The sequence below is a fragment of the Marmota monax genome, unplaced genomic scaffold, assembly GCF_021218885.2.
Source record: "Marmota monax isolate L192 unplaced genomic scaffold, Marmota_monax_Labrador192_F-V1.1 WCK01_AAM20220418_F8-fsc00196, whole genome shotgun sequence".
Taxonomy (NCBI): domain Eukaryota; kingdom Metazoa; phylum Chordata; class Mammalia; order Rodentia; family Sciuridae; genus Marmota; species Marmota monax.
The window spans coordinates 2,026,075-2,147,970 of record NW_026694390.1 but is presented as its reverse complement, the minus strand read 5'-3'; the positions used below and the strand labels follow the sequence as shown (position 1 = coordinate 2,147,970).

The window sequence follows — 121,896 nt, the reverse complement described above, 5'->3', positions numbered from 1 at the left end:
GCCCAGTGGTTTCAAACTCATGGACTCAAATGATCCTCGCTCGGCTTCCTGAGTAGCTGGCATTATAGGTAGGCATCATCAAACCTACCCTGAGACTCGAATGCAAGAGTATTTTTAACAGACTACATTGGGCAAGTCACTCAAAACTCTTGCCAATTGTAAGAATTCAGCATGATCTAAAAAGAAGCAAAACAAGCCAAGAAGTTAAGGCACACAACTTGGGAAGCTGAGGCAGGAAGATCTGAAGATTGTGGCCAGCCCCAGCAATATAGTGAAGCCCTAAAAAACTTTGTGAGATTGTGTCTCAGAATAAAAAAATCAAAAGGGCTGGGCACATAGCTCAGTGGTAGAGCACCCCTGAGTTCAATCCCCAGTACCACAATCAATCAATCAATAAATCAATACTATTTTATTAAACAAAATGTAGCTATTTACCCTATGCTTCACTTCCATTACCATTTTAACCTCCCTCTACCCCTGGCTCCTATCTTATGTAAGCTGCAATGACTTTAACACATGAGCTTTTGGGGAACATTAAACTACGAAAGCAAAGCTAGGCACCGTAGAGAAAAGGGTTCAGACACGGATGAATTACAGTTCTGAAGCTTTGCAATCGCAAATGCAGACGGATTACAAGTACACTTCAGCTAGTTTACTGGGATTTATAAATTCTAAAATTAAAGAGCTGGGTCTCCTTAAAAAAAAAATACAATCAACTCTTTATACACAGGGGTTGCTGCCTCAAAAGATCAAAACTCAAAGAAGCATGTGACTATTAGATGAACATCATGCATACACCAACAAAGCCAATGAAGAAAGGACATATGTCGGAAAGGACATATGTCAAGTAATAATGTGTGAAAAGGGGCTGGGGTCATGGCCAGAGGTAGAGTGCTCACCTAGCATGCGTGAGGCACTGGGTTCCATCCTTAGCACCATATAAAAATAAAATAAAGATATTGTGTTCACCTATGACTAAAAAATAAATATTAAAAAAAAAATAATGTGTGAAAAAAGCTGGGTGTCGTGTCACAGACCTGTAATCCCAGCAGCTCAGGAGGATGAGGCAGGAGGATCATAGGAGGATTGTGAGTTCAAAGCCAGACTCAACAAAGCCAGACTTAGGGAAGTCCTAAGCAACTTAATGAGACTTTGTCTGTAAATAAAATATAAAAAAGGGCTGGGAATAAGGCAGGGTAGTTAAGCACCCCTGGATTCAACCCCCAGAACAAAAAAAAAAAAAAAAAAAAAAAAGGAGTTGGAGGGAGCTTTGCCAGTGTCCTTTCATTTTCATTCTATACCTCCATTTTTATTTGTTGTTTTGCAGTGCTGCGGATCAAACCCAGGGCCTTGTGCATACTAAGCAAGCACTCTACCACTGAACTACACCCCCAGCCCAACCTCCAATTTGTGGGATCCCACTGTGGTAAAACTCTGACTAGCAAATGAAACTATGAATTCATCTATATTTGTCTTATGCTAAATACTAAGAATATCAAAGACTAATAGGTTTCTTCAGGAAGAATTTTTTTTTTAAATATTTTTATTTTATTTTTGTAGTTTTCGGCGGACACAACATCTTTGTTTGTATGTGGTACTGAGGATCGAACCCGGGCCGCACACATGCCAGGCGAGCGCGCTACCGCTTGAGCCACATCCCCAGCCCACAAAGAATTTTTAACAAGAGCTTCTTTTTTGTCTAGTTGTTGATGGAACTTTATTCCATTTATTTGTTTACATGTGGTGCTGAGAAATGAACCCAGTGCCTCACACATGCTAGGCAAGCGCTCTACCACTGAGCCACAACTCCAGCCCAGGAAGAAATTTTTAGAATTAGAACTGTTAAGTATTTTGAATAGTAAACTGTTACAAATTTTTTATAAAGATACACTGAGTATAATAGTTCTCTTGCTTGTCTACAAATATAAATAAAGTTAGAGAAACAGTAGAAGAGAAAGCACTGGAAGAAAAGATAATATTGGAAAAATGTAGATTGAATTGACTTTATTTTTATAAGGATTTAAGAAAACATGAGCAAATATTGATGTTGCATTAAAAAACAAATAAAGTCTGTACATCATTCAAATTTTAAAAATCAGTCAGCTTGACACTAAAAAAATGTACTAACAGAAGTGTTTCATTTTAGAGCAAGATACTATCAGTGGCACATTACAACTAGACATACAAACATAAAGGAAATGCTAAAATAATGTAAATCTCTGAATCTCAAAGTGATCCAGTAGGTTGGAGGGAGCACCAATTGTCACCAATGTGGGACTGTGACACATTTTATCAGACAAAATAAACTACCACTGGTGATGAAGATAAGTAAATAAATAAACTATCAAGGGGGGAAAAAAGGAGCCCATGATGCCTGGAATTTTAGAGTAAATGGTTTATTTGGTTCTGTTGTTACATGGGTTTTGTCTGTTTTCTTCTTCAATAGAATAAGTAGATGTGTGAGGGTCCCCAGAATATTTCCCAATTATATCTTACTTCTTAGTACAGATAATTTTATATTGAAGGAGTAATGATTGCAACTCCCTGTCATTTAAGCCACTGAAGGTAATATTAAAATGTTTTAACTATAGTAGGCTTTGATTTTTTTTCAAAACTGTAAATCAAGAATAAAGAACTTTTCTGTCTCATAATTTAAGAAATGTACCTATATACTTCCTGAAAAAAATTGTTTTCAAGAAGCTACAATATGAAATTCTAATATACCAGGAATCTTGAAAAGAATAGTAGATGACCCAATTATAGTCATTTAAATTAAAATATTTAGGAATTCAATCTTGAGGGCTCAAAAATATAATTTTTGATTCCTTATGCACTAAATTTCACCAAGAAATGCAAAATTCTATCTAAAAGTTGGTACTGGTATATTTTAACATTCCTAAAGAAAAAAAAAAAATTCAACACCTACTCAATTATCCTGAAGGAAAATCAGATTAAAAGTAGTAGGGCATTTGTACATATCATATGTACGGATGTCTAAACAAACAATTTCAGTGGGTAAATGAATCATATTGAATATTTATAGACTACAATCACTTTCTTTTGAAGATGAAAAAGATTTAGTACCTAGGCATAGAGCCAGAGGTTTCCTAAAAGGAGTAAATACTAAACCTAAAAGGAGTAAATACTAAAACTCTTTGCACTGAAAAGAAATGCAAAAAATTCTTGTACTTCAAATCTTTAATTTACAAAAACTACAAGTAGTCCAACTGTTGCCAATTTATAATGATAAAAATTAAAACAAAAAACTCTGAACCAATTGTGTAAAATCTCTATTTTAACATTTTTAAATCCAGTTCATTTGTTCCAGTGAGTCAAGTAAGATTTAAACTCAAGGGGGCAGGGGCTGACAAAGGATTTTACCTTTTCTCAGGAGATAATCACAATTTCATTGAAAGAGGGTGAGTGGCCCCTTAGTGACTTGTATGCTTTAATACCTTCAACAAAAAGTCCCAATATTTCCATTTTTTCAAACCTCTGGAATATTATCCAGATATTTAAAATATTGACATCTAAGTTTTACATTAAAGACACCATACTCTGAAAACAGACCTGCTTAAATGTAGTTTGAATAATTGTGGGGTACTTACTGACAGAAGATTTCTTTAGCAAATACTGGTTTATTATATTTAAAAAATCAGCAAGACAGAATTTTAAAAATCTTAATTTACAATACATTGTAAACTTCAGACAATTGCCACATATACCACAGACCAGCACAGGTAAAAAGCGTTTTCTAAATGTTTATAAGACTTTGTATCTTCCTTTATTTGTTGGTTGGTATGAATTTTGCTGCAATAGAAAATAAAAGATATATGGTCAGAAAACGAAAAAGATAATTTCCTTTATCAACTCATAAAACTCTATTAGATATTTAAAATAAAATGTTAATATTATTGCACTGAGGTAGAAGAAACTGTTCAATAAACTGATCATTTTTCTTTATTCATGCAAGTACTCCTTGACAACTATTTATATATATATATGATTATTATTTGCAGTACTGGGAATTGAACTGAAGGCCTAAACATGCTAGGCAAGCACTTCACCACCAAGATATATCCCTCTCCCTGCATTTTAAAATTTTACTTTAAGGAAGGGTCTCACTATGTTTTCCAGGCTGAAATCAAACTTGCAATCTTCCTGCCTCAGTCTCCCCAGTAGCTGGGATTACAGGGGTACATGTACACTACTGTGTCTGGCTGACAAGTATGTTTTAAATCAACTTATGGTGATGGCACCTGCAAATATATGGTTCTGTTTTTATCACTTGTTGGTGAAAATAGTCGAACGCCCTTGATCCCCTAAAAGAACATTCTGTAAGTAGAATTTTAGAAAAGCTCTCAAACCACTGTTTTTTTTTTTTTTATTGTTGTTGTTTTGTTTTTTGGGGTACCATAGGGCTCTTAACTTAAGATACATCCCTGGCCCTTTTTATTTATTTTGAGACAGGGTCTCACTAGGTTGCTAAATTGCTGAGGCTTGCTTGGAATTCACTGTGTTGGCCTCCTGAACTGCTGGGATTATAGGTGTGCACTACCACACCAGGCTCCTCAAGAGAAAGGCTAAGATTTCCTTTAAAAGTTCCCTTATCTGCTGAGTAAAGTGGCCCATGTCTATACTCTCAGCAACTGAGAGTAGGAGGATCCAAGTTCAAAATCAACTTCAGCAACTTAGCGAGTCTCTTATCCCTAAATAAAAAGGGTTGGAAATGTGGCTTAGTGGTTGAGCACCCCTGGGTTCAATCCTTGGTACAAAAAAAAAAAAAAAAAAACTTATCCCAAAATATATGTTGTAGAAAAAATTTAAAAGCTTTAACTGGCACTGAAGATACAAGGATGTATCTGTCTCTTTTGGAAAGGTAATTAGTAAAGGGCTGTCTTCCAAAATCAAATTGTTGCCCAAGTTGAAAAACACTGATAAAACCACATGTTGGCAAAGATGTAGAATAACTGGAATTTTCATTCATTGCAGGAAGAAAAGTAAACTGGTATAACTCCTGTGGAGTTATACTACTAAAAAACTAAAATCTGCATATCTTATAAACAGCAATTCTGCCCCACAGTATATATGCAAGAAAAAAGCATATTAATGTATACCAAAGAGACATGGAAGTAGGAGTATTTATAGAAGTGTTATTCATAAAAGCCCCAAACTGAAATAATCCCAAAGTCTACTACTATAATAACATGAATCGATATCCTCAAAATAATGTATTTTGTATAATAATACAAAAGGAGTACTTAGCATATGAATCCACTTAATCTTAAATTCAAACACATACAAAATAAATCTACAATTTAATTTAAAAGTTATAATATAACATTTGAGGGGGATGAATAATAGAAGGGTCATGGGCAAGGCTTCTAGATGCTGATAATGTTCTTTATTTCTTAATTTGGTAAGTAATTATATAAAAGTGCCTACTTTGTAAAAATTCATTGAACTATTATGATTTATGTACTTGATTGTATTTGTATTATAGTTTAATAACATATATACACTTTTGGTACTGGGTACTGAGCCCAGGGCCTCAAGAATTTATTATAAAAAATTTATTAAAATAAAACAAGTCCCTGAGAAGAGTTTTTACTCACCAGTCGGATTAGCTCTTCCTTTATGAGCCTGGTGATTTCTGCCTTTGCTTTCTGCACAGCCAGTTCATTAGCACCTAATGATTGAATAGAAAATATATCATTTATATTACTAGAACTACACTGGATATTTATACAAGTCATGGAGGTTCAGAGGGAAATATAGTAGGTGACTTTTAGGAACACTGTAATGCCTGCCAAGGTAACTGTTCAATGCTGGTAGAATATCACCCATGTTACATAATGACTGCTTATTATTCTGATTACTTTTAGACTCTCAGATGTGACCAAGGGAGTTCTCAATACATGCAGTATTAATAGTTCTGGTATACTGATTAAAAACAGCAAAGAAAAGCTGATTAGGAATATATCCAGAAGAGAATACAGCTAAGAGGAAATACAACTCCCTTGGTTCATTCATTTAATAAATATTTACAGGACCTTTTTGTGTCCTGTGAGTCTGCAAATGTGTGAGGAAAATATTCATCTGTATATTATTTTTTGGTACTAAGGATTAAACCCAGGGGCGTTTAATTACTAAGCCATATCCCCAGCCCTTTTTTAGATTTTATTTAGAGACAGGGTCTTGCAGAGTTGCTAAGTGACTCACTAAGTTGCTGAGACTGACTTTGAACTTGTTATCCTCCGGCCTCAACCTCTTAAACCGCTGGGATTACAGGTATGCCCAGATGAACAAAGTCTCAAAGAATAAAAGAGGACTATCCAGGTTGTGGGAATGATAAAAGTATTTTGCAAAAGGAACCACATGTGTTACGGTACAGAATTAAGAAAAGCAGGCTTCATTATTGAAGAGTAAGAGAAGTGTAGAATCGTCGGAAAAAAGAGCATTAGAGAATACTGTAAGGTAGCTTACTGCATGAGAGGGCTGGAGACACTCATCCAGTTACTAATTCCAGAAATGTTTAGCACCCACCATGTATGATATATTATAAGAGATTCATTATACAAAGAACCCATTCATGCCCTTTACAGTCTTGCAGACTACTAGAAAAACAAACTTGTAAAGCCATTACAACAGAATGATTAGGAAGCAATTTATCAGAACAACCCCCCCACACACACTCATTTTTTGTGGTGCTGGGGTTGGAACCAAGTGGTATTCTGCCACTGAGCTACATCACCAGCTCCCCCGCTCCCCTCTTTTTATAAAGTTGTAGTTGGACACATACCTTTATTTATTTATTTATTTTGAGTGAAATTTGAGAGGGGGGGGATTTTTTTTAATATTTATTTTTTAGTTTTCGGTGGACACAACATCTTTATTTTATTTTTATGTGGTGCTGAGGATCAAACCCAGCGCCCCGCACATGCTAGGCAAGTGCGCTACCACTTGAGCCACATCCCCAGCCCACCTTTATTTTATTTGTTTGTTTTTATGTGGTGCTGAGGATCAAACCCAGCGCCTAGGTGAGTGCTCTACTGCTGAGCCACAACCCCAGCCCCAACCAGCCCTTTTTAAATTATATTTTGAGATAGGGTTTCACTAAGTTGCCCAGGCTGGCCTTGAACTTGTGATCCTCCTGCCTCAGCCTCCTAAGTAGCTGGGATTACAGGTGTGTGCCACTGCTCTTGGCTCCTGGAAAAACTTTAAATTTCACTTCTAAGAAGTTTTCCCAGACTTCTCCAAGTAAAGTGCTTTCTCTCAGTGTTCTCACAATACTATATTCACACCACCATGAAAGTACATTTCTGAGGGAGAATGGACAAGATGTTTTTTCTGAGTGGATGTGAATAGTGAACAAGTTTAGATACTAGAAATTGACTAGCAAGTAAGAAGCTATAAGGAAGGAAGATACTGAATCCAGGAGGAAGAGCAGGTGTTTTTAGCAAAGCGAGTAGATGAAATTTAATTTTGAAACTGCTGTAATTGAAGTTATGGGACACACGGCTGGAAATATAAATGAGGTCTAGAAAGCCATCAAAGGTAAGTGGGGTGGGATCTGAAGCCAGGGAACCATACTCAGGGAGTAGCTAAGTATAGGTACAAGGCACAGTGAACATTCATAACAGGAAAAGAGCTGGACCAAAATAGAAGAGAGTCTGAAATGTCAAAGAATAAACAGACAAGTTGCATTGCAATGCAGAGAGCTACTTCTTTCTCTCTGAAGGAAAGAGTTCATAAGACATGAGATAAATCCCCCCCCCCCCCTTTACTAGAAGGGACTAACTTTCTTGAAGGATATGGACAATGGGCCCCAGGAAGAGAACTTCCCTTACTGTTTCCCTACCTGCCTTCCTGCCTGGCCCTAAATTAACCCTACCAACAAACCTCCTCCCATGGCCTGGTCCTGCTCACCAAAAGCAACTAATTCCTCCCATGACCTGGCTCTGCTAAGGACCTATAAAACCCACTGCCATTTTCCCCCTGAAGATGTGTCCCTCTGGTGCTGAAAAAAGCATTCATTGCTGGTCCATGAGGTCTCCCTCCATTTTTTCTTTTTGTATTTGCTTTCATTTCTGAGAAAGATGTGGCAACAGTTTAACAAAGAGCAAAGGGCCAAGGGGATGGCTGTAAAGTTATAGCAATATATTTAAGTCCTTCCACCACCACTAAGCACAACATTTTTTTTAAATTAATTTTTTTTAGTTTTACATGGACACAATACCTTTATTTTTCTTTAGTTTTATATGGTGCTGAGGATAGAACCCAGTGTCTCACACGTGCTCTACAACTGAGCCACAACCCTAGCCCCTACACACATTTTTAAAGATATAAGAAAGGTGGAGTGTTAGAAAGGAAAAGTGGATAAAGGTGAGAGCAGGGTAAAAGCAAGAGCTAAGTCAGACCGAAAATTACAACCAAGGGGCTGGAGTTGTGGCTCAGTGGTAGAGCGCTTGCCTAACATGTGTGAGGTACTGTGTTCAATTCTCAGCACTACATATAAATAACTGAACGAAATAAAGGTCCCTCAACACCTTAAAAAAAAAAATTACACCCAAAACAAAATTTGGAAGAAAAATAAGTTGCTTGGCATGAGTTGCTGGGAAGCTCATTGTTGGTATTCTTGTGTTATTTTAACAAGAAAAAAATCAGGGATTGGGGTGTGGCTCAGTGGTAGAGCGCTTGCCTAGTATGTATGGGGTACTGGGTTCGATCTTCAGCACCACATAAAAATAAATAAATAAAAATATTGTGTCCATCTACAACTAAAAATATTTTAAGAAGAAAGAGAGAGAGAGACAGAGAAGGAAAAAAAGAAGAAGGAAGGAAGGAAATCACATGCTCACCTAGATCCAATTGGAAGCATAACTTTCCTACTTTAGCTAGAGCTTGACAATGAGGACATTTAAATTTTTGACTTATGTAACTTCTCTCGGTAATAGGTTGCACATGTTTATAGGCAGCAACGAGAAAGAGGCATTTCCTTTCATTGGTCCTAAAACAACTCTGGTTGCTTTTAAGGGATTCTCCACTAGTAAAAAGAGAGGGTCATACAACAGGCTATATAAATTATACAGGCTGACTTAGGCATGTAAGTCCTTCCTGTTCTCTTTCCCTCTGCCTGGTGGGAGGCCTGGAGCTGTTGAGCCACACAGAGCCTTCAAGGAGCCAGGCAGTGGGGTCCCTCCAATTACAGAACTAAAAACAGATGACACTAGGCTCCTTCCACACTAGCAACACCTGCTTTCATCCTGTTAGCTGAGTTTGCCTGGAGTTTCAAAAACTACATGATCCTTTAAAAAATCTAATTATCTCTAAAAATTCTAAAAGCTTTAGAACAATTTAATTACCGATCCCCAGCTTTTATTCAGCATCATTATGTCTCTAGAATACTCTTTAAGATTTGTTTTCGATGAGGTTACTTTTTTACTGGGAAAAAAAACTGCCTAGATAATCATAAAAATTAGATGTTATTTACTGAGTGTGGCTGACAGTGAAGAGAAGTGACCAGGATCAAACTAGGTGGAAAGAAAAGCAAGCAGAACCTGTGGGCTGAATACAGTAGTAGGTATTTAACTTTATGGCCACTGATAGCAAAGGAGATGTGTTTTCATAAAGTTATATGTAAGTTGAACTATGATAATATAAATAAAACTATATTACACAAGGATAACTATTTTTAATAAATCACACACACAAAAAGATCCTTTTTCAAAGCAAATAATCACTTTTCTGACTTACCTCTTTATTAAAGCAGACATTTAAAAATATGGGTTTTGCTTAATGATTACCATGATATTCAAGCAGAGAATAAAGGTCTGGTTCCATGTGTACCAGAAGTTGCACTATCAGATTCCTCTGCATATCCTTGTCTCTCCATCCTATATGGCCTAATGAACACAGTAGCCCAAACCTGTCCAGTTCCAAGCACGGAGAGATGTAAGTTTTATTTTCTCTGCTTGAACATCTAGATGCCAGTAACCCCCATTTTACTACTCACTGAGGAAGAATGTCACATGATTTGGAAAAATAATGAGCCCCTGGCAGACAGAAATTCTTTAAGAATACATGAAACGATGCCATTTTAAAATTTGACTTGGGCTGGGGTTGTGGCTCAGCGGTAGAGTGCTCGCCTCGCATGTGCGAGACCCTGGGTTAGATCCTCAGCACCACATAAAAATAAATAAGTGAAATAAAGGTGTTGTGTCCAACTACAACTAAAAAATAAATATTAAAAAAAAAAATCTGACTTCGTGGTGGAGCACATCTGTAATACCAGCTACTTCAGAGGCTGAGGCATGAGGATCTCAGAATTGAGGCCAGCCTAGGCAATTTAGTGAGACCCTGACTTAAAATAAAACCTTAAAATAGGGCTGGGAGGGCTGGAGTTGTAGCTCAGCATGCAAACAAAAAAAAGTATGATCAATTCACAGGAGGGAAAAAAGAAAAAGAAATTAATAATAAAAACTTTAAACTTTTATCAGCTCAAAGAGCTAAAAGAAACCTTCGACAAAGAACACAGCTGGGGCTGGGGCTCATCCGTAGAGTGCTTGCCTAGCATGTGTGAGGCACTAGGTTCGATTCTCAGCACCACAAAAAAATAAATAAAAATAAAGGTCCATCGACAACTAAAGAACAAAAATAAAACACCATTAAAAAAAATAAAATAAAGAAAACTAGGAAAATACTATCTATCAAAACAGCAAATATCATAATGAAGAGCTAGGAAATAATAGGGCTGGCATGGCGATTAGACAAAAGAAAGAAATTCAAGGGATACAAATAGGAAAAGAAGAGCTCAAACTATCCCTATTTGCCAACAACACAATTCTATATAAGCCCCCCAAAACTCCACCAGCAAGCTATTAGAACTCATAAACGAATTCAGCAAAGTAGCAGGTTATAAAATTAACACCCATAACTCAACTGTACTCCTACATAAAAATGTTAAATCAGCTGAAAGAAAAATCAGGAAAACTATCCCATTCAAAATTGCCTAGAAAAAAATAAAATACTTGGGAATCAATCTAACAAAAGAGTTTGTAAAAGCCTTCTACAATGAGAACTACTGAAGAAGACCTTAGAAGATGGAAAGATATCCCATGTTCTTGGAAAGGCAGAATTAAGATTGTCAAAATGGCCACGTAAAAATATAAAAGAATTCCTATTAAAATTCCAGTGATGTTCTTCACAGAAATAGAAAAGGCAGTCATGAAATTCATTTGGAAAAATAAGAGGCCCAGAATAGCAAAAGCACTCCTTAGTGAGAAAAGTGAAGCAGGAGGCATCACAATACCAAACCTTAAATTATACTACAGAGCTACAGTAACAAAAACAGCATGGTATTGGCACCAAAACAGATATGAAGACCAATGGAACAGAATAGAAGACACAGAGACAAACCCATAGTATCTCACAACAGACAAAGGCACTACAAACATACATTGGAAAAAAGATAGCCTCTTTAACAAATGGTTCTGGGAAAAATGGAAATCTATATGTTGTAGAATGAAAGTTAACCCCTATCTCTCACCCTGCACAAAACTCAACTCAAAGTGGATCAAGGAACTAGGCATTAGACTAGAGACCCTGTGCCCAGCAGAAGAAAATGTTGGCTTAGGAATCAATTTCCTCAACAAGACTCTTAAAGCACAAGAAGTAAAATCAAGAGTCAATATATGGGATGTTATCAAATTTACAAAGCTTCTTCACAGCAAAGGAAACAATAAAGAACACAAAGAGAGAACTTCAGAATAGGAAAAAACCTTGCCATCTGTAACTCAGAGCATTAATCTCCAGGATATGCAAAGAACTCAAAAAAACCTAACATCAAAAAAACAAACAAACAAAACAACAACAACAACAAAAAAAGTAACCCAATAAATGGGCAAAGGAGCTGAACAGGCACTTCACAGAAGAAGAAATACAAATATATGAAAAAAATGTTCAACTTTTCTAGCAATTAGAGAAATGCAAATTAAAACTATAACAAGTAACAATAAATGTTGGTGAGGATGTGGGGAAAAACGTTCACTCATACATTGCGGGTGGGACTGCAAATTGGTACAACTACTCTGGAAAGCAGTATGGAGATTCCTCAGAAAACCTGGAATGGAACCACCACATGAGTAGTTACCCACTCCTCAGTATACACCCAAAGGACTTAAAATCAGCGCACTATAGTGACACAGCCACTTCAATGTTTACAGCCACTCAATTCACAATAGTCCTAGGTACCCTACAACAGATGAATGGATAAAGAAAATGTGGTATGGTATATATACACAATGGAATGTTACTCAGCCATAAAGAATGAAATTATGGCATTTGCCGGCAAATAGATAGAACTGAAAAATATCAGGATAATTTTAAAAGAAAGAAAGAATAGGGTTGGGAGTATAGCTCAGTGATAATAATGTACACTTAACATGCACAAGGCTCTGGATTCAATTCCCAGGACCCAAGAGAGAGAAAGAGAGAAGAAATGGAACCCCCCACACAAAAAAAATTCTGGGGTTGAAAAGTACAACAAATGGACTAAAAACTGCTCATCAGCAGATTTAAGCCAATAGAAGAATCACAAAATTTGAGGATAGGTCAAGATTGAGTCTAGAAGACAGAATTAAAAGGAATGAAAAAAAAATGACCAGAACCTAAGAGACCATGGGACACCACCAAATGTACCAACACAGGCATAACTAATTTCAGAGAAGTGGAAAAGAAGCAGAAAGAACATATAAAGAAATGACAAAATTTTGATGAAATCTATACATCTAAACATTTTTTTTTTTAAACCTAGAAGTGCTTCACCACTCTGCTACATTGCCAACTCTATATTTTGAGACAGAGTTTCCTTAAATTGGCTGGCCTTGAACTTGTAATCCTCTGCCTCAGCCTCCCGAATCAACGGGATTACAGGTATGAGCCATCATAACCAGCTTTTATCCCCCCACCCTCAATACTGAGGATTAAATCCAGGGCCTCATACATGCTAGGTAAGTTTTCTACCACTGAGCTACTTCCCCAGCCCTCTCAAAAATCTTTAAAACAAACAAACAAAAAACATAGAGCCAGGTGTGGTGGTACATGGCTTTGATCCCAGCTACTCAGGAGACTAAAGCTGGACTGCAAGTTCCACGCCAGCTTGGACAACTTAGTGGGATCCTGCCTCAAAATTTAAAATTTAAAAAGGGTGGGGAAGAAACTAGGGGTTAAGTTACCCTGGGTTCAATACTTCCCTCCCCACCCCAAATCCAAGCAGAACATGCTCAAAAAAATCAAAGTGTCAAAACATAGTGAGAAGCCCAGAACAGCAGCACGTGCCTGTGAACCCAGCTACTTGGGAAGCTAAGGCAGAAGAATGGCAAATTCAAGACCAGCCTGAGCAATTTAGCAAGATCCTGTCACAAAATAAAAGGGCTGGGAAGGTAGCTCAGTGATAGAGAACCTCTGGGTTCAATTTCCAGTACCACAAAAACAAATCAAAACAAAACACACACAAGAGGGGCTGGAGATGTGGCTCAAGTGGTAGCGCGCTCGCCTGGCATGCGTGCGGCCCGGGTTTGATCCTCAGCACCACATACAAACAAAGATGTTGTGTCCACCAAAAACTAAAAATAAATAAATAAATATTTAAAAATTTTAAACACACACACACACACACACACACACAAGAAAGAATCCTGGAAAAGCAACTCATCACTACAAGGGATCCTCAATAAGATAGACAACTGTCAAAAATCACGAAAGTCAGAAGACTGAGAATGATGTACAAAGTGCTAAAAGAAAAAACTCTATATCCAGAATACTATACTTCCAAAATGAAGGTGTAGCTAAACATAATGTTACAAACCTGCATTCCCAGCTATCCAGGAGAATAAAGCAAGAGGACTGGGGAGTTCAAGGCCAGCCTGGGCAACAGAGCATACCCCCTCTCAAAAACAAACCAACCAATTATCAAAACTGAAAGCAGAAAAAACTATTTTTACAGGTGAAATTGAGACATTCTCAGTTAAACTAAACAGGAGAGTTTATTACTGGTAGACCTGTCCTAGAAGAAACCTCTAGACTGAAGTGAAAAGACATTAGACAGTAATTTGAATCTACATGAAGAAATAAAGAATACTGGTAAAGGTAATTTCTACACAGGTAAATATAAGTTAGTATTCTTTTTAGTTTGTAAATCTTATTTTGAAGGGACTATAATGGATATATAAAGATGTACTTCGTGACAATAGCAACAAAAAAGCAACGGGACAGAACTATAGGAGCAAAGTTTTTGTTGCTATGAAAACTAAAATCAGAGATACTGGGTGTGCTTATCATACACAAGGCCCCAAGTTCAATTCCCAGCATCCAAAACAAAAAGCAACAAAAACTAAATTGGTATTAATCCAATTACACTGTGATATATATTAAGATGTTAACTGTAAACCAGGGTTATCACTACAAAAATAACTAAATAACAACAAATATTCACGTATATTGAGAGAGAGAAACAACATGGACACAAATATTCAGAATGCTATGGAAGAATAATTGCTTGAGCCCAGGAGTTTGAGCCATAGCATCATACAAAGCACACAAGAAAATGGTTATCTAGCACAAAAGAAGGTAGTAACTAAGATCTTTTGTAATTTAGGCACTTATAGCAATAAATTTCTGAGTATTGCTTTCATTGCATCTTGTTAAGTTTTATGAATGCACTAAATAACCAATGAATTGTTTCTTTCATTTAATTCATTCATTCATTCATTCATTGTGACACGGGGACTGTACCAAGGGGCTCACACATGCTAGGCAAGTGCTCCACCAGAGATATACCCCTAGCTCTTTTTATTTTTTATTTTGATACAAGGTCTTGCTAAGTTGCCCAGACTGCCTTAGCCTACAGAGTAGCTGGGATTGTACCCATGTGCCACCATATCTGGCTAGATTGCACATTTTAAAACAGTCAAAATGATAAGTTCTATGTAATTTGAATTTTACCTTAATTTTAAAAGTTGCAATAGTGATTAAAACCTAAAGTAGACATTATTTCAGCTTTAAGCCTTAAATAGCATAAGGCTATTGATAAATTTTAAAACCAGTTCTAAATGGGGGACATTTAGAACAAATTGGCAATCTGGGCTCTGTACTGAAAACAATGCTGTGATGCAATGGACATGAAGCCAGCACAAGTGGTCCACTTATCTAACAATCCAGTTCTTTCTGCTTCTCTTGCACATGAAAAAGAAAAGAAAAAAAAAAAAATCCCCCACAAAAAAAATTTTAAAGTCTGTTACAAAGATGTTCAGATTAAATAAAATAGATCAGGATGCAACTGAATAGCTCCCCCCCACTGGGGGGGGGATCAAGATGGAAACTGCCAATGGAATGAATTCATTCAGGAATGCTATGAAATATGGTTGTAAACCAACCTTAATTGCTCTTAGAGAAAGTATTATTTATATCCTTTAGGGTATGGTATTGTCTATGTGTCATTTTATTAAAGGTATGAATGAACTCAATTGTGTATAACTTCAGAGGCAATACTGGCTTAAACATTAAGTGGACTAACAGAGTTGATTTATTTTCTAACCTAAACTTTGGCTGGAATATTATACCTCTATGAAGAATAAATGGGTCAGTCCTTAAAATGCATACTTCTTTTTTGCATGATTTTCAAATGTGAGCCACACACAGATCATTCTTTGTATATTTATAAACTTTAAAAAAAAAAAAAAAAAAAAAAAAACCTCAAATAATATATGAAACTATTTTTTTCTTTCAGGTATTCCTTCTTTTCAGTCCTTCCTAGAACTGACCTCACATTCTCTGTGTGTATTACATCTATGTCAACCTTGATCCAACTCAAGCCTGAAACAGAACCAATAGTACATACTTTCGATGGCCAAGTAAATTTTCCGCTCTCCTTCCTTGGGTTCTTTGCCAGGAGGGAAGTATGTTCCTCTTATTGTAATTGCAGCTTCAGAATATTCACTAATTCTCTGTAGAGCTTCCTTTGAGGTAACTTTCCACCTAGCCGTCTAAAAGAAGGGTGGAAGGAAAAAAATCACTTCATAACAAGGATTTTATAAATCAGGATGCTGACACATATTACATTGGCTAATATATTATCATCAATATTAGGATTATAATACATGTACATATTATAAGTTCCTTTGGATCCTAACGTATCTAGAACAGATTTGTAAAAAATGAATTTCAATTGCTATCTTCCCCTTCTAGGTAAAAAATAAAGTAGCTATTAAAATGTTCACATGTTTAATTTATTTTGCAATATTGAGGATTGAACCCAGGGACCCTTGACAATGAACTACATTCCCAGCCCTTTTTATTTAATTTTTTTAACTTTAAGACTGAGTTGCTAAGGCTGACTTTGAATAACTGTCCTCTTCACTCAGCCTCCCAAACCACTGGAGTTATAGCTATGAGTCACCAGGCCCAGTTGTTCATGCATTTTAAGGAAGGATTTCTGTTCTTAAAGAAGCAAAGAGTTTCTACTTCACGATATAAAAAAATGTTTAGGGCTGGGGTTGTGGTTCAGTGGTGGAACCTAGCATGCTGAGGCACTGAGTTTGATTCTGAACACCGCATATAAATAAATAAAAGGCCCATCAATAACTTAAAAGAAAATTAAAAAAAATATTTAGACCTATTACTTGCCTGTGGGAAGTCATTGATCTCCAATTCTTCCTCATATCTCTTAAAAGACTCATTCTGTCCACCATCCTGTCTCTCCTCTTCTTGTTTTTCTAAAGGCACATAATTGAGCTTGGCATTGATCTTTTCAGCAAGTTGCTCTGCAATGGTTTTTGCAGACACAGTGGGAGCCAGAATGGTGCCACCTCTGAGGATTGCATTGGTGGCTTGTTGCATCACATCCTGTAGTTAAAGAAGATCTACAGTCAAATCTCAAATGAGGACAGACAAAACCAGAGAACTCACCACAAATTATTCTCCGAAAAGTCATTAATTCTGTTTAAATAGAAAAATATCATCTTTTGAGGGCTGGGATTATAGCTAAGTGGTCGAATGCTTGCCTACCATGTGTAAGGCCCTGGGTTTGATCCCAGCACTATCCCCCCAACCAAAAAAAAAAAAAAAAAAACCACTTTCTAATTACTGTCCCATTCATATGCTTAATTTAGCACTATATATAACTAATAGTTTAATGTATTTCCCTTATCATTGATGAGAAAACGAAGAAACAGTCAATTCTCTATTACCATCTCAGACATTCTGTGGATCATTAACTCTTGAGAGCAGATACAATGCAGTATTTCTAAAAACATCACTGAGTTTCTCCGTTCCCACTGACCCAAAAAACATTCAATAAATTACAATAAATGACTTACACAATATCTTCAAAATACTGTTGAAATTAATAAGCCATTCTTTGGGAATGCTATGAAAAATTACTCTAATTAAAACTTAAATGCTTCCAAGAAAAAGATGCCACATTAAATATTTTAAGAACACATTTCTCCACAATTTAAATACATGTTAGTTTGAGTCATAACCCAATGCTTACTTATTCAGGGAATATTTGTCAGCCCAAAAAAGATTCAGTCAATAACAGATTAAGAAAGACAAACTGGGCTGGGGATGTGGCTCAAGTGGTAGCGCGCTCGCCTGGCATGTGTGCGGCCCGGGTTTGATCCTCAGCACCACATACAAAACAAAGATGTTGTGTCCACCGAAAACTAAAAAATAAATATTAAAAATTCTCTCTCTCCCTCTTAAAAAAAGAAAAAAAAAAGAAAGAAAGACAGAACTGCCTTGGATTTGGGGAAGACCAATCAAAATCTAGTACAGGCTGAATATCCCTTATATGAAATGCTTGGGACAAGAAGTATTTTAGATTTCAGAGTTTTATCTGGATTTCAGCATATCCACAGACTTTAAGGTAGACATAGTTAATAGGAAAATTTGATATCCCAAATGCTACAAAATCCAAACCTTCTTGGACATTAGGTTGGTGATCAAAAAGTTTCAGATCTTAGAGCATTTTGTTCTTAAAGTGCTAGTGATTTAACTCAGGGCTTTGAGCAATGCTAAGTAAGTGTTTACCATTGAACATTCTCAATCCTGAATTTTGGATTTTTTAGAACATGCTCATCTGCTCTACAAAAACGATCTATGGCTAACAGGTACTCCAGAAGAGGCATGAAGTCGCTCAGTTAATCAGACTAGCAACATCATCCAAATGCAATTATCAAAGAACCCTGTATTCTCACAAACTCAATTTCACTTATGCTCAGCATAATTCCTGAAAAGCATCTAAATCAAAAGTACTGAGACTTGGAACAAATTACTTAATACCTGAGACTCGATGCCCAAATTCTTCTGAGCATTGATTCTAAGAGCCAATCTCTTAGCAATTTCTAATTTCTCAGCATTTCCTGCAGTCGGAGCAGGAACACTAGATGTTCCAGGAGCAGCCATATCCTTTACTCTCTTCTTTGAATTAAACATGCTTTCAATTTGTTCATCAATCTAGACCAAGGAAATACAGGAAGGATTAGTAAAAACTAGATTAGAAATGCCAATTTAATTTCTACAAAATGAGCGAGAAACTGTTCCACCAAAAAGATAAAATCAGACATTTGTGTGTATATATATATATATCTATGTGGGGGGTGAGGGTGTTGCTGGGGGATTGAACCCATGGCCTTGTGCAGCTATTTATTAAAGGGATACATTTCACTTCAATAATCTGTTGTCTATCGTGAAAGAGAGACATACAGTAAGTAAGCAAGCAAGCAAGAAGAGATACAAGGGCTGGGGATATAGCTCAGTTGGTAAAGTGCTTGCCTCGCATGCACAAGGTCCAGGGTTCAATCCCTAGCACCACCCTCTCCCCTACCCCCAAAAAAAGAAAGAGAGAGAGAGAGAGAGAGAGAGAGAGAGAGAGAGAGAGAGAATGCTGCATGAACCATTTAATCAGACTTCTAAGCAGTCCAGAAAACATTTAGTCTAGTTAATGAGGAAACATGTGCTGCCAATACAAAATAGTCCTTATGATGCAGCTGAGTTATTCCAGGGTTTAGACCTTAAGGACAAATTATAATGCAAAGAGGCTAGAAGAAGTGCTATAACTCATATCCAGAAGACAAGTAAAAATATAGTCAATAATTCTCAGAGCAAGGTTTCCAGTCCTAACACCTAAAATGCAATTGGGTTTGCTTTAAAAACTGGATAACACAATCAGAAAAAAGGGCTTACTGCTTTATTCTTCTGAATCAATGAAGAAAAGAAATAAAGACTGTTTTCCCCATAAAGGTTAAGAGCAGTGCTGAAGGCCTCAGCGCTCCAGAACTCACATGAGCCCTCATGTAGTGCACTTTCTTTTCTCTTTGAGACAGGGTCGTTGTCCAGCCTGGGCTACAACTCATGGGCTCAAGTGATCCACATGCCTAGGAGTCCTGAATTGCTGGGACTACAGGCACCAGCCATAATGCTTGGCTATTGCACTTCTTTTAAAAGCCTGCCTTTTGCCCAACAATGACTGATGGCACTGATTAGAAACACAAATTCCCTCATAAATCCACGTTAGATTAATAAGGCTTTATCTTCTCAATCTCAAATGCAGAGAAAAGTTTCTCTGAGGTTAAAGATATATAAGGTTAATTTAGAAAGCCCTTTTACTGAAATAGTCAACAGCTTTTCATTATCTATGCAAAAATTTTAATAATCAGCCAGTTTTAAACCTAACATTTGGCTTAGAAGCTGTTTTAAATTAAACAGCATGTATGATATAAAAATCTAAACAAATATGTTAAATCAGGAATGGAGAATGTGGATGGTCCTTTATCAATAGGAATGATTTTATTTTGGGCTTTACTCACTTTTTTTCTCTTAAGTTCTATATTACTATAATGACCAAAGAAACAATCAAATATTTAATCACAAAATGTTTAAAACTGTTAAAAGTAATATAAAAAAGTAATAAGAGATGGTCTGAAAATACAGCTACAAATTATTTAAGAAGTAAAGCCTCCCCTTGAGTGTGAGATGAACTCAGTGACTTCTAATAGAAGAAAATGGAAGTGACAGTGTGTAGCTTCAAACACTAGTCATAAAAGGCACTAAAGCTTCCTCTTCTCTTTCTTGGATCATTCTCTATGGAGGAAGCCAGCTGCCTGAGGACACACAGACAGAGAAGAGAACAAAGGCACCCTGTAAATATCAAAGTGAGTGAGCCATCATAGAAGCCTCAGTCAAACCATCAGGGGACTGGGCCAACCACCTGGCTGCAACCCATGAAAGTCCAAGCCAGAAGTAGTTGGCTAGACACCCATTCCTGCCTGTCAGGAACTATGAGATAATAACTGCTTATTATTTTAACCCGCTAAGTTTTGTATTGGTTTCTTACACAATAATAGGTAATTAAAAATGGATTTTTTTGAATTTTGAGATAGTAGGTAAACTAAAAAGAAATGACCTTGGGATAATGGGAGAGCTGAGCTCTGGTCCTGGTTAGGCTTACTTCCCTGGGTAGATCTGGATAAAATACCTTCTTTTTTTGGTGCTGAGGTTTGAGCTCAGGGGCACCTGGCCACTGAGCCACAACCCCAGCCCTATTTTATATTTTATTTAGAGACAGGATTTCACTGAGTTGCTTAGTGCCTCCCTTTTGCTAGAGCTTGCTTAGAACCTTCGATTCTCCTGCCTCAGCCTTCCAAGCCACTGGGATTACCCAAATACTTTTACAGAGCCTCCATTTCCTCAATGCAAAGATGAAATTGAATTCCTAATTCCCATAAGCAAGATAAGGTTTAATCTAATTTAAAAACAAACAAACTGTGGTATGATCAATGTACTGGAAATGTTCTAGCTTAACCAAAGTTAAATGGTCTTCCTTAAGAATTTTTCAGGTTGGGTGTGGTGGCGCATGCCTGTAATCCCAGCAGCGAGGGAGGCAGAGGCAGAGGCAGAGGCAGGAGGATCGAGAGTTCAGAGCCAGCCTCAGCAATTTAGCGAGGCTAAGCAACTCAGTGAGACCCTTAATAAAATACAAAATAGGGCTAGGGATGAGGCTCAGTGGTCAAGTGCCCCAAGTTCAATCCCTGGTACTCAAAAAGGAAAAAGGAAAAAAAAAAAAAGAATTTTTCATATCCTTGGAAGTGCATTATTTGTATATACTAGACAGATTTTCCAAAATTATAATGGTAATAATTCTTTTCTAATGCTGTAAAACCACACTCTGAAAACCTTAACCTGCTAAGAATATAGGCTTTAATAAGAATAATACTAGCTGTGTAAACCTGAAAAGGTTATTATTTTTTTCTAAGCCTCAGTCTACTCGATTATAAAATGGCAAATATTTTGAGTATGTACCTTATATGCCAACTGTGAGGAAGTAATGAAACATCCCTGGTAAAGCACTTGGCACAGCATGTGCTACTTAGTAGCACTCAATAAATTCTGAGTATTACTATTAATAAAGCTATTTGATAATTACTCAATTTAAAAAGAATAAAAAACATTGATAGCTGGGTGCAGTAGCATGGACCTGTAGTCCCAGCTATTGAGGAGGCAAGGAAGAAGGATCACATGAGCCCAAGGAAAGAGACCCGATATCAACATAGCAGCAGTAACAACAACAAAAAACAATAGTAATACAATATTTTTAAATGTACGGGAGCCAGGCATTCTTTCATACCAATACAATGAGTACAAACTGATACTCCCTTGCTGGAGGACCATCTGACAATGTTTAAGACTAAGTTAACAGCTTAGCAATTAGTATTAACTAATCCTCAAGAGGTAATCTAGTGGGTGTGCAAAAGTTAAATGTACAAGAACGAACAATGAAATATAGTTTATAATAGCTCTATTCCAAATAGTGAATACATGAAAATAATCCATACATTCAAAAACAGGTGTTTAATTCATTCAATTCTGAAATATCCATATAATGTTATGAATTCATCAAGAATAATATAAGTAAACTTCTAAAATGAAAATATTTCTACAAACTGTTGTTGAGAAGGGAAAAATAAGTAAATAAAAATACACAAAGAGAAAATAATATTGGGAGGGTACATGCCAAGGTTTCTAGGGACTGGTTCCCTCAACAAGCCTATGGTCAGCCCTTTAGCATAGAAGGGATAATTACTTCAATTGATGTTAGTGAAACTTAGAATATACTTACATCAACTGCAGCATCCTCATCATCTGAATCTTGCAGACCAAGAGCTGCTTTTTGTAATTTCTTCCTCTCGTTAGCCAAAGCTTGTTCGGTTTCATCAAATTTGAATCCCTTACCAGAGAACCCACTACTCTTTTTAATTATTTTTCCTTCCTTTCAAAGAAAAATTTTAAAAATTAGAGATTTTAAATATTTTCCAAAAATGGTACCTGCAAATTTAACAGAAATGCTTCACCTAGTCTGTAAGAAAAATGAAGAACTCTACAGAACTTTATAAAACATTAAATTCAAGCAAAGAAAGAGAACTGTTTTTACTTTTTCCTCTTTAAAGAAATAAATCAAAACAGTCCATCAAGATGTCCAAGTATCAAGTATTCACATTATGATTTGCATAAGAGAAACACAAGTTAAAAAGCTCACAGCTTTCTGTTGATCTTTGAAATCACTCCAAAGTTTCTCTAGATCAGGAGGCACTGCAGTCCCTGACAATTCAAGAGCTTTAATTATGTCACCAGCATAGCGAGCTTGATCTTCTGTGATAAAAGTATAGGCATATCCCTAAAAAATGATGAAGTAAAATTATTAGATATTAATAAGACAAATCCTACTTAGATCAAAAGTAAATTAAATATGATCCACCTAATAAATCCTCTTGAGACTGACACCAACACTAAAGAACTTTAATGGCCACAAAAGAGTCCTATTAAATTCTTAAATAGTTCAAAGGAAAATATGTAATTTCAACATTTAAAAATAAAATAAGCAGCCTGGCATGTGGTTCAGTGGTAGAATACTTGCGTAAAATGTGCAAGGTCCCAGGCTCAACACTCCCCACCTCAAAAAAGATACATAAAACAAGAAAATATCTAATTTCTTTGTAATTAAAAAAAAAAAAATGAAACTTGACACAAATACACAATTGCATTACCGTATTAATTTCATTAATTTTTCTCTTTTATGCTTAATATCATCTTCTTTTTACTACCTGCTATATCACTTTAACACATATTAACTTCCTAGGATATAGCATTCTGTATATTTCTTTAAGACTAATAAAACAGGATAGGCACAGCAGCATACTCTGGTAAGCCCAGCAACTAGAAAGGCTGAGGCAGAAAGACAGCATGTTTGAAGCTAGCCTCAGCAACTTAGCAAGACGCTGTCTCCAAATACTATTAAAATAAAATTTAAAAGGCTGGATGGAGATGTAGCTCCATGGCAGAGCACGTGCCTGACATGCAGAAGGCATTGGATTTGATCCCTAGCCCAGTTAAAAAAAAAAGGGGCGGGGGGTTGTGAACATATATATCTATGTGTGATGTGTATGTGGGTAGGTCTATTTTATGATCTCATGTTAAAAAAAAAAAAAGGGGCGAAAAATCTAAAAGGAGACACAACTGTTAAACAATATCTAGATAGCACATCCTTTCAATAAGACTTAGGGGGGTGTGTGTGTGAATGATTAACATCATCCATTCCACATAACTCTGATAATCAAGGGTTTTTCAAATTGTCCCTATAACTCCTATTAGCTACTCCTTAAAACACTAAAGAAGCACCTATATTGTAACATAAAGGAAATCAAGTATTTAAAAATTCTTTTTACTTTATTGCCTGCTCTTCCAGTCCGTCCTGCTCTGTGCACATAATCCTCATAATGATTGGGGCAGCTGTAATTTACTACAAGAATCAAATGTTTCACATCTAGACCTCGGGCAGCAACAGAGGTGGCCACAAGAAGTTTGCAGGTCCCATTCTTAAAGTCATTTATAATACTGTCTCTGTCATATTGATCAATACCTGCAAGTAAAGAGAAAAACTATAAAACATGTTCAAATTAAATTTCCCATTCCCTTTGACAGAGAAAGAATCTAAATGTGGAGGAAAAACAAATCCACACCTACAACATCTACACTATAAAAATAAAAGACTACAGCAATTCAATGGTGAGTTGGGTGTGGTTGTGCCTGCCTATAATCCCTACAATTTGGGAGGCTGTAGGGGTGCAGTGGGGTGGGAACTTCAGAACATAAGAGAATTCAGAATATTTACAATGTGTTATTCACAAAGTTTTGTGTAAAAACAAAAATTACTAGGCATATAAACAGAAAAACCTGAAACAAAATCAACAGAAAATAATCATTAGAGACTGACATCAAAATAACACAGATGTTATATTTAATAAAGATTTTTTCAAGCACCTATAATAACTATGATCAAGGATTTTTTAATGCTTATAATAAATGTATTGAAAATCTAAAACAAAACAAACAAACAAAAAAAAAACCACAAGAAAATGTAGAAAAGAAACCACTGGAAAGTTTAGGACTAACAAAATACATGCATGAGGCCCTTGGTTCAATACCCAATACCACACATGTACACAAAATACAACTGAATTAAAAAAAAAAAAATTCACTGGATAAGAGCTGGGGTTACAGCTTTGCAGTAAAGAACCTGCCTATCATGCATCATGCATGAGGTCCTGGGCTTGATTCCTAGCACCATAAAATAACAACAACAACAAATCCTCATCAGAGGGACTTAACTGAAGGTTAAAAATGATGAAGAAAAAGATAAAGAAAAAAATGATACAAAAATTATACAATCTGAATTACAAAGAGAGGGAAGCTAAAAAAGACTGAATAAATCACATATGAGATAACTTTAAAAGGTAAAACATACACAAAGCTGGAGTCACAAAAAAGGAGAGAGGGTAGGAAAAAAATTAAAGAAATAACAAGCCATAAATTTCCCAAATTAGATATGACATAAATGCAGATTCTAGAAGTTAGATGAACAAAATATACATGAAGTAAACCATTCACAGATACATTTACCATATGACCCATCTACATTCACATAAAAACCTTTACTTGAATATTTAACAGCAGCTCATTTATTTTTTTTAATTTTTTAGTTTTTTTTTTTTTGTTTTTTTTAGGTGGACACAATATATTTTATTTTTATGTGGTGCTGAGAATCGAACCTAGTGCTTCACACATGCTAGGCAAGTGTGCTACCATTTGAGCCACATCCCCAGCCCTCATTTAATTTTAAAATCTAGAAATAATCAAATGTTCTTAAATGGATGAATAAGAAGTGACACAGCCATATAAATGAATACAAAATAAACAAATACGACAGTAAATAAAACAAGCTAGGCAACAACTTAGGTGAATCTCAGTTATTATGTTGAATAATAATAATAAAAAAAAAGCCAACTGTAAAAAGGTTATGTGCTGATATCACTTACAAAAATTCTTGTAAGAAAGCAGCAGTGCCCCCAGCACAGCAAACAAAACCCACAGAAAAGAGAGCAAAAAAGGCCAAAAGTTTGCCAGATGTTACAAACCAGGGTAGGGGGTGCCTTTCTAATTATCTTTACCTTTACAGGGACAAGATGAGAGAGTTTTGTGGGGTAATGGAAAGTTCTATATACTGATTATGGTGTATTCTATGCAGTGGTTAAGTAGACGAAATCCTGGGAACAGCCTAGGTGTCCCAAAGAAATGACTAGAACATTATTCAGCAATAAAGAACTGATACATTCAACAACATGGACAAATCTCAAAAAACATATGTAACCTCTTAAAAAGTAACAGTACATCCTATATGGTTCCATTTGTCTGAAATTCTAAAACAAATAAAACTAATCTATGTGGAAAAAAAATGTTTGAAGTGGTTGGCTCTTGGGGTAGGAACAGGGATTGACAGGAAAATATATGAGGTTTTATATCTTTTTCTTTTTTTTCTGTACTGGGGATTGAACTCAGGGGCACTCAACTACTGAGTCATATCCCCAGCCCGATTTTAAATTTTATTTAGAGACAGGGTCTCACTGAGTTACTTAGCACCTCGCTTTTGCTGAGGCTGGTTTTGAACTCCTAATCTTCCTGTCTCAGCCTCCAGAGCCACGGGGATTACAGGCATGTGCCACAAGGCCCAGATACACACACACACACACACACACACATTTTTAGTTGTTGATGCACCTTCATTTATTTTATTTTTATGTGTTGCTGAGAATTCAACCAAGTGCCTCACACATGCTAGGCAAGTGCTCTACACCTGAGCCACCCAAGCCCACTGAGATTATATCTAAATAGGGCTTGAGTTTAACAAATTATGTGCATATGTGAGAATTCATTAAATGGTATACTTAAGATGCATACATTTCACTATAGTTCAAATACAGTTTTGTTTTTTTTTTTAGTTGTAGATGGGACACAATAACTTTGTTTATTTTTTTGTGTGGCGCTAAGGATCGAACCCAGTGCCTCACATGTGCTAGGCAAGTACTCTACTACTGAGTCACAACTGCAGCCCATATAGTTTTAAATTTAAAAACAATTTTGAACTAGTGTTAATGACATTGAAGTAGAATTGCTGAACTGATGCTACAAATTAATAAAATCTGATGAATTTTATTAATAAAAATGAACGGAGGGGCTGGGGATGTGGCTCAAGCGGTAGCGTGCTCGCCTGGCATGCGTGCGGCCCAGGTTCAACCCTCAGCACCACATACAAAGATGTTGTGTCCGCCAAAAACTAAAAAAAATAAATATTAAAATTCTCTCTCTCTCTCTTTAAAAAAAAATGAATGGATAGCTAAAGATACAGAAAGAAATTTCTTTAAAAAATGTTAACTGTAAGGCTAGAGGCATGGGCTCAGTGGTAGAGAGCTTGACTAGAATACACAAGGCTGTGTGTGTTTACACACACACACGTATGTTACTTGTAGAATCTACTATAAATAAGGGTGTTCACTATATAATTCTTTTTCAGATTTTCTATGTTTGAAAATTTTGGTAATTAAAAATTAGGAGAGCTAGGTATGGTGGCTTGTGCAACTTGGGAGGCTAAGGCAGGAGGATTGCAAGTTTGAGACCAGCCTGGGCAACTTAGCAAACCCTGTCTCAAAATAAAAAAGGGGTGGGGATGTAGCTCCATGGTAGACTGCCCTAGGTTCAATCCCTAATACTATGAAAAGAAAAAAAGGGGGATGGGGGCAGGGTGTATATATGTGACATACACATACAGAAATAGTCTCTCTCTTTAAACTTGTTTTCTCTGGAAGTTGATGACTGCATTTGCACAGCCTTTCTGCTGGAAGACCAACTTGAGCTGACCTCAAAACAAGGGAAAAAAGGACAAAAAACAAAAAAACAAAAAAAAATCTTCAAGTTGTAAACATTCGAGCTAAAACTATAAAACTTTTAGAAGAAAAACAAGGGATAAAATTTTCATACCCTTGGATTTGGCAATGATTTCTTTGATATGACAACAAATGCACAGATACAAAAGGAAAAAGTAAACTGGGATTCAAAATGTAAATCTGGAATCACTTTGCCTTGAGATTTCGCATTGTGTGAAACAATAAAATTTCCTCACAATTTAAGGCAATTGAGTTAATATTTTCTGTTATTTGCAAAAAACAAACAAAAAAATCAATACTTTGGAATGGATTTTCTTACATAAGTTTTTCTGATATAAGAGGGAGAGCATGGGAGGATTAGATTAATTCTAGATAGGGAAGAGGAGTGGGAGGGAAAGGAAAGGGAAAGGGGATTAACAAGGATGGTGGAATGTGATGGTCATCATTATACAAAGTACATGTATGAAGACTTGAATTGGGTATCAACATACCTTATATACAAATAGAGATATGAAAAATTGTAATGCAAAAAAAAAAAAAAAGAATAGCGTTACCTCAGATTAGGTAGAGGGAAGTGAAAGGAGGGGAAGGTAGGGGATGTGGAGATAAGAAAGATAATAGAATAAAACAGACATTACTTTATGTATGTATGTGACTGTATGATCAATGTGATTCTACAATATGTATACTCAGAAAAATGAGAAATTATATCCCATCTATGTATGATATATCAAAGTATATAAGTGCTATTTTACTGTCATGTATAATTAAAACAAATAAAAAATTAAGAAAAATCAATACTAATAGTGCATGTCAAAGACCTCAAAGAAGCATTTTGTCCTCCAGAAAGTCTTTGTTCTTTTACACCATAATTATGAGGAAGCAGAAACCACTGGAATGCTTTCCAAATTTAGTTCACCATATTACTCCAAGGATGTTTTCAAGAAAAATTTTAATTATTCAATATTAATGCAAAAATGGAAGAAATGGATGACTGACAAAATAGAATTTTCAGTCATGGTTTAATCAAAATATTTTCAGATCTCTTCTTTCATTCTTTAATCCACCTTAAGTGAATGTTGGCATGTGATAAGTAAAAAAACATAGTATTAAGAACAACATGTTCTTCATGTATTTTGTTCATAAACCGCAATTGTCTTGTCCTGGCAAATCTCTTAATGAAAAAAAATCAAGCAATCATGAAATGTTTTGACTGTTGTACTGAGAAATTTTTCTTAGGTTGAGTGCTAACAGTGGGTAGAACACACAATTCACACTCCTATTATCTCCCACCACTTACCCTATCCCCTCCAGACCTGAGCAGCTACAGGCAGCTCTGTAGAAGACAGTCTTATATCTCTGAGTTTCCCCCTCACTATATACAGAGTAAACATAAAGAGCTATCAAGTCATTAAATGCTAGTTTTGTCAACAAGACTGGCCATTTATGCAGATCGATCTTCAAAGAATAAATATACCATAGTGTGCATCCTCATAAATGAACATATTCAATATATCCTCTTGTTTAGTCACATTCCAAAGACATAAATATTTTTAGCAATTCTAATAACTCTAGCAAGAATGGACCATATGTTTTGCTGTTTGCATTTATTTCTTCTACAAAGGTAAAAACAATAATTAACACACATTTCAGGGGCTGGGGTTGTGGCTCAGTGGTACTGTGCTTGTCTAGCATGTGCAAGAACCTGGGTTCAAACCTCAGCACGACATAAAAATAAATAAATAAAATAAAGGTATTGTGTCCAACTACAACTAAAAATTAAAAAAACAAAACAACAACAACAACAAAAAACCATGCATGTCAGACACATCAATACCCACACTTCTCAAACATACACGGACAAACCAGTTTTAAACAAAACATTTAAAATTAAGAACTACAGGACTGGGGTTATAGATCAGTGGTAGAGCGCTTGTCTGGCACATATAAGGCACTGGGTTCGATCCTTAGCACCATATAAAATAAATACTTTAGCCGGGCGCAGTGACACATGCCTGTAATCCCAGAAGCTGGGGAGGCTTAGACAGGAAGATCATGAATTCAAAGCCAGACTCAGAAATGGTGAGGTGCTAAGCAACTCAGTGAGACTCTGTCTCTAAATAAAACACAAAATAGGGCCAGGGATGTGGCTCAATGGCCAAGTGCCCCTGAGTTCAATCCCTGGTAACAAAAAAATAATTAAATACATTAAATAAAGGCATTGTGTACATCTACAACTAATTTTTTTTTTTAAATTAAGATATACAGAATAACAAACAGCAGAAAGAAATTATCACAGGTAAGAAACCTGAGCCCATGTTTCAAATGTATAGAATTACTAAAGTTCTGGACTAGAAGCTTTGCAGCAAATAGCAACAAAAACATTTTTAAGATAATGAGGCCAATATGGCAAAAATAAAAGTTATATGTATCAGTATTAGTTATACTAGTGATTTGAGATTAATTTAAAAAGTAAATGCAATGCTTTCTAGAGAAAGTGAATAGATTAATAATTGCCAATGTTAAGGGGAAGAGTGTGATGAAGGATTTTTAGAACACTGAAAACTATCTTGCATGATGGACAAAAATCAATATAAATTTGTCAAAATCCATAGAAAGTACACCACCAACAGTGAACCCTAGTATAAACTATGGACTTTGTATGTCAGTGATGATGTGTCAATGTAGGTTTGTTGATTTTTAACAATGGTACCATTCTGATGCAAGGATTTTAACAGTGAAGAAGTTTGGGGGAGGGGCTAAAGGTATGTGAGAAACCTAAGTTCTCAACCCAAAGTTCTGCTCAACTTCGTTATGAACCTAGAAATGCTCTTTAAAAATACTAAAAGCAAAAAAAGTCAAATTATAAAGACAGACTTTGGCATACAACAGACATAAACCAATGGAGATAAACAAGGCCCAGAAGAGAATCCTCACATATACAGTCAATTAATTAATTAATGGTAAAGGAGGCCAGATGCAAAAGCTTGAACCCTATCTTACATCATATATAAAAATTAAATAAAAATGTATCAAGTTGGGTGATAGTGACACACACTACACTTGTAGTCCCTCCCAGTCATTCGGGAGGCTGCAGTGGGTTCAAGACCAGGCTGGGTTGATTTAAAAAAAAAAAAAAAAAGGACAAAAAAACCCCACCAAGTTCTAAACACGTGAGCTAATAAACTATAAAACTTTTAGAAGGATAAAATTTTCATAATCTTGGATTTGGCAATGATTGGCAATGATTTCCTTGATATGACAACAAATGCACAGACACAAAAAGAAAATAAACTGAGATTCTAAATGTAAAACTTTGGTACTCAAGAGACCCTATCTAAAGAGAAGAAATTCACAGAATGGAAGAAAACATCTGCAAATCATATAGCTGATAACACATTATCATACAGAACATAGAAACCCTATAGCAAAAACCAAAACAAGCCAGTTAAAAACTGGATAAAGGGCTCAAACATACATTTCTCCAAATAAGAAATACAAATAGCCAATAATGACATTAAAAAGATGCTTAACATCTTATTAGAGAAATACAAATCAGAGTCATGAGATTTGATATAACACCCACTAGTATGGCTATTATCAAAACAAACAAAAACAAAAACAAAAAGGAAAACAGCAAGTATTAACCAAGACAGAGAGAGATTGGAACCCCAGTGCATTGCTGGTGGGAATATCAAATGGTACAGCCACTGTGGAAATCAATTTGATAGTTCCTCAGAAACTTAAACAGAATTACCATACCAATTCCATTCCAAGGCATTCATCCAAAGTAACTGAAGACATTACACAAGATACCTGTACACCACATTCAGTCAATCATACATAATAGCCAAAAGGATACCCAGGTCTCCATCAACAGGTAAATAAAGAAAATGTGGTATATAAAAATAATGGCATATTATTTAGCCTTAAAATGGAAATCTGAGCCAGGCATGGTGGCACATGCCTGTAATCCCATGACTCAGGAGGCTGAGGCCAGAAGATTACACATTCAAAGCCAGCCTCAGCAATTTAGCAAGGCCCTAAACAACTTAGCAAGACACTACCTCTAAATAAAATGTAAAAAATAAGGAGGCTGGAGTTGTGGCTCAGTGATAGAGCGCACACCTTGCACGTGTGAGGCACTGGGTTCGATCCTCAGCACCACATAAAAATAAAATAAAGGTATTGTGTAAAACAAAATACATTAAAAAAAATAAGGCTAAGGATATGGCTAAGTGGTTAAGTGCCCCTGGATCATATCTATCAATCAATCAATCAATAAAATGGTTAAAAAAGGAAAATTTGTTTAATGTATATTTACCATATTTTTTTTTTAAAAAAGGAAAATATAACTCATTTTAAAACATTAAAAGTTGACTAACCAGCCAGGCACAGTGGTACATGCTATAATCCCAGCAGCTCAGGAGGCTGAGGCAGAAGGATCAAAAGTTCAAAGCAAACCTGAGGCACTAAGCAATTCAGAGAGACCCTGGCTCTAAATAAAATATAAAAAAGGGCTGGGGGTGCTGGGGCTGTAGCTCTGTGGCAGAGCACTTGCCTAGCATGTGTGAGGCACTGGGTTCAATCCTTAGCACCACATAAATGAATAAAATAAAGGCATGCTGTCCATCTACAACTATTTAAAAAGGTGGGGGGTGGTTGGAGATGTGGATCAGTGGTTAAATATCTCTGGGTTCAATCCCCAGTACCAAAAAAAAAAAAAAGGAGGAGGAGGAGGAGGTAAGAAGGTAACTAACCTAACCCTGTTAGTGATGTATCTCAGAGGCAGAGTCCTTGGCTAGTGTACATAAGGTTATGGGTTCAATCCCCAGCATAGCAAATAAAACAAATGCTTTTACAAAGTTAAAGGAATACAAGCCCATTTAATTTCATCCCACATGAAGCCAGGTATGGTAGACTGTATATTCCAAAGATGACAACAAAAAGTATCTCCTGTCCCACATTATCTTCTGCATGTGGTAAGATACTCTCTTGTTAAGAGGTGGAGTCTATACCTCCATCCCGCTAAATCTGGACCAGTCTTGGGACTATTTTGACCTATAGTACATAAAAGAAATAAAAACTCTGTTAATTCCCAGGACTGTCCCTATTGGCATGCCAGATTCTGCTTCTTGTCTTAGGCTTTAAAAAACCTAATAGCCCACAAGAATCCCTGGCCAATAGCTTGACTGATGTCCTAGTCAAGAGCCAGTGCCAACTTGCCAGCCACATAAGTGAGGCAAATTGAAAGTAGATCATAAGCCCCACTGAGCCACCCTACTCAAACTCCGAATAAGCTACAAAGCATGAAACACAGAGTAGATGTATATGTCAAATTCTGCCCAAATTGCAGAATTATAAGAAAATTAAAGAGCGTTGCCTCTAAATTCCAAAGTAGTGCAGTACAAAGCCAGACAGCCAGAATACCTGCTTGATGAGGGTAATTCAAACTGTACCTGTTTCACATGTGTTCTAAGCCCCATATATACATAAAAATGCTGAAGTTATATCTAAAGTTACACAAAAATCCAATGTATGCCTGTCTCATTAACTTTTATATTATTTATCTCAGTAAAAACTGAGATAAATAATATAAAACACATCTAAATTACAGAGAACAAAGCAAATATTATCATTCGGATTATACCACGGAGCTTAAACATTACCTCCATGAAGAGACATGCAAGGGTAAGATGCTCTCATTAAATCCTTTAATAGACCATCAGCATGTTCCTGCTTATCCACAAATATAATGACAGATCCTGATTCTTGATAATGGCCTAGAAGCTCAAGTAACTTCAAGAATTTCTTTTCTTCTTCAATCACAATCTGAAAACACCAAATTACACCAAGTTATTGGACTAAAAATGCAAACACAACCTTTGGACAGAAATACTCATCTAGTGTGTGGTGAATACAAAATAATTCAAGATAATTCTATATTTTAAGGAAGGGCTAGGAAAATGCTGACTTTAATTGAAAAGCAAGTAACTTAAAAAAATTATAAATCTTTAGGGAATAAAAATTTTGCAAATATGAGCAAGCAATCATCTGTTTGCTCATCTCTTAACTTCATAAGTAATCAAAGATTCTAAGACAGGTGTGTTACATTTCTATCTACCCCACCTCTGATGAAAGAAACCAAAAAGAGTATTTTAAATAGTCACTTCCACATAACAACACAGTCAAATACACCTGGTAAAATACTGAAGCCTACAATGAATGCAGACCACTTAATTTTAGAAATTATCTATCCACCTCACAAACACTGATCCCAAAAAGATCACACAACCTGCCTACATATCAAGGAAACTAGGGATTTCCTAACAACAATACCCACCACTTGTTGCTCCACATCTGAGCAAACCACACTCCTGCCTCCAACCTGTACTTCAATGGGTTTACTCAAGATTCTACGAGCCAAAGCTTCCATAGCTCTGGGGAAAGTAGCTGAAAACATAACCGTCTGTCGATCAGGACGGACATTATCCACAATGCGCATGACCTGAGAAAACACAAATAAATATGGTAAATATAAAAGACTCCAAAGCTTATGCAATGTTAAAGTTAAGTAGAAGAAACTTTTGAGAACAAATGTTTTTCAGTTACTTTTATTTATTTATTTATTTTTGGTGCTGGTGATCGAACCCAGGGCCTTGTGCATGCAAGGCAAGCACTCTACCCACTAAGCCATAGCCCCAGCCCTCAGTTACTTTTTTTTTAAATATATATATATTTTTAGATGTTGATGTACTTTTATTTTTTATTCATTTATTCATATGTGGTGCTAAGAATTAAACCCAGGGCTTCACACATGCTAGGCAAGTGCTCTACCACTAAGCCACAACTCCAGCCCCATTCAGTTACTTTTAAAAAAGTATTTTAACAACTTTTAAACTTATAACCTTAGAATATGACAATTCACTTTATTCCCCAATTTGCTGCTCTCCATTGAACTATCTCAAGAAATAAAAATTCTACACACTTAGGCCAAAAGTCTAGATGGATCTTTGACAAATCCTTCTCTGTCACTCATCTCACCAAAATCCATTAATAAATTCAGTAGTCTCATCTTCAAACTATATCTAGGATGCAAGTAATACCTATAACTATCACTGTTTTCCTTCATTTATTTAACTTATTTTTACTGAGCACTTAATGCCAGACATTGTTCTAAGTGCTAGGAATATAAAATAATAAAAACACACAAAAAGCCATGCACGGTGGCATACCCCTGTAATTTCAGAGACTGGGGAGGCAAAGGATCTTAAGTTTGAGGCCAGCCTCAGCAACTTAGTAAAACCCTGTCTCAAAATTAAAAGGAAAAAAAAACAAAAAAACAAAAAACCTGAAAGAACTGGGGATGTAGCTTAGTGGTAAAGTACCCCTGAGTTCAACCTTCACTTCCAAACATACATACACAGAGTAGGAGAAACCTGAGAAGATGGCAGAGTGGAAGTACCAGGTATAAATATTTCTGTCTCTCTTTTTTTAATATTTATTTTTTAGTTGTAGTTGGACACAATACCTTTACTTTATTTATTATTTATTTTTATGCGGTGCCGAGGATCGAACCCAGGGCCTTGCATGTGCTAGGTACGCACTCTAACACTTAGCCACAACCCGTCTCTCTTTTGACAACTACTCCAATGGTAGAATCTGTCTGATGTGACTGTACTGTTGTTGTTGTTTTTAATATTATATAATTGTACATGGACACAACTTTTTTTTTTTTTTTTAATGTGGCACTGGAGAATCAAACCCAGTGCCTCACATGTGCTAGGCAAGCACTCTACCACTGTACTGATTTTTTTGAGGTCTCAGCCCTGTACTGATTTTTTTGAGGTCTGAAAGCTTACAACTTCCAGGGGAAATCTTTGGATGTAAATTATAAATAACTTCAGTTTTAAACACAGTAGAAGTCAATATTTTGTGCCCCCTGCCCTATTGCAGGAGAGGTCCTAGAGCTGTTCCTAGAGCTGACTGCATGTAGCTTTGGAAGTTTAGAGTTGCCAAGAAGGACCTTGTGTTCCAAATATCAAGGATCTGTGCTCTGACTGCTACTTCACATCACTAATGTATAAATAAAGAGAAAGTGTCTATTGTTGTTGCACCCATCCCCCCAATTTACTGTGAGATCCTCTCCCTATAGTTCAAGTGACTTCCAGGCAATTTAAAGCTCAGTACCCACTTTTCCTTCCTTTTGTTGTCCTCCTTTCCTTTTCCCCTTTGGTACCCAAATATTTAATATTAGGACATTAGGAAAAAAAAAACAAAACAGCTATTCAGGAAGCTGGAATTGGAACTGGAGTTCCACTTAAGCCTAAGAATCTGAGACTAGCCTGGTCAACATAATGAGACTTTATGGCAAAAAAAAGAAAAAAAAATTAATAAAAAGACTAGGACATTCAAAAACAACCAAATACACAGGGAAAATAAGAAAATTCTCACACATACTCAGGAAAAGCTACAGGTTCAGAAAATAAATAAGAAGACATTAAGTTTATGCCTCAATCTAACCCTTGGCACAAATACAGCCTTTAACAATAAAAATAACAACAACAACAAAAGTAAACTCTAAGAAGGGGGGAAAAAATCTTAATTCCCAGAGTTACCACATTATTAGTTTCAAATGACCAGTTCTCAACAAAATCTTGCAAGACATACAAACAGGAAATTATGGACCACTCAAAGGAAAAAAAATTAATCAACAGAAACTGTCCATGGAAATGACCTGGTGGCAGATCTACTAGACAAATGCTTTAAAACAACTGTGTTGGAGATAAACAAACAACAACAACAAAAACAACTATAGGAGCTACTCATAGTAATGTATTCCTATAATCCCAGTGACTCAAAGGTAGAGGCAGGAATATCTCAAGTTGAAGGCCAGCCAGAGCAACTTATCATCAAGATCAAGACTATTTCTCAAAATAAAACTTTAAAAGGACTGGGGATGTAGCTCAGTCACAGAACACCCTTCAGTTCAGTCCCCAATATCACATACACATACTCACACATAGGAGAAAAAAAAGCTTCAGGAAGATATAGAGAAAAATCAAGAAAACAACTCATTAACAAAATGCAAATATCAAAAATGAGACAGAACCTAAAAAAAAGAAGCTATAAAGTACAAGAAATGAAAAATTTACTAGTCTTTGAATGCAGAAGAATGTATCAATAAACTTGAAGATAGGGTAATGGAAAGTATTAGATCTGAGGAGCAGAAAGTAAAAAGGTTAAAGAAAAAGGAAACATAAGGAACCCATGAGATACTATCAAGCAGAACAATATATCTATTATGGGTGTCCCAAAAGGAGAAACAAGAGAGAAAGGCAGAAAAAATTTTGAAAAATAATGCCTGAAATCTTCCTAAATTTGCCAAGCACAGTAGTGATTACCTATAATGGTAACAACTCAGGAGGCTGAGGCAGGAGGATAACAAGTTGGAGAACAGTCTGGGCAACTCAGCAAGACCATATGTCAAAGAGAAGTGAGATTGGAAATGTAGCAAGGTAGTAGAATGCCCCAGGGTTAAATCCCTAGTACTACAAAAAATAAATTAAAAAACAAAAACTTCCCAAATTTAATGAAAAACATGACTTTAAACATTCAAGAAGCTAACTGAAGTCTAAGTAAAAGGAACTCAGAAAGACTCATACGAAGATTTATCACAATCAAACTTTCTGACAAGACAGAAAATCTTGAAAGCAACAAGAAGCAGCCTGTCATATACAAGTAAACTTCAACAAACTATCAGTAGACTTCTCACCAGAAAACTCTGGAAGAGAGAAGGCAGGACAAAAAAAAAAAAAAACAAACAAACATTAAAACACTTTCAAATAAACAAAAGCTGAGAAAGTTCATGACCACTAGATCTGCTTTGGAAGAAATGCATAAGGAAGTCTTCAAGGTAAAATTAAAAAACACAAGACAATAACTTTCAGATACATGAAGTATTACAGAACTCAATAAAAGGAAATACGCAGGCAACTAGCTATAAATACTAATATTATCTTTTTTGGCAAGGGAACTTGGGATTAAACTCAGGGTGCTTTATTTATTTATTTATTTATTTATTTATTTTTAAAGAGAGGAGAGGGAGAGAGAGAATTTTTCACTATTTATTTTTTAGTTTTCGGGAGACACAACATCTTTGTTTGTATGTGGTGCTGAGGATTGAACCCGGGCCAAACGCATGCCAGGCGAGCTCGCTACCCCTTGAGCCACATCCCCAGCCCAAAGGTGCTTTATTTTTTATTTTGAGACAGGGTCTCACCAGGTTTCCCAGGGCCTTGATAAACTGCTAAGGCTGTGGCTTAGTGGCAGAGTGCTTGCCTAGAGCACGTGAGACACTGGGTTCAGTCCTCAGCATCACATAAAAATAAAATAAAGGTATTATGTCCACCTACAACTAAAAAATATATTTTTTAAAAAAATAGACAAAGAGAAAAATATGTATATAGGAAATAAAAATATGTACATAGGAAAGTTAGGTTAGATTCACTTCCATTGTTCTTCCCTTATCCTGTCCCTCCTCCCTCTCCCTCAATTCCCTTCCTCTACTTCACTGATCTGATCTTTCTTCTATTTTAATAGAACCCCCTCCCCGCAAAGGTTTTTTGTTCTTTCCCCCTTTATTTTGAACTAGCTAATGCATATTAGAGAAAATATTTGATCTTTGACTTTCTGGATCTCTATCAAGGTAAATTTTTTCCAAAATATATATTGGGTTTTTTGTTTTGTGTGTTTTTTTTTTTTTTTTTGGTATTGGGAATTAAACCCTGGAGTACTTAACCACTGAGCCACATCTTCAGCCCTTTTTTTTTTTGAGACAGGATCTAACTAAGTTGCTTAGGCTGGCCTCCAACTTGCAATCCTTCTGCCTCAGCCTCCCAAATTATTGGAATTATAGACATGCACCATGACACCTGGCTCCAAAATACATATTAACATCACAGGGAGGGCTGGGGATATAACTCAGTTGGAAGAGTGCTTGCATCACATGCACAAGACCCTGGGCTCAATCCCCAGCACCAAAAAAATAAATAAATAAATAAATAAAAATCACAGGGATCATTTTTGTGGTTTAAGAGTTATAGTTGAGATAATTATGCAGATAAGTAATTAAGCTGTTAACCTTCTAATAGTAAATGATTTTCTGGAGAATAAAGAAAGATATTGTACACTGTCTAAGCATAGAACAGAATGGGTTAAACTTTTAAAGGATCTTTATAACAATTGTCTATAAGAGGTAGGACTCATTTAATTTTAGCCTATGAGTGTGAAAGGAGATAGAAAGTAATAGGATGTTTTCAAAACAGCAAAGGTGATATTGATAAGGTCTCCTTAAGTTGCTGAGGGTCCCACAAAGCTACTGAGGCTTATCTTATTGGAATACTCCTGCCTTAGCTTCCCCAGAGGTTGAGATTACAGGAATGTGCCACTGTGCCCCACGAAGAATATTTTCCTTTTTTTGGTACCAGAGATAGAACCCAAGGGCGCTTATCCTGAGTCACATCCCTAGCCCTTTTTTAAGAGACAGGGTCTCACTGAGTTGCTTAGGCCCTCGCTAAGTTGCTGAGGCTGGGTTTGAACTGGTGAACCTCCTGCCTCAGTCTCCCAAGCAGGAGTATTTTCTTGGATTCTCTTTAGTTTCTTGGTTAGGCAGGCACAGTGACTTATGCCCATAGACTGAGCTACTAGAGACTGAAGCAGGAAAACTGCAAATTCAAGGCTAGCCTTAGCAATTTTACAACACTGTCTCAAAATAAAAAATTAAAAGGGCTGGGGGTATATTTCAGTGGTAAAGTGCCCCTCAGTTCTATCTCTAGTATAATACAACAGACAAAAACAAAAACAAAAATAAAAAAACCCCACAAGTTTTCCAGTTCATCTATTGGCTTTAAGGGTGTGGCATGTTTTAGAGAAAAGAATGTAAGTAGATTTTTAAGAGGAGATCTTAAGTGGCATGTTTGCTTTTGCTAAGAATTTAAGAAAATTTGTGGAAAATAAAATGTTTACATTTAAGATAACTTTAATATATTTTTCCAACCATTGAAAAGGAATAAGTTGGTAGGAGAAAAATATAGTATGCTCTTTTTAGTGCATAGTACCTACAAACAACATAATGGTGACATTTCTGTTACTGCAGTCTGAGATTACAAATTTTTTATTAGAGCACATTGACACATTGCTATTCTTTTTAAGAAAAATTTCTACTACCTTTCAAAATGTGATTCCAAGGCTGGGAGTATAGCACAGTGCTAGAGTATTTGACTACCATGTACAAGGCCTTGGATCCACCAAAAAAAAAAAAAAAGTCTTTATAAATTTCTATCAGTGAAATCTTATACTAGACCAAACTGCATGTAAGAGAAATATAAAAACCTAAGCTGGTCAAATGCTTTGAATCTTATTTATTTATTTTTGGGTACTAGGGATTGAACTCAGGGATGCTTGACCACTGAGCCACATCCCCAGCCCTATTTTGTATTTTATATAGAGACAGGTCTCACTGAGTTGCTAAGCACCTAACCATTGCTAAGGCTGGCTTTGAATTCGATCCTCCAACCTCAGCCTCCCAAGCCACTGGGATTACAGGATTACAGGCGTGCACCACCGCAACTGGCTAAACCTTAGTTTTTATGTTTGGAGAATGTAAATAACAACATGCTACCTAGATCATGAGGGTAGTTAAAAGCAGAAATTAAAACAATTTATTTGAAAAGAAAATGTAACTAGAAAATATGAAAGTTTAAGGTTAGTACTCTAATTCTGTTTATTTTTTCTTTTTAGTTATACGTGACTATAGAAAGTTTTACATATTATACAGTATAACTTACTCTAATTAAACCACATTCTTGTGGTTGAATGAGATGTTATACTAGTGGTGTATTCACACATGAACACAGGAAAGTCATGTCCAATTCTTTCTATTGTCTTTCCTCTTCCTATCACTGTTCCGTTCCGTTCCCTTCCCTTCATTACCCTTTGTCTAATCCAATGAACCTCTATTCTTCTCCCCTGCCCCTTATGGTGTGTTATCATCCACATATAGAGAGAACATTTGAACTTTGGATTTTGGGGAATGGCTTATTTCATTTAGCATGACAGTCTCCAGTTCCATTTTCTAATTCTAGTTTGATTTATGATGGTTTTAGACTTCTAAGGAGTTGCTTGCATAAATACCTCCTAAACAAGTTTTATAAGGAATCTGAAACATAAATATCTATTTTAATTCCATGTGTCCCTAACATACTATATTTCTAGGCAAAAAAATGTGTTTGAATTTCAGAAACCACATGAACATTTCATTCTTATGGCAGTTACACAGTCATATTTACATTTCAAAACATTTAAGAAACTCAGCAATTACCTGTGGTTCAAAACCCATGTCAAACATTCTATCTGCTTCATCCAAAACAACGTATGTCACTCTTCGAAGATTTGTGACCCGACCTAAGATGAGAAGAAAAATAAAAACAAAAAGAAAAACTAAAAATCAGTCACCAAGTCATTTTATGACTACCAAGAACTTAAAAAACTGTAAAGGGAACTAAAATGCCTGACTTAACCACAGGGGTAGGTTAGGTATCTTTAAACAGTGAAAAGAAATTTTGGTCTACAATGTCTTAATCTAGTGACAAATACTTTCTGACAATGGGTATATGAGGCCCTTTATTTTGTCAAACTCGTCTCTTGCATACCATCATAGGGCCTGAAGAACCTGTAAAATTCAGAAAACAGCCCTCTCCAAAACACATCATAAAACTAAGACTGAGATGAAGCATCGAGCCACATCAGCCATTATTTGACAGCATCACCTAGAAAAAAACATATTAGAGATTACAGCGTATGTGTGGAAAGCAAGTTCCAGTGCTAACTACACTTCAGATGTAGAAAATTTCTCTTTATCTTATTTTATCATCTATTTTCCCTATATTTAGAAGCTCCTTAAATGGGCAGGTCAAACCATTAATGAGAAACTATTCAACATCATTAGGTAACTAACATATTACACAAAATCTTTAAATACAAAATGCATTATATAAATACATTTTTCTATTTTTCTATAAAAAGCTACAACTGCAATTTTACTTAAATGAGTTCCTACTGATTTAAATAAATGTTCCTGGCTTCTTAACCAGTGAAAGCTAAATACACAGGAATCCTTTTCCAAAGAATTAATAAAAGCACTGCTATCAACTGTTGAATCAATCACCTGGCAAAACACATATAAAATAGTTATTAAAGATAAACCAATAAGGACAGATAAAGGAAAAAGGTAAATTAATCAAGATGAATTTCAGGAGATTTAATCAATGCAGCATTGAGAAAAAACAAGGGATTATTTAATCAGCAGTCATCCCAAAACTTTTCGTAGGCTATACAAGCACAATGACTTATCAAACCATTTCAATGTCACTTTGCCAACTTCATGTAGAATTAGAATTAAGTTCATACAGAAATTCAAGCAGAATGCTATTAGAAACATGCATTACTCGGTTTTTATTACCCTTGTATGTATATACTGAATACTGCAATGGAAATCTTTGAAAGCATTTTCATCAAAAAATAAAAATGAGCCAAAATAAGTGCTTCCTAATATCTAAGTATTCCACACTAACATTTGCAGCCCCAATTAGTTTTGCAAGGTTGGGAACAGCATTAAATTACCTACCTTTGATGGTTTAAGTCTCGGAAGCCCAGTTCTATAAATCTTGAAGGGCCTTTCTCCACAGAAGTTAAATAATGTCAACAGTTTAGTAACAGTTTTGATAGGGAATAATTTAACAAAGCAATATGAGCTAAAAACATGCAATATTTACAAAAGGTAAAATTTCTTGAAGCTGCAATATCTTAATTTATCTAGTATTGTAAGATACTGCAAAGAAAAAAGCCTAAATTTTATAATAACAAATAAGATAATATATGTATCCTTTTAAAAGTAAAGCGAGGTGAAAAATGGATTCAAAATCTAAATGCTAAGAGATCAGATATAGTTGGTTCTGAAAAGAAATTTTAAATTGAATCACAAAAAAACTACTAATACTTATGATAATAAACTTGTTACAATACAAATTTTAAGATATTACAGCTTTAAGAGGAAACATAGAAACCCTTTATTGGTTTCTTGTATTTGCTAAAAAAAAATATATATATAAAATCCATAACTAAAACAGAACAAGAAAAAAATACCTCTGACTTACCACTGTTAGCTGCTAACATGTCAATCATTCGACCAGGTGTGCAAACAATAATTTCAGCACCTCTTTTCAGCTCAGCAATCTAATTAAAAAGATGAAATTTTTTAGGTGATCATCACTAATGCTTAAACAGATTAAAAAATCTAGTATCGATCCTTGCATGGTTCTACCAAGCAAAACAAGATCCGACTAAAACACTCTAAAATTTCCGACTAAATTCTTTGGAATGCAGGAGCACTACTAATGGAATATTTAAGAGTAGCATGACCACATGCTGCCATAAATTTGAAACCAATGAAACTAAAGAATTTTACCAATTTTAATTTACCATTGTCTCAAAACCTTTATGAAAGGAAGATGAAGAGAGGTGTGTAAAACACACAGAAACATATCAATGTTTCTAATTTAGGGTTACCACCAATTAAATTAATTTCATAAGTTACAACCAGTCATTTAAGTAATTAAATAGAATGAAAAATACCAGTGCCCTAGACATCACAATTTGGGGGTAGTGGGTACTGGGAATTGAGCTCAGGGAATTTTACCACTGAATTATACTTCTACCCCCTTTTTTAAAATTTTTACTTTAAGTCAGGGTCTTGCTAAATTGTTGAGGCTGGCCTCAAACCTGTGATACTCCTATCTCAGCTTCCCAGTCACTGGGATTACAGGCAAGGACCACCATACTCAGCACATGACAAAACTTTTGTTTGATTTATATAAATGTAATATGCACGCATGTACCAGTTTATTTTAGAAATGTATTTCTATTTTTAAAATTTGTTTTCTAAATGCATTTCTTACTACAAAATGTGATCCAAAAAATTTACAAAGATGAACTCAGTAAATAAACCAAGTGTGGGCTGGGGCTATAGCTCAGTGGCAGAGCATTTGCCTAGTACATGTGAGGCACTGGGTTTGATCCTTAACACCACATTAAATATAAACAAATAAAATAAAGACATTCATCTATAACCCAAAAAATATTTTTTTTTAAAAAAGAAGCCAAGCTCAAGTATTTAAAATAGCATTAGGATAAAGAAATCAAATACTCCCTGGTTTTAATATTAAGAAAGAATTTTACTTTCAGTAAGTTCAGAGAATGCCACTTAAATTATATCTTATTATCCTGGTATCTCAATATATATTAGTTCATCAATCTATGAAGTCTTGAAGAAAAAAAAAACCTGTTTTAACTTTGTATAACCGAACACTTCCAGGACTTATTTGATCATAGAACCCATTATTTTTTCTTCTAATTAAACAAAATATCTGGGGTTGGGCTGTAGCTCAGTGGCAGAGCACTTGCCACGCATGTGTGAGGCACTGGGTTTAATCCTCAGAATCACAAAAAAATAAAACAAAGACATACTGTCCACCTACAACTACAAATAAATAAATAAATAAACAAATAAATAAAAATCTATCGCTATCATTCTTTAGAAGACACTTAGATAAATGCCAAGCCAAAGAGAGTCAAAATGGTTTAAATAATTCTTTCTAAAATCATTTAAGAATGCAGATGAAACTGTGATATTATGGCATACCATTCATCACCATTTTTCAAGATGTCAACAAGCATTAAAGACAATAAATGCCAATCTGGGAATCAGAAGACCTAGGTCCTAAGGCAAATTCCAGTTCTTATTAATCCAGTTCTTATTAATCTAACTGGTCAACTTATTAAATGCTCTCAATACTTTGGTGCATGCCTATAATCCCAATAGCTCAGGAGGCTGAGGCAGGAAGATAGAGAGTTCAAAGCCAGCCTCAACAAAAGCAAGGCTCTAAACAACTCAGTGAGACCCTGTCTCTAGATAAAATACAAAATAGGGCTGGGACGTGGCCTCAATGGTCGAGTGCCCCTGAGTTTATCCAAAAACAAAGATGGAAAATATTCTGACTTCCTTAGGCAGGAGAAGAGGAAGATCATGTTAACATAAAACTACTCCAAATTTTATACTTTTTTATTTTTCTTTTTAAAAAAAAAATATTTATTTTTTAGCTGTAGTTGGACACAATACCTTTATTTAATTTATTTATATGTGGTGCTGAGGATCGAACCCAGGGCCCCACATGCACTAGGTGAGTGCTCTACCGCTGAGCCACAACCCCAGCCCTCAAATTTTAAAAATAGAGCATTAACATAATCATTCTCCTACTACCCTGGCTTGTGTGAGGTGTGTGTCAGCTTGCAGTCACATGCAGTACCAGGGATTAAATCCAGGGGCACTCTAGTATATTATTTTTATTTTGAGACAGGGTCTCACTAAATAGCTGAACTGGAATCCTCCTGCCTCAGCCTCCCAAGTAGTTGAGATTACAGGTTTGTGCCACTGCATGTGACTCTCCTAGGTTTACTGAGGTATAATCAACAAAAAATATTATGTATTAGAGCTGGGTGGACCTTGCCAGTAATCTCAGCAATGTGTGGGGGAGGCAGGAAGATCACAAGTTTGAATCCAATCTTGTCAACTTAGTAAGACCCTATCTCAAAATAAACAATAAAGAGTTAGGGATTAGCCCAATGGTAAAGTACTCCTGCGTTTAATCCCCAGGGTAAGTAAGTACATAAATAAGTAAAGCAAATGAATAAATATAAAAAGGACTAGAGATATAGCTTGATGGTAAAGGACCCCTAGATTCAGTTCCCAGTAGAAATACACATAGAATTATGTATTAAAGGTCTGGGGAGAGGGCATGGTGATGCACACCTATAATCCCAGCAATCTGGGAGACTGAGGCAGGAGGATTGGAAGTTCAAGGTCAGCCTCAGCAATTTAGCAAGGCCCAAAGCAACTTAGCAATACCCTGTCTGAAAATAAAAAAACAAAAGGGGCTGGAGCTGGGACTCAATGGTTAAATGCCCCTGGGTTCAATCCTTAGTACCAAAAAAAAGAAAAGAAAGAAAGAAACTACTCTGTACTCTGTAATTTTAAGTACATAATACAAGATTAACTATAGTCACCATATTGTATTACACTTTCAGAACATATTCATTCTGGATAACATAACTCATTCTTTTTTTTAATTCATTGTTTAGTTTTAATTGAACACAATATCTTTATTTTATATATATGTGGTGAAGATCAAACTCAGTGTCTCAAGCATGCTAGGTGAGCACTCTATCACTGAGCCACAACCCCAGCCCACATAATTCATTCTTACAACTATTTCACACCTAATCCTCTTTATGATAGAAGAGTCACTATTCAAAACACTAAAGTAAAAATCACTTTTTCTTTACTGAACCATTCAATTTGAGAAATGATGGAAAAGCTGAATGTTCCTGTTGTAAGTACCTGCTCACTGATTCCTGTTCCTCCATAAACACAGACCACTCTAAGTCCCAAAGTCTTCGAAAACTTCTTACATTCTTTAGTAATTTGTAAAGCCAGTTCTCGAGTTGGAGTCATGATGACAGCTGAAAAGATAAATATGTCAAAAGCCTAAGCACCAAGATTCTTAAGAAGCTAGATTTTAAAATGTTAAGTTTAACCCCTGAAATAAAAGTCATCTCTCTTAATTAAAAAAAAAAAAAATTACGCAACTCTGAAAATTCTATTTCAAAAGCTTTGTAACGGCAGAGATTGTGGTGAAGGGTAGGCAGATTTTTAAGAACATGCTATAGGAAAATAAATGAGAGTTAAAAATATCACACTCAACCTTCAGGAAAATACTTGGTTGAACAGAATGAAAACAGTTTTCAACTGCAAATCACAGAACAAAGAAAATCAAGTGACTCACTGTGTTGCAGAAGCCATACCGCTGCTTCAGGAAACAACCTTGGTCTGATTGGCTCAGACAGAGAAGAAATAAACAGTACCCTGTATTTCCAAGAAAGGAGCCGAACAATTTTCCAAAACCCTACTAAAATTTGCAGAAGATATCTCTGCCAAAATGAATCAACATCTGAATCTGAAGACCTAACCCTGAATGAAATGCCGATACTACAGACTATAAAGCCATAAAAAAAAAAAAAAAAAAAAAAAGGAAAATACATTTCCATATTATCTTCCTTGTTGAGTTTATATATCCAATGATACTGGGCTAGGAACAAACCTCAACATAAATTAAACAGATATATGCATGAGGGGTCTACCTGCCGAGTCAGAGTTTAAAAACTGAGCTGTGCCAGGAGAGGCTGTTTTTGTACTTCTGAGATGTCACTCCAGAACTCTGAAGATTCTCACTCCACCTGCTGGTAAGGGGAAATCAGCCCCAAAGTGCCAAAATGATAAAGGAATTGTACATAAAGGCATCTTTATTGTTATAATTAAGAACAATATAGGATATCAGGTCTTTCTGATTAATTGACAACAAGGATATGTCAAAAATTAATTTAATGAGAAGAACTATACCTATTGGCCCTTCTCCTTCTTCTAATGACCTCTGATCCATAATGTGTCTAAACATGGGCAACAGAAAAGCAATGGTCTTTCCACTTCCTGTTTTGGCAATGCCAATCAAATCTCGTCCAGACATTATAGCAGGAATTGCTTGCGTTTGGATTGGTGTGGGCTTTTCATACCCATGCCTTAAAAACAAAGAATAGAAAGAGAAGGTAAGAACTGAGATCTTCTGATTCCCCAGAATCCCATAAAAATAAGTTCTTCCAAAATGTGGCATGTTCATACAAGAAAGTATTATTTGGAAATAAAAAGGAATATGGTATTCAGAGATTCTACAATATGAACAAATCTTAAAAACACTGTGATTATACTAAGTGAAAATAATCAGAAAGACTACAAGTTAAGTGATAGTGTTCATATAAAATGTCCAGTATAACTAAACATATATAGACAAAAGTACATTAATGAATGTGGAGGTGATGGGAATATATGGCTTTCTTTTTGAGATGATGAAAAATGTAACCAACAGAAATATTTGTTTGAAAGGGCAATTTTGAGTAGTAAGATACTGAAAAATGTAGATAACCACTTACTTTTTGAGAGAATTTAAGATCTTCATGGAAATTCCACACTGGACCCAAGACTTAATTGGTTTGGGGCAACCTTTTCCTTTGACTGTGATACCCTCCATTTCCAATCGAAATACATTCACCTCTGCAAAACAAAGCCCAGATCAAAAATTCCTGATGCTTTCTATTTTAATTAGGCATGGTAGGACTAAGAATATCAGCTCATTTTTTTTTTCAATTTAACAAACAATATTATGGAAGAGTTATCGGAGGAAGCATTGAAAGTCACTTAAAGTAGCTACTGTTGCAATCAACTAAGGATGACCAGAAATACCCTCATTTCGACAATCTTTCGTTTTTTTCTTAAAACTACAATAATAATAAAATAAAAGGAATAACAGACAAGTAATAGAGCCACTTATTCTACCATGACTTGTCCAATTACCTTTATTCAACCAATAATATCCATATCCACTATGTATCTCCTAACTCTTAAATACTAGAAGGACTAATAAATTTTTTTTTTTTTTTGTACCAGGGATTGAACTCAGGGGCACTCAATCACTGAGCCACATTCCCAGCCCATTTTTGTATTTTATTTAGAAACAGGATCTCACTGAGTTGCTTAGTGCCTAACCCTTTCTGAGGCTGGCTTTGAACTCGAAACCTCCTGTCTCAGCCTCCCGAGCTGCTGGGATTATAGGCATGCGCCACCACATCGAGCCTAACAGACATATTTTATTGGCAATCTCACTTTAAAACACTAAAAACAAGAAGCTGAATTAATTTTGCTCATTTAAAAAATATTTCCCTAAAACCCTCTACCTCACAGGTTTGTCCACATTACTCCTGGGCAGAGTGAAGTATATCCTCCTTTGAGCCCACTATAACCAATAAACAAATAAAAGAACTTTACCCTCTTGAGACATTTTTGCTAGTTCTGGGACTTCAACGTAAAAGTTTTTTCTGAATGGCTCATATTCAATTTTTCCATGATCAACTGGTTCCAAAAGTTTTCTCTGTTTGGTCTGATAGCCTGTAAGAGCTGTCTGAAGATCAACTTCTTCCTCCTCTGAAGAATACTTTAGTTTACAAAAAAAAAAAAGTAAAAAAATTCATTATTGTCCCCTTATACGAAGCAACAGTTCTAGATTTTAAAAGTCTCCTCTCCTAGAAACTACTCTAGGGCTCTTTTTGCTTTTATTCTAAACAGACTGCTTAACCCATGAGATTTTTATGCTACACCAGAACTTAACACCTAATTTCAAAAATCACTTCAAACTATTCCTGTCAATTAGAATTTTTATAACACCTCCTGCAAAGTTTTATAACAAAATTTATTTTTTCTTTGCCCTTATAGAAAGTTATACTGCAATACAAAATTAAAGTAATTCTCAGTAATGGCTTAATGAAGTTTTGCTATTGTTTTCACTATGCTAATGCAAAGAAATTTAATTCATTCTGTCACTTCATTTCTTCTCTCCATATTGTAAACTTGAGGTGAGCTGATGAGGGGGATGAAAAAATGCACACAGCAAGGAATGAAAGACTTCGGAATGTTCTACCATATTTAGATAAATTCTACTACACTACTAAGAATAGCAAGGGTTCCTCATAATAGTCTGCATAGCTGAATAATATGTCTCAATCAATGTTATGCAATAAATGCTTGTAGGATACTATCATGAATAAAGTCAAAATCAATTAAAAAAAAAATCACCTCCATGGCATCCTGGTCATTCTCCATCAGCTCACCTTTCTTCTTATCAGAATCTACAACTGCCTTTTTGGTTGTCACGACAGTGACAACTTTTGTGACTGTTGGCCCAGACTTCTAAAATAAAAAAGGAATATAAATTGTTTTGCAAAAGGGAAAAACAAGTTATACACTAAGAACAATGGTTTCATAATTTATAATCAAATTAATTTATTCACAACTTAATGAAATGACAAACAGTAGTGTGCTTTTTCACTTTAATTTGTATAAAATTTTAAATGTAATACAATTATGTTTTATATGTACATACACACACACACACACACACACACACACATTCCCCCACCCCTCCCTGCCAGTACTAGGGATGGAACTCAGGGGCACTCTATCACCGAGTTACACTTTCATCCCTTTTCACTTTTTATTCTGAGACAGGGTATCAGTAAGTCGCCCAGGCTGCCCTTACATTTGCAATCCTTCTCAATCAGTATCCCCAGTAACTAGGATTACAGATTGACACTGGTCTCAAATTTGCAATCCTCCTGCCTCAGGCTGCCAAGCTGCTGGGATAATTATATTACATTGTGAAATATAAAAAAAACTAAAAAAAACATTTATATATACATGGTTTTTTCCATGATGTTAGATGATATGATGATATATTTTAAATATACTAGCAAATGATATTTTTTACTCATTAGACAAGCCAGGCACTGTTCTGGGAGTTTGGATGAATCAATAGACAGGTCAAGGTCACCACTCTTTGGAGTTTATTTTGAAGGCAGGTGGAAAAAATAGAAAGCACAATAAAAATTATAATATATGAAAAGGTAATAAATGCTATAAAGGACTTGAGATAGTAATATATAAACAAAGATACTAAATAAAGATGGTGGTAAAAGAACAGCTTTTGAAAGTACATTTACAGCTAAAATTCATCATTTTAAAAATTTTTTAAATTCATCGGTTTCTCTGGTACTTGGGAAAAGTATTGTTATCTCTGAGATGAAGAAAAACGAAAACATTAACTCAGTTAAAATGCAAATCAAGAGTAGGATGAATTATCCAAGTGGGAATATAAATCTTTAAAAAGAAGGAAAAAACTCCATACCTTTTCATTTCCCCCTCCACCTTTTACACTTCTCATATTAAACTTTTTCACTTCTTCTTTCACTTCTTCCATGTACGCATCTAATGGATCTAATTCCTCACCCTCCATTTCATTTCCTTCCTTTTCAGCTTCTGCAGGATCATCCTCATCATCTAAAATATCAGAATGTATTTCTTTGTACATTGTGTTTTAAAATACCCTACACAGACCACACCTTACCTTTCTAACCTTTTCTCCCACTGCTAACACCCACCCCTTTCCAATTACTCCAGCCACACTACAGTTCAATACTTACACTTAGAAGTTTTTATACTTTTAAATCACACATTACTTTTTTTTTTTTTGCAGAGGGTGGAGTGGGATTAGGTGGGTGTATGTGTTACTGAGGATTAAGCCTAGGGCAAGTGTTCTACTACTATCTTTAGCCCTTTATATTTTGAGACAGAGTGTCACTAATTTGCCCAGGCTGCCCTTGAACTTGCAGTCCTTCTGACACAGTCTCCCACTGTGGGATTACAGGCCTGCACCATCAAGCCCAACCATGTATTACTTTTAAATAACAATGATGAAAAAATAAATGCCAATAAGTCATTTAATTATGCTTAGAAAATGGATCTCCACGGCTGAGGATACAGCTCAGTAGTACAGCACTAGTCTAGCATGTATAAGGCACTAGGTTTAGTTATAGTACAGCAAAAAAAAAAAAAAAAAAAAAAAAAAAAAAATCCATTTTAGATTTATAGTAATATTACTAGAAGCAGAATTAAAAACTTTCTCTGCTAAATGACATTTATAATCATTTCTTTTCTTTCAAGTACCCCAATCACAGAAAGAAAAAATGGCACATTACTCATAACTAAAAATAATTTTATGTAATGAAGACATCATGATCTTTTATAGACATAATCCATGCATGTATTCAAACCACTTTGGAACTTTCAGAAAATGGGCCAAAATTCCATTTTCCTCCAAGTCCACAATCTTTCACTTCACTAAAGTCTCAAAATTAAAACAGAAATGGAGAGGTAGGTTGGGATAGAGTTAGTCTAGCAAAGGTGAGGCCCTGGGTTTGATGCCTAGTACCATACACACAATAATAATAATAATAATAATAATAAAGCGGAGAGGTTCTCTATAAATTATGAAAAATTAGAGAAGGGACTTGAAAGCATGTCCTTCATTTACTCTCATAACATTTATACCAGCAATTAAAGAGCTTCCAGCTGTGGTGGTACATGCCTGTCATCCCAACAACTTGGGAAGCTGAGGCAGGAGAACCAAAAGTTAAAGGCTAGCATTGGCAACTTAGCAAGATCCCATCTCAAAATAAAAAAAAATTTAAAAATGGCTAAAGATGTACTTCAGGAGTAGACTGCTCCTAGGTTCAAATTTCATACAAAAAAAGAAAGGAAGAAAGAAAAAAATAAGTACCTAAATAAATATATTTTCATACCAATGCTCATAGCAGCATTATTCACACTAGCCAAAATGCATAAACAACCTAAAGGTGCAAAATAATAACGAATGAATAAATACAATGTGACATATAAATACAATGAAATATTATTCAGCCATTTAAAGAAATTCTCACATATGCTATAATATAGATGAATCTTGATAACATTGTGCACACTGAAATAAGCCAGACACAAAAGAACAAATATTGAACGATTCCACTTTTATGAGATCCCTAAAATGAGCAAGTTCATAGAGACTGAAAGTAGAATAAAAGTTACTGGGGCTGGGGATGTGGCTCAAGCGGTAGCGTGCTCGCCTGGCATGCGTGCGGCCCAGGTTCGATCCTCAGCACCACATGCAAACAAAGATGTTGCGTCCGCCGAAAAACTAAAAAATAAATATTAAAAAATTCTCTCTCTCTCTCTCTCTTACTTAAAACAGGCTGAGAGAGACAGGATGGTGAGTTATTAATAAGTATAGAGTTGCTGTTTAGAATGATGAAAAAATTCAGGAAATGAACAATGACAATGGCTCTCCAACACTATGAGTGTACTTCTTACCACTGAATTGTCTACTTTTATATATCATGTATATTTTCCACTTTCAAAAAAAAAAAAAAAGCCCCCATCCTTATATGAAATTTACTAATAATTCTGGAATATAACAAATAAATATACCATCATCATCTTCTAAACTCCATTTTTTCCCTTGTTTCATCTCTTCAATTTCTTTTTTCAGTTCCCCTATGTTTTCCATGGCCTTTTTACGCTGCTCTTCTCGCCATTTTTCAACTCTTTCCTTTCGCTTTCTCATTTCTTCCTCCAGTTTATTCTGGTCAAAGTTCTTGGGAAGGGGAAGAGAAAAGGAAAATAAAAAGCAAAACCAATATTAGCAGTTTTACTCCAAGTGACATTCCATATAAGTTCTCCAAATTATAAAAAAGGAAAACAATATAGGCACAAATATAAACTGCTAAATGTAGACCAGATTTACTAGATCATACATCTTAAAAAACAGATTCATAAGTCAGGCATAATGGCCCATGCCTATAATCCTAGCAATTTGGGAGGCTGAGGTAGGAGTATTGCAAGTTTGAGGCCAGACTTAGCAACTTAGTGAGATCTTATCTTAAAATAAAAAATAAAAAGCACTGGGGATATAGCTCTATGGTAAAGTGTTTCTGGGTTCAATCCCCAGTACCAAAAATTAAAAAATACATATGTGAAAACATACAACTATTTTGGAAGTCAATTTGACAACATTTACATGGTCTAATCACATTTCGTAAATAAAAACAGATGACGTGAATAAAATGCAACTTTTTCGAGAAAAAATTTCTCATGGAGACAACTATTACTTTATCTTCCTTTTATCTTATGCCATTATGTATTTTAAAATTAAGCACAGGGCTGACAATGTAGCTCAGAAAGCACATGTCTTAGATGTATGTGTGAGGCTTTGTGTTCGTTCAATCCCTACCACCACCACCAAAGGAGGGAGAAAAAATGCCAGGCATGGCAGTGCTTGCCTATAATCCCAGCAACTCAGGAGGCTTAGGCAGGAGGATTGCAAGTTCAAGGCCAGCCTTAGCAATTTAGTGAGGCCCTAAGCAACTTAGCAAAAACCTGTCTCAAAACAAAATAAAAAGGGATGAGGATGTATATCTCAGTGGTGGAGTGATCCTGGGTTCCATCCCCAGTACTGGGAGGAAAAAAAAAAAAATCAGCTCTATAAATAAATAATTTGTTATAGAAGCAAGACTGATACCATAAGGATTATTTATAAGTTAGTAAACATACGCCAGCATCTTTTTCTTTTTCATCTTCCTTATCATCTTTGTCTTTTTTCTTCTCTTTAGAACTTTCCCCACTTTCTGTTTTCTCTTTGGACCTAGACCTACCAAAAAAGAGAAACAGAGAAAGAGATATCAACTATTTGTCCTTGGAAACATTCATTTTAAAATGCCTCCACAGACCAGTATTTCACTTTTTTAGTTAGTTAAGAAATAAACTTCTAGGAATCAACTGCATTCTCATATTACATTAAAAAACATCCTGAAAATATAATGTAAAAAATTAATCCCTGACACTAATGGCAAACAATACTATTTAGAAATCTAATCAAGAAAATCTGAATGTACCATATTAAAAACAATACCAAAATTTAAATAGGAAAATAAAAACTTAAATAGAGAAATATACTAAGATCTTAATGTTCTGTAAGGTAATTTATGTACATAATAAGATTTAAAACCACAACTGGCTTGTATTTGACTTAAGGTTTCTTATAATGACTAAAAATGTTTTAATTTTAATGTAATCAAATTAATCATTCTTCCCCCACCTTTATATGTGGTGTTAGTCTCTGAGATTACAAATACTTCCAGACTTGATAAAGATATTCAGAGATAAAAAAGATATTCTTCAGCATAAACTTGTAAAAGGTTTAATGTTGCCACCTGTTTTGGTCTTTAATCTATCTGGAATTGCTTTGTATGCACACAGTAGGCAAGTAGTTTTATTTCATTATAAAATAGCAAATGACATTAACACCAAATTTTAATAACTTGTCCTCACTGATTACCAGGATCTGTTTCTGGGCTCTTTATATGGTTCCACTGGTCTATCTGACCAGCCCTACATTAATACCACACTGACCTGATTTTAATAACTTTTTGACAACCTTCAGACACTTGGCAGAAAAAGTCCTCCAACATCGTTCTTCAAGAATATTTACATTCCTTTATATTTCTAATTTTATGATGAGCTTATAAAATGCTCTTTCAACTCACTTCTGCTAAGAAACTTTAAAATATGAATATATGTTAAGTTTAATATTTTTCCTGAATCTATTTAACAAGCACATGACTTTTCTCCTTAAATCATATTAACATAGAACATTACAATGTAAACATTACAATTATAAATTACATTTACAATTTTGTAAGGCTAAACCATGTTCCCATTTTTAAAAAAACTCAATTTATTTATGCTACCTTTTACATAGACTGTTGGATTTAACGTTAATCTTCATGTTTACATCGAATGTAGCCTACAATTTTCTTTTCTCATATTGACCTTGTCAGGTTTATATCCGTTATTCTCAATGCATAAGATCTCTAATCATCTAAAGTAAAAATTGAACCACCCTAATCTGAAATCCAAAATCTGAAACGTTCCAATATCCTAAATTTTTGAGCACCCATAACACCACAAGAGGAAAATTCAACACCTGATTTCATATGACAACTTGCACTCAAAATGCAGATGCACTAGGCTGGGGCTGTAGCTCAGTGGCAGAACACTTGCCTAGCATGTATGAGGCACTGGGTTCAATCCTTAACACCACATAAAAACAAATAAAGGCACGCCATCCATCTACAACTATAAAAAAAATTTTTTTTAATGCAGGTGAACTAAAAATAATGTATAAAATTACCTTTGGGCTATGTGAATAAAATATATATGAAACATAAATAAGTTTTCTGATTAGTCTTGGGTCTCATCCCCAGGACATCTCATCATGAATATACAAATAGCCCAAAATTGGGTTGAGGTTGTGGCTCAGCGGTAGCCCACTTGCCTGGCATGTGTGAGGCACTGGGTTCGATTCTCAGCACCACATAAAATAAATAAAGGACTATCAAAAACTAAAAAATAAAAATAAAAAATAAAAAAACCCAAATAGCCCAAAATACAAAAAAATCCAAACTGTAAACACTCTGGTTTCAAACATTTTGGATAAGACATAGTCAACCTAGCCCTTACAAAAAATAAAGAACAAAAAACTCCTATGAATCAATTTATATTTTTATTTACTTACTTTTTTGAAGTGCTGGGGATTGAATCCACGGCTTCACACATGCTAGGCAAACACTCTACCTCTGAGCTACATCCTCAGCCTCCATAAATGAATTTTAAAATGAGATATACTTCAGGAAAGAGAAAATCCAAATGGCCAATAAAAATATGAAAAGTCTCCAATCTCAGGGAGACACATGAAAATGCCAGGCATGGCATAACACGCCTACAGTCCCAGCACCTAGAAGGCTGGGACAAGAGGATCACTTGAGCCCAAAATTCAAGATCAGTCTGGGCAATATTGTGAGAATGTATCTTAAAAAACAAAAACAAAAAACAACAAAACCCACAGTGATATTGTTATTACACATATAACAAAGTGGAAAAAATTTAAAGGACTAACAATTTTAAAAGGGTATGGAGCAACAGAATTCTCATACCTTGATGGTAGGAATATAATTAGTACAAACTCTTGGGAAAACATTATCTACTAAAAACAATGCTAGGGCTGGGGATGTAGTTCAGTTGGTAGAGTGCTTGTCTTGCATGAACAAGGCCATTCACCACCAAAAAATAAATTAAAAAAAAAAATTTAAGAAGTAAAAACAAAGTTATACCTATGACCAAGCAATTTCAATTCTAGATATACAACCTAAGTAAACTGCTGCACATGTTCTCTAGGACATATATATAAAAACGCTCACATCCATCTCACTAGAATGGACAAAATGAAGTATATTAACACCTCAGAATACTATTCAGTAATGAAAATGAACTACTGCTAGAAACAACAAAAATGAATCTCAAAAATATTAAGCCAGGGGCTGGGGATGTGGCTCAAGCGGTAGTGTGCTCGCCTGGCATGCGTGCGGCCCGGGTTCGATCCTCAGCACCACATACAAAGATGTTGTGTCCGCTGAAAACTAAAAATAAATAAATAAATATTTATTAAAAAAAAAAAAAATATTAAGCCAAAAAAAAAAAAACACACACATAAAATACGGGATCCTGGGGCTGGGGTTATGGCTCAGCAGTAGAGCGCTCACCTCGCATGTGCAAGGCTCTGGGTTCGATCCTCAGCACCACATAAAAATAAATAAAAGCTATTGTGTACAACTACAAAAAAATAAATATCAAAAAAAATATGGGACCCTATTCATGGAAATCATGTAAAGTTAAGAATCAGGTATCTAAACTATTTTTCCAGAAGACACAGATGGGAAAAACCACACAGGAATGTAAGGAAATTACTAGCATAAAAATCAATAGTAATTTTATCTAGGAAGGTAGATAGCTGAATTAAAAAGGGAAATAAAAGACTGCTGGGATACTGACAATATTTCTTTCCTTCCTTCTTTCTTTTTGATACTTGGGATTTAACTCAGGGGTACTATACCACTGAGCTACATCCCCAGCCCTTTATATTTTTTAAAATTTGAGACAGGGTCTCACTGAATTGCTTAGGGCCTTGCTAATTAATTGCTAACCCGGTCTTGAACTTGTAATCCTCCTGCCTCAACCTCCCACATCGTTGGGATTAAAGGCATACACCACCACACCTAACTACAATGGTTTATCTCTTATTCTTGTTGGAGGATCTATTATGTGTTTGCTTTAAAATTATTTAATAATTTGTATGTTAATATTTCATTCGCTTTTCTGAACATACTACTCTTAATTTTTTTAAAATCCCAAAAGTATCACACTGACAGTGAAATAAATTTTATTAAGTAAAATAAGCAACATGGGGAAAAATACCAATAATTACGTGAAGAATATACAGAAAACAAACTTAGGCCTACATATTAACTATCCTATGACTCAGTGAAGAAATAATAGGTAAAGTACAAACCACTGAATAAAGAAATATAGTAAACATATTATGTCTAACAAACAAGTTACATCCCAAAACTGAATGTTTAAAAAAAAAAATGAATGCTATTGGCATCTCCAGGAAACACATATATTTAATTTATACAAGCAAAGCTTAGCTGGGCACTGTAGCACATGCCTGTAATCCCAGCAGCTCGGGAGGCTAAGACAAGAGGATCACGAGTTCAAAGCCAGCATCAGTAACAGTTGCTTAGTGAGGCACTAAGCAACTCAGTGAGACCTTGTTTCTAAATAAAATACAAAATAGGGCTGGGGATGTGGCTCAATGTTCGAGTGCCCCCGAGTTCAATCCCTGATACAAAAAAAAAAAAAAAAAAAAAATCAAGCAAAGCTTACCCTTCCTAAATAGCAATTCAGCAATGCATACCAAAAATTCAAAGTTTATTTGTCAACAATGTCAGAAACGTTACCTAAGAAAATAATTTCAAAGGAAGTTACATAATATCCAGAAAGAGGTCTATAAAACATATTTCTGATCATGAATAGTATGTATTAAATAAGGGTAAACTGCATTAATTATTAAAACTGATAGAGGGGCTCAGTTGGTAGAGTGCTTGCCTAGCATGCACCACCAAAAAAACAACCTGATAGAATCTAGTATTTTCCAACAAAATCATGAACTTATACTCAGTTAAAATTCTGTCAATAGTTCATAGCAGGAGCCAAATTCAATAATTGTTTATAAGAATAAATTTAAAAGGAAGAGAAGGAAAAAAAAAAGGCACAGGGAAGAGAGCTAGTTTTCCAACTTGCATGATGTTTACCTATTCTCAGCTTTCTTGCTTTTATTGCCAGGACTGGAAGATCGGGATCGCCGGCCCCGGCTTCTACTCCTTGAGCGTCTCCTGTCTCGGCTGCGAGATCTTCTTCGCTCTCGGCTTCTGTCTCTCTCTCTACTTCTGGAACGCCTGAAAAAGAGACACTTTTCATTTATTCTGTAACCAACAGAACTATTATTTCAGATCACGATTCTGTCCATTTGAAAAGACCTGCTGCTTATGTGTGTGCATGCATGCAGGGGGTGGGGGTGTTCTCCACCACTGAGCTACATCCCCAGACCTTTTTCTTTTCTTGAGACGATCTCACTAAATTGCCGAGATTGGCCTCAGATGTGCAATCCTCCTGCCTCAGCCTCCCAAGTTGATAGGATTATGGGTGTGTGCCAGAGCACCCAGCTGAAAAAAGCTTCTTAATTATCACCATTATTGTTTGGCACAGTATCACATCTGTGAACCAGGGACTTAGGAGGCTGAGACAGGAGGATCACCAAGTTTGAGACCAGCCTCAACAAGTTAGCAAGACCCTGTCAAAATTTTTTTTAAATAGGGGGATGTGGGGGCTGGAGATGTAGCTCAGTAGTAATAGCATCCCCAGGTTAAATACCTAGTAACAAAACAACAAAAAAAACATAAATTATTAAAGGCTTTTAGGATCAAAACAGCTAAAAAAAAAAGAAACAAGTAAAGCCAAGTCCAGCAAGTGCTCAATGAAAAAATGAGAGTACTAATTTTATGTTGGCTCAATGGTAGAGCTCACTTGCCTATAGTGTGCAAGACCCAGGTTTGATCCCTAGCACCACATACACACAAAAAAAGCCGAAGGATGGGCAGAGCAGAATGAGACTTTGAAAAGATCAGTGATCTGAAGATTTGGAGGCAACAATTTCACTGGTACTGCTAGTAATCAGTGACATGAAAAGGTCAGATCTCCAACTCTCCGGGTCTCAATTTCCTCATCTATAAAATATGAAGACTTCACTAGATACTCTCAAAATGTTCCTGAGCTGGGTGCAACAGCCCAGGAGGCTGAGCCAAGAGGATCTAGAGTTCAAAGCCAGCCTCAGCAATGGTGAGGCGCTGAGTAACCTAGTGAGAACCTGTCTCTAAATAAAATACAAAATAGGGCTGGGGATGTGGCTCAGTGGTTGAGAGCTCCTGAGTTCAACCCCCATGTACCCCCCCACACAATGCTTCTTGATCTAAAATCTTGTGATTCTGCTTTCACACTAAAAAGTCAAAAACAAATGTTAAATGATCAATTTCACTTAAGTGATTAACGATGTGAAATTATTCAGGGAACCATGTAATATGAAATTGAATTAATTAGCATTAGTCACACTGTCATAGGTTAATACTTTCCCTGATAATATCATTGCATCCTCTCCTTCCAATGTCTGAAAAATACTGTCAAATTCTTTCTGTGATCTGTTCATAGTACCAGTTCACAGCTCTGTAATCTGTTCACAGTACAACTTTGTCTTCCTTGCCTTTTTTTTCTTTTTTTTTTTGTCATTGTACTGTAGATTGAATCCAGAGCCTCATGTTTCCACTTCCTATTTTCACGAGAAAATGTATAAGAAAAAAAATTTTTTTATACCTTTATTTATTTATCTTTATGTGGTGCTGAGGATTAAACCCAGTGCCTCACACATGCTAGGCGAGTACTCTACCGCTGAGCCACATCCCCAGCCCTTCTTTGTATTTTTATTTAGAGATAGGGTCTCACTGAGTTGGTTAGCACCTCGCTTTTGCTGAGACTGGCTTTGAATTCACAATCCTCCCACCTCAGCATCATGAGCTGCTGGGATTACAGGCATGCACCACTCTGCCTGACTCAAGAAAATTATATATATATATATTTTTTAGTTGTAGTTGAACACAATACCTTTATTTATTTTTATGTGGTGCTGAGGACCAAACCCAGGGCCTTGCACATGCTAGGAGAGCCTACCCTATTGCTGAGCCACAACCCCAGCCCCAAGAAAATTATTTTTTAATAACCGTTTTTCAACTCCAGAAAGGTCATGGCTTCTTAACTAGTGCCAATGATCCAATGATTATATAATCAAGAAAATATAAAACAAAAATTAGACTGCTTTAGTGTAAATCTTAGAATAGTTTAATAAAGTAGTTCAAATCAGAAAGGAGGGCTTTGAGAAAGTTCTGTCTGTCTCCTCCTGTCTATTCCAGTGGCTGCTCTGAACCCAAGTAGTCAGCTGCTTGGGGAAGAATAATATTAGAACTTCCGACCTTTTTTTTTTTTTAACTTCACTTTTACCTATTACAATAGGCTTCAGGGGCTCTTTATATTATAGAAAATACAACCTAAGTTTCCAAATTTAAAATATTGTTAGATAGAATCTCGGTAGCCAAATCCTTCTGACTATATCTAAAGAACAAGGATAAAGCTGAAGGCCCACAAATGGGCCTCTAAATTGCAGTCCAAACACACTTTTTGAGAAGCCTGATTTAGTTAACAAAGCCCAATTTATGAGCAGTCTTTCAGAGATTAATGACTTTTTTTTTGAGAGAGAGAATTTAATATTTATTCTTTTTTAGTTTTCGATGGACACAACATCTTTATTTTATTTTTATGTAGTGCTGAGGATCGAAACCAGCACCCTGCGCATGCCAGGCGAGCCACATCCCCAGCCCCAGAGATTAATGTCTTACCTTAGACGCTTTCTGTCCCTTGACCGAGATCTTCTTTTATCTCTGCTCCGAGACCTCTCTCTCCTTCTATCTCTATCTCTGCTTCTAGATCGTCTGTCATCTCCACGTTTACTTCTTTTATCTGAAGGTGAGCGACTTCTAGATCTACTTCCAGAACGTCCCCGGGATGCTGATCGTTTCCGATAATGGCTACAATAGCATGAAGTCAAAGTTAAGCTTAGCAAATACAGCTTGCATTCTATTGTTTTATTAGTTTTTTCCAATAAAATCTCATGAGACAAATTAAAAACAGAAAGGACTTTTCATAAACTGTTTTAATTAGGAAGCCAGACATGATAAATATGTAATCAAGTAATTATAAAATAAAAATTAGACTGCTCTTAGGTTAAATCTAAAACAATTTATTAAAGTAGTTTAAAACAGGAGGGCTTAGAGAAAGTTCTATCCTGTCTCCTTCTCCTGTGTATTTCAGTGGCTGATCTGAACCCAATGGTCTTGGGGCAGGATCAAAATACAACCATCATGAATAGAACATATTCATGGCTTGGGTCAGAATGGCAGGTTGAGATACTAAGAATGGTTGAAATCTGGAAAAAGAAAGAAAAAATAAAAAAATCTGGCTCTGATTAGAGTGGGGATGAGTGGGGATGTAGCTCAGTGATAAATCACCCCTGGGTTCAATCTCCAGCACAAAAAAAAAAAAAAGGAAGAAAAGAATTAACTCTTTTGTTACAGAACAGGGGTGGAAAACTGTCTTGAAAGGGAAGCAAGGGCAATAAACAAAATAGTCCAAGCTCCTACCTTCGAGTCCCAGGCAGCTTCGTTCTGGTTAAGGAGGAGATGCCCGACAAGTAAAGAAACAAATATGCAATATGTCAAGAAGTACAATAGAGAAAAACAGATCAGAGCAAAGGAAAAAGAGAGAATGGACAGTGGGAAGCTTGCTACTTTATTGCTGGTGACTAGAGAAGACTTCACTAATAAAATAAAGTGACATTTATTATAGAAGCTTAAAGGAAATAAAGGTAGGAACCATGAAGAACCATGACAGCTGCAAAGTCATTGAGAAGATCTACTGGCACATTCAAGGAACAGCAAGGAAGCCAGCTTTGGCCAAGGCTTAATGAGCTAGAGAGTGCCACAAGAGAAGGTCAAATAAACATCAAGGCAGCCAATTATAGAAATTCTTATATGACATTATATAGGACTTATTTTGAGGAAGATGAAAGCTATTAGTTGGGGTATGGTAGCATGCCCACAGTCCCTGTTAGCTACTAGGGGTTGAGGAGAAAGGATCACTTGAGCTCATAAGTTCACGACCAGTCTGAATAACACAGCAAGACCCCATCTCAAAAAAGAATAAAAATAAATAGGGCCGGGAGTGAAGCTCAGTGGTACCGTGCTTGCCCAACATACATGAAGTCCTGTGTTCAACCTCCAGTACCAAAAAGAAAAATAAAGTTGCTAATGTACTAACATGAAAAGAATGAAGGAGTACATTTAGGGGAAAGGTAAGAAATCAGAATATTAGGTATCCAAGTGGAGATGTACAACCATATGTAAAATCTGAGTCTGGAGTTGAAGAGGTTTGGTCTGAAAATATATACTGTGGAGCCATTAGTGTATAAAGACTACTCAAAGCTATAATCCTGGATAAAACCATTAAGGAATGATCACACCTGATTTATCTTTTGTAGAAATACAAACTTGTTACCTTTCCCTACCCCAAACTATGTATCATCCCAACTTCTAGTCACTAGGCTCAAAACATCAGTTAACTCGAATATTTTTCTTTTTTTCATTCTACACAACCAATAAAACACCAGGGGTTACCAATTTCACCTCTGTAATCCTTTCACATTATATCACCTCTTCAGAGCTATCACTGTCACTAATCCATATGAGATTTAACTACTGAGTAATTTTTTTATTTTTTAATTTTGGTACTAGGAATTGAGCCCAAGGGCACTTAACCAATGATTCACATCCCCAGCCCTTTTTATTTTTGACACAGGATCTCAATAAGTTGCATAGGGCCCCACTAAGTTGCTGAGGCTGGCCTCAAACTTGACATCCTCCTCTCTCAGCCTTCTAAGCCACTGGAATTACAGGTTTGAGACACCGTGCCCAGCTAGTTTTTTTTTAAAGACTCCTGATCTTCCTGCTTCTAGGATCATCTTCTGACCCTATTCAAAATCTTCAAAAGCTAACAAATTTTTATCTTCAAAATTAAATTGATAATTCATTTTCTGTGTTTTTTCAAGACCTACCTTCTCCTTCTCAATCCTTCATGAAACCCATATATGTAGGAAAACTGGATTCTTCAGAGTACTTCTCTAACACCCTGCTCTTTCCCACCTGAGCCTTTCATTCCTGCTTGAACAAACCTAAAGCACACACTCTAGGACATAAAGGTATGGCAGAAGGCTAAAAGGCTAGAAGGAGGCCTTGAAGGCTATTGTCAAAGTTTGAATTTCATCTTAGAAGCAAAAGGAGCTACTGAAAACAAGTCAGGGAGATGACACTGATTTTATCTTTATTTCACAAGTGTCTCTCTGGCGACAATATGAGGGCTCTAATGATTAGAAAAGCAAGATCAAAGAATGATAATCAATTCAGGGAGCAATCAATTTGAAGGAGGTGCAGAAGTATTAGCAATAAGTGATTAAAGGCCTCAAGTGAGGGAGATCAGGAATGGGGAAAGGATGCAGAATCCAACTAGATGTAGGCAATAAAAAAGACGAATCAAATATCACTTCCAGATTTCTGGTCTGAATAGCCAAATGAATGGCAATGCCTTTAGGAAGCCCAGGGCAGACCGACTCTGTAATCCCAGCAGCCTGGGAGGCTGGGGAGCGGGGCGGATTTCGAGTTCAAACCCAGCCTCAGCAAGGGCACGGCACTAAGCAACTCAGGGAGACCCTGTCTCTAAATAAAATACAAAATAGAGCTGGAGATGTGGCTCAGTGGTCGAGTGCCCCCCGAGTTCAATCCCTGGTACCAAAACCAAACCAAACCAAACCAAAATGCCTTTAGAGAAATTTAAAAGATCTTCACAGGATTTTTCTGTAGCTAAGGAAGTATTCTTTATCCAGATGATGGTTACACAATTCATATATTTGCTAAATTTCATCAAGCTCTACTCACACTTTGTTCATTTCCCTGAAAGTATGCCACAATAAAACATTTAGCATTAAAAACAAAGCAAAACCGTCACTGTCCCTAGACATAAAGCATCTTTCAGTCATTGCTAAATACATATCAAATATTTATATTTAAGATAAAAAAAAAAAAAAGAGTCAAGGTCCTGAGCCAGTTGTCAACAATCTTAAGAGATTTCACAGTCCTAATAAGGTCTCCCAGCTGAGTTTAAAGAATACAGAAAGCAGATAACAAAGAAATATGAAATCCTTTTGCGAAGTAAACATCCACGCAACAAATACTGCAGCCCAGTAAAAGCCGGTCGAGTACAATGCTGAAGATGCAGTAAAAATGCCCACACGGTCCTTTCAACCGACTTGGGAAAAGACAATCCGCGCAAAAAGAACTGAAATACAGAAAGGCGCCGAGAAATGTTGCAAATGCGAAGCGATTAAAAAAAAAAAAAATCAACTGGGATCACTACTAGCTGAGGCAACCAGGGTAGGAAGTGGCAGGATGGGGTGACCCGTCCCAGGCGGCCTGGAGGGCTGCTCTTGCTCCAGAGGCTCAAAACGGGTGATGGCAGTGCAGGGTAAGAATGTGCCCATCACCGACCCAAGCACAGACATTCCCTCAGCAGAAGGCTCCAGCACATTCAGTGGCTGGGGAGCACAGTGGCCACACGTGGAGGCCACCCCAGGCCTGGCCCCGCCACCACCTCAACTCCCGCCTCTTCTCCCTACCCCGAGAAGCCGCTCGCCCGCTCGGCGCACTAACTCACCGCGACTCCCTGCCCATTCTGCCGACTGCAGGAAAGCCGCGTCCTTGAGGACGACTCGCAAGCGAAAGGGACAAAGGAGAAAGACCCGCTACCCTCGGCGCGTCAGGCGAAGACTTAGCACTAAGAACTGGTAGCAGAGACAGCAGAGGAAGCCATCCCAACGCAGCCAACGACAACAGGACGTGCTGGCACCGACCGCAGAAGGAAGGAAACTGCCGGCCGGAAGCTGCTGTCTTTCCACAGCGCCGCCTCTCGGCTGGAGGGCGCGCAGCGCGGACAGAGCCAGAAAGGCATGCCCTTGCCAGGTTTGTGCCAAACGAGAGTTTGCGTTCAAGGGCAGCGCCTCAGTCTCGGGATCCTTGGGTGTGGTTTTGCTGCTGGGGCCACCGATACGTCCTGGACAGTCAGCTGCTGCCCCAGAGGGTTTACTCATGTCCGTCTTAATCTTTCCTAAATAATGCTATAACCTTCTGCATTCACGCACTTTATTCATTTATGCAGTCACTCATTTTTGTTGTGTGCCAGGCTTGTGCTAGATCTCACGGAGAGTGGGGGATGGATATGACCGAAAACAAAGAGGATGTAATACCATAAGGAAAGTGCATACTGGAAAAAAAGAAAGTGCTGCCTGAGGAAGTAAGTGACCTTTCAGCTTGCAGGTGAGAGTTGAAGACTGTTAACCTGAAGTTGAAGGAGTTAACCTGATGAAGAAGACAAGAGCTAAAAATATATTAGCAAAAGACGTGACAGCTCTTGTCCCTCATGATGGTGCATGCCGGTAATCCCAGTGTCTGGGGTGACTGAGGCAGGAGGGTTGAAAGTTCAAGAAAAGCCTTTGAAATTTAGGGTAGACCCTCAACAATTTAGGGAGACCCTGTCTGAAAGCTAAAGCATCTTTGGGTTTAATCCCCAGTAGAAAGAAAGAAAAGAAGGAAGGAAGGAAAGAGAAAGAAAGAATTTTATACAAATATATATTTATATATAATATATTTATTTAGAAAGAAAGAAAGATTTTTATATAAATATATTATATATTTATTTATTTATTTTTTCCCTCCCCTCAACATTGCCTGCCCTGGGAAGGGTTAGGGAAAATCAGATATGAATGCCTGGGTTTCCATTGATGACCTGACTTACTTGGTCAGTTTTTCGTTTTATTTTTAGTTACAACAGTATCTTTATTTTATCTTTATGTGGTGCTGAGGATCGAACCCAGTGCCTCATGCATGGTAGGCGAGCACTCTACCTCTGAGCCACAACCTCAGCTCTGTTTTTGTTTTTTTAACTGGAGGTTGACCCAGGGGCACTTTAACACTGAGCTATATAACCCTAACCCTTTTAATGTTTTATTTTGAGACAGAGTCTCCCTAAACTCTTTAAAACCTCACTAAGTTGCTGAGGCTGGCCTCCAACTTGCAATCATGTTGCCTAAGCCTCCTCAGTGGCTGGGTTTACAGGCCTGTGCCATACCCCGCAGCATTGGGGATTTTTAAGCTTCCTAGGAGACCCTGAAATAGCCAAGATTGGGAATTAATGGTCTGGTGGAACACATACCCAAGATTTTGCAGAAAGCTGTCATGAAGTTGGGGAAGAATCTCTCATTTTTACCCTACATGTGACTGTACTGCTATTTACTTTCTTACACCTAAATAGAAAAGCACTATACCTTTTTTTTTTTTTTTTTTTTTGGTACTGGGGATTGAACTCAGGGGCACTTGACCACTTGTTGGCAGCAGGTCCACCCTGGCCCCTGGAGCCCTACCTCCACTAGTTTGTTCTGCATGCCAGTGTGGCCAGCTCACAAGGCCATGGCGAACTTGCGGTTTTTCTGTTCCTGCTTGTCCGTCTGAGACATATGTATCCCACGGGAATGCCTTGACCTTTTCTGGTCTGATGGACTTATTGTTAAGGGAGGTTTCGGTACCTGACAATAATAGATGTTGAAACTAAATTTCTCCCCCCTCCCTCCTGCTTTTGGGTAGTTTTCCACTTCTGCTGCTTGGGGTATAAAAAAGGTGTGTTAGCAATAAAGATTATTGACTCCTGGATGAAGAACCTTGGTGTCCTGTGTGTCTTTTAACCTCGCCGTCCCTCGCCGGACTCGGCTCCCTTGGCCGGACGCGGCAATTGGAGGCTCCCACCGAGATCCGGAAAGCAGGGGTAAGCGGACGGGGCTCACCTTCTAAGAAAGAAGGGGGAGGATTGGTTTAAAGATATTTTAAAGAGACAGGGTACGTACCATGGGTAACTCAACAGCGAAGGTTCGTCTGGCCAACGAACTGAAAGAGCTGTTAAATACACAAGGAACAGGAATAAAAACTAAGACTGCAACCGAATTCGTTGAAATTATTGCCCAGGCTTGTCCTTGGTTTCTGACAGGAGGATTTCTTAATAATAGTGACTGGGACCTGGTGAGGCATGACCTTCAGAAATTATTGAGGGACCGGGGCTCGGACAGTGTCCCAGTTGCCACCTTTTCCTTATGGAGGTTGGTAAAGGATGCTTTATTAACAGATAAAGTAAAGATCAAGGATCAGCTTGCTGAATGTGAACAGGCCCTTAATCAGGTGCAGGAAGAGCAAATGGCAGAATCCTTAAAGGATGAGGGTCCCCTTGAGGACTCGGGCTCGGAGGGTAGGAAACGCCTCCAGATTTCTAAGCCCAAAAAGGATCCTGAGGACCTCAGTTCTCTCTCTGAGGAAGAGGAGGGATTAGAAAGGGAGATAGAGGAACTAGAACATCGCCTTAAAAGGGCAAATGTGAGGGTGCCTAGGGCCCCCTCAATTGCCGCACCTCCTCCCTATAATCCTGATTGGAATGAGGACGCCCCTACTAGACGGGCGGGGGTCCACTGGGGTTCTAGAGCGGCTCAGGTTTTTCCAATGATTGAAAACGCCGATGCTGATGGACAGCCGGCCAGAGCCCATGTCCCCCTAGCCTTCAAGGACATAAAACAGCTTAAGGAGGCGGTCATTAATTATGGACCTCATGCCCCTTTCACATTGACCCTCTTCGAGTCTTTCTCAGCCAGTCAACTGATACCCAATGATTGGCAGCAACTTTGCAGGGCTGTGTTATCTGGAGGGGATTTCTTATTGTGGAAAAGTGAATATCATGAAAGGTGCCGCGAGCTGGCTCAGATTAACCTGAATGCGGGCCATCAACGGCGAAATGCTGAAATGTTGACAGGAACTGGGCAGTATGCCACCATAGGCCAACAAATTAATTACGACCCAGGTGTTTATGCTCAAATAGCCTCAGCTGCAGTCCATGCCTGGAAAGCCCTGCCCGTTTCTAAGACTGAAGCAAAAATTTCCAAGATCTCTCAAGGACCCTCTGAACCTTATTCGGACTTTATAGCCCGCCTAATGCAGGCTGCTGGAAAAATATTCCCTAATCTAGAACAGGCTATGCCACTTATTAGACAACTGGCATATGAAAACGCTAACACTTACTGCCAAAATGCTATTAAGTCCTCCCGGGCCAAAAGTATAGATGACATGATTCGAGCATGCAAAGATATAGATGGGCCTCATATTACTGGTCAGGTTTTGGCTGCTGCCCTTAAGACTGGAATGCAAAAATCTGATAACAGGGGAACCCGCTCTAAGGGGTGTTTTAAGTGTGGGAAAGAGGGACATATAAAGAGAAACTGCCCGGAAAGGAGCGAGGGTGCTGGCAGAGGGATGCCTAGAATTTGTCCTAGATGTCATAAAGGAAATCATTGGAGCAGTGAGTGCAGGTCAAAATTTGACATCCAGGGTAACCCAATACCGTCGGGAAACGGGAGCAGGGGCCCGCCCCGGGCCCCGGAAGCCAAAGTGTACGGGGCAGTGCAGGGACAGAACAGTGCCCCAGGGAGTGGGCGTCTCCGCCGCCTCCCACTGACCAACCCCTTTCTATCTGGGAACTCCCCAGGGGAACACCAGGAAGCGCAGGACTGGACCTCAGTTCCACCTCCCGAGCGGTATTAACTCCCCAAATGGGACCTCAGACGCTGCCTACTGGGGTTTTTGGACCCCTGCCAGAGAGGACGGTGGGACTAGTGTTGGGACGAGGTAGCGCAACTCAGTGGGGCTTGAAGATTCTTACGGGGGTTGTTGATGCTGATTATCAGGGAGAAATAAAAATAGTAGTAGAAGCTACCCAAGGAATTGTTATTCTTCCCCCCGGGGAGCGTATAGCTCAATTGCTGCTGCTACCTTAGCTTCCATTCCTGGGCACACCCTCCGTGGGTCCCGGGGCGACGGCAGCTTTGGCTCCACTGGAACTCCCCAGGCCTTTTGGGTAGCTCATTTGGATTCGCGTCCCAACCTGACCATTGAGATACAGGACAAGGCTTTCAAGGGAATACTAGATACGGGGGCGGATGTCTCTGTCATTTCTGAAAAACAATGGCCACCTGCCTGGCCCCTCCAGAGTCCCTCGGCCATATTACAGGGGATAGGACAGACCCGACCAAAAAGAAGTGCCTCCTTTTTAAAATGGAGAGATGGCGAAGGACATAGTGGCCATTTCCAGCCTTATGTGGTGACTGGACTCCCCACGAATCTTTGGGGGAGGGACTTGCTTCATCAAATGGGGGCTATTCTCACTACCCAGACTTTGAAAGGAAATAATGACTTTGTTAATGATGCAATGCTAGACATGGGATGGATCCCTGGAAGGGGACTAGGAAAGAGACATGAGGGCAGAATATCACCCGTGGATCCAGCAGAACAGGTTACCCGGCGGGGAAGAGACCGGAGAGGACTGGGAAATTTATCCTAGGGGCCACTGAAGTGCGGCCACCTCCACTGTCCATTACTTGGTTATCAGATGACCCTGTGTGGGTAGAACAGTGGCCCCTAACTAAGGACAAATTACAGGCCGCTTCCCTATTAGTTCAAGACCAGCTTAAGTTAGGACATGTGGTGCCCTCTACCTCCCCTTGGAATACCCCTATTTTTGTTATACAAAAGGGGTCTGGGAAGTGGAGACTTCTTCAGGACCTACGAGCTATTAATAAAACTATGCAACCCATGGGACCCTTACAACCAGGGCTACCCTTTCCTACTGCGATCCCAAAGGATTGGCATCTTATTGTTATAGATTTAAAAGATTGTTTCTTCTCTATCCCCTTAGACCCACGAGACCGAAAGCGTTTTGCTTTCTCCTTGCCTTCCACAAACTTTAGGGAACCTTACCAACGGTATGAATGGACCGTCCTACCTCAAGGGATGACTAATAGTCCTACAATGTGCCAATATTTTGTAGCTGAGGTTTTGCGACCCTTTCGACAGCAGTTCCCACAGCTCTACCTCATTCATTATATGGATGACATCTTACTGGCAGGGCCCAAGAAAGAAAGGCTTCTTCAATCTTATGAAGTCCTCCAATCCCTTCTAAAAGGGGCAGGGCTGGTCATAGCACCCGAAAAGGTGCAGTTTCAACACCCTTACAATTATTTGGGATACATCATTAATAACATAGGAATCTTTCCCCAGAGACCCCAGTTCCAGATAAATCAGCTCAAAACTTTACATCAGTGGCAGACATTCCTCGGAGAAATACAGTGGCTGCGCCCGTCCTTTCATATTCCAACTGGAGAGCTCAAACCCCTGTATGACCTCTTGCGAGGAGATCCTTCTCCTACGTCGTGTAGAGTACCTACACCAGAAGCCTTACGAGCACTGAGGCTAATAGAAGAGGCTCTGCAGGACATGCAGATTACGCAGATAGATTATTCTCTGCCCTTGTCATTTATAGTTCTACCTTCTAAAATTACTCCCACAGGAGTGTTCTGGCAAACGGGTCCCATTTATTGGGTCCACTTGCCGGCTTCTAACCCCCGGGTATTGACTCCCTTTTATGAGCTAGTTATTAACTTAATTTGGAAGGCTAAATATTTGGGTGATGCATTGTTTGGAAAAACCTTTGACATACTTATTCAACCTTACACTCAAGATATGATACACAAGTTACAACAAGAACATGACCTTTGGTGTCTTTTCCTGTGCAGCTTCAAGGGTCAGATTGATAATCACTTCCCTAAACATAGACTTTTGGAGGGCTTTAAAAGGTGTCCCATTATCTTCCCAAAGATTATGAAAAGGGAACCTATTCCAAAGGCCCAAACTGTATATACAGATGGGGCCAAAAATGGATTTGCCGTCGTTTTTGATGGATCTCAAATTCTCCGACAACCTGTGTCAGGTCAGTCGGCCCAAAAGGCAGAAGTTGAAGCTTTAATCATAGCTCTCAAAGTCTATAGCTCTATTCCTCTTAATGTATATACTGACAGCTTGTATGTAGCCAATCTGGCTCTAGTCATAGAAACAACATCATATATTGGAAAGCAATCCACCATCACAGAACAACTACAGGTAGTTCAGCTTCTCATTTGGGCTAGACGAGATCCTCTATACATTGGCCACATCCGAAGCCATTCAGGGCTCCCTGGACCTTTGTCAGAGGGCAACGCAAAAGCAGACGCTGCTACTCATGCTGTTGGCCTTTCCTGTGTGACGACCAAATATGATAAGGCCTTACAATTCCATAACAAATTTCATTTAAATGCACAGTCTTTACGCTTCCACACAGGATGTTCACGAGACCAAGCTTTACAGATTGTCTCATTATGTCCAACCTGTGCACCATTTATTCATTCTCCTTCCCTTGGAGTTAATCCAAGAGGACTACAACCTAATGATGTCTGGCAAACTGATGTTACACACTTCCCTAGCTTTGGTAAGCTCTCCTTTATACATGTTTCCACTGACACATATTCTGGCTTCATTTTTGCCACCTTACATACTGGAGAGAAGGCTAAGGACGTAATCAGTCATCTTCTAAAAGCCTTTTCCTCCATGGGCACCCCACGATGCCTCAAAACCGATAATGGTCCCGCATATGTAAGCCAGGCGGTTCAACGGTTTTGCACCCAATGGGAAATTAATCATAAGACTGGAATCCCTTATAATCCACAGGGACAGGCTATCGTGGAACGAGCCCATCAACATTTAAAAACTTATTTACAAAAAACAAAAGAGGGGGAGATATACCGGAATTGTCAGGGACCACAAGCACTTCTAAGCATAACCTTATTTACTTTAAATTTTTTACTCACTGACACTGGAGGGCGCACGGCTGCACAACGCCACTTTTCCCCTCCCACTGTACAAGATGCTCAAATAAGGTGGAAAGATTTATCCACCGGAAAGTGGCAACCCCCGGCTCCACTCTTAGCTAGAGTGAGGGGAGCTGTATGTGTTTTTCCCCCAGGAACTGAGAAGCCCATTTGGATCCCGGAGCGCTGCACCAAACCGGTGAATGAAAATTCAAGACAAAATGAAGTTCCCAAGATGCCTGATCCTGCCGCTGTTGTTCTCACCCCTTCAAGTGAGTGCCGAGACACATCTCATGAGCTGGACCCCGCTTGTGGCATTCCTTCTGGACAGGTTTGCTGAAGGAGGGCTTGACCCCCCACCTGGGAATATTCATGAATATCTTTTTGGAGCCCCTTGTGAGTGTAAGGGAGGGCCCCGGCACTCGGCCCCCTCTGGTTATATCCAGAGCATTGATTGTGGGACTAAAGTAGCCTATATGGCGGCTGAACTCAATGAAAACATCGGAGGATTTAAGCAACCAAAATGGGTATGTGTTAATAAGCCCGGACTTGTTGTCCCTAATCCGACCGAGACTCTTGGAAGCTGTCCCGCCACTTGTCATTACACCCCGGCAATGCACATCTCCTGTTATACATCGGCCTCAATTTGTGTTAATAATCAAGGAAAACAGTATTTTGAGGCCATCCTAACTAACACCCGTGGAGAATGGGGGACCACTTATAATTATATTCCTTTTCTTGGTGACCGGGGAGGGGAAGGCATCACGACTCGGTTAACGGAGGCGGGATGTGAGGGCGTCGTGGGTAAACCCTCCTGCTGGCCCATGCAGGCCCCCATCGGAGTCTCTGATGGAGGGGGACCCACTGATGCTATCAAACACCTTCAGGTGATTAAGCTTTTAAAGCCAGAGATCCCTAAGCCTACATACCACCCCTTGATATTGCCCAAATCCCAGTTTCCTGATTTAGATGCCAATACATTAGATATCCTAGAAACTACCTTTTCTTTACTTAACAGTTCCAATCCTACCCTTGCTGGTGATTGCTGGCTCTGCATGACGGCAGGTGCAGTCATGCCATTGGCGGTTCCCATCAATTATACCATTGATGATGACAACACATGTCAATCTGGGCTACCCTTTAAGGTGCAGCCTCTAGGTGGTTTTATGTCATGCCTTCTAGGCATGATGCAAAATAATACCTATGATGTTGATGTTGGAGTCTCTTCCTTTGGAAACTGCTCATTAGTAAAGAATTACTCCTCACCTACTCCGCCCATTTGTCCCCCTAATGGTACAGTTTTTATGTGTGGTGGAAATTTAGCTTTTCCCAGGCTCCCAGCAAATTGGACTGGTGGTTGTGTTCTGGCATTACTGCTTCCTGATATCACGATTATCTCAGGAGATGAACCCCTACCCATTCCTAGCCTAGACATCTTAGTTAGAAGACACAAGAGAGCTGTGCAGGCCTTACCACTCCTTGTTGGCCTTGGAATAACCGCTGCTGTGGGTACAGGCACGGCAGGATTGGGTACGGCTATACATTCTTACCGCCGCCTATCTCAACAGCTTATAGATGATGTGCAAACCCTGTCGGGAACCATTAAAGACTTACAAGACCAGATAGACTCTCTAGCAGAAGTAGTTCTTCAGAACAGGCGGGGTTTAGACTTGCTTACTGCCAATCAAGGGGGAATTTGTTTAGCCCTTGGGGAGAGGTGCTGTTTTTATGCTAACAAATCTGGCATAGTTCGCACAAAAATTAAACAACTCCAAGAAGACCTAGAAAAAAGGAGGAGGGAATTATTTGAGAACCCTCTCTGGACTGGACTTAATGGATTTTTGCCTTATCTTCTTCCCTTATTGGGACCATTGTTAGGCCTCCTTCTAGTAGTGGCAATAGGACCCTGCATTGTAAATAAGATAGTACAATTCATTAAGGATCAAATTAATATCTTAGCCTCTAAGCCGATACAGGTTCACTATCAACGCTTGAAGATGGATGATCGCCCCTCTGAGATATACTTCAGACCGATCCGAAGATGAGTGTCCTCCTTAAAAGAAGAACTCCTGCCATATCTTTTCTCTATGCATACCTCTCCCTCTTGCTTTCCTGTACTAGGATCTTTGCTGTCTAATCTCTCGGTCCAATCACATCTGCCATTCGGCGGTGACAGTCATGGGTCCCGTAGGTGGAGACGGTTAAGCGTTCACCGCAATAATGTCTTGATAGGTCATAACACCTTGAGCTGATCTTGTAGTACCCAGTGACGGGCAACTTTCACGCTTGCTGTGCAACCTAAGCCAGGGAATCGGGGCCTTCCCAGAGACGGGTAAGCATCGCAAGGGCTGTGAACGACCTAAGACAGGGGCTACTTGATTCCCACTGGCATGCAAAAAACAAAAGAGGGGGACTTGTTGGCAGCAGGTCCACCCTGGCCCCTGGAGCCCTACCTCCACTAGTTTGTTCTGCATGCCAGTGTGGCCAGCTCACAAGGCCATGGCGAACTTGCGGTTTTTCTGTTCCTGCTTGTCCGTCTGAGACATATGTATCCCACGGGAATGCCTTGACCTTTTCTGGTCTGATGGACTTATTGTTAAGGGAGGTTTTGGTACCTGACAATAATAGATGTTGAAACTAAATTTCTCCCCCCTCCCTCCTGCTTTTGGGTAGTTTTCCACTTCTGCTGCTTGGGGTATAAAAAAGGTGTGTTAGCAATAAAGATTATTGACTCCTGGATGAAGAACCTTGGTGTCCTGTGTGTCTTTTAACCTCGCCGTCCCTCGCCGGACTCGGCTCCCTTGGCCGGACGCGGCAACCACTAAGCCACATTCCCTGTCCTATTTTATATTTTATTTAGAGACAGGGTCTCACTGAGTTACTTAGCACCTCACCGTTGCTGAAGCTATCTTTGAACTCTTGATCCTTCTGCCTCAGCCTCCCAAGCTGCCGGGATTATAGGCGTGCGCGCCACCATGCTGGGCAAAAGTACTATATCTTTATTGTGGCAGTTGTGTGGATGTATACATTTGTTAAAATTCATTGAATTACACTTAAGTTAATTTTTGCGGTACTAGGAACTGAAACCAGGGCCTCATGCATGTTAAACCCTCTACCACTGACCTACATCCTCTGCCTATTTTACTTTGACACAGGATCTAAGTAAATTGCCCAGGCAGGCCTCAAATTTGTGATCTTCCTGCTTCAGTCTTCTGAGTAGCTGGGATTACAGGGGTGTGCCACCATGCCTAGCAAACTATACAGTTTGAATTGATGTTTTATTCTATATAAAATTTAATATCAAATAAAGATGATTTTTTTAAAAAGTAAAATAAAAATAGTGTAAGGTTAAGGTTCCAAGGTGAGTTCTGGCTCTCACCCTTAGGGCAGTTGCCTGCCTGTGTGAGCGGTGAGCTGAATTGAAAAGGGATAGACTGGAGAGTTTGGCACCCTGCCAAGGGTAAGAAAGGACTGAAACAATATTACCAGATGGACGCCAAGGAGGGACAGGTACCAGAGCTACATAAGTTGCTGCCATGTAGGCTATAGGGAAGGATATGGATTTCAGTCTAAGAGAAATAGGAAAACAAGCCACTTGGGGTCCTGTAGTTCCAGCTGTTCTGCTGCTCCAGAGGCTGAGGTGCCAGCCTAGACAACATAGCAGGAGCTTTTTCAAAACAAAACAAAAACAAAAATAGAAAACCACTAGTGACTTAACCAGTGGAGACAAGATATGGTCAGATTCCAGATGTATTCTGGGGAAAGCTCTCAAAACAAACTGATCAATTGGCTGTAAGCTGTGAGGGAAAGGGAAGAAGAAAGATGACCCCCAAGCTTTTTAAAAAAATATCTTTATTAGTTATTGATGGGTCTTTATTTATTTATATGTGATGCTGAGACTTGAACCCAGTGCCTCGCACATGCTAGGCAAGCGCTCTGCCACTGAGCCACAACCCCAGCCCAGACTCCCAGATTTTGAACAGAGCTATAGTTTGATTGTCATAATGTATGGAGATGAGAAAGGCATGGGAGCAGCATTTGGTGGGGAAGGAAAGAAATGAGCAATTCTGTTTTAGTCGTGAGATGCTTGAGATGCCTACTACACTTCCAGGAACTTATGGCTATATAAGGTGTTATATGAATCTGGAGTACACGGGAGAAATAGAAGTGGGAGAGAAGTGGGTTGCTAACAATTTGTTTTTAAGTATAGTACAGCCATGGACTGGTGAGATCATGCAGAGGGAATGGAAGTAGCTCAATTTGAATATTGCTTGGTCACAGAATTAATGTTAATAGGTGGAACAGATTTTTTTTTTTTTTTTTGGTACTGAGTATTAAACTCAGGGGCACTCAGCCACTGAGCCACATCCCCAGCCCTATTTTGTATTTTATTTAGAGACAGAGTCTCACTGAGTTGCTCAGTACCTCGCTTTTGTTGAGGCTGGCTTTGAACTCATGACCCTCCTGTCTCAGCCTCCCATGCCATTGGGATTACAGGCATTGCCAGCGCGCCCAGCTGGAACAGATTTTTTAATCACATACTCAAATTTCTTGAAGAAAACAGACACTCAGGAAACACACTTAGTCCTATATCACTCATCTTGCTAGAACTAGAATCTAGGCATGATACCTAGATCTAGGCTCATTTGAAGATACTTTATTTCTAACACCCCTCTGAGAGAACCCATTAACAAGGCAATTCTCACTGCCATAATAATTTATGTCCACAATACATTGGTGGTTAATTCACATTACTTCTCTGTCCTTCGAGAAGCTGCTACTGTCTCGAATATGTCACTTAGAGCAAACAGCCCTGACTTCCAAAGCAGATTTTGATTCTGACTCAGTTCTGAGAAACTTATAATCGTCTGTTTTTAATACCAATGGTGATAATTAATCAGACTAAAAAACTCACTGGGTGACATGGTTGAAGATGTCCTATTTAAATGACCATATTTGTCAGTCATTTAGCTCACATACATGTCAAAATTCCTAAAAAGATTTTAAATTTTTCTGAACACGAAAAGATTCCATTTCCATCTGATATTATTCAACATACTGAAGCAAATAATCAGGGGGATGTCAATCAACTGTAGAGAAAAAGTGGCAACAACAGGTATCTTACAGGTCTTCTTTTTTTTTTTCTTTTCTTTTTTTACTTTACATCTCTATTCCTGTTTTTTTTTAATTTTTAAAAATTCTTTATTTATTTATTTTAGTCATACATGACAGCAGAATGAATTTTGACATATAATACATACATGGAATACATCAATCATATTGTCTATTCTATTCTGCTGCCCTTCGTATCCTCCTTACTCCTCCCCTCCTCTCCCATCCTTTCTCTCTATCCAATCTAATGTGACACACTTTTTTTTTTCTCATTACAACATCATATATGTATTCTGTATAACAATGAGGTTCTCCTTCCATCTTCCGTGCAACTCCCCTTCTCCCTCTTTTTCCCTCTCACCTCTCTTCCCTATTTAGTGGTAGTCGTCTTCTCATGCTCTTCTTCCCTATTCCATTTTGAGCCACCCCCCTTATATCAGAGAAGACATTCGGCATTTGTTTTTTTGGGGATTGGCTAACTTCACTTAGCATAATCTGCTCTAATGCCATCCATTTGCCTGCAAATGCCATGATCTTGTTATTTTTTTAGTGCTGAGTAATATTCCATTGTCTTACAGGTCTTCTTGATATATAAATTTATGTGGAAGGCCATCCTTGCACATGATTTGAGTTACCTCCCTGGCTGGGTGAGAGACCCTTAGACACAGCTGTGTCAGAGCTTTCCCCATCCTTCTCCAGGTCCGATTGAGGGCTAATCATCCCCTCGACCTTGGGACGCTGCCCCTCTTAATCTTCATTGGATGGGATTTTCCCCAGAATCTTTTGTTCCCCTCCCTGGCGTGTTCTCTCTCCTCTTCATTAAACTTCGCTACCACAATAGGTGGCTGGAGGCTGGAGCTAGGAGGAGCCATCTTGGAGCTGGTTTAAAGGTAATTAGAGTCTTGTCTCTTTAATTCAAAACTCCCTAGCGGTCCCTCACGTCTCCAACCTTCATTCACGAAGCCAGAGTGGGTCAAAGGCTAAAAATTTGATAATGAAACACACTCTTATTTAATTGCTGAGGGTCTTGCTAAAATGCTTAGGCTGGCCTCAAACTTGTGATCCTCCTGCCTCAACCTATCCATCACTGGGATTACAGGAATGCATCACCATGCCTACCCCCTACTTTTTTTTTAATTTAAGGAAACAAAAGTGGTAAACATGCAATTCAAGATCACTAGTGTTTTCCTAGGGATTAAGGGGATGACAAGTCTAAGGATGCTTTATATTTCTCTCTAGATTCATTTTGAAATCAGAAAATGTGTATGCTTGTAATCTTAATCTCAAACCAAAGGAATAGACTTAAATTATTCTGTTATTCTGGTTTAAAATAAAATTATACAAAATAAGACTTAGTGAGCAATAAAAAATAAAGTATGTGTTTTTAATATCATGAGTATTAACCAAATAGACCATACAAAAATCTGTAAAAAAAAAAAAAAAAAAAAATAGTAGTACCAAATGATTTAATACTCAATTCATTTTTTTTTTTTCATTTTATTTTTAGGATGGTTTCATTTTTCAGGACAGAATGACACGAATACAAGAAATAATCTTCAGGGTTGGCTGAGACCACATTTATCTGCTCTCTCAAAAGCATTAGCTCAGGCTCCAAAAGAGGAATTACAAATCTGAGAAGTTAGGGAAAAGATATATAGACTAGGGATTCTAATTAAACAAGGAAAATCATTAATGACATTGGTACTCTATTTTTCATAGTAATACTAATACAAATGTAACATTTTCAAATCAAGGAACCTGTCATTCCTTTCCTATTGGCTTTATAATCCCTATGAAATAAAATTACATAAAGGTGTAAACTCATATGCCTCTTTTAGAGACACTGCAATATAGAAGAGTAATTGGTTTTTTTGTAAGCTTCTTCTGAGTTCTGCAGGCTTCATGGTACTTCAGAGCCCCAGTAATTGAGCAGTTCATGACAGAAGATAAAAGTGAAAAAGTAGACACAGAGATCTGTGAAGACTTCGCCCATTTTGCTATAGGTATCCATTGATCGATTTATCACTTCAGCAGGAATTCCAGATAATAGAAGTGCTGCTGTCAATACTGTTGTCTTTATTTTCTTTTCACTCTGTAAAGACAAAGATTCAAATTAACTTTACATCTTTCAGCAGACTATATAAACTCTATAAAACATGATGAATTCTGCAATTTTTGCCTAACTGGTTTAGAGCTTGTTAAGAAAGTTTTAAAACAATATGCTAGCATTTACTGAGAATATAATAGGCAAATCAGTAAACTAGAGGCAATAGCAGGTAAGATTCTATCAAAAAATTTTAAAAGGTATCATCTTGGAAACAAGACACAATTTGAAATATACATGATACCACAAGGCAAAAAACAGGAAAATCATTATTAGTTAGGACTTCAATAACTGCTAAATGAATGACACGGACAATGTGGCATTAGGGCTCATAGGAGATAGAAATTGTTCCAGTTTTCTGTAAATAAAGGAATAATTCTAGAGGAGGTAGAAAACAGGCCTTCAAGAAGGAGCAGCACTTAGATTGGTAGAAATAAGATGAGAAATCTTATTTTAAGTCTCATGATAACAAAAGCCAGAGGCAGAAGAATGCTGATCATATTGGAGAACACTGAGTAATTTGTAACCATATCACAGGAACATCCTTAAAGGTCCTACATGATATGCAAAGAAATTCACACCTGATTACATGCACAACAGGATATCATCGGACAAGAATACTTTTGGGGGAAGAGAGAACATTTATTTTCTCATTTTTAAAAAAAAATTCAAAGTTGCTTTTTTAAAAAAAGTTATTGATTGGTATCAAGAAAACCACTCACATGGTTCAATAATTTTAGAAATATAAAAAGTTATGCCAGATATGGTGGTGCACCTGCAGTCCCAACTATTCAGGAAGCTCAAGTGGGAGGATGGCTTCAGCCCAGGAGTTCAAGACCAGCCTGGGCAACATAGAGGGACCCTGTCTAAAAATAAATACATAAAAATTAAAAATAAAAGTTATAATTAACTAAGACAAATGAAGCCCATGTCCACCAAGACACAGAGAAAGTTTCTTAGAAGTAAAACTTTGATTTTAGTCAAAATGACCCAAAACTGGGAACAGCCATGATATCCATCAACAGGAAATCAAATAAACAGATGGATTTATTCGTACTCCTGATTTATCACTCACCAAAATAAAAGGGAATCAACTATAAATATACTCAAAAACTTGATGAATCTCAAAAATATCATGTAGAATTAAGGAAGGCTTATAAAAACACAAAAAGGAATAAATGATCCTATTAATTACTAAAACAGGTAAAACTAATTTATGGTGGGAAAAAGAAAATTAGACCTTTGTGGGAGAGGAACTGGGAGTGCCTGGAAAGGGACACAATCAAACTTTCAGGGATGATACAAGGTTCTAAACCTTGAGTTTTGCAGGTTGTCAGAACTTATCAAATGGTTCACTTAGAACATGCACATTTCCTTTACAAAAAGTTAACCTTAAATAAAAAGAACCAGCTAGTCAGTCTCAGCAACTTAGCAAGACCTTGTCTCAAAATAAAAAATAAAAATAAACTAGGCATAGTGGTGTACGCCTGAATCCCAGCAGCTCGGGAGGCTGTGGCAGGAGGATCACAAGTTCAAAGCCATCCTCAGCAATTTAGCAAGGCCCTAAACAACTCAGAGACTCTGTTTCTAAATAAAATACAAAGTAGGGCTGAGGATGTGGCTCAGTGGTAAGACATCCCTGGGTTCTATCCCCCATGCAAAAACAAAACAAAACAAAAAAGAACCAGCTGGATAAGGGGATGTTCACCTATAATCCCAGTGACTAAGGAGGCTGAGGAAAGAGGATTATAAATTCGAGGCCAGTCTCAGCAATTTAATGAAGTCCTAATAACTGAGCTAGAGTCTGTCTCAAAATAAAAAATTTAAAAAAGGATTGGGAATATAGCTTAGTGGTAAAGCACCTCTAGGTTTAATCCCCAGTAAACCCCCCCTAAAAAAATAAAAAGAACCATAAACATTGACTTGGAGTTAATGATATGTTAGAGGGGTGAAGTATACAGATATGTACATCTATAACATACTTTGAAATACAGCAAGAAAAATAAGATGGATTTGTTTTTGTTTTTTTTTTTTTTTTAGAGAGCGAGAGCGAGAGAGAGAGAGAGAGAGAGAGAGAGAGAATTTTTTATTATTTATTTTTTAGTTTTTGGCAGACACAACATCTTTGTTATGTGGTGCTGAGGATCGAACCCGGGCCGCACGCAAGCCAGGCAGCGCGCTACCGCTTGAGCCACATCCCCAGCCCCAATAAGATGGATTTGAAAATAGAAAATTCTATACATGACAAATATAATGAGAGGTTAATTACAGAATCTACATAGTAAGGATAGTGTTCACTGCACAATTCTTTCATTTGTGTGTTTAAAAACTACTGCAGCATCTGGGCACATTGGCACATGCATGTAATCCCAGCTCCTCCAGAGGCTGAGGCAGAAGGATTCTAAAATTTGAGGCTAACACAGGAAGTTTAACTTAGACCCAGTCTCAAAGTAAAAAAAAAAAAAGGACTGGGGTTGGGAATGTAGCTAAGAGGTAGAGTGCCCTTGGATTCAATCCCCAGCACCACAAAGAAAAGGAAAAAAACCTACCATAACAAAACAGGCAGGGTGAGGCATGCCTGTAATCCCAGTGGCTGGGAGGCTGATTGCAAGTTCAAAGCCAGCCTAAGCAATTTAATGAGGCCCTAAGCAACTTAGTGAGACCTGTCTCAAAATTAAAAAAATAAAAAGGGATGGGATGTGGCTCAGTGGTTAAGCACCCCTGGGTTCAATCCCTGGTACCAAAAAAAAAAGAAAGAAACCACTATAACAAAATGTTGTTTTGTCGAAAGTGTAAAAGTCTCCCTTTCTTGTTTCTCCCCCATTTCCTAGTAATCTATACACAGCTCTATTACTACTACTGTTAATACTATTACTGTTAATAGTTTCATGAATATATAAACAAAATCAAATATGAATTATTTTGCATCCTTTTCACACACAAAAAAGGAGTATGCTACAGATCATATTTCTACACTTTTTATTTTTCTCTTTTAATATTTCTTGGACAGCTTACCACTCTGACTATAGGGAAAACTTCTTTTGTGTGTTTATGGTGCTGAGGATCAAACCCAGGGGCTTGTGTATGCTAGGCAAGTGCTCCAACTCTGAGCTACATCCTCAATGCAAGAATGAACTTCTAGGCCAATGCTTTAATTACAATGATATTTCTTTCTTTACTCTTTTACTTTCTGTATTTGACCAGTTTGAGCTTCAAAACACAAATATTTTAAATCCATCAAAACCAAAAACAGATCTATTGGCCCATTAGAAATGACTAAGCATGGGGTGAATGCCTGTAATCCCAGCAGCTGTGGAGGCTGTGGCAAGAGGATCAAGAGTTCAAAACCAGCCTCAGCAATTTAGTGAGGCCCCAAGTGACTCAGCAAGACCCTATCTCTAAATAAAATATAAAAAAGGCTGGGGATATGGCTCAGTGGTTGAACACCCCTAAGATGAATCCCCAGTTCTAAAGAAAAAGAAATGACTAAGCAGGGCTGCGGGTATTATTCAGTGGTAGAGCACTGTCTAGCATGCATGAGGCCCTGAGTTGGATCCCAGCACCACCCATACAAAAAAAATGGCTAAGCAAACAGCCAAGTAGTAATTTTTCAGCCAAAAAAAAAAAAAAACTCAAAGATAAAGTGCATTGTTACCAAGTGTTCAATAAGGGGCATAGTAAGATAGTCAAAATAATTTTATTTTATCTTTGTGTTTATTTTTTAGGTGTAGATGGACACAACACAATGCCTTTATTTTTATGTGGTGCTGAGGATCGAACCCGGGTCCTGCCAGTGCTAGGCAAGCGCTCTACCGCTGAGCCACAATCCCAGCCCTCAAACCAATTTAAAAAATTTATTTCCTTTATTATAAATAAAATGAATTACTAAAGTTAATTAGTAATTAAATTGAACACTTTTCTTAGACAAGTACTATTAATACTACCCTAAGGACCTCAAACCACATGGACCAACATTTTTGTAAAATATAATGAAAGTGTATGATAATATAAAAAGTACTACGAAAATTCCTGATTATTCACTTTATTATTTTGGGGGAGTACCAGGGACTGTAGATGTACACACAGTCTTATGGGGCTCAAGTTGCCTGATATCCAAGATAACTTTATTTGTCTGACCAAGTTTTATGTGAGTTTTGTTTTTGTTTTTTTAACTCAGGGGCAGTGGACCACTGAGCCACATCCCCAGCCCTATTTTGTATCTTATTTAGAGACAGGGTCTCACTAAGTTGCTTAGTGCCTCGCTTTTGCTGAGGCCGACTTTGAACTCACAATCTTCCTGCCTCAGCCTCTTGAGCAGCTGGGACTGATCGCTCCATTTTGAACTTAATACATCTTGAGACATAATTAGTTTGAAGATCAGCACTGGCAGGCAAACCATACTTTGAGCATTACTGATTCAGAACACAAGTAGAACCAAGTGTTTTGTTTTGTTTTGGTTTGGTTTTGGTACTGGGGATTGAACCCAGAGGCACTTAACCACTGAGCCACATCCCCAGCCTTTTTTATTTATTTTGAGATGAGGTCTCGCTAAGTTGCTTAGGGCCTCATTACGTTGCTGAGGGTGTTTCTGAACTTTCCATCCTCCTGCCTCAGCTTCCTGCGCTGCCGGAATTACATACGTGAGCCACTGTGCCCAGCAGGACCATTTTTTTTTTTAAGTTCTTAAAATTAGCTAGTCATGAATCAATCTAAATATATCACCAAACTTAGAAAAGATTTTAATTTACCTTGGGAAAATATTTGTACAGTCCCATGTACGCAAGTTGTAAAGTAAGAAATGGAGCAAATATGGACTGTGAAGATAAAAGATAAAATTAAATATTTCCAACATAATCATTCAAACCACAATAAATCAAACAGAAGCTATAAAATTCCAAGCAAAAAACTACAATAAAATACTAATTTAGTGCTGAAAGTTATATAGTTCTTTCAATTTCCCCAAAAGTCTTCTCTCATAAAAATTTACTTTTTAAAAATTATTTAAGAGTATAAACTAGAGCTAGATATATAATAATACATCATGAATTTCCTTCACCTAGAAGAAACTGACAACCTAAAGCATACCTAAAAGGCCCAACACTCAAAACATACACCATTCATTCCTTAGACTTTGGGGCAAAGAATAACTCAGATGGCTACCATCTTGGGCCCTCAAATTAGGAGCTATTCACACTATAGATAAAATGACTTGATGATCTGGCTTCTTAGGCAAAATGGAAAAGATCAAAGTAACATTTAATTTACACAATTATTTCTAAAGTTAAAAATATTATGAAGGGAACCAAGGAGCAAAGATCATTAGGTGGCATATTATAGTGAGAGCAGTGAGAACTAAACAATTGAGAAGTTCATAGTGAAGAAAACCAAAGCAAAAAAAAAAAAAAAAAAGCTCCTGAAAAAACGAGGCACAAAAATGAGATGATGCTTTAAAAGCATGAAAGCACAGAGTCCTTTAGATAAGAGAGATAAAAGCAGCTATCTAGCTCACTAAATGTTAAAAGCATCATCAATCTTTGCTATAATTTATTATCAGGGAGAAAAAAAATCAGATCTGTTGATTATAACTAAAGCAACATTTGCATAAAAAGATTTTCAAAAACTGTTTTGCTTAATGATATAAATCTTAATTACCTGGAAAATTTGTTTATGTGCCTGATATATGGTAGATATTCTTAAAATGTCTATTGAACGGAAATAGTTCTAAGAACAAGATTCGAGTGAACTATGAGCTATGCTTTTCTGCAGCCTTCCACTACTGTAAAATAACAGGACCACATCATGGTACAAAAAAGGCCTGTCATACTACTTCAACATTATGAAAATGTTGAAATACCTTTTGACACACAGAAAAAATTTACTTCATATTCAGGAACTCTATACTCTTTGGAACTTAATAATTAATATACTTTCTATATTGGCACTTAACCCTTTGGTTCTAGTATGAAACTGCCTGGATTTAATCTCAGCTGTCACTTAGATGCTATGTGACCTTGGGCAAGTGATTTAACCCGAGTCTTCATTCCTTTACAGATTTAAATGATATCTAGTTCATAAAGGATGAAAATTAAATAAGTTATTACTAGCAAAGCACTTAATGGTAGCTGGCATAAAGAACACCTTTAATAATTATTAATAGGCTCTCATTCTGTAACTATGGTGAATAATGAAGTTTATATAATACACCTCCAAATAGCTCCATAAATCTGGTAGATATTATCTTAATATTGGCAATTAATCCTGTGAATTAAAAGTATATAGCCAACTTGCATTTTCCAAATTTAGTTAGTTTATAGCTCTTTCCTTACCAAATATTTGCAAACAAAAGCTCTGACACCAAGAGCAAGAAGAGCACATCCCACCAATCTAAATATTCGAAAAGAGTCAAATTCTTCTGATGCACTTCCATCATCTGGATTGGGCTTTTCACTGATCAACTGTTTCCGTAATTTCATTGCTTCTTCAAATCTGGAAAGGTACTGTTCTAGGCCATGGCGAGAACCCCTCTGGACAGTATCCGTGGTCAGGTCCCCTCTGTTTCGCTGTCGGAGATCAAGGTTGACATCATTACTGTACTCCAGTGGTTTAATAAAAGAGTCCAATTTGTCTCCCAGCTGGGTCCCCTTTACCTCCACAACACCACCCTGCTGGTCAGTTGTTCCTGGACTGACCGAGTCACCCAGCACTACTCGCTTTGAAACGGAAGGAATGCTGAGGGAGTTCAGTTTATCACTGTCCTGCTGCTTTGATTTTGCTTGACTTTCCTCTTCTAAGGGGGAAAAAAAATTAAAAGCCTTTTGTTATTACACATGCCTTATGTGTTAATATTTTTAAAATATGTTGCTGCAGCTAAAACTTGACAGTCACTGAATCAAAATACTGATTTTGCATAAAATAAAAACAAGTTCCTCTTTCTATACCATCAAACTATATCACCCAAGAGTATTCCTGCAGAGGAAATAATCCAAACTTTGTGGGTAGGAGATAGGACTAAAAAACAAACTAGGAAAGATAATCAAGGATGGAAGAAGCTGTCAAGACCAACTTTTCATGGATAACATATTCCAGAAATATGACTGCATTGGTTGCACTAGCTTATTTGGTTAAAAATACAAAGCCATTAAAGATTTTTAAGATCTGAATTTTAAAATAAAATTTCTGAATCCAGAGCTCTGTGAGCATAGGGTGTGGCATAGCCTACAACTATTGTTAGGCAGCCATTAGGGCAGCCATTAGTAAGTACTTACATAGTTTTAGGATGCTGCTGATTCAAAACAACAACAACAACAAAAAAATAGAAATAAGTTTCAAAACAAAAGAACAAAATACAGAAAGATACTAAGTAGTTGGGTGCAGTGGCACACCTACAATACAGGGAGGCTGAGGCAGGAGGATTATAAATTCAAAGCCAGCCTCAGCAACTTGGCCAGACTCTGCTCTAAATAAAATGTAAAAAAAAAAGCTGGGGATGTGGCTCAGTGGTGAAGCACCCGTGGTACCAAAATGTGTGTATATATATAAATATTATATATATTATAACACATATATATAACATACATGTTATTTATTATATATAATGTCAGATATAATAAATAATGCTCTGAGAAAGAAAGAAGATCCTGATATTAACCATTAATGGAAAAACCTTTCTTCTAATGGTGCTCCTACATCTCATTTGAACTGTCTGAAGTTGACACTACCCAAGCCTCACAGAAGTCACGAAGATCTAAGGAGCTTGCAAAAACTGACTAAGGCAATCACTTAAGAACACACTTAAAATTTAAACTTAGACAATATTAGGGCATTCTAAGTGTTCAATTATATTCACTTCAAAAGCCTTTATTGGACAAGTCTTTGGGTGAGAATGTACTTTCCTTTAGAGTGAAATGTGGTTCCCGAAACAAACCGCAGTAACCTCATCTAATGAGAGAAAAATCTCAGGTGAGGATGTCGCACCTGTTGGGTTTATAAAAGATGATCACTTTTTCCCCCACCTCTTCTAGAAGGTCTGTTGGTCACAGTATTAAGAGCACTGAACACCGACACCAAGATATGAGTCCCCGATCCACGTAGGATGGACGAGCAGGCAGTTTATAAAGACAAGAGTTATACAGCAAAAGGCAATAGAAAGTAGAGGCCAGGAAGGCAATGGAAGGAAAAGCATTTGGAACAGATGGAAACGAAAACAATTGGCCTGAGGGGCGCGGTCAGTCTGGGGATGAAATGTACGCCCTTCAAGAAAGGCGAGAGAGTAACGGGGCGGAGGGACTCAGGGACCAAGGCTTTGCACCAAGTGGGGACAGTCTCAGCAAAGCTCCGGGAAAACTGTGCGGAGTGACTAGGTCCGTCCTGGAGCTAAGGAGTGAGAACGGGGGGGCATCACTTAAACGGGCAGGAGCAAAATGGAGGTCAGTGAGCAGGGTTTGGTCCACAACATCAGTGCAGTGGAGGAGGGAGGGCAGAATGATCCTGAAGACCGTAAGGGGTGGGAAACCGAGGCTCTCACCCGCGCCGCTCCCGGGCCTGTGAAAGCCCATGATGCGGTTGATGCGCTGCTCCGAGTTCATGAGCAGCTTTCTCCGCCGAAGCTCCGCCCGACGCTGGGAAGCAGACATGCCTGAGCCCGCCGAGGCCCCGGGTCTGTCCCCGCCGTCGGTGGCCACGGTCACCGGCTCCATCCTTCCTCCACAGTGTGGGAGATGTGGCAGTAGTGAGAGAGGAGGTGCCGGCGCGGATGACTTAGGGCAGCAGAAAGCACGTCACCCTCCCACGGTAGATCCGCCCCCCAGCGCGGTGCCAGAATAGGCCGGCTGAGCACGCGCGGCCCGAGGGACCGCGCACAGGCTCTGGCCGCCATCTTGGGTGAGGGCAAAGAGGGCACGCGTCCCTACCCACCTTGGCTGGCTCTCACTTACTTGCCTTCCCCGCTGTTGAGTCCCCCACTGCTGTTCATGCGGAGGTCAAGAAAACCAGCACTCGGCCTGACGGGTGGGCAAGGACGTCAGTGAGGAGCGGGTTCATACTACATTATTGCCAGGAAGCAAAATGGAGATTGCAGCGTCAGGCGCCTGTCTCCAGCCCTTCTGCGGTCGGCTCGCCGTCTGGGAAATACGTAACTGCGGGAGCGACGCCTGGGGGAGCATTGACTGGGATTTGTTGGGGGGTGCCGATTCTCATCCCTTTTTCCGGAAACACGCCCGGTTTCTTCTAGGCTTATTTTCTTGTTCAAATGAGGTTTTCCCAAGAAAGCTTCCATGTCCATTCTATCTAAATTAACAGAACTCTGAGTGTGTGTTTGGTACCGGGGATTGAACTCAGGGGCACTCGACCACGGAGCCACGTCCCCCGCCCTGTTTTGTGTTTTATAGAGACATGGTCTCACTGTGTTGCTTAGCACCTCGCTAAATTGCTGAGGCTGGCTTTGAACTCGCGGTTCTCCCGCCTTAGTCTCCTGAGCCGCTGGGATTACAGCGCACAGCACTCTGTGTTCCCTTGTTTTGCATTATGTTTCTCCTTCACTCTCAATCACCTCGCCTGCTAAGTGTACTAATTTTGTTTGTGTCTCACTAGCTGGAATGCAAGCTTGCTGAAGGCAAGCCTTGTTTTGTCCACTGCTGAAGTTCCTAGAACAGGGAACGCACGACAGGCCGACTTACTCCTCAGGCCCAATAGGCGCAACATTGAGGGCCCCTAGTAATTTGGGAGCCCACGAAAACGCTTCAATTTTAGTTTCTCTTAGTATCAGAGGAAACAATTATTATCATATAATAACGAGCCAAATCTGAGTTATAGTCGTCTTTAATAGCAGCACAGTTATAAAATATTTTAAGTAAGTTTACATGGAGGCAGGAGCCCGCAGGCAAAATTGCCAATGTTAGGTAGGACTTCAGGACGCCAAAATGGCAGAGGCAGGGTTCATAGGAAGGACATGGCTGGAGGACAAGACAGAAAACTGGTCACGTCCCTGTTTACCTTAAGTCCCGTTACCATGACAACTCCCGCCACTGAGGATGTATCACCATGACAACGCCAGCCAGGTTTGGTATTTTAAAGTGACCAGTGGGGGTAAATTGGACAGTATTCTAATTAGGTTTTCTAAAGTAACCAATGGGGAAATTGGACAATAATCAGGTATCATAAGGTAACCAGTGGGGAGGCAAATAGGGTAAGGTCTTCAATCAGGCCAGTATAGGGAAGGGAACACCTCATAGCTAAGCATATAAGACACTGATTTCCAGACATCAGGACCTTGAGTCTCTCTTGCTGGGCCCACTCTGCTACTTCCACCTTTAATAAATCGGTGCATTGCCTGTGACTTCTGTGTGTCTTGCTCAGTTCTTTCTTCTGCACACCAAGGATCTGGACCCTGACAATAACACCATGGGCCCAGGAAAATAAAAATGTAATCCTTGCATTCAGTAGTCAACTAAGTGAAAGACCCCATCAACACTTGCTAAGAGGGGACCTTGGCCAGGTCCCTGAGGCTCTAGTGTAAATCAGCCTGTTGGGCTCCTTGCAAGGAAACTTGCTACACTATTGAGATAGGAATCTGAGATTACCAACAGGAAAAGATAAATCGAGTCTCTAAAGTGAAGTGCCAGGACTGGGGATGTGGCTCTGTGCTAGAGTGCTTGCCTGTTGCCTGGTATGCACAAAATCTCAGGTTGAACCCCACCACCGGAGGGGGGGCGGGTGGGGGGGGAATGGAGACAGCCGTTCCCATAAACCATTGGAATACAGAAAACCCGCCCAAGAACTGTTTGAATGTGAAACAAGCAGCAAGCACTCCTGAGCAACCCAGCCTAAGTCTTTGGCTTGTCATTGCCCACAAAAGGTAACCCCCCCAACAAAGGGGTTGCTTCTTCTCCCTTGCTCAGAAGGCTGAGGCAGGAGCCAAGTTCAAAGCCAGCCTTAGCAAAATCTACTTACTGAGCAACTCAGTGAGACCCTGTCTCTAAATAAAATACAAAAAAGGGCTGGGGTTGTAGCTCTTTGTTAAGTGCCCTGAGTTCAATCCCTAGTTCCAAAAAGAAAAAGAAAAAAAAATCAGTTTATCACTGAGTATAGTGTCACACACTTGTAATCCTGGGAGGCTGAGGGAAAAGGATCGCAAGTACAAGGTCTGTGGTATTTTTGTTGCTCAATTTAAGTTCGTTTTCATTTTTATTTTGTTTTCTTTTAACAGTGTTGGGGATTTATTAGAGTCTGTAAAGAAGTCAAAATAACACCTGGCATTTTGCCAGGGGAATGTTAGAGTTCATGAACAAGTCTGGATGGTGCCCGGCAAAATGCCAGAGGGAGTGGTTTGAGAAGTAACAAAAGCGAGCCATTAAGTGTGGAGATTCCTGATTGGTTGACTGTGTGGAATGTATAAATACTGCTCCTGTCCTGCAATAAAGCTACATCCCAAGTCCTTTTTAAAAATTTCATTTCAAGATAGGGTCTCTCTAAATTGCCTATGCTGATCCTGAATTTGAGAGTCTCCTGCTTCAGCCTCCCAAGTGGCTGAGATTGCAGGGGATATTGCATAGATGTACAACACAGCACCACTCAGTGACTGGCTAGTTATTCACATTGCTTTCAACAACCAGTAACTGTAAGCTCTTTCAATTGACTTTATTGAATAGCCAAATTGATAAATTAGCACAGATCAAATGATTGCTTGGATTACAAAGCGTGTGTGTGTGTGCTGGGAATTGAACCCAGGACCTTGTGCAAACAAGGCAAGAACTCTATCCACTGAGCTACATCCCCAGCCCCAATAATTTTTTTTTTTTTTGGTGCCAGGGATTGAACTCAGGGATGCTTAACCACTGACCTACATCCCATTCCTTTTTATTTTTTATTTTGAGACAGAATATCACTGAATTGCTTAGGGCTTCACTAAATTGCTGAGGCTGGCTTTGAATTTGTAATCCTCCTGCCTCAGCTTCCCAAATTGCTGGAATTACAGGCACGTTCCACCATGTCCGGCAGTATTAATTTTTTATATATAAGAATAAAACAGTGAAAACTACAAACTTCACAAAGGAAGACAAATCTTGTTTCTAAGATTTGAGAGAATAGAGATTTAACCCCAACACTGGCAATCAATAATAACTTGAATTTGAGAATAAGAATTTAATTTTACAACATTATATATTATTTATAAAATTAAAAATTCTATATAAGGATTATATATGCAATAGTTAACACATTTTTATTTTTTTTTTAGTTGTAGATGGACACAATAGCTTTATTTATTTATTTTTTTTATGTGGTACTGAGGATCATACCCAGTGCCTCACATGTGCAAGGCAGGTACTTCTACCACTGAGCTACAGTCCCAGCCTAGTTAACAACATTTTGAAATCACATTTGGTGGTCCTCTAGATAATAACTGTTATGCATATTTCATTAAGAGAAACACTTTCTTTGTTTTGGTTGGAGATGAAACTCAGTGATAGAGCACTCACCCAGGGTCCAATCACAGTATAAAAAAACAACAAACAAACAAAAATATTGTTATTCTAAAGGTTGCAAAACAATCAAATAGACTCAATTCATTACACTAAAAACAATAAAATTTTCACAATCTAAAATAAATGGTACTGCTTGAGTGAATGTTATTATTAGACTTACAGAAATGTTATTTTAAAAATTCTAGAAATTAGAAAAAGTACTTTTTATGGTAGAACTGACAAATTCAGATTCATATACCAAGATTGCTGTTGTTTGTTACTTTAGTAGTTATAGAGCTGTAGAAAATTCAAGGATCGTCGGGTTGGGGGTTGTGGCTCAGTGATAGAATGTTTGCCTAGCACATATGAGGCACCGGGGTTGATCCCCAGCACCACATAAAAATCAATAAATAAAACAGAAGTATTTTTTAAAAATTCAAGGATCTTTCATAATTTACAACTATATCTTTTAAAATGTGGCATAGTAGAATTATTATTTGCTTTACATCAAAAAGAAAGAAAAGATGACTGAAGATAGTTTCTTACTGTCCCCCTGCAAAACCTTAGAAAGCATTGAATATTCCCCAAAAGCTCATTTATTCTCTCTCTTTTTGTTTTTTTGGGGATTGAACTCAGGGGCACTTAATCACTGAGACACATCCCCAGCCCTATTTTGTATTTTATTTAGAGACAGGGTCTCTCTGAGTTGCTTACTTAGTACCTCGATTTTGCTGAGGCTGGATTTCAACTCAAGATCCTCCTGCCTCAGCCTCCTGAGCCACTAGGATTACGGGTGTGCATCATCACACAGGCTCATTTGTTCTCTTATTATCTGGAGAACAAATATTGTGAATCCTAATTAAATTTTTTTTTTTTTTTTTTTACTTTTCTGGTACTGAGGATTGAACCCAGGGATGCTTTACCACTAAGCTCCACCCCCAGCCTTTTTTTATTTTTAAAAATTTTTAGACAGGGACTTGATAGATTACTTAGGGCCTTTCCAAATTGCTAAGGCTGGCCTTGAAATTGCAATCCTCCTGCCTGAACCTCCTGAGTCACTGGGATTACAGGTGTGTGCTACCACACCTGGCTGAAATTTATGTTTTTTTGAACTATTATAAAATTACCTTGGATTGTGCATGTTATACAATATCTAAAATGTTTTTTGGGGGTGGGTACCAGGGATTGAACTCAGGGGCACTAGACCACTGAGCCATATCCCCAGCCTTTAAAATATTTTTTAAAGTAAATTTGTGAAATATATGCTAACACAGCATGCAGTAATAACACGAGTCATATTATTACCCTATGTACCTATATAACTATATGACTGATGGGATTCTACACCATGCATAACCAGAAGAATGAGAAATTATACTCCATTATATATGCTATATCAAAATGCATTCTACTATCATGTATAACTAATTAAAAAAATACAAAAAAAATTAAATTCTGTTAGACACTAAATGTTTTTGTCTTCTCCCCCCACCACACACAAAAATTATGGGTTGAAGCCTTAGCCCCTAAAGGAATTATATTTGGAAGCAGAATTTATGAGGAGGTGATAAGGTTAAATGAGGTCATATGGGTGGGGCTCTAAAGCAACAGTGCTGATAACCTTATAAGAAGTGACAAATACATCAGATCCCTCTGTCCTTCCACCATGCAAGAACACAATGAGAAGGAAAGCTGTCTGAAAGCCTGGAAGAGATTTCTCACTAGCAACTGAATCAGCTGGTACCTTGATCTTGGACCTATAGCCTGTAAGGAACTGTAAGGAATAGAACTGTGAAAAAAAAAAAAAGTTCTGTTGTTTTAAGGTAAAAATAAATAAATAAATAAATAACCAAGCACTTCATGGTGATGCATGCTTGTAATCCCACTGGCTCAGGAGGCCAAGGCAAGAGGATCACAAATTTGAGGTCATCCTCATTGACTTAGTGAGGCCCTGAACAATTTAGTGAGTCCCTGTATCAACAAAAAATAAAAAGGACCTGGATGTAGCTTAGTTGTAAAGTGTCCTTGAGTTCAGTCTCCAGTACCAATGGAAGAAAAAAAAAAGTAATATCCATTTAGGAGGCAGTGAGGCACAAGGAAGATTATCCCTAGAAGCACAAATGTTTCTCTCTGTAAGATTCTTTACTGCTATTAAGAATGGACCTAGGAATGTCAATACATAAATCACATTGAGAAGAAAATTTTAGTTCTTTAAAGGAACATCAGTATGTTATGATTTTGCTTCTTAAAAAGAGGGGTAAATATACATTTATTTTAATTTGTTAAAATTTGAAAATTGCTTCCTAATATATCAAGCAGCTTTCAAGAAAATTTTCAGTTGAATGCACCACTTGAACAATGAAAACAAATTTTAATACTATTTAAGGAAGATGATATTTTCAAGAAACACAATCATTCTGATCCATCTGGTAATCAGTAGTTGTACACTCCTGAAGGGACCATCCTAAACATTTCAGTTAAAGTTAGCCCATATGGATATAAATCTAAAAGTTACTGTTTCATTAAAACTTAATTATTAAACACCTTAGAAAAATGTTGCTAATACATTTGAGATAGCATTTAAGAGAACTTTAATTTCTTTCACTGGTCCTCCTTTTGCCAACACTTACCATGTATCAGAGAGCAGAAATGTATCCAGCAAAACCCCACAAGACCCAGGAGTAGTGGCATGCCTGTGATCCCAGCGACCCAGGAGGCTGAAGCAGAAGGTCTACAAGTTCAAGGCCAGCTTCAGCAATGCAGCAAGGCTCTAAGCAACTTAACAAGGACCTATCTTTAAAATAAATAAATAAATAAGGAGCTGGGGATGTAACTCAGCCGTAAACCATCTCTGGGTTCAATTTCCAGTACCAGAAACAAACAATTTTAAAAAAGAAAAACGTAAAGAATCAAGACAATTAAAGTTTCTCATTTCTCTATTATCACTGTCAGTTCCAATATATTTATGAAAACAGCTGAAAGGGTTTTCTTTGAATATTAAAATAGTATGGCATGTCTTCTGCAGCCAAATCAGAAAATCACCTAATTACAGCTTTCACTTCAAATCAAAGTGACATTGTTCTTCAACCATAGAGAACACTCAAAGCTTGAACACTTTCCTTCAAATTCTTCTCAACCTAGACTACACTTAGTTTACTCTAGTTTTAATTAACATGATGCTCCTTTTTCTTCTTTAAAGAAAGAAAAGAAGTATGGGGAATGAATTCTAGCTTTTCTACATTCTATTTATTTTTGGATTTTCTGATTTTAAAAAGACCATTGTCACAGGGCACAGTGGCACATGCCTATAATCCCAGTGGTTTGGAAAGCTGAGTCAGGAGGATCACAAATTCAAAGCCAGCCTCTGCAACTTAGTAAGACCCTGTCTCAAAACAAAAAATGGATGTGGCTCAATGGCTAAGCACCCTTGGGTTCAATTCCTGGTACAAAAAAAAAAAAAAAGATCATTGTCAATGGACTTGTAACTTCCTTACAATGCTTGGTATTTTGGGATTTTAAATGTAACAACCAAAATATCAGAAAAATAAAAAATGATAAATAAACATGTGGAACACAAAAGTCTTTATTTTACCAAATATTCTTTTTTTTTATTGGTTGTTCAAAACATTACAAAGCTCATGACATATCATCTTTCATACATTTGATTCAAGTGGGTTATGAGCTCCCATTTTTACCCCAAATACAAATTGCAGAATCACATCGGGTACACATTCACATTTTTACATAATGCCATATTAGTGACTGTTGTATTCTGCTACCTTTCCTATCCCCTACTATCCCCCCTCCCCTCCCCTCCCATCTTCCCTCTCTACCTCATCTGCTGTTGTTCAATTCTCTCACCAAATATTCTTTGCCTCTGCAATATTGTCTTTTCTTATTTCAATACATAATAACTCAAATATAATTGGCAACAAAGAATAAAGGTATCTAATCATATGTAGATACACTTTGGTTGTTTTGTTTTGTTGGCACTGGGGGTTGAACCAAGAGCTTCACACTTCCTAGTCCATTAATGTTTTGGGAACAAAAAAACCAAAAACAATAGTTCAGAGTTGCATGTTTTGGTCTCTGCTATTGTCCTCTATTTATAGTTTACTGAAATCACGGTGAAAACATCTTAATCATCAATGTAGTTCATAAACACAAAAGGAAGGAATTACATACATCCAAGAATTCTGAATGGTTACAATTTCCTTAGGAATAACTAGATCAAGTTTCTTTATTCATTCATTTATTTACTTGCTATGGATATACAAGAACTCATAATTTGATAATATGAAAGTGCAGATTCTGTTATGTCTTTGTGTGTGTGTATTGAACCTGGAGTTGCTTTATCAATGAGATAATATCTAGCCATTGTGTTATTTTGAGATGGGGTCTTGCTAAGTTTTGGAGGCTGGCCTTGAACTTGTGATCCTCCTGCCTCAGCCTCCTAAGTCACTGGCAGTGCAAGTCTGTGCTACTGCACCAATTCCTTGAAGGAAGTTTGCTTTCACTGGACTCTCATCCCTTAGGAATAAAAGACAAAAATATTTATATACATCAAATAAAATGTAAAAGAAAAGCAGTGGATTTGTTACAGGCTTTTGATTTACCATGATAACTATCACAATATTTATCCAACAGCTACTTCTAGTGGCTTTCTCTGAGAGTATTTGATGACTATATACGTGATGTAAAACATCATGTCATTTGGGGTAAAAGTTTTGATGGAATTAGGATAAATAGTTAAGCTTTTATTTTTTTTTTAATTTTTTTAAATATTTATTTATTTAGTTCTCGGCGGACACAACATCTTTGTTTGTATGTGGTGCTGAGGATCGAACCCGGGCCGCACGCATGACAGGCGAGCACGCTACCACTTGAGCCACATCCCCAGCCCCAAGCTTTTATAAAATATTTTTTAGTTACAGAGAAATGCAATATCTTTATTTTGTTTATTTATTTTTATGTGGTGCTGAGGATCGAACCCAGTGCCTCACATGTGCAAGGCAAGTGCTCTGCCACTGAGCCACAAGCCCAGCCCCAATAGTTAAGTGACATTTAGAATTAATTGGTGTTATGGTTTTGATATGAGATGTCTCCTAAAAGCTGGTGTGTTACAGAATACAAGAAAGTTTAGAGGTAAACTGATTGGGTTATGATAGTCTTAATCCAATGAGTGCATTAATTCACTTTAGTGGATTAACTGACTGGGTGATGATTGTAGGCAGGGAGGGTGTGGCTGGAGAAAGTAGGTCACTGGAGGCGATTTGCTTAAGCTTTGTTTATTTAAATAAATAAACAACAATTGCACTGGTCAATTTGACATGTCTCTATTCCTTGGATTTGTCTAGAGATTCGTCTTAGAGAAATTAAATAAAGGCACTATTTTCAGAAACTTTTCTAAACCAAACTTTCTTGACATAGACCTAGAAAAGAAACAAAGTATAAAGTTTTAAATAATAAGCAAATGCTTCCTTGTTTCTGTACAGGACTGAATATGATCAAGCTTAAAAACCTTCAAGGAAAAGCCACTAAAAAAAGGAATTAACCTCACCTCAGATGAGATTGTCAACTCTATACAAATTGGGAAACACTGTGTGCATAAGGTAAACCTGTGAGAAGGATCATTGCCCTAAATGTTCCAGGAACAGCAGAGTCTTGCAGGCAGATCACCCCATGACCAGACTGCCTGCCTACCTGAAAGCAATCAGTCCAGGACAGGAACTGAGGTCGCCTCCCCCACACAGGATAATCATCTCATGATGAAACCTGGATCGCCCCTTCCAGCAATAATGAGTTCTCTGCAATCACCTGCAGAACCAGACTTGAGATAACGATCAACCAAACCAACAGTTTGAACAGGACTGCTTAAATATTCAAGCCTCCTGCTGGCTGCTTCAGGTCTTCCTTTATTTAATTCTGAAGCCCTTGTCAGTACTCTAGAGACGTTTGATCCCCCTTATCTTCCTAACATAGCTGTAGTGAATAAATTATTTTCCCACCTTTCACTATTATTGTGGGGGGAGGGGTTTACCAGGGATTGAACTCAGGGGCACTCAACCACTGAGCCACATCCCCAGCCCTATTTTGTATTTTATTTAGAGACAGGGTCTCACTGAGTTGCTTAGTACCTCATTTTTACTGAGGCTGGCTTTGAACTCATGCTCCTCCTGCTGCAGCCTCCCAAGCCTCTGGGATTATAGGCATGTGCCACCACACCCAGCTTTCACCATTATTTTTTTCTGTTTGGTTTCTGGCCTGACTGGACCTGTTGGGACTCTCCAAAGTCAGACAAGGGCTGATTTTCCACTTGACACATAGCAAAAATGTGTTTCTCTAGATTCACATTTGTCCCAACCTGGAATGATTTGTATACAAAAACAAAATCCTTATATCCTCAAGAAAAGACATTTTTAAAAAATGCACCTGGGCATAGTGGCATAATCAGTGGCTCAGGAGGATCTCAAGTTCAAAGTAATTTAGCAAGATCCTGTCTCAAAATTAAAAGGGTCAGGATGTGGTTCAGGTTAAGCCCCCTTGGGTTCAATTCCAGGTACAAAACAAAACACCAGAACTTTGTAAATGTCAGTTGTTAAAATAATATCTTTAGACAAGCTGGCAGCAGTAGCACACACCTGTAATCCCAGGGACTCAGGAGGCTGAGGCAGGAGGATCCCAAGTTTGAGGCCAGCCTTGGCAAGTTCAAGGCCAGCCTCGGCAATTTTAGCAAGACCCTGTCTCAACCAAAAATAAGAAGGCTGGGGAATGTAGCTTAGCAGTAAAATGCCCCTGGGTTCAATCCCTAGCCCTAGTAAGAGAGAGAGAGAGAGAAAAAAAAAAAAGCAAATTTAAAGATCAAGAAGTTTAATGTTACTAAAAGGAAGGAGCAGAAAAGAACTAAAGAAAGAATCACATGTGTACCTCTTCCTTCTTTTTTAAAAAAATGTTTTTTACTTTCTCACTAAATTGAAAGGCTGGCCTCAAACCTGTCATCCTCCTGCCTTAGCTTCCCGAGTTACTAGGATTACAGGAATATGCCATTATGTCCAGCAACCAACCTCCTCCTTCTTTTAAAATTCAGTTTTTATAATGACAATTTATAAAATTGTCAAATTATAAATTTTATAATTGACAAATTTTAATTGTATGTATTTATGGCACAGAAAGTGATATGATATTGCATATAATGTGAAATGACTGAAAGAGCTAATTAACAATCCATCACCTCAACTATTTTTTATGTATTCCCCTTGTCTAACTAAAACATTGTACCCTTTGACCAACATCTTCCTGTTCCTCCACACCCCCCAGTCTTTGGCAACCATGCCTGTAATCTTAGCTACTTGGGACACTGCGGCAGGAAGATTGCATATTCAAGGCCAACCTGGGCAACTCAGCAAGACCTCATCTCAAAAGGAGAAGGAAAAGGAGAAGGAGCAATTGCTCTGGAGTATGACATATGGAATTCAGTTTGATCTCTCTCTCTCTCTCAATTTTTGTGTTACCGGGGATTAAAACCCAGGGGTGCTCTATTACTGAGCTATGTTCCAAGTTTTTTTTTGTTGTTGTTTGTTTGTTTTTGTTTTTTTGGTACTGGGGTTTGAACTCAGAGGCACTCAACTACTGAGCCACATCCCCAGCACTAGTTGGTTTTTTTTTGTGTGTGTGTGTATTTTATTTAGAGCGAGAGTCTCACTGAGTTGCTTAGTGCCTTGCTTTTGCTGGGGCTGGCTTTGAACTCATGATCCTCCTGACTCAGCCTCCTGAGCCGCTGTAATTACAGGTGTGCACCACCATGCCTGTCCTCAGATCTTTTTACTTTATTTTGAAACAGAGTCTCACTAAATTGTCAAAGCTGTCCTTGAACTTGCCATCCTCCTGCCTTAGCCTCCCAAATAGCTGGGATTATAGTTACCATGCCTGACTTTGAGGTCTCATTTTACATATTTTTGTACTTCACCTTTTTTTCTTCTCTTGTGGTGCTGGGGATCAAACCCAGAGCTTCATGCTAAGCATGTGCTCACCCCAACCTCTTTAGTACTCTTCTTTTTTAACTTTATCAAGAGTATTTGATTTGTAGTGAGGTTATCATGAAAAATAAAAAGAGAAACCTCCGAAGTTCATCACAAAGTTTTATGAAATGAGCACTCTAGAAAAAGGACAAAGTCTACTTTGTTGGCGGGTCCTCAAGTTATTTATGTAAAGTACATAAAAATAGCCTTTGACTGGCCAAGTAGAAAAAAATGTTAAGCACTTTTAGGATGAACATTCCTCCTACTTCACAGCCAATATCCATGTATCTGTTATGGTATTCCCAGAGAAGACTGGCATGTGGCTCAGCTAAACTGGTGGGGAAGACTTCTCCGGGGAGTTTCCAGACCTCCAACACGGGACAGGGCTACAACATTTGTCCCTCTTGTAATGAGGCTTCTGGATTCTTGGACTGAACAGCTAGCTACTAATATTCCCAGCTCACCAACCTGCCTCTGATTGTGTGAGCCAATATAATAAATTCCTTCTTAGGCTGGAGTTACTGACACATGCTTATAGTTCCTGCTACCAAGGAGACTGAGGCAGGAGGATCACTTGAGTCCAGCAGTTCAAGACCAGCCTGGGCAACACAGAAAGACCTCATCTCAAAAAACAAAACAAAAAACACCATCACCAAAAATCTCCTTTGGGGGCTGGGGATGTGGCTCAAGTGGTAGCGCGCTCGCCTGCCATGCATGCGGCCCGGGTTCGATCCTCAGCACCACATACAAACAAAGATGTTGTGTCCGCCAATAACTAAAAAATAAATATTAAAAATTAAAAAAAAAATCTCCTTTGAACAACTGTGTTTTCTTTTTGTTTGGTTCCTCTGAAGACTAATAGACACTATTAGGAAGCAATTCGCATCCCTGAGCAGTTCTGGGAGAGAGGGTCCCTCAAATCAGGATGAGCAAAGGTCTTGACATACATCACAGAAATGAATTTAAGAACATGTCAGTTAGAGGCAGATAGATTTATTTAGGAAAGCAGAGACACATTCAAGGGAGAACGAAGGCCATATGGAGAGTGAGATGTTCTGGGAGTGAAAACAAGTACTATACATGCAAGAAAGAATTTGGGGCATCTTGAGAGCAAGAGGAAACAACCCCTTTGCTGGGGGTGTCCAGTAAGGACTGAACTAGAAGTGGAGTCAAGATGCAGTTATGCAACTTCTCACCAGTTTTCCCTGAACTTGGGCATTGCCCTCACATCATGTTACCTTTGCCAGGAATGACACAGGTCAAGGGTATGCCCTGGGTTGCAGGAGTACTTGCTGCTTGCTTTACATTCTAACAGTTGGTGGGTGTTTTCTGCATTCCTATGGTTGAAGGGCACTTCTCTTTTTTTTCTTTTTTTAATAAATTTTTTTTAGTTGTCAGTGGAACTTTATTTTATTATAAATAAATAAAATAAAGCACTTTTTTTTTGGGGGGGTACCGGGGGTTGAACTCAGGGGCACTTAACCACTGAGCCACATCCCCAACCTTATTTTGTATTTTATTTAGAGACAGAGTCTCACTAAGTTGCTTAGCAAATTGTTTTTGTTGAGGCTGGCTTTGATCCTCCTGCCTCAGCCTCCCAAGCTGCTAGGATTACAGGCATGCTTCACTATACCTGGCCATGGGTGCTGCTCTTCTGAGACTCAGCATATCTTCCTTTTTCTGTATCTCCAAATTGCTATCTCACCTATTCTCAGTAAATACTGCTAGGATGGGTCCTCAGCAGGAGAACAAGCCTCAAAACAACAGGAATGGCAGAGGGTAGTGATGCAGAGTCTTTTGCATGGAGCTGGTCTGTCCTCTGGGACCACCAGCATATTCAAGTGTGGCTGAAGCTCACAGATGATATTTTATGCAACTTCTTTTAGATCATGTGTGATATTTAAGAATGAAGTAAAACCTGTTTTTTTGTTTACTTTTTTTATTTTCCTTTAATTCATTGATTGATTGATTTTTGAGACAGGTTTTCACCTTGTTGTCCAGGCTGATCTTGAACTCCTGGAATCAAATGATCCTGCTACCTCAGCCTCCCAAGTATCTGGGACTATAGGCACATGCTCCTGTGCCCAGCTTCAAACCTGTTTTATCAAATCATATCATGAAATATTTATCCTTCCTCTTATTTCATCTTATAAAATATTCAGTGTTTTCCATTAGTTATAAAAAGAAAGCACTAGATCATTTATTTTTTAGCAGTATATACCACAATAAATCCTGCTACTGTCATTGTGTAGTGGGGTGTGTGTGTGTGTGTGTGTGTGTGTGTTACTGAGAATTGAACCTAGGAGCATGCTACCACATAGCTATATACCCAGTCCTTTTATTTAATTAATTAATTAGCTAATTAATTAATTAATTGTTTGGTACTAGGGATTGAACCCAGGGACACTTAATCACCAAACCACATCCCCAGTCCTTTTTTTTTTTTTTTTAAATATTTTATTTATTTTTTTATTTCTCGGCGGACACAACATCTTTGTTTGTATGTGGTGCTGAGGATCGAACCCGGGCCGCACGCATGCCAGGCGAGCGCGCTACCGCTTGAGCCACATCCCCAGCCCCCCCAGTCCTTTTTTTAAAAGATATTTTTAAAATTGTCAACGAACCTCTATTTTATTAATTTATTTATATATGGTGCTGAGAATCAAACCCAGTGCCTCCCACAAGCTAGGCAAGTGCTCTACCACTGAGTCACAATCCCAGCCCAATCCCCAGTCCTTTTTATTTTTTATTTTGAAACAGAGTCTTGCAAAGTTGCTGAGGCTGTCCTTGAACTTGTGAATCTCCTTCCTTGGTCTCCCAAGTAGTTGGGATTCCAGGCATGTGCCACCATGCCTGGAATAAATGATGCTATCTATGCTTAATAATTATTCATTAGACACACACACACACACACAAACACACGTGCCATTTTCAAGAGATACACAAGGAGGGAATCCAATAAAATTTCTATCCAAATGATGAAACATTTTTCTGTAAGAGATTGTTTTTTTAAAACAGACTGTTTAAACTCTCCCTAATTCAAAGTTGAACTTTGAAAGGTTCTCAGAAGAGCTAAAGTCTTAATAAAATGCCCCTAATCCATGTGACTTTTGAAGATTCACTTGACCACATTTTCTTTCACATTTTAGTAGTGTTGTGAGGGCCAGGGATATAGCTCCGAGGTAGAGTGCTTGCTTAGCATGTGCAAGGCTGAGGGTTTGATCTCCATCACTGCAAAAAAAAAAAAAAAAAGGTGGTAAAAATAATCTCAGCTATCTTTGATTCCTCCATGCATGTACTTCCTTATTTAAACCTCCTGCTGCTTGAAGTGGGTGTTGGTGTTCTCTCTCTTTTAGAGATGAGGAAAAGAGTCTTTGTAAAGAAAATCATATTCCCAAGGATATGAGATCATTTTCAGAACTGAGGAACCAGGGCTTGAATCTTAGAAGCTCTACCAACCAGCTCAAGCATCTCTTTCCTGTACCCACCTCCCTCCCTGAGGCTCTAGGGTTGATCTTTCATGGATAGCTGGGGCAGCAGGAGCTAGAAATACAAGGTTTCCTCTAGAAATGTCGGGGAAACATAGCTTTCAGGAATGCTACTTCTAGAACTCCCAGTGTATAATGGCCCACTTGATGGTGACCCACAGATCCTTTAGGATTTTTAATCTTATTTTCTATCCCCCCCCCTTTTTTTTTGTTACTGGAGGTTAAGCCCAGGGGCACTTAATCAATGAACCACATCCCCAGCTTTTTCATATATTTTCTTTAAAGACAGGGTCTCACTGAGTTGCTTAGAGCCTCACTAAGTTGCTGAGGCTGGCTTTGAACTCAAAATCCTTCTACCTCAGCCTCCTGAGCCACTGGGATTACAGGCATGCATCCCCGGCCCGGCTTTTCTATTCTTTAAACTCAATAGTTCACATTTTTCTGTCTTCAAGTTTGCTGATTCTTTCTCCTGCTTGCTAAAACCTGCTTTTGAATTCCTGTAATGAATTTTTCATTTCAGTTATCACACTTTTCAGCTCCAGAATTTTTTGTGAGTTTCGTTTTTAGTTTTCTGTCTCCTGATTGATATTTCCATCTTATTTCATCCATTTATTGATATTTCTATTGTCTTGGCTTTCTTCCTTTAGTTCTTCTGGCATCTTTAAAGCACTTATTTAAAGTATTCATCTAATAGATCCATCATCACTCAGGTCTTTTTTTTTCTTTTTGGTATTGGAGATTGAACCAGGAGCACTTAACCACTAAGCCACATCCCCAGCCTTCTTCTTTAAAAAAATAAAAATAAAATTATATATATATATATATATATATATATATGAGAGAGAGTGCGTGTGTTTATTTTATTTATTATTTATTTACTTATTTAATTTATTTTTATGTGGTGCTGAGGATTGAACCCAGTGCCTCACACATTCTAGGCAAGTGCTTTTACCACAGAGCCACAACTCCAGCTCCTAATTTCTAATTTTGAAAAAGAGTCTCTCTAAGTTGCTTAGGGCCTTGCTAAATTGCTGAGGCTTCTAGTCTCAACCTTCCAAGTCCCTGGGATTACAGGCATGTGCCACTGGGACCGGCAGGTCAGGACTTTTTTCAGGGATAGTTTCTGTTGATTTACTTTTCTTTGTTTGTTTTGAGTGGGATACTTTCCTGTTTCTTTGTATGCTTTCAGGGGTTTTGTTATTGTTGTTCAAATCTGGATACTTAATCTGATAATCTTATAACTCTGGAAAACACATTCTCCTCCTTCCTCAGGGCTTGCTGTTTTCTTTCTTTCTTTCTTTTTTTAGTTGAAAAAAGTTTTAAGAGGTGGAGTCTCACCCAGTGACTTGGGAGGCTGAGGCAGGAGGATTGAAAGTTCAAGGCAGACTTAGCAACTTGGTGAGTACTTAAGCAACTTAGATGGGGAGGGACTTAGTTCAGTGGTAAAGTGCTCCTGGGTTCAATCCCCAGTACCAAAAAGAAAAAAAGAAGAGGAGTGAGGGTTGCCCCAGATCTAGGCTCAAGTGATCCTCTGCCTTAATTTTTTTTTTTTTTTTAAAGACGGGGGGGGGGGGAGGGGGGCGGGGGAGAGAATTTTAATATTTATTTTTTAGTTTTCGGCGGACACAGCATCTTTGTTTGTGTGTGGTGCTGAGGATCGAACCCGGGCCGCACGCATGCCAGGCGAGCGCGCTATCCCCCAGCCCCGCCTTAATTTTTTAATGTTAACTTTTATATACTGCCTCTATGCCAACAATCAATCTGAGGCCTAACCTGAAGTTCTTCTCAAGTCTTTTTGAGCCTGTGCCTTCTCCTAGGTGTGCATAATGAGTCTAATTTCCACCATATGTGCAGTTGTTTTGAATAATCCAATCTCAAATGTCTGACTTCCAGAAGGAGAAAAAGAGGAAAGTAAAGGGGGAACAAAAGACCCTGATCTCTTAAGTCCCTGATAAGTCAGTGCCACCTGAGGATAGGGAACCTGCAGTAATGGGGAAAGGTAGAAGAGCAGGGGCTATCACCTCTTTTTACCTCTGTGATCAGAAGCAGCGATCAGAGCATAGATCCCTAATATGTGGAGGGCAGGGTCCTTTTTGCCCACCTTTGCTCGTACAGGTTGGTACTCCAGGAACACACACATGGCTGCCTCCATAGGGTTGACCAGTGGGAGGTAGGCAGCTGCTCCAAGAGCTGAAATTGACCAAAATTAAACATAATACCATCCAAGACCACTCCTAGGAGTTGGAAGCCTTTAACAGGCTCCAGAGATCCAAAATAGTTACATCAGACAGAGTCTGCTAGTGCAATTGTTGTTTAGGTTAAGAGACTAGTTCTTTATTTCCTACTCCACCATCTTCCCAGAGAGTCCCCTCCTCTCCCCAATGTTTTGCGTTTTTCATTTTGATTTGTTTTTGCTCTAATGCTGGGAATCAAAACCAGGGCCTCATGCATGCTTAGCTACACCTCCAGTAGCTCTCTAGCTTGAGAGACTACAACCTCACCAAAACTGAGATGCACCTCCCATCCCTAGCTTTTTACTTTGAAAATTTTTGAACTTTTTGTTTTTTTAAAGAAATTGGCTGGAACGTACCCATACATAACATGCTTTAGGAAGAAGTTTTTCACCACAGAGCTAAATATCTGCCTTTCAATAAAGACTAACATAGTGTCCTAGGGCAAGGTTTGAAGGTGACTAACTTACTTTTTTATTTGTGATGTGGTGGGGTTGGTGGGAAATCAGTTTCAGGAACTGCTATGAGAAGCAAATGACCACCAGGGGGCAGTAAAAGCCGGTGGATGAGCAAGGAGCTCTGGATCCGGAGAAACAGCTCCCATTACAACCTGGCGTCTCATTGAGCTTTTCCCTCTTTTATAGTCTGAGGACCCATGGGCATTTCTGTAGCATGAAATCTCCTTGTCCATATTGGGTTGAAGTGGGTATAGCTTGGGAGAAGAGCAGGGGTGACCCAGAATGAGGATCTTCCTCTTGCCCACCCAATCTCTTTCCACATTCCAAAAGAAGGGGAGGCCTGGGGGATGGGTGAGCTTGGCTGGGCTCTGAAGGGTTGTCTGGCTGTGCCAGAAGAGGTGAACTGAAAAAAATAAATAGATTTCAACAGAAACTGCTCTGATTTGGGGGGAGATTTAAAAAGGAAAGTAAGTGTTGGATTTCTTGGGACTGATAAGACAAGTATTGTTGAAGCTGCAAGGAACAGATACGGAGCCTGCGCCAACCCCACATTCCTCATCTGGCAGCAGTTCTTCGGGTGTGTCTGTTCCCAGAAGGACTGGTGAAGTTGACATTGTGTGTGGAGCCATGGTCTTCCGGAAGTCTTGGGAGCTGGTGATATTATCTTCTGTATGGACCAGCTGGGCAGCAGTGGTCTGAGAGACACTGGAGCTCTTCCTTGCAGGAGAGGAAGTATTAAGGGGTCTTTCCTTCCTTCCTGTTTCCCTCCCTTCCTCTTTCCATGGAAAATTTCACACACACATAAAAGTAGAACAAAGATAACAAGGGACTGCTGGACAGCCACAGTGAGTATCTCATGATCACTTCGTCGTCGTCATCGTCGTTTTCTTTTATTTTTTGTAGTTGCAGATGGACAGAATGCCTTTCTTTTCTTTTAAATTTTATTTTTAAAAAATTTAGTTGGAGATGGACACAATAACTTTATTTATTTATTTATTTTTATGTGGTGTGGGGGATTGAACCCAGTGCCTCACATGTGCTAGGCAAGTGCTCTACCACTGAGCCACTACCCCAGCCCATGACCACTCTTCTTTATCCTCCTCTTCCACTCCCACCACTGAATTATTTTAAAGCAAATTCTGGACATTATTATATTTTATTTATAAATCTTTTAGGCTCTATCTGCAAATAATAATTATTTAAAATCCAAGCGTTATTGAGGAAAACCTGGTATATGAGAACTGCCTGTCAAAAATGGAATGTTCTGAAGGAAAAGAAAGAGGATATAACAAAATGCAATTTATTGGGAAATTATGCATAGAAGTGTATCAGCAAGACAGGACGATTCCTGCACCTGGAGGCAGAAGAGGCTTATATGCTAAGCTAGGCAAAGGTGGGCTACTCCAACTAGAACATACCAGGGCTTTTTCAAAAACTACTAATATGTCGAATGTCAGTTTATCAGTTTTGGGAGCTGGGGATGTAGCTCAGTGAGAGAAGTGTGATTAGCATGTGTGAATCCCTGGGTTCAATCCCCAGCACCAATGAATGTAAAAAAAAAAATTAAAAAGAAGAAGAAAAAAAGAAAGAAGGAAACAGTCTGGTGTCAGTGGTTGTCACAACATGTTTGACTATGTTAACGGCTTTGCTTATCTGGCGGATTTGGAATGCATGCCACCATCATCTGGTGGGCAAAATTGTGAATGCAACCAAGTTGGCTCTAGTCATGTCAAGATAGATTATCGCATATGCACAATACCATTATCATACCTTGGCCTCTAATACCCAGTCCTTATTCACATTTTTCTGATTTTCTCAAGAAATTGTTCTGTAGTCATTTGGTTCAAATCAGGATCCACCTGAAGTGCACACTGTGCATTTGGTGGATGTATTTCTGAGATCTCTCATAATCTGCAATGACCTTCTTGGGACTTACCTGGCAAGTGTTACAACTTGTAGAGGAACAGAGGGCTTTCTGGTACAGCCATGTCATATTAGATTCCCACTAGGTGGTGCTGGAGTTCTGATATAATTTGACAAGTGCAGAAGAATTCCATTTCTCATAATCTGAGTCTAGACAATGTCATTAAGTTCTCACAACAACCCATATGATAGCAATAATGCTCATTTTATAGATGTAAAAATTAAGTCCAAGGGAGATTTTTAAAATAAGAAATAATGGTTTCTTTTACCTCATCTCACAGACCACATCTGTTTTTTTCTCCAGAATTTCTGTTGACCCAGGACAACCAACAGTGCCAGATGCCACCACCAAAAGCACCAATAGGTCTTCTTGCTAATAAACAGCAAGGGGATTTCAGAGAGTTAAAGGAGTGTGTATTTGGCGATGCTGAGACAACAGCTCTAACTACACCATCCCTCCCATGGAGTACAGATAAAAAGCATTTTCATTTCTCATAACTGCTTCAGATGTCAGCAGTTCTCTTTGTTTCTGTATGGATTCATCTTGACATGACTGCAGCCATCTTGAGTCATAACCACCATGATGTCCCCTGGAAAAATCCCAGTTGGTTTTTTCTGCACAGTTTTCCAGCAAACTATAAACAGACAAAAGCATTACCGTGGTATGTGGAGCTTTACAACTGTACCCTGGCATCAGGGATGTGCCTGTCTCCTTGATGTTAGCTTAGATAAATCAGGTACAATTATGGGTTTGATGAAGACACTTTTGTCCTTACCCAATTTATATGCCCCTCCTTACTCAAATTGTGAGGATCTACTTGATCTTGCTGCTACCCAGGACCACACTTCCAAAGGTCCCCAATAAATTTGTGCAAGGCTGGATCTGACTACCTCTCTTCCTTAGTCTCAGAGTACCTTTGGGTTGGTTCTCATTCAATTCTAGGACAGCTGCAATAAAAAAATTTTATTATGAAATTTTTTATTTTATAAATATGAAGCATATATATGTATGAATACATACATAAAGTTTAAAAAACTAATGAAATAAGCTTTTATGCACCCAACATACAGTTTAACAAATAGAATCTTAAGCTAGGTATGGTGGCACATGCCTGTAATGTCAGCAACTTGGGAGGCTGAGGCAGGAAGATCATAAGTTCAAGGCCAGTCTCAACAAATTTGTGAGACCCTCAGCAACTGAGTAAGATCCTGTGTCAAAATAAAAACAAAAATGGCTGGGGATGTAGCTCAGTGGTAAAGCACCCCTGGGTTTAATTTCCAGTATTAAAAAAGAAAAAAAATGTTAAGAATATCTTTAAAGCCCATGTGAGTCCCTCCCTGAATCCATTCTCTCCCTCCTAATTCCCCAAGGTTACATTGTACTGAGTTTTTAATTATCATTCATTTCCTTTCTTTATATTTACTACAAACAAATATATATGTATACATACATACATGTACACAGTAATATGTACTACCAATACAATATCCTGTATACAGGATCCTGATATTTGGTTTTGGTGCTGGGGATAGAACCCAGGTCCTTGAGCATGCTAAGCATGTGCTTTATTACTGAGCTACATCCTCTGTTGTTGACTTTTAATTTATATTAATCTGATGTAGATAAACTAGCATTTAATTGTGCTTTTAATTTGCATTTTTACGATGAATGTGAAGTTCATAATGCATTTTTCTGTTTTGTTGCCCTATTTCCTCTTCCGGTAATGGGAAGCAGATTATTCATCTGTTCCTTATGGGCAGTCCCCAGTACAAAAAAGAAAGAAAGAAACAGAAAGACATAAAGACATACGAATAAAGAGAGAGAGAGAGAGAGAGGAAAAAAGAACAGGAAGTAAATAGTAATAGTAGTTCTGAGGATCTTCTATTCCTGGATAAGGGAATATTCCTTGATTAGAATCCAGATCTGTCTGGTTTCTTTTTTTGTTTTTTTTTGGTACTGCAGATTGAACCTAGAACTGCTTAACCACTAAGCCACATTCCCATCACTTATTTATTTACATTATTATTATTATTATTATTATTAGTAGTAGTAGTACCAGGGATTGAACTCAGGGGCATTCGACCACTAAGCCACATCCCCAGCCTATTTTGTATTTTATTTAGAGACAGGGTCTCTCTGAGTTGCTTAGTGTCTTGCAGTTGCTGAGGCTGGCTTTGAATTCTCTATTCTCCTGTCTCAGCCTCCCAAGCCGCTGGAATTACAGGTGTGTGCCACAGCTCCCAGCACTTATTTTAAATTTTGAGATGGGGGTCTCACTAAGTTGCTTAGGACTTCAATAAATTTCTGAAGCTGGCTTTGAACTTGGGATTCTCCTTCCTCAGCCTCCTGAGTTACTGGGATTACAGGCATACACAGCAGCAACTGACCCAGATTTGTTTTTTGAGAGTGGTTTCCTTTAGACTGTTATTCTCAGTGGATTTTGGATGCTTCCTCTAAAAAAACCTCTTCCTTTTCTAAAGAAAATGATCTGTGTTTGCCAAAGAGCAGATTAATTTCTTATTCGTGTCCATAGAAAGTTGCACAAAAAAGGCTCAGAGGTCCTTATTGAGTTTAACCTATGTCTATCATTTTTAGTCCAAGCAGGAAGTGCTTTCACTAACACAATTCCCTTTAAAAATCTATAGGTTTCCTATGATCTAATTGGGGTTCGTGACATTCCCCAAAATACACATGCATTATTTTTTCCAAAATAAACCTCTCTCTATTTGGGCATGTGCTAAGGGGCCTGCCCTTCCAGCATCGACTGTGAGGAGCTTGAAGACGTGGAGAAACCCCTCCAGAGACTGTTTCAGAAAACAGCATCTGCTTTACGGGGCAGCAAAAATAGCTTTTATAGTGGGTATGTGCCAATTTGCATATAACAGTCACGGTGGGCTAGAGGTGATACACAACATATCATCTTACAGAAGTCCAGACACCAAGAGTTCTGAAACTGCCACAAAGGCTGATTTTGCATCAACAGGGGAATAACTCCTTGTCAAAGGAGCAAGGAAATTGGACTTGTTAATGTTCTGACAGCACTCTGTCCCAAAACATAGCGTTCGTTCTATGTTAGGACTTCCTGATGCGCAGTGAACAAGATAAGCATTCCTCCATGAGGGTCCAAGGTCAGGCCTTGCAACAATCATGGAACAATGACCTTAAGATTGTTAGACTCTCTTTTCTCTAGATGGGAGGATCTGTGCAGCTTCATCTTAAATTATAATGAGTTATTGACAAAGGTTTTTTTTACAGCTGCATCCTAGATTCAATCATGACTTTGAAGCCATTTCTTTTTCTTTTTCTTTTGGTACTGCGGACTAAATCCAAGGTTTTTTTTTGTTTGTTTGTTTGTTTTTTTTAATTTTGAAACAACTTGCTTAGTTGCTGAGGCTAGCCTCAAGTTTGTGATCTTCCTGCCTCAGCCTCCTGAGCCACTGGTATTACAAGCATCTGCCAATTTTTCTGGTTCTATTTTTAAAATATGTTTCTTTTATACATACATACCTATGCTAAAGCTTTACTGATCAATTAGTCATAGTAGGAGATTAGTAACAATAACTAATAATTAAATAGAACAATTATAACTATATATTATAATAAAAATTGTGTGAATGTACTATCCCCCTTGAAAGAGTAAAGATTAGTGAGTCTGCAGTCAACCACGGATAGTTGATGTTATGGAAAGCAAAACCATGGATAAGGGTGAATACTGTAGTCATTTTAAAATTTGCCACTTTAAAAAAACCCAGATCAAGATGGTTTTACTGATGAATTCTGCCAAAAACTTAAAGAAAAATTAATGCCAATACTTCACAAACTCTTCCAAAAATGGAAAGGGAAAACTGCCCAAACTCATTTGATGAAGTCAATATTATCCTCATACCAAAGCCCAAAACATCACAAGATAGCTGGGTACAGTGGCACATGCCTGTAGTCCCAGAGGCTCAGGAGGCTGAGGCAGGAGGATTGTGAGTTGAAAGGCAGCCTCAGCAACTTAGTGAGACCCTAAGTAACTCAGTGAGACCCTGTCTCTAAATAAAATATTAAAAAGGGCTGGGGGGCTGGGGATGTGGCTCAAGCGGTAGCGCGCTCGCCTGGCATGCGTGCGGCCCGGGTTCGATCCTCAGCACCACATACAGACAAAGATGTTGTGTCCGCCAAATACTAAAAAATAAATATTAAAAAAAATTCTCTCTCTCTCCCTCTTTCTCACTCTCTCTTAAAAAAAAAAAAAAAAAAAAAAAAAAAGGGCTGGGGATGTGGTTCAGTGGTTAAGTGCCCCGGGTTCAATTCCTGGTACCAAAACCAAACAAAAACAAAACAAAACAACAACAACAAAAATCATAAGAAATCACAGGAAAATTTTCTCCTACAGGCTGGAGATGTGGCTCAGTGGTAGAATGCTTACAATAATGAGGCCCTGGGTTTGCCCCTAGAATAAAAAAAAAAATTCTCCTATGAATATAGATGAAAAAATATCCTGTACAAACTACTGGCAAATCAAAACCAACAATATATAAAAAAGATTGTATACCAAGACCAAGAGAAATATATCCCAGTAGTACAAGTTTGGCTTGTCTAAAAATTGATTAATATAGTGCATCGTATTCATAGAATAAAGGGAGAACCACGTGATCATCTTAATAGATCCAGAACAAACATTTAACAAAATCTAACACCCTTTTATGATAAAAACACTCGGCAAAATACAAATAGGAGGGAATTTCCCTAATCTGATAAAGCACATCAACAACAGCAACAAAATCAAGCCAGACAAGTAGTGCCGCATGCCTGTAATCCCAGCATCTCAGGAGGCTGAGGCAGGAGGATTTAAGTTCAAAGCCAGCCTCAGCAACAGTAAGGCGCTAAGCAACTCAGTGAGACCCTGTCTCTAAATACAATACAAAATAGGGCTGGGGGTGTGGCTCAGTGGCTGAGTGCCTCTGATTTCAATCCCTGACACCAAAAAAAAAAAATCCACAGGCAACATACTTACTGGTGAAAAACTAAAAACTTAAGAACAGAAATAAGAAAGAGCATGCTACAGGGACACTGCTACATCGATGTTCATAGCAGCACAGTTCACAATAGCAAGACTGTGGAACCAACCTAGATGCCCTTCAATAGACGAATGGATAAAAAAAAAATGTGGCATTTATACACAATGGAGTATTACTCTGCATTAAAAAATGACAAAATCATAGAATTTACAGGGAAATGGATGGCATTAGAGCAGATTATGCTAAGTGAAGCTAGCCAATCCCTAAAAAACAAATGCCAAATGTCTTCTTTGATATAAGGAGAGTAACTAAGATCAGAGTAGGGACGAAGAGCAGGAGAAGAAGATTAACATTTAACAGGGATGAGAGGTGGGAGGGAAAGGGAGAGAGAAGGGAAATTGCATGGTAATGGAAGGAGACCCTCAGGGTTATACAGTGGAGGGGGTAGAGAGAGAGGAAAAAAAAAAAGAACAGAAATAAGGCCAGATGCTTTGCCTTGCCTGATTTTGTCACATATTCAACATTGTGCTGGAGATTTCATTCAGGGCTACAAGGTAAAAGAAAAACTAAAACTATTTCTATTGGAAGATGAGATGATTTTGTATGCAAAAAAAAATCCTGTGGAACCCATTTTAAAAACTATTGGAACTGATAAATAAGTTCAGCAAGGTTATAGGAAACAAGATCCATATAGAATAATCAGTTGGAATTCTACATTAACAGCCCCAAAGTGATGATTAAGAAAACAATTCTGTTGAGTGTGATGGCGCACACCTGTGATTCCAGCAACTCAGGACACTGAAGCAGCAGGATCTCAAGCTCCAAGCCAACCTCAGCAACTTTGTGAGACCCTACCTCAAAACAAAGAGAGTATAAAATACAAAATAGGGCTGGGGATGTGGCTCAGTGGTTGAGTGCCCCTGGGTTCAATCCCCCATACCCACACTCCAAAAAAGGATGATAAATCTCCTCATTTGACCTGAAGGTTCAATGTAATCTCTATCAAAATTCCATCTAGCTTATTTGCAGAATTTGAAAATTCAATTCTGATTTTCATATGGAAATTCAAAGAACCCAAGAGCCAACATCTTTAAAAAGAAGAGCAAAGTTGGAGGACTCACACTTTCTAATTTCCAGTCTTATGACAAAATTACAATAATCAAGACAATGTGGTACTGATGTAAGGACTGTCACAGATCAATGAAATAAAATAAAGAGACTACAAATAAACCACGCATTTATGGACAATTGATTTGCATCATTTTTTACTGTGGCAAATTGCCACATAATTTATTGTAGTAAATTACACAACATTAAATGCATCGTCTTAACCATTTTTGAGGGTATAAGTCATCAGTATTCCATACAGTCATGCATCACTTAATGGCAAGGATAGTTCTGAGAAATGTGTCATTTTGTACGTTTTCATCCATATTGAAGATTTGCTCTGGGAAGGAATTTTCCTCCACACTTAGTTTTATCATCATTTGCCCTCACCGCAGCGCTTCCAGACCCGCCACTCATTTTCACGTTAGGTAATAAGTGATGATTCTGAGCTCTTCAAACCACTCACGCTGGCAGCCAAGTTCAACATTGTAGAAAGGGCCAACGATTTCTTTCAACACCACAAACTTCTTGCTTTGTCCAGGATTGTCCTGGTGCTGAGAGGGATAGGATTCTCTAGCTGGTATTCAATCCAGGGCATTCGAAGTTTCTCTGTATCTGATCGAGGCCCTTCTAGAACTTTTTAGTCTCATAGCCTTCAATGAGGCAGATCCGTCAGGAGCTCCCATCACTTTGTTCTTGTGTTTCGCTGGCTAGCGAGCAATCACTATCACTCATTTTCCACCTCTGCAGTCCTTAATCCCTTTTAATTTCATTTCTAGGTCAAACACTTGACATGGCCTCTTACTAGCAGGAAATTTTGTTTGCTTTCGGGCCTTGATGGAAAAAAATGAGATTAAATAAAACATAAGAGAAAATGATGCTATCAAGAGATGCCAGAAATATATGTAAGCTGCTGCTGCCAGCATAACGTGGCATATTGTTTTACAGCAAACTTTTATGTATGTAGAAGAGGTACCCTATAAAATAATGAGAGAAGGTACAATATAGTAAATATATAAACCAGCAACAGAGTCATTTATAAATTATTTGGTATTGTAAATAATTGAAGGTGTTGTACTGACAGCATCACCATAAACATTGAATGATGTGTTGTACCACAACCTTATGATGGCTATGACATCCTTAGGTGGTAGGATGGGTAGCTCTTCTATCTGATGGTCCACCACCACGTATGTGGTCTTTCATTGACTGAAACTTGTCATGAGGCTCATGACTACATATTCATAATGTTGTGTGACCACCACCACTAAACCATCTCCATAACTCTTTTTTTGTGGGGGGAGCCTGGGAGTGGATCCCAGGACTTTGTGCATGTTAGGCAAGCACTCTTGCCTAGTTAGACACCCATGTAAAACTGAAAATCTATACCCATTAAACAGTGAGTCACCATTTCCCCCTCCCTGGCATCTGCCATTTTTTCTGCCTCTAGAATTGTGACTATTTTGAGTACCTCATATAAGTAAAATCATGCAGTAATTATTCTTTTGTAATTAGACTATTTCATTCAGCATGTCTTCAAGGTTCATCCATGCTATAGCATATGTCAGAGTTTATTTCCTTTTTAGGAGAGAATAATATTTCATTGTATGTACATACCACATTTTGCTTATTTATTTATTCATTAATAGATATTTGGGTTGCTTTCATATTTTAGCAATTGTGAATGATGCTATGAACATGGGTATATAAATAGCTCTTTGAGACCCTACTTTCTTTTTCTTTTCTTTTTCTTGTGATGCTGGGGATTTGAACCCAGGGCCTTGTGCATGCAAGGCAAGCACTCTACCAGCTGAGCTATATCTCCAGCCTGAGATCCAACTTTCAATTCTTTTAGTTATCTACCAAGAATTGCAATTGCTGGATTGTAACATAGTTCTCTTTTTGATTTTTTTTTTTTTTTTTTGGTACCAGGAAGTGAACCCAAAGGCATTTGTCACTGAGCCACATCCCTAGTCTGTTTATTTTTTATTTTGAGACAGGGTCTCAACTAGTTTTATTTTTTGAGACAGGGTCTCACTAAGTTGCCTAGGGCCTCGATAAGTTGCTGAGGCTGGCTTTAAACTTGCAATCCTTCTGTCTCAGCCTCCTGAGCGGCTGGGATAACAGGCATGCGCCAACATGCCTGGTTCTCTTTTTAATTTTTTGAGGAACTTCCATATGGGTTTCCACAGAAGCTATACCATTTTACATTCTTACCAATAGCACAAAAGGGTTCCAATTTATCCACTAACATCACGAGTGTGTGTTTTACTGGAGTTGAACCCAGGGGTGGTGTTACAGTTTGGATGTGAGGTGTCTCCCTACAGCTCACATGTGAGACAATGCAAGAAGGTGCAGAGGAGAAATAATTGGATTGTGAGAGCCTTAACCCAATAAACAAATTAATTCCTTGATAGGGATTAACTGAGTGGTAACTGAAGGCTGGTAGGGTGTGGCTGGAGGAGGTGGGCACTTTTGTTGGTATATATTTTGTATCTGTCAAGGGAAGTCTCTTTCTCTCTACTTTTGATCATCATTCCTTCTTCCACACTCTTTTGCCATGATGTTCTGCCTCACCTTCAGCCCCAAGGAATGGAGTCTGCTGTCTGTGGATTGAGATCTCTGAAACTGTGAGTCCCCAAATAAACTATTCCTCCTCCACAGTTTTTCTGGTTGGGTCTTTTAGTCACAGAAGCAAAAATGCTGACTAATGTAGGTAGCCTGCACTGAGCTACACCCCCAGTCCTTTTTATTTTAATTTGAGACACAGTCTCACTCAGGCTGACCTTGAACTTGTGATCTTCCTGCCTCAACCTCCCTAGTCTGTGGGATTGCAGGCATGAGCCACCATGCATGACTTTTTGTTATTGTTGTTTTATTATTAGTCATCCTAGTGGGTGTGAGATGGTATCTAGTTGTCATCCAGTGGTGACCAGAACCTCTAAAATCACAAGCCAAAATAACCTTTTCTCTTTGTAAGTTGATTATCTTAGGTATTTGTTACAGAGATGAAAAGCTAACTAACACAATATTTATGGGACGACATGTGATGTTTTGATATATGCATACATTGTGTCAAGTGCAAAAAATTTTTAATTTGCATACAAATCATCTGGAGATATTAAAATACAGATTGTGATTTACCAGGTCTGTGATGAGGACACAGTTTGATTAGCACAGAGATAACACAGCTCTTTCCTTCAGAAGCTTATGTTCCCAGTAGGAACGAAATAGAAATAACATGGAACAGGGCTCTCTGCTTCCTTTTGGCTCTGTCCTGAGCTGCTTTTCTGCACCACACACTTCCGCCACGATGTTCAGCCTCACTTCAGGCCCAGAGCAATGGAGTCAGCCACCTGTGGACTGAGACCTCTGAAACCAAATTGCCCCATAGAAGCACACTTAACCCATGCAGAGGCATTTGGAGGACCTCCCAAGAAATTTTCACATTGGAACCCTGGAAAATGTGAATTTCTAAGTGATACAGCCGGAAGAATGCAGGCTTGAAAACTGCTGGTGGCTCTTATTTCATACCTAGGAGAAAATAGGTCTGTTATTGTGAAGTCAACTTATGGATAAGGACAATAAAGGGAGAGGAGTCCTAAATACATTTGTCCCTAGTTCCAACTGTCCCTAAGACTCAGTTTTATCCCTGTCCCTCATGAGATTTGGTCACTTGAGCCAACACTGCCCCTTGAAAGACTCCTAGTGAAGGCAGGAGACAATGAAAGTCCAAGTAGAACTAGGCTGACACAAGAGCAATCTACACTTCAAACAACGTGAGGTAAAGGATCGTGTCTTTCATCTTTATAATCACAGAGCATAAAATAGTGCTCAGAACACAGTTAGCAGTCAATAACTCTGCAGTCTTTCAAAACAGACTTACCAAGTATTTGGGAAACATGCTAAGAGCTGAGAATAAAATAGACAGCAAGACAAATGCAGTCTATTCCCAATGAAACTTTCAGTCAAATGGACAGCACAGGAAAGATAACTGGCAATGATAGCAAAAGTAATGCTTTTTTGACGAGGAATGTATTAATTATGGTTTTAAGGTGACAAGCCTGGCTGGGGATGTAGTTCAGTGATACAAAATTTAACTAAGCATGCACAGGGACCTGGGTTCCATCTCCAGTCTTGCAAAGAAATAAAATAAAAAAATTAAGATTATAAAAAAAAATTAAACATAGAGCATAGAAAAAATTAGGTGGAGCGAATTGACTCTCAAACTTGAGAAAAAGATGAATCAACACAGGAGGTTGAGATTAGTTATTGCATCTGTCTGAGATTTGCAAATATCCCATCAAACAGTCCAGGTATATCTTCAAGGAACTAAGTTTTTTTTTAACATATATGTTTAGTTTTACATGGACACAATACCTTTATTTTATTTATTTTTATGTGGTGCTGAGGATGGAACCCAGTACCTTACACATGCAAGGCAAGCACTCTACCACTGAGCTACAACCCCAGCCCAGGAACTAGGTTTTTAACCAAAGCTGAAATAATCAGCTTTCTTAACTGTATCTAAGAAATGTGTGTTTAAAGAAGGGGGCAGTACATAGGAAAGCAGTACCACAGCATTAGACTATGGTAGTACCCCCTGCAGCTCTGTCCTTGGAGTGGAGATGATGGCATCTTGTCTGACCCTGAAGACTTTTGTCACTAAAGGGTGATTTGGCTCAACTAACCTTCCACTAATCATTAGACTCCTCTGAGAATTCTCCTTTAACCTACTCAAAATAAATTAGTTTTGGTATCTGATTTACCCAATTCAAGCTGTTCTGAGCCCTGCCTATATTCAACTTCTGGACTTGGATCATGGATCAGATTAAATACAGAAAGCCCTGCCCTCTGTAGCCTGGTATCAGTAGCTGTTTATCTCTCTAGACTAAGCAAACACTGTTCATTTTCTCCTCCCCCAGCCCCTAGTAACCTCTAAAATCTACTTTCTCTCTCCATGAACCTGCCTATTCTAGGTACTTCATATAAGTGGAATCACACACTATTTTTCTTTTGTGTTTCATTTATTTCACTTAGCATGATATTTCCAAGGTCCATCTATATCATAGCATGTATTAGAACTTCACTAGATGAATAAGAATCCAATAAATGTGTATACCACATGTGTGTGTTATGGGGGATTGAACCCAGGGGCACTCTTCCACTAAGCTACATCCCCGTCCTCTATTTTTTTATTTTGAAACAGGGTCTCACTAAGTTGCTAAGGCTGGCCTTGAACTTGCAATCCATCCACCTCAGCCTCCCAAGTAACTGGGATTTTCATTTGTCTCTCAATGAACACTTGGGTTGTTTCCACCTTTTTTCTATTGTGAACAATGCTGCTATGAACATTGGTGAATAAATGTTCTTTTGAGTCCCTGTTTTCAATTTTTGGGGGCATACACACCTGGGAGGGACTGCTGGGTCATAGGGTAATTATAAATTTAGTTTCTTAAAGACCCTCTTCCTTGGGGCTGGGGATGTGGCTCAAGCGGTAGCGTGCTCGCCTGGCATGCATGCAGCCCGGGTTCGATCCTCAGCACCACATACAAACAAAGATGTTGTGTCTGCTGAAAACTAAAAAAAAAAAAAAAAAGTTAAAAAATTCTCTCTCTCTAAAAAAAGAAAAAAAAAAGACCCTCTTCCTTATTCTTTTGGAATCACTGGACAAACAAATCCCTTAATAACTTTATGTTGGATATAGAGCAAAATAATATTCAATCTTTTTGTGGAACAGAATATGAACCTCTGGGCTCATTGCCATGAAGAGAGTTAGGTAGACTTTCCATATGTAGGTATCTCACTTAACCCTCTAAACTCTGAAAAGTACTGTTATCTCTAACTTAGAAAGGAAGAAACTTGAGACTCAGGTTAAACACATCAGTCATTGAATCGCCCAACCTCTTTTGTAGTCCAGAATGGTTTCTAACCCATAAGGATACTGAAACCCATGGAAACAAATTGGAATTAAAATTCAAAATTTTCTCTGGATTAGAAGAACAAAGGCCACAGGTGAGCAGTTGACTGAAGTATGAGAAGCATATCACCTTGCAAAATGTTGGCTACATCATTTGTGAAGATAGCAGACAAATAATTAGTATATTTTATAAGCAAAAACATTGCAATTTGCCATAAGGGGGACTCTGCGTAAATGGAGAACAGAACCTACCCAGCTCATTTCTCTGTCCCTCTGCCTTGGATTCTTGGGAATAAGAATTGCAATTAATTCAGGAATGATATTTAATCAAATGAAGATCTCCTTCCGATCTCTCCCCAAGAAACTGACTGGCTTCCTCAGGGACATACAAAGCAGCTGGCCTTGCAGTTTTAAGGTGATCTGTGTACCGTAGCGGGAAAGGTGATCAGGATGGATGACTCAGAAGCACCAGAGCAAGCTGTCTGTAAAAGGCTCCAAGCTCCACACTCATTAACAAGTTGCACCCACACCTTCCTTTACATCAATCTGGGAAGCATCTGGGGTGAGAATTCCACCGCCCACCCTGTCTTCTCCAGCATTTGCTCCTGTTCCCCACCCTTCCCCCTACAGGAGTTTAACTGTGTGCCTTCAATATTTGGTCCCATCTCAAAGCTACTACTATTGGGCAAAGAAACCCTTAAACCCTAGTTAAAGAGAAAATCTGGCCAAAGATGCTTCTTGACACTCCATAAAGCACCGCCTGCTCTATACCTCATTTTCTCAACCTTGTTTATAAAACTAGGACTCTTTTCACTCCCTGAAATCATATCATGTTCATTGTTTTACTTCTCCCCTCACAAGCTCTTGAAATTAGAGGCTTTGTCTTGTCTATTCCCAAGGTCTAGAATACTGTCTGGCACAGGAATTTTAAGAATATGTGTTGAATGAAATAATGGATATCTATTATCTTATTTTTAGGTTTCCCTTCCCTGCACTGAAAATTGTTATATGGAGGTCTTCAGTAAAGCTTTATTTCATATTATATCCTGCTCTTCTCTATATTTGGGGGCAATTTGCAGAAGGTCCCATGTCCATATTGAGGCAAGGTGGGATTGAGAAGGGGTACAGTGTTGCAAAAAGAAGACCTTCAGGGAGAGGAGGGGGACTAGTGATTTCCTGGGATTTGGATTGCTGTTATTGGAGTTTTAAAGAAAAAGAGAATTCCTAAATTCTGGAATGCTTAGGGACATTTGGATTATGTATAGTAACATAAAACACTTTCCTTGTACATGAGAAACAACTAATGGAGAAAGCAAATGGACATCTAAATAGACAAAGTCTGTGGAAAGTATTAGGATGCTGGAAGCATTAAGGGGAAATGGAAGCACCCACTCAATCTCAAATGGTGGGTAGGGGAACCTGGAAATGCTTCAAGAGGAGGCACCTGAACCGAATTTTTTGTGTGTGTCTTTTTTGGAACTGGGTATTAAACCCAGGGGCACTTTACCAGTGAGCTTCATCCCCAGCCCATTTTATTTTTTTATTTTGAGACAGGATCTTACTAAGTTGCTTAGGGCCTCACTAAATGGCTTGAACTTGCGATTCTGCTGCTTTAGCCTCCTGAGTTGCTGGGATTACATGTGTGCCACCACTCAACTCTGAACTGAATCTTGAAGCAGTAGTCAGTCAGAGAAAAGAAGGGGGAAGTGTTCAAGGAAGAAGAGCACATGAGGTCAGGGATGAAAAGAAATCATGGATCTGGGGATATAACCCACGGGTAGAGCATTTGCCTAGAATACATGAGGGCTTGGGTTTGATCCCAAGCACTGCAAAAAGAAAAACAAATCATGAACTAAGCAACAATCTCCAGATGAATGTCAGCATGAACTCTTTTTTTTTGACAGTGTCTTGCTATGTTGTCCATGCTGCCTCCAAATTTGTGATCCTCCTGACCCAGCCTCCCAGCCTCCCAAGCAGCTGAGATTTCCATTATGCCCAGAACAGTGTTTACTCTTTTTAAAAATTTTCAGTTGTAGATGAACACAATACCTTTTTATTTTATTTATTTATTTTTATGTGGTGCTGAGGATGGACTCCAGGGCCTCACACTTACTAGGCACTGAGCTACAATCCCAGCCCCAGTGTTT

At 38.2% G+C, this 121,896-nt stretch overlaps 2 protein-coding genes and 1 long non-coding RNA gene across 8 annotated transcripts; 1 reads left to right on the top strand and 2 right to left on the bottom strand.

Annotated features, from left to right (window-relative positions):
- Nucleotides 1-1,989: 1,989 nt before the first annotated feature.
- Nucleotides 1,990-65,004, bottom strand: Ddx46 (DEAD-box helicase 46). 5 transcript variants are annotated; one of them, XM_058586640.1, is made up of 24 exons: nucleotides 64,819-65,004; nucleotides 61,698-61,721; nucleotides 60,897-61,085; nucleotides 58,209-58,352; nucleotides 53,551-53,647; nucleotides 52,429-52,594; nucleotides 50,294-50,445; nucleotides 49,186-49,299; nucleotides 48,382-48,547; nucleotides 47,490-47,610; nucleotides 46,906-47,081; nucleotides 45,847-45,968; nucleotides 42,548-42,626; nucleotides 40,714-40,796; nucleotides 33,676-33,840; nucleotides 33,002-33,164; nucleotides 23,781-23,974; nucleotides 22,595-22,732; nucleotides 22,178-22,327; nucleotides 18,340-18,516; nucleotides 16,684-16,902; nucleotides 15,899-16,043; nucleotides 5,616-5,689; nucleotides 1,990-3,810 (listed from the first exon to the last, which is right to left on the bottom strand). In XM_058586640.1, the coding sequence occupies exons 1-24, from the start codon at nucleotides 64,833-64,835 to the stop codon at nucleotides 3,763-3,765; spliced, it is 3,123 nt and encodes a 1,040-aa protein (XP_058442623.1). In that variant the 5' UTR covers nucleotides 64,836-65,004; the 3' UTR covers nucleotides 1,990-3,762. The 5 variants fall into 5 exon arrangements, with proteins under 5 accessions (XP_058442623.1, XP_046323980.1, XP_058442624.1 ...); XM_046468024.2 differs by having other exon boundaries at nucleotides 18,343-18,516; XM_058586641.1 differs by having other exon boundaries at nucleotides 49,186-49,296.
- A 148-nt stretch (nucleotides 65,005-65,152) lies between these two features.
- LOC124109457 (uncharacterized) lies at nucleotides 65,153-78,677 on the top strand. Its single transcript, XR_009228935.1, has 3 exons — nucleotides 65,153-65,454; nucleotides 77,880-77,928; nucleotides 78,546-78,677. It is a non-coding gene; the product is annotated as an uncharacterized LOC124109457 (long non-coding RNA).
- A 261-nt stretch (nucleotides 78,678-78,938) lies between these two features.
- Nucleotides 78,939-87,957, bottom strand: Camlg (calcium modulating ligand). Of its 2 annotated transcripts, XM_046468104.2 has the most exons (5): nucleotides 87,667-87,957; nucleotides 85,790-85,929; nucleotides 85,469-85,702; nucleotides 83,891-83,956; nucleotides 78,939-79,130 (listed from the first exon to the last, which is right to left on the bottom strand). In XM_046468104.2, exons 1-5 carry the CDS (start codon nucleotides 87,836-87,838, stop codon nucleotides 78,939-78,941), a joined length of 804 nt encoding a protein of 267 aa, XP_046324060.1. In that variant the 5' UTR covers nucleotides 87,839-87,957. The 2 variants fall into 2 exon arrangements, with proteins under 2 accessions (XP_046324060.1, XP_046324059.1); XM_046468103.2 differs by having other exon boundaries at nucleotides 85,469-85,929.
- Nucleotides 87,958-121,896: the final 33,939 nt, after the last annotated feature.

Bases quoted from the DNA above. Each gene is read 5' to 3' on its own strand.
- Ddx46 (XM_058586640.1), bottom strand. The intron at 45,969-46,905 runs GTATAGTTCTTC...TTATCTTTTCAG, and splicing joins AGAAGGAGAAGGGCCAATAG to CTGTCATCATGACTCCAACT. The intron at 3,811-5,615 runs GTGAGTAAAAAC...TTTCTATTGCAG, and splicing joins AGGAAGAGCTAATCCGACTG to CAAAATTCATACCAACCAAC.
- Camlg (XM_046468103.2), bottom strand. From the start codon at position 87,838: ATGGAGCCGGTGACCGTGGCCACCGACGGCGGGGACAGACCCGGGGCC. The intron at 85,930-87,666 runs GTGAGAGCCTCG...TTTCCCCCTTAG, and splicing joins CAGGCCCGGGAGCGGCGCGG to AAGAGGAAAGTCAAGCAAAA. The intron at 83,957-85,468 runs GTAAGGAAAGAG...TTATCTTCACAG, and splicing joins CTTTTGTTTGCAAATATTTG to TCCATATTTGCTCCATTTCT.